We start from the raw sequence: 124,365 nt of genomic DNA, 5'->3' as shown, positions 1-124,365 counted from the left end.
AACACCTTGTTGAAAGTATCCGATGAAGAATTAATACAGTTCTGAAGGCAAAAGGGGGTCCAGCCTTTTACTAGCAAGGTGTACCTAATAAAGTGGCCGGTGAGTCCAGTGAGCAGATCTCATTATGTGAACAGTTTCTAAATTTTCAAATGCAAAGATCAAACGGGCCCGCAACAATACAGCGCTGCGTGCTGCAGAGCAGAGGAGGACTGAGCAGACACACCTCTGCATTATTCAACTTTGAGGCTGCAGGTAGCTAAGTGCCCCCTCGACAGATGAATAAATAATGCCATTTCAGTTTCTTACTTCATGGGGAAAAAGCTTTTTAGACTTCAAACACAGCCCACATCAGGTCTATCATCGGGGATTTTTATTATTATTTTTTTTACAAGCATTTTCATATGGTACAGGGCATTTCCTGGCATTGTGGAAGAAGATGTTTTTTCCAGCATGTCAGCTTTAATAGCACCAGTATTCTTCAAGCCTTATAGCCTCTCCTATTTCTCCATCTTTCCTCTCCGTTTCCTCCACGTCACCCGTATTTAATGTCTCTCAGATTCACGAGTTGGATTTAAAAATAGATTTGGCATTTGAAAGCCTCTTTCTAGTCCCCTATGCTGTAAATTGCAGTAACAAAGTATAGAAAGAGTCGGCTGGTGTTGTGACAGAAATCTGGGCTCAAATGCAAAATTAAAATAGGACAGCGGATAACTAGGTGATCCAAATTTAACGACGAGCTCAAATGCTTATGTGACGGTAAATCCATCATAATGGATTAGACCAGGATGATTGTTTGTTTTTGTTTTTTTCTCTGAAATAATGATCATAAAACAAAAACGAGGATTTTGTGGCCTATTATTTTGGGAAAATCTTACCTCCGTCTTCTGCAACACTGGATTTGAGGACTTGTTATTATGACTGCATGTGATATCGTGTCCTTGAATAACTGGCCTTGAATAAATCATATTAAAAAGTTCATGTTTAGCTCAATAAAGCTCTGGCAGATGTTCAGTTTATAGCAGCAAGTGCACAATGGCCTAGCAATAAAATATGACATTTACTGAACTCCTCTCTAAGTGTAGTTTAAAGTCGTGTTAAAAATATGTTAAAGCAACTGAACATTACAACATTTGTGTTCACGAGTGTACCTAATGTTTTGGCAAATGCATATGACTATGACCCACGAAACAATAGCCAGTTATTGGCTTAGAAAATAAACAGCAAATTACTTGAAATTAGCAATATCTCAACTAAAATTAGTAAAATGCTACTATATGTTAATCCACTTGTAATAATAATATTACAATAAAATCACATATACGACTGATAGGGGACAATTGGATACTTTTTTTTTTTTAATGTACAGTCTGATGATAATAGTTCTGTGTTTTCTCATAGTTTAGACCTATATTAAATTTTTGTATTTAAGCTTATTTATTAAGTTCATATTGCATTTTTTGATCATAATAAATGCTCGATAATTTTAATGAACAAATGGTCTTAAACACATTCAAGTGAAAACAAGTGCATTTTTAATACATAGAGGTCTGCTTTAAATCTCTGTTCACAGACTGTTATAATGTCTGTGAAGGTTCTCAGTCATCCAGGTCATGGTATATCCAAAAGGAACTGAACTGAAGGCTACAAACCCAATTGCCTTTTTAAAGACGTAAATCCTCTACTACCTCCTTGGTTTTAGCTGTATTGAACCGAAGATGGTTCACTACTAATAATTATATTAATAAGGTGAATTTGTTTCTGTCATTTTATGTGTATATTGATATGATTATTATTATTAACAACATTCCAATAAATGCAGCTTGAACCTGAAAACTTGAACTTGATAAGACATGGTGATGGATTTATGGAGGTCCTGGCCCCACCTGCAGCCTTGAACCATCAACAGGGAGTGTGTAGGTTCAGACCTATAAGTACCTGGGTCTACATCTGAATCACAAACTGGACTGGTCAGCTCACACAGATAAAGGATACAAGGTCACAGCAGAGCCGTATCTATATCCTTAGGTCGTTCCTTATCTATCTGTGATAAGTTTTATTTGCCACATGCACCTACACATATTACAATGCACAGTATGTATTTATTTTTGTACCTGCATCCAGTTAGTTTTTTTTCCCCCTTGTACAGATTCTTTTTCAGTTATCCATGACGCTACATTACACTTCCTCTGCGATCCCGGGTTGGATAAACCCAATGGACATTTATTCTTGCAAAGATTTGGACAAGCGAGCATGGTTGGAAGGACTTGGATAACTTTGACAACTGTAGTCAGTTGAATGTTGCAGCTGCTTTTTTGTTCTTTCTTATGAATACTTCCACTCTCAATATAGGCTGCAAAGAAATGTATGGTTGTTGCTATGTGAAAACCAATAAAAAAATACAGTAAAAACAGTAAAATATAAGTATAGATGCATGAAAGAGAAAAAATAATAAAACAGAATAAAAGGTTATAGAAGATAACATATAAACTGTAAACTCTGAAACGTAAACTTAAAATGTGGAACATTCTAAGGACGATACTTGTGTCACGACACGATACATTATTTTGATATCATGATATTGCGATATATGGCAATATTCTACATAGTTCACTCAGAAATGTAAAGTTATGTACATCAGATGACAGCGATAAATCATTGGAAAAACTGAGTCCAAAAATACTTGTAGAGAGAAAGTGGTGTTGGAGGTGCTGAAGTCGTTCATCATCGGCCCACAACTTTTTCTTTTAAAATCGATATTAAGACATTCAGAATCAATATTGTATCGGAAGAAAGAATATCGCGATATAGTGCCATATCGATATTTTATTCCCACCCCTATTATATACGCGCATTTACATTATTTTAAAGCATCTATCTATCTATCTATCTATCTATCTATCTATCTATCTATCTATCTATCTATCTATCTATCTATCTATCTATCTATCTATCTATTCATCATGCAGCAGGTTGGCGTGCGCCGCTGCGGCCACAGGTGTCGCCAGAGTTCCCTGCGTTATGTGCGGCAGCGGCCACATGAACCGCAGCAGGAGGATCCACTCCACTCCACTCCACACTCTCCATGTTGGAACCGAGCAACTTCTCCCGCAACCGTCCGCCACAGCCCCTTCACCAGGCCGGCTGCCTCTCACACACACAGCCCCCTGTGCTATGACTCCGGACTCCGGGAAAGGAGGCCGTGAAACAACTGTGTGAGCGCATTAACCCCGGTCGACAAAGAGGTGAGTTTACGTGTCTTTTTTATCTTATTGCACCGCGTCAGCACAGGGAGGAGGAGAACTTGATATATATATATATTTTATATATTATTATTATTTTATTTTTTTTAGCGAACGTTATATTATTTCTTCTACTAGCGCTTGTTTTGAAGGGAAGTGGGGGCTCGCTAGCCCCGATAGCATCGACTGGGTGTCTGGTAGAATGAGGAGGATTTGACGGTATTTATAGGCGTCCCAGCGCCTCTGTGCTTGGACGAATTTGGTCGTTGTTGGTGGTTGGTAACGTTATCTGAGTGGGTTTTTGTCGTCTGGCTGGGTCGTGGCTAACGTTGCTAGCTCGGTGCCTTCACAGTAAAAAAAAAAAACCTCCTCTCCGCGTAAACGGAGCGGACCACGCTTCATGCCCCGCGCCCCGTGCTCCGGGCTCCGGGCTCCAGGCTCCAGGCTCCATGCTCCATGCTGTGTGCTCCGTGCCCCACGCTCCATACACCGTGCCCCCTCGCTCCTCCATGCTGCTGTCACTCGTTTGCATAGCAACCGTGAGGCTAGTCGGTGACTGGGGTGGCCGTGACAAACAAGGGCAAACACCTCTTGCTGGTCTTGTCTCATATGTGTACCCCTTAGCTTCCTGTCACCCCCCCCCCCCCCCTCTCTAAGTGAAACTAAAAGCCAGGGGATGATGATGAAACAACCAACATATATCAGAGGACTCGTAATGGTTTGCGTTGATGTTGCAACCATAGACCCGATCAGCCACAACATTAAAACCACTGACAGGAGAAGTATATAGACATCTTGTGGTAGTGCACAGTGTTCTGCCGGAGAAACGTTTGCCCCTTGCATTCACCTTGCATTCATTAGTGTGGGCGTTAGACATGTAGCACCCACCTAGACCAAACCAGACCAGACATCCCCGCCTCATGGCGATGACACTCCTTGATGCCGGCAGCCATGCCCAGCAGGATGCAGCCTGACACACACACACAGAAATGATTCAGGAACAGTTACAAAAAAAATTCCCCACATCCCAAACGGATCAGGTATCTGTGGGATGATCCACAGAGGGTCCTCCCCTCCCCTCCACCCAGCAGCAGCAGCAGTAGTAATTCAGGTAGTACAGGTAGAGACACTAAACCCACGTTGCTCCCAGCGTGAACTCCACTGGTGTGTGATTGCGAGTGAGTGATGTTTGGTGGTTGGTGCGGATTGGCAGCCACGTTTCCGTCAGCTGTGACCACAGACTTGGTTCACCACCGTCAGGGTGTGTCTGTGTGAGTGAACTAATGTCAAACCAATGCATTGCTATTATTATTATCATTAGCCCATAGGTACCGAAGGCTGCCCACTAACAACATCCCGTTGACACAAACCCCATGCCTATTCCCTAAGGAGAAATGTTTTGGAGGCACAAGAGAAACCTGAACAAAAATAGGCAGCTGGTTTTAATGTTATGGCTGATTGGTTTATGTATGTCTGTGGCCTATGGTTGAGACGTGTTGCATTAAGTATAATACAGAGGGATAGTAGAGACATCTTCACCGAGTCTCGTGCCAAAGCTGTAACCTTTGTCATGGGTTCGCTCGTCGTTCTTTATTGTAATTTGTTTCTTAAATGTAAACAACTGTGGTAGAAATTAAATGTGGGATTTGCGATTGTTGGCTCGTCGCAGTCATATTGGCACGCGTGTACGTCAGCCTCCAGTAAAGAAATGCCAACATTTCTCAGAGGCGGAAGAGTCTTTGTAACCTAGCTTGTCTAGCAGATAGCCTCTTTGTGATGTTACGAAGGACTGTATGTCTTTTACATGCAATCTGTAGTCGCGACCTGTTGCATTTAGTGCTATGCAGAGCGGAGCTGTAGAGGGACGGCAGACATTTAAATGTCAAATACATGCAGTGCAGGCCAAAGCAATCCTCGGCTCTAGTATTGCTAGCGTAAGGCCCAACCTGAAACCTTTGTCATGGGGTTCGGTAGCCGTAGCACACTGCGACTGCCAGCAGACCTCTTTTTATTTTAAGCGTGCATCAGCTGGTGAGTAACAAGAAACTGCAGTGAAGGGAAAAGCCAACAAATGTAAGAAAGCAAAACTGTAAAAGTTGCGATTGACCAATAAACCATCTTTCAAATTGACGTGGGTCAAAGTACTTTTGTGCTGTTCGGCCTTGATGTATTTCCAGTACCACTTTACCTGGTTTGTCTCTTTCTATTTTCAGTGTGGGCAAAGGTAGAACTGGGTGGTATCGTTTTGAGATGTGCTTTACTGGTAATGAGAGTAACAGAAGTTCACTTTAGTCACTATTTACAAGGTCTGCTGCAATATATCAGTCAATGCAACCTCAGTGGAAAATAATTACCGGAGTACTAGAAGTGAGACGATAGGTGATATCTGACAAATTGTCGTGGAGTGAGAGAAGACAGTTTAATGGCCTGTCTCTTGTTGTCAAAGCCCTGCAGAATCTTTATTTACTCTGTCGCTTGAGCCTTTTCTCTCAGCGTCGTGTCTGCGTTTTCCTTTGAGCCCCTTTGAGTTCATTACAGAGAACAATAAAGGTCTAATATCCTGTATTATGGCGCTCCGTCGCACAGCACAAAAAATTGATCTGATATTGAACGTCCTGAAAACTGTCAGACGGCGGCAAGCGGTGTTGACAGCTGTGAGTTTGAAGGTCATTTATGCTGCGTGGTCATTGAAAATGGGTCACGAACTCATTAATATCAGGCGCTGCTCCAATTTGCATATTTGATTTTTCTATGATGCTTTAAAAAAGCGTCCGTCTGATGGACTTTGTAAGATGTCACAATGGTAATAAATCTATTTCTGACTTAGCTTTAGTAATTATGCTTGTTTTTCACCACAAACAGTCCGGTCGTGCCATGCGGCAGTTCTGCCTTGCCCTAATCAGGTGGGGATATTTAATGGTGTTGGGCCCTAAGCCTATCAACTGGAGCTCTGCTTTGCCGTGAATGACAAATTAGTGGAGAGTGGTGGTGAATGGAGGAAAAAGGAAAGGGTGGCGAGAGTGCGAGGAGCTGTTTGAGTCACTTTTCTGTGGGTGGTTAGTGTTGTTTTTCATCACTGCTTTTTCTAGCAGGAAGACACAGCAACAGATGTCCCAACTTCCACGCTGTGCTGTGAAGGATACTCAGAAAATACCACGTCCAACCATTGGTGCTGACTGTGCAGCCATTGACCTTTGTTGTGCGTCACCCCTCTCCCTCCTCTCTTGCATCACTAACATCTACTAATAATGACCCAAAAGATTTATTATTATTATTATTATTATGTGAAAGTCCAGCCTCTTCTATAAGGTAATAGTTTAAACCGGGCTGCTCTTCACAATGCATCTGTCCTAATCCAGGGTCGATAAGTGGCTCAGTGCCACTCAGGTTCCCCAGAGTTTTAAATGCTTTCCCCAACATCTAGTGGGGGAATCTAGGCTAATACTGCTCCACATTGAATCTGTCTCGCCGCCCCCAGAGAACAAGTGCACTTTTAGCAGCCTATACTGTGCCAAGATTCCCTTCCCCTTCTGTGTCTTGCAGAATTTTTTTGTCGAAAGTTACTTTACAGCTGTAAGCCGGCCTTTATGTCTAAAACGAGGCCCCCTTCGTCACACAATATCACATTTTTTTCCCCACTGAGAAAACTCAATACCACAGCAGTGACATTTTAAAGATTATTTAATGTCTTTATGATTGAGCTTCCTTCGAAACCTTTAGCTGAATACGCACACTGTTTGTATAGATAGCATGCTGTAAAAGCCGCATTTACATTGTTGTTACACCTGTCTGTGAGATGCAAATCCATCCTCTCGTGCCCGGCTCTGTCCGCTGTAATGTTAGCAGTTTTTAATTGACACCAGGATTTTAAAACCTCTAATGTCGGTTAAACAGTAGCCCTTTGTGTTTGTGTACCGCATTAATCTAGTGACGCAGGTTTTCTTCTTCTCGTTTTATGACAAAGATAAACGTCTTTAAGACGACTGGAAACGCATCTACAACTCTGGTGCAAGATTAAACTGTATAACTGTATAAATGGAAACCGTTTGGAGACTGTTTTTTGCCACAGGTGTAGTTGTACACCTGTTCAACGAGGGGCACTTGCAAAATCCGGTAATATTTCAAATCGAGCCCACTTTAATGTGCAACACAATACAGGATTGAAATTACCTTCCTCAAAGGCCGCAACTGCAGCAACTAAACAACAAAAAAAACAGAGAATACAAAAGATATAAAAACATATCCAGTATGTACAAAGTCTCCTGTGTGTGACATGTCATTTATTTGTTCTTGTTATGCTTGTGTATGTTCATGTTTTAGTTTCTCAGTGTTTCCTTTCACAACCTTTTTTTTTTGTGTTTCTGTTCTTTCAACAAAGTGATCGGTAATTCACAGTTCCCCTTTCTTTGTGTTGTTTACTACTGTATCCAACAAACATATTAAGGGTTCGTAACTGACCTCATGACCCGCTGGGTTTTTTGGCTTTGGCCCTGGGCGGCTGGTTAGCCAGACGCTGTATTTATAGAGCAGGTTTAACGCCAAACATCCATCACTCCCTTATTTACAGGCTGCCTTGATTGTTCTTACGCCAGCTAGTGCCTCTGCAATCAATACCCACCTCTCACACATCTTTAGCTTACTGTATGGAGCTGCTGCTGCTGCTGCTGCTGCTTGTGTAAAAGCTCCAGTGTTTTGGGGTTTTTTTTGTGTAAAACTGTAGGTGCTTTCATAACACTGAGGAAAAGATGTACTGGGTCAGCTTGCTTTTATGATTTGTGTAAATGAGATGCACACAGTAGTACGTCAGTTGATAATAACCGGCCATTGAGTTCCTGGTTATTCAGACAGACGGGTTCTGCCTTATTTTGGATGCTCTCCGTTGCAGTGATCAGCGGTGCTGTTTATTACCTACAGTGCAATCAGAGTTGCGGACGTGTCCTTGTCTACATTTCTTTTAACGCTCCGTCTTAGTGGCAGGACTTGGAACAGAGACCAGTGTCCAGTGCATGAAAAATATTGACACTTCTGCACAGCCCATGTCAAATGTCCGATAATCTGCGGTTTCAAGGGATAAGCTGCAGCATCTGTGTTGACTTTACAGCCGGGATGTTGTACATTTCGTACATACAAAGAGTTGTTGCTTACGTCATCACCAGCCCGATAAAGCCCTCCCTTTGGATGGTTATCACTATGCTCCGTGCAGACTGTGTCAGATTGGCTCTTATTTTTGACATCTGGCCGCTGATGTTCCCGTGTCGTGGCATTTCATCCGATGCAGACAAATCTGTTGATAACCGTGCTTTCGGAAATGAATGACGTCGGCGCTGGGTTTACCTAATGAAGGAGTCAGCCGGGGTGGGGGAGAAAGTGACACTGTTCAGTTACGCTTAGCGGAAAGTTGTGATACTCGGCAGCTCAGAGGAAGCGAGCGTTGCCATAACCTTTTAGATGGTCCTTGGGTTTCAGAGCGTGGACGGATTCCATGACATGGACATCACTGGACTTTAGTCTTAAAGTGATACCCTCTCAGATTCAGTCTTTGGGTGATTTAACACACATTCAGTTTACATGCGAGGCGACTGTTGGGTCGTAAACAAAGGTTTGACTTTTACTAGATAGCGGCCATGGAAGGTATGAATTAGGTTTTCTTTTTAGCAGCTTGGGGAATCACTGAACAGACAGGACGACGTATTGGACTCGGCTTCTGTTTGCAAGACTTTTATACCTGCATTGAAATTTTTGTCCAAGACTTAAATCAAAGTCATCACAAAGGCCTCATGACTGTCTTTTAAGCCGCTGTCCAAATGTGACAGAACATTTCTATGTACTTGTAGCATTATTCATTTAAAAAGTAATGAAAGACGCTCTGTGTCTGCTACTTTTATAATTAGTGCCTCCCCCTATAAAAAAAGAGAAACCTTTGGTCCAGTCGCTACCACACATAAAAGAGAAACTCCCAAAAAAAGAACAGCTTTACTCAAACCACGTCCCAGCAACCGTTCTATTTGGTGAAATCTGATATTAAAGTTTTAGAAGGACCTTCCTTTTCAGATGGCTTAAATGCATTTGGCCGGTGCCCCCGTCCACAGTGAGCTGGAAGCGTGCCGGCCAGCGTTTTATTATTATAGGTAGCACAGCGGCTATAAATAAGCACCTCACACAACACCGCTTCAGTGTAACTTCACTATCCCTTTAAATGACTGCTGCAGCATTCATCTCTGCACTCGTCCTCCTTCCTCAAGTGTTTGTGTCTCTCAGCTTCTAGCACCCCCCCCCCCCCCCCCCCCCCCCCCACCTTCCTTTTTTGTACTTGGATAAACATGTTGTGGCCCAGTCTTTGTACTGAAGGCACACAGATGAAATTGATATTGATCGTCTCGTTTGTTCCCGTACCAGGAGTATATTATTCTAAAATGTCAGAGCGTATTATGAAGCTTTTTGCCGCTGCACCGCCGAATGGATTTTGCTGCTGTTTTTTGACATTTAAGCCTCCTTCGTATTGATCGGCGTCGTACTCCAATCGTGCCAATTTCCGCAACTTCCACAGCCAGCGTGGATGCAGTGGCCGTCGCGGCTGTTTATGGTTTACTTTATGCTCGACTAACCGTCGTGTTAACTAGGGGCCGTGTGACGTTAGACAGATTCATGTAATCTCGTTAAGCAGGTCGACACACTGAAGCACACTGATAGGTGATGTGATCGGGCCCAATGATTCGGTTGATTGTGTAACAGAAGACCTTGGTGAACAGGTGTCTGTATAAAGGCTATTCAAAAAAATCTGATACTCATGTAGGCATCAATCAAATTGCGTCTCCTTTATGAAAAAGGTATAAAGACGCCCTGTCCTCCCTCCCTTGTCTTGCAGACAATTGTGTTTTAGTTCTGTATCACTGACTAACAACCCAGCTGCACAGTCCCATTAAATATCCTCGCCTCCCACAGGCACAGCTCACTTATGAAGATGAATTGCTATTAATATAAGTCGTTTTCTGCAGGATATTTGCTGTACGACAGGACAGGAAAACTAATATCAACAGATGTTTTTACACAATGGGTTTAACGTTCGGGCTTTGGTCGAGGAGGACTTGCCCGTGTGACGTTGGTTGTTACGGATGTACTGGAGTGTGTTCAGAAGAATCGAAACACTGGAAATTGGAGTAGGCCGTCTTTGTATTAATAAGTGCTAAATGAGGACTTCATGAGTGTGACACTTGACGCAAACCCACGCCAGTCGGAGCACTTTATGATCTGTTCCTACTGGGGATGGGCATCGAGAACCGGTTCTTTAACGGAACAGGTTCCAACCGGTTCAATTCACCGATATCATTAGCTTTCATGCTTATCGATTCTTTTCATGCCGAATCTTTACGTCCCAGGCCAGAGTGGGAGTGGCGGTAATGCTCCTAAAAGTTCTTTGCTAACCGCCATAAAACGAAAGAAGAAGAAGAAGAATCTTTACGTCGAAGAAGGTCATTGACATCATGTGACGACAAGGAAGACGCAGTGGTGGAGAGACTGAAACGGTGGCTTCAAGCAAAGGTGGAAACACCATCAACGGGGTGAAGCATTTGTAGACGATGCATGGCATTAAATACGGAGATAGGCATGTGTTCAACAAGTGCAGCTATCGCTAAGTCTCAGCAGAGCAGCACTAGTTAGGATCCAGTGACCAGTTTCCTATGCGTTCTCTTACACAAGCTTGTGTCTCTTCTTAAGAAAGGAGGATTTGATAAAGAACAGGATCAATAAGCGGAATCGATGACGGCATCGGTATCAATAAAATATTATCGATGCCCATCCCTAGTTCCTACCCAGAGTTTTCCAGAGGCCTCAGCTTTTAGATAGATGGGCTTGACCTGAATTTCTGTGGAGGCCAAAAAAGTTATTAGAGGCTGGGCATGAACAAAATGTGCAGGCAAAATATAGAGAAAATCTCACACTGTACATACTGTGACAACCTACAAAATTGCTAGAGTTGCCCTTTAAGCTGCACAGGGCAAACACTTCCAATACACACCTCAAACAGTCAGTTTACTATTATAATATTTTTTCTTTCTCTTTCCAACGGTTCAAGCTGAGAGGCCCCAGGTTAGGAGGACAAGGGGCGAGCAACAATTATTCCGTGGGGCATTCGAGTGCACTTAATGTTAAGTACCCAGTGCCATATTTATAAAGTCTAGCCTGCTGCCTCCACGGGCGTCGAGTGCTCACTTTGCGTCTCCGTGTCTCAGCTGTTTGATGTTTCTTTGTGGGCAGATTGGAAGTTTATGGCCATAGTTGTTTGTCTGTTACATGGCTCAGTAGGACAAACAGTTCCCGTACACCACTTCCAAATACTGGCCTCTATTAACTGCTTGGATTCGATGCTCAGATACAGAAGCAAGTGAAGGACTGGCTGACATTAAATTAATTTGATAACACTTTCATCCTAAATAGCTTCGTGCTCCACACCAGAGCCGTGTGCGTTCTTAAGATTACGTTAAGCTAAGTGGCCACGCATGGATGGAGGCGAGGGTGGATGAAAGGTGGCTGCAGACAAGATGTTTGATTTCTGAATGCCCTCTGAAATGGAAAAATCATTCACTTCATATCCAGGTTCTTTGTTAAACTGATATGAAATAATGGGAAATAACCCTCAAACAGAAAGAATACAGTCTTATACTGAGACTTTTTCTAATATATCTGTGTATAAGTTTTGATAAATTAGTTAATAAAGTAGTTGTTTTGCTTCAGTCTCTGTTTTATTAGCAGGAGCTCCTACCTCTGGCTTCAACTTGTTATCCCCCTCCCCATCCCATCCCATTGTGTCATTGAATTGAGCCAGAGACAACTATAAATCAGCAGGCAGGATCTAGCCTGCACCCTTCCTCTGAGTCAGCCTTGGCTCTCGGCTGCTACAGTCAGAGCGCTGGTTACAGTATTTCCAGCTTTTATAACCATACAGTTTCCAATTTGTCAGACTGCCGCGCCTGATTGTGCCCTTGCTTTATCGCAATTGACCCAGTTCCTTTAATACGCTATGAATAGAAAGCAGAAGTACTTTGGCAAACTCACAAGTTGGTCAGTTCTGTTCACTTCTCACCTGGTTGTTGATCGTATCATGTGTTAGATTAGGGCTGCATCATTATGGCCAAATGATAATTGCGATTATTTTGAACAATATTGTAATAACGATTATTAGTCCAGAGTAACATTAATATAACATTAATGTCAAATATACAATACTGAGTTTGAATGTCTTAATATCAATTTTAAAAGAAAAAGAAGGATCATTAGCTTTGATGTAAATGCTTTCCTTGTACTTTTGAGTGTTTGTGGTTTTACATGATTAAACAGATTAGTTGTGTTACCCTGCGGGGCAGATAAGGGTGAGTAGTGGCAAGGACGTCACGATGCGATACGTATCACGATACTTGAGTCATGATATGATACATTGTTGCGATATTATCGTGTTGCAATACACAGTTAATTGATAAATTTTTTATTTGATAATTCATTGGATGGATGATTAATCCATTTCCGATTTATTGCAAAAAAGTAGTGGTGGTGATCAGCCCAAAACATGATATTTTCTTTAAAATTGATATTAAGACATTAAAAATCGATATTGTATCTTGAGAAAACATATCACGTTATATTGCCATATTTTTTCCTCACCTCTAGGAGCAGAAACAACTCTGCTGCATATAGTTTCTTGCTTTTGTTTCACGTCACTTGTCCAAAACAAGTCCATGGTGACTTGCTCTCGTTAATACACTCAGGCAACTTAATGAGGCCTTAACCATGTGGTCGCCCCCTGGTGGTTGGCTGACTACTGGTTGAGAAACTGCTTGATTAGATATTAAGCAGAACCCACATTTTTAAATGTAAATATCGATCAGATTTATTTAATCGTAGTCATGATTAAAATTCAATTAATTGTGTAGCCGTTTGCTAGATACAGGATTTCTAGTGTCTTTTCTGCATTGAACTGGTCCTGAGATCAGATAGTTAGACAGACATGTGGTCTGAGTGAAGAAATGTGGGACAGCTGTGTATTTCTGGAGTCCTTCCATCCAAACCGTGCCACATTCTGGGTCACGGTGCCTTCCTCAACTTCTAGTTTGGATTCTTTGCACATGTGCTCTTTTTAATATTTTATTTTTCTAGTGTCATTTCTGCAGAATAAAGTAAAATGTGTGCTCTTCGCCCTCTAAGACGACTCCAAATTACCCCTTCCTCCCAGCTATTATGTGTCATTTTTCTGTTATTTCCTCCCCTCTTTGTCTATGTACCTCATGCGCTCGTGTCAGCTCAGAGACTCTCTTTCATATCTTTCATTTCTTATTTAGGTTAGACATTCTTGATTATTATGACTTCCTCCTTTGCTCAGTTGTACAATTCAGAAGCACAGACTCCGCTGCCGCCCAACCCATAGCTCAGAAACTTTCAATGATGGTGTTTGATTCTTTTGGTAAGATAAAAGGGGGATAGGTAAGGTTTTTAAATACAGGAAAAACGCCTTTTTAAAAATCCACGTCACCATGTGTCGCACAGATGACGCCTCTGGAGAAGACTGTAACATGTCAGGCATTTAAAAAAACGTACCTGTCCCCCTTTTGTCTTATCAGAAGACTCAAACATTTTACACTAAATTTTAGATTTTCATAAACCAATAAAGAGAGAACACGATTCAGATACTGCCTGTTTTTCTTTTACATATTTCAAACATTATAAAGACACTGAATATAGATATAGATTATATACATCTGTGTTTACTTCCACGGGTACCTTTGTCTTGCTGCACCTCTTTTTTTTTTTTTTTTTTTTTATTGTTGTTGCACAGTTTAAATTGTTAACTGATTTACCTCCCACCCCTCACATCTCACATTGAGTAATGCTGCTATTTGTAAACTTTGACACCGAGAGATAAAAAAAAAAAAAAAAAATCGGTGAAATATTAAAACCTGTGCATCAGGTGTTACAGCTGTGCAAAGGCTGTAATATTGTGTTACAGTACATTAAGGCAGTTAAGTGTGTGTGTGTGTGTGTGTGTGTGTGTGTGTGTGTGTGTTTTGGTTTTTGGATTTGTGGCTTATCACACATCCCAGCTGTTCCAGAATGCATTGTTCTTTCCACAAGCAGGATTAAGAGGCATTTCAAGGGAAAACAAATGTAAGACCAGAATGGGTGGTTAAAGCAACAATTTCAGCTGTTATAACCCCCCCCCCCCCCCCACCCCCAAAAAAAACAAAAAAAACACAGAAACCGAAACAATATGTTCATCGTGCTCAGCTTGTTAAGGGCTAAAGCTAAAAACTTGAAAGTAGGTTAGTTTAGAGCGGACTTTGGACCATTCACAGACGTCACGTGCACCGACTTCTCTCGCTTCCAGTCTTCCGGGATTCATATCCTGGTGTGTGTGTGTGTGTGTGTGTGTGTGTGTGTGTTTGTCTAGTGTAAGACAAGTAGCGCTCTATTAATATGATAGAACAGTGTGCGTGTTTTTTTAACCACGTGGGTTAAAGTTGACTTAAGCTGAACAGAGTGCAGTTTCTTTCCACAAAAACAAACAAACAAAACATTTTAGGCTCCCATTTAATACTTAATAATCAATATTTTACGTGTAATGACTTTTTTTTTGGGAGGGATTTGATTCATCGCGAGCAGCCGAAGTAGTCGTAGTAGTAGTAGTAGTAGAGTCTAAGCGTGAGTCGACCGGTGACAGTGGTGTGTGTGTGTGCAGGTGGAATAAGCAGAGATGTTTGCGGCTCCCTTAGGACCGGGGCTGAGCGGGGTGGGGCCTTAGCACGGTGGTGTGACCAGGAGGAGCACGGGAAGCGGAGAGAGACTCGGGGTGAGGCGGTTTTCTCTGTTTGCGCTGAGTGAGTTAAAGCGAAACCTTATTCTGACTTTTGTGCCTCTGCAGGTGAGGCGAGCTGCTCCAACAAAGGCCCGTGGATGCTGTGTCTCCTGCGGCTCAGGTGAAAGGTAAACCGAGCTCTCGCCTGTCGCCGGGCTCTTTGATTTCTTAATAATGCATACGCTCCATTAAATTAAATCTGTCTCTTTTAGCTTCAGTTAATCAAAAGGTTTTCAGGTGCTATTTACATTTTACCGTCCTTGGACGGGTTTTTAAGGGCAGGGCTACTTAAGGTGGTATCATTTTTTAACTGATTTCCTCCCAGGCATCAGTCTACTTTCAACGTCTGACACAAATGCGAGCACATTTTTACCCAGTGTTGCCGGGAGCTGTGAGAGAATTGGGGCACGTCTCTCAAGGTGTTAATTAGACTCTCTGTTTATGCCGGTGCCGCCTTTGTCCGCCTGTCTGATCGCACTGTGAGTAGTAGCGTAGTAAAGCTGATGGTGCTGTTGTGTTGTGACCTCTGCCTCTTCCACGAGTGCTCGCGCTCGTCAGAGTTGTAAACGTGGTGCAGCTTTGTGAGAAGAAAAGCTGTGTGACAGAACTGAGATCAGTGGATTACAGGGCGTGTCGGATTTATCTGGGATAGAAAAAAGTAAATATTTGGGGTTGCACAGGGATAGTTGGCTACACGGTGATAATTCAGAGAGATACACAAAGCCTTAAAGGAGCCCGTTGGTCGATGCTGATGTTTGATACAGTGGCAGGGAGTAGTGTAAGTGTAATAACTACTTACTGTTCCAGCGAACCACAACACAGTGTGTATTTTGGTCTCTCCTGGATGATGATAGCAGCCTCGTTATTTATGTTCCTTGTATAAACTGCACTAGAGGCGCTCGGCCATTCAGTGCATCCGTCCTTTGAGCTTAAACTTTGTATTTTTAAGCGGACATTTACTTGCATTTTTGTCTGTTTTAAAAACTCGCCTTCCCCTTCAGTCGGGGAGTGTTTGGATCCAAATGTGCCAAGGCCGTTTATCTTGGCTTGTGTTTGCATCGAAAGGCATACGAGATTTAACAGCAAGTTACACATTAACCACTCAAAAGGCCCCAACGTTGTACCCAGCAGCTCACACCCAGCCTACTGTTCTCTTATAGAAACCACACGTATTCAGAGTATGTGATTTCATACAATGCTGAGATAAAGGTTACAAATAGTTTTAGTCAGCTGACTCACCGGTTACATGGCTGCCTTATTATCCTGTGTTCTCTCGGTTGGTTTGGCATTGTGCGCACATAAGCTGGGTTTACATGGTGCCGAATATTCCAATTGGAATCGGTTTAGACGCCCAAACCGAATGAAAACGCTCCATATAAACACCTCAGCTGGAATCAACAGGCGCAAACGGAAGTACATTTCATTCGGGTAAACCTACTGAGAGAATTCACCGGGGCAGATCACTCCTTTTCCCAAACCGATCCAAAGTCTGCGTTCTGTCTGGACGTGAACGTGCAGTGACGTTCAAGTGACGTTTCCTCAACTGGAGAGCTTGTTTTTAATAACAACTCTGAAAGAACTAGACGTTATCGCATGTTTAGACGGCAGAAAAAATAAAATATTGGTCCGGGAAAAAAAGGTCCATCAAGTCGAATAGAAGCCGAAGCGTGGAATAAATTCCAAACCGCTGGAAAACCTCGCAGACCAGCTACTAAACAACACAACAGCAATGTTTCCATCCATCTGCGCACGTCACACATCTGTAAAACGTCTGTTCCGATTAAAAGCAGATTCCGTGTAAACATCAGATCGGAATAAATCACCTCACATATAAACAGTTGACCTGAAACCTTCAATCAGAATGAGGGAAAAGTCTCCGTGTTCATTTACTTGACGTGATTAACAGATTTATCTCGTCAGTCTATTGCGTCAGTAATGGATGAGCCAGCCTTTGTTTGTTTCAGTCATTTCACACCAACGGGGCCGTGATTACAGATCGGTTTACTCGAGTAAAAAGGGCAGAAAAGCAGATTGTTGTCATGGTCTAGTCCAACATCTTCAACCCAAGAATGCAGACGAGAAATGTTCTGAACACAGAGCAGAGTTTGCAGATGAAAACAAAAGGAAAGATTGAGAACTTTTCATTATACATCGTTTTTTAGGGATTAATGCTCCATATTATGCATTTGTATTGAACTGTGCCTGAGTAAATGATTGATTAATTGTGCGGGAAACACTGAAAAATTACATGTATTGATCACAAAATTATTTAACGTGGAACAGTATAAAGTAGTTCTAGGTGTGAAAAGAAGATTTTAATGGTCTGAATTACTGTGTTATCTAAATTTACACAAATCCAAAATTAGCACAAGCCTATACTTGGCACATTGTTTGCTTGGAGTTCATTAAAGTCTAGACACACACACTCACTCTGCAGTAATTAATGAAAAAAGGAGCTCTAAATTGGTGGTCAGACAGAATAAATTATGGTGTAATAAGCATCTGCACCGCGTCCTGCAGAAGCTCCATTCACAAACAAGTCTCTTTTGATCAGCGCAGCAAGATGTAATTTAATGAGATCAACACTGAGGGAGAGGCAGCGTAAGACCTGACACCCGTGGCTGTGTCCTCCTTTGTTCATTATCTGAAGCACCCTCTGCATACGGGTGACGCGTAGACACCAATCAGGGCCGTCTGCTCTTAATGAAATAGCATAAGAAGAAAGCCTCTTTCACACTGCACGGAAATCCCTCGTTGACACGGGTCATTGCAGGTCTTTTCGGGCAGTGTGAAAGTGTTAGGGTTGGGGCGATACGACTAAAAGTGTATATCGTGGTATTTTTACAGTATTTTTATCATGCATAATTATGTCTTTACAAGATTTCTATATATATTAAAAACACATATCACAACGCACTACTGCCCGGGTTGAATGACCTGGCAATCGACCTGGGAAAGTAGCTGCTCACCTGCAGCGTGAAATGTGTCCCACGTCATCCCACTAAATTACCCCGAGGACATTGATGTACCTGCCGGTCTCGTTCTGATTTCGTCACTTGGCATCCTGTCAGGACTTTATCGTGGAAGCTCCGGGGCAGTGAGAGCTGAGCTCACTGAGATTTCAAAAGAGAGCAACAGTGTTGGTCCGCGCCCATAAGATCAGCGTTCCTGTTGATCTCCCAGAGACCGATCACGTAGCTGCACGATCTTTAATGGAAGCACAGACGTGAATTAGCTCTGGAAATCCCACCGATCGGGGGATTCTGATGTGAACTGCACGTGCGTTTATATACAGCTTGCAGCGCTAGGACATTTTTCAGTCTGCGCTGACTTTGTGTACTTTGCAAAAGGGACAAAATTGCAATGCACGAAACGACGGCATCCATGCTGTCCATTGTTTAAGCACTTAAATGTGTAACGCTGATGTTGTCAACATGATGACATGAGCCTGAAAGCCCATAAGCGCCCACAAAAGTGGGTCGATCCTGGTCAGAAAATCCCAAGTTAACGCGCAATTTTCAGTGTGAAAGCGGAACGAACTGCTGTGCAGATGTAGATGTAGATCTCCATAAGATTAGGGTGGTGGTGTAAATCTAACGTGTGGAGACATTCAGACCATGATAACTAGAACTTTCTACAAGGCTAAGTACCATTAGATACCAATGTCAATTAACTGAACTGGTGTTTTGTTTCTGCCAGCATGTGTCAAGGTCTCCATCGGTATCGAGTTGACGGAGAGACAAAAAAAAAAAAGAATGGATGGGCTGTGATAAGTGTTTAAGAGTTGACTTTTTGCAGAAATCTGTAAAAGGATGCCCTCCCTGACCTCCTGATACAAAGCACGTTACAAACATAATGGTTGTGAAATCCTCCCTTTCTAAACATTTATACACAGTGAATTTAGCTTTATTTCGATAGCGTTTGTGTGCCCTTTCTGTCACTGCACTTTTTATATGGCCGACAGGCTCAAATGTCATATCTCACAACTTCTGTTTTTTTTTTGTTGTTTTGTTTTTTATTGCAGTTAGTGTGGGGAACGATGTCTCTTTCAGGTACAGTAATGAAAGTTTTCAGCTAATTAATTTCCTTTGCTCGTGGAACGGCCTTTCAGAATTCACATGCAGCATGTGGTTTTAACTCTTCTTTAGTCGTGTGTGGTGCATGGCCTTTTACAATCCGCAGAGCCAACCAGTGACATGCTCTGTCGGACTGATATACCTTTTTTTTTTTCTGGAAGCTGCATTCCTCAGCCCTAAGTCTTTGGATTTACTCGTGCGCTCTCAGCTAAAGCACCGTCAATAGAGTCGAACTCATCCTGATTATCTCCATGTTTGTTTGGCTGATTTGGGCTTTGCGCCGCTGGAGGGGAGTGAGTGTGAAAAGGATTTTAGCAGATAGCTTGATAGCCGAGTGCTCGGTGTCATGATATTAATCGATAAGCGACGACACTGACTTTATCTGCTGCAACGTATCAAAAACGTGCAAAGAAGAAGGAAAGAAAGAAAGCAGCGTGCACAGCTATTGCAAACTGGCACTTTAACCCTTCATACATTGCATGTTTATATTAATGATTTTTAACAAAATAATGGGCATACACTCATCAGCCATAACATTATGACCACCTTCTTAATGTTGTGTAGGTCTCCAAAGCAGTTGTGACTCATCAACATCACAAGACACAAACTTTTATCTAGCGACAACGTCAACACATACCAAATCTGTATATTTATGTATACGTTTATTAATTTAACCCAGGATTTGATGATTAAGTTTGTCTTCTTTGCAACTGATATTCACTCTTACTCCGCTAGACATTCATCACCCTTCATGTCAGACTTCCTTAGCTCATCTGCATCATAGAGGACCATGTATTTGGAGCAATTATCTCTGAAAAATTATTTAATTAATCAACTTTAGTGTGGTATTATCAGTTTTTTTTTCAGTTTTGCATGTTTATTTCTTGTAATTTTTGTACATTGCCAATGTAAATCTTATGAGGTTCTGGTAAAGCCTTCAGTGGCTTCTGACCTCTCCAGGGCGTTGTTAGGTGGATCATCCAACAGATATATGGAGACCAGGTCAACATCTTGTGCTGTTTTTGTGTTTTTTGAGTTGTCTCTAAACCCAGGCTGCATCATCAATGAGTGTCATTGCTATGGGGTGGGGGTGCCTGGTCTGGTTTAGATGGGTGCTTCATGTCTAAGTAACATCCACGTGAATGAATGCCAGGTCCAAGACATGGTTTTCACTTCACCTTTCAGTGGTTTTAAAGTTGTGGCTGATCGGTGTAAATGAGCTGATTTCACACTAAATGCTGTGACTGTTCCGGTATTTTGTCTTCAGAGATCGTGTAGTGTCCTTACATTACGTCAGTTCAGATGTGACATGAATATCAAGCGACTGCCGCAACAAAGGAACTTGGACTCTATGCAGGTTGACCTAATTATTTCTCCTTAAAAAGTTTTGCAAATCATGAGCGGTCTCCATTCATGTGAGGTGTGAGATCAGCCAGCAGCCCGACGCAGAGCTTTCTCACAGTTTTCCTTTTTTTTTTTTTTTTTGTGAGGCAGTTTCTCACAAAAGAAGATGGTCTTGTAATTTATAGAAGTGGTGTGAATTTGGCTCGTTTCCTCTGTCACCGTTTCTTGCCGGGGTGGAAGGAGGAGCCGCATGCTGAGACAGGAACCAGCTCTCACATAATAATCTCAAGATTTTCTGAAGACCATTTAAACTAATGTTACAACATTTAAAGACAGTCAGTACTAGACCTGACAGACTTGCTCGGAACTTGACAGTATTGATTTGCTGGATGGTACAAGCTTGCAATTTTCTTAAAAATGTTTGGTATCTTTGAATAATAGCAACAGAGGGAAGATCAATGTTAGGCTTCAAAGGATTTTACTGGAATTGATTATGAGGAATTATGTAGTAGTTTTCAGACTGAAGTGTCTCATATTATTTGTACAAATTATAGTGTTTTGTGGTCCTTGTTTTCTATAAACCAAGAATGATCTGGCATTAAACATATTACTTCTTTCTAGCAAGAAAACACTTACCAGCCTCAAAGTGCTTTATGTGGGAGTGTGGTAAGTCTGACTCATTTCCAAACGCACCAGGAACCTTTGCTTATTTCCCCAATGGCTTTTCTCCACTTTGTGCATTGATTCATCTTCTAGTTTCTCAACAGGGCAAATGTTTTTCTTGGGTACTGTACTGTGGTTTTAGCTGGCAACACAATTTTTCCGTGCATAGTGAAAGAATTTGGTATTCCGTTTAGTTTCGGGTCACGTCTTGGCCAACACCCACCAAGCTGATAAGAAAGTGGAAGTGGCGAGTTTGGGTTGTGAGGCTGAGAGTTCACTCTAGGACAGATTTAAACTGATAAACCGAGTCACATTTGGGTGACTGGGTTTTTTTTTTTTTTTATTCACTAAGGCCACGTTTACACAAATTAGATTTTTGGGTGGAACCTCTCAAGTCTTCGTCGTACGTGAGGGATCCAGATCTTTCTGTCGATGGAACCTCAGGGTGAAAAAGAAAAATACGGAGCCTGTGCATATTCTTTTATTTCAAACATTTCAACACCTGATACAAACATGATGATGTCATCGCCTCGCCCCGACGTCTCATAATGACGTCATCTTCGATGGTGGACTACAGGCTTGTGATGTTGCTGCATCAGACATTGACCCTTGGGTGTCTAGGTCAGTGCAAGGTTGATGCGCGTTCTCTGCCTCTTCTTCTTCTTCTTTTTTTGGCTGAGGTCTGTAGCAGAACCAGCGCCATGCACAGGCCTGGGATACGTACTACAGCCTGAGAAACCCGGAAGAAAAGAAGATAGTTTTGCTACGTGTGGACGTGGCCTTGGATGTAACAACCTGAGGAGCTTGTAATCAGTTCCTCTGCATTCCTGCTCGGCTTCATTAATTAAAGTCATTTATCTGACACCTTGTCATCTGTTATCCTTCGACTTCTGTCCACTCGAGCCAGGCAGCCTCCTCGTCTCCGCTGGCAGCCATCGCCCTCCCAGCTCCTCACACCTCCTGTGTCTCCAGCAGACAGACAGCAGAGCCCCTGACCTCTCCGCACAGTCTCCCCCCCCCGAGGACAGCACTCGGCCCAGCGCTGCCTTAATCACACAGACACAGGCTCATTTTCTGCCCCTCTATTTCTGTATTCCCTTTGCTGTGCAGTCTCCACATCTTATTATTCCGTTCTCTGCCACAGAGGGCTTCTGCTCTATAATAGGGCCTTGTCATAATGTAACAGGACATTTAAATTGCTGCAGCAACCTGACTTAGAGCAAAGGAAAGACTCTAATTTGCATAGCTCTGATATATTAATAATTCAAGGTGCAATTGGATGGGAAAATCGGCTGATGCGTTGCCTTTTCATGCCTTGACTTTTTCTGCTGTGGGAATCGAAATGCAGGTGTGGCATTTAGAGATGAAGGTAAAATATGAATTTGTTGATAAGGTTACGCACTTAAAGGAGTATTTTTCCAGATAAATTGTAAGAAAACTGTAATTTCTGCCGAGGTATAAACCATATATTCTAATTTTGCCTTCAAGTAACATCTTGCTGTGCTCTCAAACGGGCACACGATGAATCCTATAGGCAACCTTGTAAATACCTTTCAGGTAAATTGCTGTTGACTCTTTCCTGCTCTCTGGTACAGTCTGGCGTTATCTGCCTCGTTGAAGGTGACTTTGTCAGAAAATCAATTAGATGGCAGAAAAAGTCCAGCGTCTCCGCAGCCATACTCCCCTAATGACTAACGGCATTATGGAAAGTTGGTCACTCCATTGGGAACTGATTATACTCCGACAAAGATCTGCCAGCTCAATCTAATTGTTAGGGCTGGTTTTATGCAGCGATAGAGGTTTATTTATTTTTTTGTCTGTTTCAGTTGTAACGTGCCTCATAATTTAATCCAGATATCATGATACCAGACTCATATTCTCAGGCGATGTTTTTATTTCTTTTTCTTAAAGTCTTTAATGATCCACGAGGGAAATTTCTTGGTCGGTTGCACATAAAGAACAATCTTACAGACCACAAATAAAAAGAAAGATGAAATAAGATTAAAATAAAGTTTTATCTAGTAAAATAAAATTACTTTATTAATTATCGTGGCCTAATCGTCTGTTGCTGCCTGGGACCACTACATCCCCAGGTCTTTCTTAGTCCTTCTGTGTCTGGGCACAAACTGATGCATGTTTCTATGTGTTGAACATGGACAAAGACGTGTTGCACTACTTGCTAACGTGCACAACACTTGATTTATTGGTCAAAGTCATGAGTGCAGCAAGTTAAAGTAGAGATCATTGAAAGGTTCAGCTTTAAATGATCAGCTTTAGTGTCTGGTGTATTTTAATGTACACAAAGTGATGGGTCTGGCACCACAGCAGGACCCGTAACCATCAGCTCAGTCTGGAAAGGCCTGTCTACTGCTGCTTCTCACACACAGGAGCCCCTTGGCCTGGATCCAGTCATATACGTGACCGGCTGCTTGGTCCGTCTACCAGGTCGTACGTCGGCTTCGGTGTTTGTCTTGGAACTGGATTTGTAATTTACGTTTATTCCGTGAAAGTAAAAAGGCGACCAAATGATTTGTGCAATTGATAACACCAGTGTGATGTCTTCCAAACAGAATAAGTGTTCCAGTATTTACTCCTCTAGATAGTGCTACAGATATATGGCTTGTTGTAAATGATGTAAACTAAAGCAGGCAGATGGATTACAGTGCATAAGAAAGAGTAAACAACTTAGTGGGTGGTTAGAAAGAAAGATCAGTCACTTTTACTGAGAGATGATGACGCAACTGCTTCATGTAAACCAGAAGGATTATGAATGGAAAGTGATTTGAAGATTGATTGTGACTTTTTATATCTAGATGCTGCTGTACAGTACAAAAAGGATGCATTCAGAAAATGAGCTGTGTGTAGTGAGCTTGGCCGTACGTGCACTTTGTAGCAACAGTGGATATTTCCCATGCTGCAGTTTAGCTTCACGCTGTGTGCAAGGCACAGTTCGACATCTTGTTTAGTGCAACAATTTGTATTAGGAAAGAGAAGAAGGGAAGAATGTGCAAACACACAGAGACATAAACACTGGGAGGAATGAGAGCAAATAAGCTCACAGATGGATTTTTTTGATACGCAGAATTTACTTTGGATCTGTGGTTGTATTTTGAAGTAGCTCCGTCTCCGGCTCTGGTTTCAGGTACATATTCGTTTATCTTCTCAGCCACTCTGAGACTCTGCCGCCCTGTAGGAAGTCCTAGTCTCATTTTCAAGCTATGATTACCCTGCGTTCTCCCTGACAGAAGTCTCTGTTCTCAGAAACCGACTGTGTGTACCGAGGGAGGTTGCGTCTTATGCCAGTTTAACCTGCAACACAAGGAACAGTGGAAGCTCTTTGACGAAATAAAAAAAAATAAATAAATCTTCGCCTCTAATCTTGCACTAATGCTCAAGGCACAGCTGGGAAAGAACTGGCATAATCACTTATTACAAGCCCACTCACTGTATGAACAAAAAAAAAAAAAACAGTAATCAGCACATATGATAACAATATTAGGTGCAGTTTTTGTCCTTACTGCAGCATCGCTGAGGCGCACGCTGCCTGGGGAGAACAGGGTGGAGGTTGTGGTATCAAAGGTGTAGGCACGGTTTACCCGTAATTGAAGACCACCACAGTCCTCGCAGACCAACGGGAGTTTCCTATTTTAAGTAAGATCAAATGGGAAGTCTGGCTGGAAGGCATTTTCTCCATGTGAGTTCCTCAAAATATGCTGCACCCCCACAAGACTCAGAATAGAACAACTGAACCACACATCCTCCCACAGAGTGTCACAAAATTAGACCGTGCGTCTCCTTACTTAGACAGCAACTGCAGACATATTTCTACCTTCTTCCTGTCCTGTTAAGACACATTCTGATTTTGCGTTTTTGTGTATTTTGTGATTTAATCGAGCTCTGATGACCATCGGTTAACATGTAACACTCCATTTGCCTTTGTTTGCTTAAAGCATAGCTCTGCATTTTCTCAGACTAACCAAGGACTCGTGTTCTGAATGTTTTATAAAGAGTCGGGTGAATATGCATGCTGAATTTGTTACAGGGTGACCTGAATTTGAAGTCTTTTAACTATGATGCGTGAATATCAGTCTCATCGTACATAAGAATATAAATTAAATAAATTCTGCTCTTAATGTTCTTTAAAAGAAAACTGAGCAGTGTAAATATCTGCGAGCAGTCGGTGGTTGTATGTGAGCAAATGAATGAACAAACGTCTGCACATCTTGTTCATCTGTACACATCCTCGTTTATCACAATGTACCATTTTTTTGTGTGTGCAGAGTTCCTGAACATTATGGGAAAGTATGGAAGTTTTAATAATTTCCTGGTCTGGATAAGAACAAACCAAAGAAGAGAATCAGAAAGTATTTGCGTTACCAAACTGTAGCTCTTATTGTCTTTTCTAAAAAGCTGTGAAGGAAGGATTAAAATAAGTAACTCGATTAGCGAGTTTCATTGTGTTTGGAGGAGGCTAGGAGCGAACCTAACCCTAACCCTAATCCTGACCCGATGTGTAGGAGACGGTGGATCAGAGCAAGTAAGTGACCTATATGACTAGTAAACAGCCTACAGAACAGCTCACCCTGTGCTCCCTTATAACTCTAACCAAATAGGGAAATGCGGCAGTGTCTGAATTCCATTGTAAAATATTACATTTAGTGGTAGATTATCTTTTCTGGGCCTCCAAGCGAGAATGTCTGGATCCGAGTCCGACTCAGGCCTTTGTGGGTGGAGTTTCCATGTTCTCCCTGCATCTGCGTGGGTTTTCTGCGGGTTCTCCGGTTTCCTCTCACCCTCCAAAGACATGCTCGTTAGGTTCATTGGTGATTCTAAAATTGGAAAAATTGAGGTGTGAGTATGAGTGCGAATGGTTGTTTGTCGATAGACTGGAGACCTGTCCAGGGACAGCTGGGATAGACTCCAGCTCCAGACTCCAGATCCCCTAAGGGATGTGACGGACCAAGCCGATTGGTTGTGTACCTCTTCCCTAGCCTCCGTAGCCTCCCAGCGAATCTTAGCTCTTTTGGTTATTTCCTTTCCCAAATATGTGCAGTCTGTTATCACCGCGATGTGTTCACAGGCAACGTGAGGTCGGGTCTTAGTCGCCAGTGGTTCTTGGATGTCATGTGTCCGAAGCTTAATGAATATCCAGCTGGAACAGATGTCAAATACAGTGTTATGTAGTTTGAAGTGGAAGATGTATAGGAACCCTGAGAGCAGCCTGTCTGCCACAGCATGCTGTCGGGTTCATCGCTAATTCACACACTGTACTTGGCAACATCCCATTGGTTTATATGTAGGGCATATGACCATCCATTAGCCCCGTTGTCATGGGATACTGGGGGGTTAACATGGTCGGGGGCACTGAAGTGGGGAGAGATGGAGTGATGGAAGGATGAGGGAGTGTCTCTGTACTTAATCTGTGCCATCACATTAGGAACAGCTGGTTTGATGCTGGCTGTCAGTCTCTCACAGCGCAGAGTTTTGTGTTTGTCTGTCATTTATTATACACGTCTGAAGTCTATTTTTTCCCAGCAGCCGCTTGATTATGTGCCTTTTTCTCAAGTTTAAATTGAGATGCTGATGGTAGATATTATGTGTGAGTCATGACTGGCCCACTTGCCAACTCTGTATGACATTTTCCCAGTTATATAGCTATAGAGTTGACAGAATAACTCAGGATTACTGGAAGTTTTTGCAGACAAAAAAAAAGTTCTTTTCACAGTGAACATACCTGAGGAACAAATAGTCCTCAAGCAATTCTTTAAGTGCTATTGTTTGAGATTAAGTGAGTTAATTACCGAGCTATTTCTCTGCCGATTATGCTGAATCATTTTTCTGTTGTTGTGAGGCGCGCTCACTTCCTGATTTGATTGCAGCTGTTTGGAGGCAGACCGAGACATGCCGGTAAGCTTGATTAACCATTGCAAGCTGCGGATGAATGAACAATTTAAGCACGAATGTTTTGTGCGTGACTGGTGACAGCCTTTCACCTAACCTCAGCTGGGCTAGGTTGTAGCCATACAACAACTGGGTATAATGAATTGGTGCATGGACAGCATTTGTTTTGTGTGATTGACAGGATTTGCATTGAAAATTAGCAATGACCGAAGAGGGTTGAAGATGGCCCCGAAGCGTCTTACCTGCAGCAGGTGCTTCCATATTTATCTGCTTGTATTGTTTTCTGTTTCAATCAACTCTAGTTCCCTCATATTTTAATGTGGTGTATACACGTACTTCCACATCACAGTGGTTTTGAGTACAATAGAAAATGTCTTTCTAATAAACCGAAGTCTGTGGAGCATTGTGCTATTTTTACTCGGTGTCGTCAAGGACTACTATCCGTTACTAGCTGTTGCACATGCAGCTATGCAACTTATGTGACCCCAACAGAGATTGACGTTTATACTAGTACGATCACATCAGTTGGGGCTATTAACAACATACAGGTTAGAACATGTTGGCGTGTTCACCCGCTCCACTCCTCCCGCCTTCCCCGTTGGTGTAATGATTACTAAAAACAAACAGGCCCCATGTGACAGCAGGTCGAGCGCTTTCACCTCGAACACAAGGTAACTGTTGGTCAGACACATTTGTTGTTGTTTTCTTTTTATCTGTCCTTCTCCTCATAGTTTAAGGTTAACGTCTGACACAGAAATGTGTGTTATCGACCGAGCTGGTGCTGTTAACCGTACTGTTATCTTTTTTTCACAAGAGGTCCATATCACCGGGTAAATATTAGCCTAGCGCCTGAGTAGTACGGGGGGTGAAGTCAATGTTAGCCCTGTCTGACGAGCGCGGTGAGAGTTTTAGGTTTGAGAATGAATAAATGGTCAGGAAGGAAAATAACGCTTGAATTTGTCCTTGGATTATTATTGGATATGTTGCATTTACTTTGCGTGTACTTTGTTATACTCTATATCAGTGGGACAACACTGATTTCCTCACACTGATATACTTGACTGTGACCTTTTGCTGTTAAAATTACGTTTCCCCTCAAAGTGGCACCTTCAGGACTCCTGAAGAACACATTATGAAAATGTGTTGTATTTTACGTCATTATATTTATATCTCACTGTGTACGTGTTCTGTCTCGATGCATGACACTAAATCCCCGTAAATCTGTTAATCCACAATAACTACAACATTACATTCATGCACACGCTGTAGATTATGCAACGTTGGCTCCCACCGCACTTCTCTGACATTAGAAAGGGATTGTCTGTCGGCCGTTATGTGTCACTTTGCAGAACTGACAATAACACTCGCTCCTTTCGTGCTTTGACTTGCCAGCTGTGTGGAGTTGAGGATGAAGTGGGGCATTGTGCTTCCAATTACTGCTCCGTTTGTGGCACCATCAGCGTCTCCCTGGAGATATGTCTGAAAAATCTGTACTATTGTCCTTGTTTTTAGAGAACATCCCGTCTCCCATCTTCTCTGCAACAGCCTGCTTTTCATTCTTTCAGCATTGTTGTTTGGAACACTTTAAGATGCAGGCGGCAAATATGCAGCCCGCGGACCAAAAGCGGTCGCCAGAGGGTCTAATCTGGTCCGCAGCATGAAGTGCAAAAATTGCATAGACTGCAACTTCTATTGCTAACTGATTCATGCAGATATGTGGACAGAACACAACACTGAGACCCAGAACTGAAAAGCAGCAATGTGCCCAAAGTGTACCAGTTTTTATTACGAAATTTCATTTTTTTTAACCATTCTCCTAATTATTTTGTTCTTCTTTGCACTAAAACACATAGAAACCATCTGGAGTTGTCATTATTTATACATTATTGTGCTGTTATGTGATTGGGCTGCTTTAAGAGATCGTAACCATACCCTAAATGGAAACTCCCAAAGACTTGAGGCTTATTTAGGGCTTATTGAGGGCACTATGGGATGTATCCTATATATGGCAATATATCATGATACCTTTTCATCTGATACAATATAAATTTTAAAAGAAAAACGAATTTTTTGGGTCAATCGTGAACAACTTCCGCACCTAAAGCACTAAAGCTGACGTTTGGAGGCACGTTGGCTTTTAAATGGAAGAAGGAACTAATAAGCTGGACAAAGAGTATGTAGTTGACAAACTGTGTTTTGACATTTAAGTGTCAATAAACTTGATCCACTTTCCTGGACAAGTGCAGTCATTTGAATTAATATATATTTTTTTATCATTATCACTGTCATCTGATGTACACTACAGGCCAAAAGTTAGGAAGCAGCTCCAGGTTTCTGTTCACAATGACTTTCTTAAAAACCACTGCATGATATTTTCCTCAGTTTACCTTTAGGTGAACATTAATGTTCCCAGAACATTTCTGAATAAATGTCAGCAAAAGAAAAGAAGGGCTTAGTTTTAGGGTTGAGAGGATTTGCAAGAGTCACAACTTCAGTGCAGAAGTAAAAAAAATAAATAAATAAATAATTAACACTTCGCCTTTTGAGAGTCTGCATACAAATATCCCTCTGTGAATGAATACCTCTTATATGCCATGCTGTTGTTGAAGCCGGAGGAGGTTACTATGAAAAAGAAAAACTCAAATACCTGATAATTATAGTAAAAAAGTCTTCTGATATGATACTCTTTATATAATAATCATGTTTTATTTTGATGTAAATTATACCAAACTATGATCTTTTATGTACAAATTTGATGTTGCTTCCAAACCTGTAGTGTAGTGTACATACTTGTATTTTAAGCTGCATTTATAATGTCTCTGTGAACTATGTAGAACACTGCAATATATCATAATATCGCAATAGTGTATCGTATCGTGACTCAGGTATCGTGATACATATCGTATCGTGAAGTCCCTGCCGATACTCACCCCTACCCTACGCACGTAGCCAATGCCACGAGTCATTTATACTTGTGCACTTGTCAGCGTGGCTCACCCTGTAAAAACACCACCCACATGCTAGTCTGCACGTTATCTTTTGCGCCAATCGGGTTTATTTTTGTTTGTACTTCCTGCTTCACTTGCAACCTTTTTACTGGATGTGTTACATCTTTATTGATCCAAACCGATCAATTTGAAAATTTGCGGAAATGGAGAAGCAGCCAGAAATATTAAAACAGAGACAAGCGACAAAAGTTACATTTCTGGAGATGAGCCAGTCACCTACACCTTTGAGATTTGTGTGTGCTCTGCACTGTCACCGTTGCTATGGTGTCAAATTGATGCAGAAGCCTAAAGAAACATGCATAAAAATAAAGATCAATATGTTGCTCTCTGTCAATGTTGTATAGACTCGAGTCTTAATGTGCAGAGTGCTAGGAATAGTTAATATGGAGGATAGCATTGTATCTCTCCTTTGGCGCTTCACCATGTGCTTGTGTAATCCTCCATTTAGTCTGCAGCAGAGTCACGTATGCATGGCCACAGACAGTTTCTTTTTTACTTAGCATCATTCAACAAATTTACACATTAACTCTATTGGAATGTCCTTCACTTATGATCAACTCACCGGCCCACACACACACACACACACACACACACATAAAAAAAATGACATAATACACTTGTAAGGAAGCCACACCCATGCCCGGTCTAGTCTGCATCATAATGGACACAAACACTCCAACTAATCCTGCGCTGCAGAAGCGAGAGCCAGCTGTGATTGGTCCGTCTGCTCACTTCTTGACCTGCATTAGGGCCCGTACTGTAAGTGGTGTTCATTTTGCGTGTTCTGTTTCTGTCCCCGCGTAGCATCGCAGCGCATTGTGTTCTTTGTTGTGTAATGCCACCGCTACACCCCATTCAGGGTTCAGCACTGTACTACACATGCACGCGTGCACTGCAGCAGTAGACCTGCTATTTATAGACCTGCACCACAGGGGCAAATGAGGCTCCTTTTTTTATAATTTACATTTTCTTGCTTATTTAGCGGTTGTTCACTGCTGCCTCCGTGACAGAACGAGTGACACTAAAAGGCAGGAAGTAAAAAATGAAAGAGGAGACCTTAAAAAGAGAAGGGAGAGGCTGACAGAATGAGTCAGACAGGCCGAGTTGACAGCGGATGGAAGCAGGGAGTGGTGTGATGAGTGTACAGATGTGAGTGTGCATGCATGTACTTGTAGTACAGGGAGGACACACTTTGTTAGGAGACTAAATTTCTGCAGCGCTGTAGTTTGCAGTAGCCATTGTTGAGGTTAAAGTTTTGGCATCTGGTACCAGCATGAAATCTTTGACATACTGAACTTGCCTCAGAGTCATCACAGTAGAATAATGTGGGAGAGTTAAGAGATGAGTCAGGCTGTGAAAACATCTTATGAATGAATATTTCATGCTCACTCTGTTCCTGGATGCCGTAATTGAGGACTTGTAGGCTGGAAGTCAGAGGGTCCGGTCTGCTGCATGTATCTGTGCACCGAGAGGTAATGAATGGGATTCTATCGATCCGAGCAGAGCCGAGCGTGGCTGTCCAGACAGGACCCAGGTGGTAACGGCTACGCTCCATTAAACCCCGTGTTTGAACATCGGGTCCCATTTATCAGCTCGTACGGGCTCCTCTGAGTGTGTACTTGACTTGGTCTCATCCATGTGGGCATGGATGTTTAAAAATATGACTCATGGCACTCGCTCACTGTAATTTCAACAATAGCACATTACCCACTCGAAGATGCAGAGACGCAGCTTGATATTTGCACATCTGCAGTAAGTGGATCTTGGTGGATATCCAGGGAGTGGTGGAAGAAATTGCATTTCGTATTAGTAAAACTTAGAAACGAAAGTTCACCTGGAGAAAAAAAAAACTTTCTCTTAAACTCACTTTTCTTGTTTCAACATGATACTGTAAAGTCATTTTATCTTGTCAAATGAACTTAAAGTCTTTCAGTATTTCAGCTAAACAACAATACACTGTGTGTGTGGACGTGTGACACAGTGCCCCCGCTTAATGCTGCTCAGGCTGTTCAGAGATGAGGGCATTAAAATTTGATCCACCAAAATCAGCCACCTTGGAAAACCGGTTCTAAAATCCACCCATCCATGACGTTATGGTGCCGGTGGTTTTGCTGACGCTGTAATGCTCCTGGTTTTAATCCTCTTTTGTGAAGCCTTGTTTCCAAAGTATCGCCATTTTACAGTAATAGTTCTGTCTAATTAAAAAAGAAAACAAAAAAAACAAAAAACAAAAGGAGCAAAATGGTGTTAGCCTCTACACTGATCAGCCATAACATTATGACCTTTTTGGGCTTTTTTAACATGGGGGGTCTATGGGGATTTTCTCCCATTTGGAGCCTCAAGTGGCCACTTGATGAACTGCAATTTTTTGCACATCTGCATGGGCCTCATTGTTCAGACCCAGAGGTCATTGCTATGGGGTGGGGGGGGGGCATCCTGGTCTGGTCTAGGTGGGGGCTACATGTCTAAGTAACATCCACATGAATGAATGCCAGGTCCAAAAGTTTCCCAGCAGAACATTAAATTGTTTCAAATGTTTTTCACTTCTCGTGTTTTTAATGTTGTTCCTGATCATCTGTTTCCCAGTGTTCGTATCACATGACCCCTCCTCCTCCTCCTCCTCCTCCTCCTCCTCCTCACCCATCGCTTTTTTCATCTCAAAATGTCTTACATGAACATTGACCTCATAAACCTCACACAAAGTCCTGACTACTGTAGTTAAAGAGAAGAAAAAAAAAATGTTCCCTTGACTTGTAATGTTTTACAGTGTGTAGCGGTGTTGGCGTCTCTGTGGACACATGATACGAACTCGTTGGAGCTGCTATCCGTCATACACTCTGACAATGTGCAGCCTGAACCGCCTGTCACTGCCATGCACAGTGCCATTATGTGGACGGGCTGACATGCCCTCTTACAGTAGGTGCTTTGTTAGTGTAGGAGAGGAGTGAACCGGTCGGGGGTTCAGACATACATAGACATACGCAGAGAGAAGGAGTGATGATAGAGTCACTGACACGGGGAGACGCAGCAAGAAAGATCAGATTCAATAAAAGAGCAGCTACAAAGACCGGGATGAATCACTCGAACTCTTTGGTGAATTCTTAAATTAGTGGAGCAAACATTTGCAGGCACAGATCTTTAAAGGAACAATTTGTCCCTCTCAGAATTTACATCCTTTCTTTTTTTTCTGTCTGGCTGTCTTCCTACAGAGGACGAGCAGGAGGAGGTTGTCAAGATGAAGGAGGAGAATTTGTTCCAGCGGAGGTTTTCTCTGTGCCAGAGTGCCACCTCCCCGCCAAAAATTGACCCCCGCACCCTCACCAGAAACCTTTCCTATGGAGGAGACAACGACCTCTACAGCCTCAGTCCAGGTAAAAGAAGGAGCACGAAACTGTGACGTTTTTATTTTCAGGGACAAAATGCTTGTTTTTTTTGTTTTTTTCCCAGTGTTTGTGATGTTTGTGAATGTATGGCGTACTAAGCTGTAACGTAACTGCTCCATACAAATCGACAAACCCCAAGCTCCTGCTTATTAGCTGCTTTGGCGGCGGCCGTGCTTTAATTGTCTGTCAGCAGGTTTATTCACTGAGTTCATTTGTATGTGACTGTGTGTTGTGGGTTCCCACCAGGCAGTGAGACAGACAGGAATGGTCTCTCCATGCTGAATAATGAACTTAGTCCTGCCCAATCACCAGGCAGCAAGGTAAGAACACAGTTACCGATTGGGCAGCTCCACAGCAGCTCACTGTAAATGACTTCTTTTCTTGTGAATGCTTACACTAGCTAGCAGCCTTGATACATCTTTCTATAGAGGGTATGCATTGACTTCACTTACGTCTGGGGGCCACGCCCCCCTGAGTGGTAAAAACATGGTGAAATGTAACAGTAAATACAACGAGACAGGGAAAAATGTGGATTATTAGATCAAATTAAGAACAACTGGACAAACTTCTAAATAACGAATGGTCCATGAACACTGACGCGTGGCCAGAAATCAGTTCTCTTGATATTTAAATGGACCTGATTTCAACGCCTCGACATCTTTACTTAGACTAAAGTACGACCTTTTAGTATTTAATAGAACACAGCTCCATCTGCTTTGTACTAGAACACCCCCTTATTTTGAATTATTTGCTGTGAGAGCAGCAAGCAGTCAGAGATATAGTTTTACAGGCTCCCGAAAGCCAAAGAAAAGAGAAGTAAATGGATCATCCCATCACCAAGAAACAACTGGAATCCAGGCACAGAAACTTGGTTCACATTTAGTGTGAGGTAATATTAATTTATGCTGTATTTTTTGATGAAGTCACCTTAAAAGTTACGTTCTGAAACTTTTCCAAATCCATACTAGTTCATATGCATCATGTTGAGTCCAATAATCCACATTTTCCCCGGTGTCGCTGTATTTACTGATACATTTCACCCTGTTTTTGCCACTCGGGGAGGGGCAGTAACGTCAATGCACACCCTCTACTGTTGCAACCTTTCTTTTCAAGGAGCACACCAAACTAGGAGCAGTTTAAGTCACCAACGCAACAATAAAGTAAAGTCACATAAAACTGATCTTAGATGTCAGGGCCATGGTGGGAACTGTGTCTTCAAGACCACGAGCCATTTATATGGCAACCCAAACCTATTGTGTCCCGCTTATGTTGCATTAGTCCCAACGACCCCGTCTCCATCCTTTAACGACACTAATGACGAACGGTCAGTAACTTGTTCCCAGTGGCAACCGGGCAAAATCATCTTGTCTTGTGTCCTTTTCTCTCGTGTCGCTTCGCCTTGTCTCGCAGAATATTTCATGTGGCCTTTCGTCATTTCTCCCACCCCCCTTTTGAAACCCTTATGGGACAAATGGAGACCCCCCCCCTCCTTTCCCTCGCATGTTATCATTTCTAGAGTGACTTTTTCCCCCCACACACAAACGCAGATGCATTTATGCATGCCTGAGCTCCACAAACAAAACTCTGGCTGATGTTGCTTTAGTTCATAATTAGACATAATGGAATAACTTACCTTAATAACCACAATGATTAGAATCTACTTTTTGATGAGTGTCCTTTTCTGTCTGACCTGCTTCACAGAAACAAAATATTGTTGTTGATATTTGTAATAACACTGTAAGAGTCCTTCGCTGATGTAAGTCATTAATGAAGTGAAATCCTTGCAGAGGTTGTGATATTTAAGTGTCTGTCTGCACTTTAAGCCTCCGTCTTCCCTCTCTCCTCACTCCCACCTCCAGTCTGAGTCCAGGATGTTTAATGGTGTTGAGAAGGAGTGCCCCTCCCCCACAGAGAAGCTGGCCCGGAAGGAGTCTCTCAAGGTACACATCACTTCCTCGCCCTCACAGCTCTCATGTGAATTTCCTTTCATCCATCCAAGTGAAGCGGATGCATTTAGTCCTTCGTTAAATTCTCACGTCGGCCTTAAAGCTCATCGTTTTAAATGGTGCACAATTTTTTTTGAAACGTCGACTTGTTACATCTGAAATGTGTGCGCTTATGGAAAAAAAAAATAAAAAGAGTTGAATCCTTGAATTAGTTTGACTCTGCTTCCACCTAGTGTTGGCACGCTCAGATCAGTCCAGTCGAGTGGGACTGATGACTCATTTGTGCGTTCTTCTTCTGTTTTTTTTTTTTTTTTCCCAGCTCCAGAAGCAGAATTACAGGCAGGAGAAGAAACGGGCAGCTAAGGAACTGTCCACTGCTCTTAAGGACCCCAGCGTGGTCATCATGTCCGACTGGCTGAAGGTGCATCAGTGTTACCTGTTGAACAGAGCTAAGCTTTTATTTGCTGCGCATTTTTAATTTCTCCACGGTATTTAGGATTAGTAGGACCTAATATGTATAAAAACGTAAAATAAGTATCATCTTTGAACAGGAGTTAAAGGAAAAAATGATGTCCTCATATGTGGACACTGAGGTTATATCTTTCTTTCTTTCCTTCTTTCTTTTATTTTGGTCATTAGTTTTACTTACCATGATTTAATACACAGTATAACATCTTTATGCTACAAACATAGGATTTAGACTGAAGCCTGAGTCTTATAGTTTAACAAAAGTTAAACTATTCAAATGAAAAACAAACATGCAATTAATACAACATCCAAGTCCTTTCCTTAAAATCTTCAATCATCTTACATTTCAGGGCTTTTTCGGATCTGATATAGAACAACATTACTTCAGTTTATAACATGAGTTCACACCGAGAACTTCACATTTGCTCTTGCTTTACATATTTTTTTTTTTAAAAAAAAAGAGCCCTCATAAATTATGTCAGATTATTTAATTATTTATATTATAAATTGTGACAAAATATAAAACTGTTTATTTTAAAACCTGAACGTGACTGAGCAAAGACAGAACAATGAAGTCCCAGCGTCCTCAATCGAGTACTTGCTAATTAACTCGCTGCTATTGATAAAATTTGTTAAATTTGTGAGTCATGTCGAAAGTTAATAAGCGTAAATAAATATGTTTTAACCTTTGCTACCACTAGATGGCAGACTAAAGGGTAGCTTAATAATAATGCAAAAAATAATAATGATTATAAGTATTTATAAATAGCACTAGGTTAATAGGTTTTATACAGGACAAAATAATAGGTAGCAATAGGTATGTCCCATACGAGGACGCTTGGTCACAGGAGGTTAAGTCAGTTTCTTGCACCTTGTAACATTCAGTTTGCAAAACGCTACAAGGCGACAGGTGCAAGACTTTCCTGCTACATTCTCTGACTCTAAAATGTCTTTTGTCCTTCTCCAGATCCGCGGCTCTTTAAAGAGTTGGACCAAGCTGTGGTGCGCCCTGAAGCCCGGGGTGCTTCTGATCTATAAGACGCCCAAGTCCGAGCACTGGGTGGGAACCATCCTGCTCAGTGCGTGCAAGCTGATTGAAAGACCCTCCAAGAAGGACGGCTTCTGCTTCAAGCTCTACCACCCGCTGGACAAATCAATCTGGGCTGTCAAGGTCAGATAGTGTGTTTTTTTTGTTGACTCGCTGCCATTTTCATAATTACACACACACACACACACACACACACACACACACACACACACACACACACACACACACACACACTAAAAAAATAAAAACCTTCACTCAGCACTAGGTTAATATGTTATTTATACATTTGGATGTTCTGTTCATTCTGTTTTAACCTTTTTTGTGCAACACCTGTGAAATATATTATATTTTATATTTCCTATTCTCTGTAAATAACACCTTTTGTTCTACTTTGTGTCGTTATAGACTGTGTAATGACAGTAAAGGGCTTTCTCTTCTAGTCTATTTCTATATATTAGAGTCAATGAAGTCTAATTCTGTTTATATACAGCAATTGAGAGGGTTTTGCTTCTCCAAATAATGACGATTCTGTGGCTGTGGGATTGTTAAACATCTGACTTGAGTGACTCCTACTGGTGGTGTCAAAAAAAGGCATCGTCATTCAGCCACGCACATGAAAAATAATGTCCAAGATGAAAGGGACTGAGCTTTCATTGACGTGGTCCAAACAAGCTGCCTCAAACTGAGCTTTGAAGCTGTAAATATATTCTTGGATATTCTCTTATTTTCACGTGATCATTTTCTGAATCAGTTGTGTATTTTGTATTTGAAAGTGAACAAGCAGTGACTCACCGATCCATCCATATGTTCAGGGTCCCAAAGGAGAGAACGTTGGCTCCATCACGCAGCCTCTACCCAGCAACTACCTGATCTTCAGGGCAGCGTCTGAGTCTGACGGTGAGGCTGCTCTGCACCTGTTTTTAGTTTCTTGTTGTTACAACCAGAGTATAATAAAATGTAAATGTACAAAGTCCTAACACAACAGTTAAAAACACAGCAGAAAACAAGAACATGAATAAAAGTACATAAATAATTACATAAAAGTAATAAAAGAGTTTAGGTTTATTTATTTCAAACATTCAAAATTGAAAAAGAAATAAAAATACTTCAAATAGGTAATTTAAATTAGTGGTAATGTTCAAAAAGGAGTTATTCAGTAAGGGGTGGGGCCTTTACTGACGTAGTGCTGAGGCTTTGACCCGAGCACTTCCAGGCAAAACTGGTTAGAACAACTCAAAGCCAGACATTAATAGACATTAAAAGTTTAAAATCAATTCTTAAATGGACTGGAGGCCAGTGGAGTGAATAAAGGACGAGCTGCATCGTGCACAAGCTGGAGGCAGCTTAGAGAAGACTGGAGGGGGAGGAGGGCGCTGCTGCTGCCTCCTGTCTGACCCTGAAATCTGTCTGTTCTCCAGGCCGGTGCTGGATGGACGCCCTGGAGCTGGCTCTCAGCTGCTCCAGTCTCTACAAGCTGACAGCCAAAACTGGGAAAGAAGGAGATATCAGCATGTCTTCGGAGTCCTCCCATATACTCCACCTGCTGCAGGCGACTGCACTCACTGATACGGAGCTGCTACAGTAAGTAATAATGCATGGAAGCTACTATCCGCTACCTTGATCACTTGTTGTGAGTGGATCGTCTGTGTTTCCTCGAATCGGTGTCAGTGCATGCACAAGACTCGTAGTATTTCCATTAACACACATGCATAAGTCAAAAATTCTGCGTGGCAGCTGAAGAAAACGTGAAACATTCCTTGGAGGTTCCTTTGTTGAATTAATTTAGCATCGTTATGTGTGTGTGTGTGCACCATGCAAATAAATAGATCTATTGGAAAACATCTATTATGTGATAAATGTTGTGGGTGTCACATTTTAAAAATGTTGCATCCAATTTTAAAATGAAATTTTATGCACTCAAAACGAAAGGAACCGTTGGGGTTAGAAATATGTACTTTTGCAGTTAATCTCTGGAAAGGAGATTTAAATTATTTGGGAGGAATCAAACGTCCATGTTGCTGTTGTGCTTGATAATTAATTGTTAAACAATGCACACTGATGCTTATAAATTAAAGGCTGCATTAAAAAAGTCCTTCCTTTACACATTATTAGACCGTATATGTCTAGTTTCCTCCTTTCACTACATCTCAGTGACGGCATCATGGAAAAACATGTGATCTGCAAATATTAACCATGTTCAAGTCTTGAGGGTCACAGCTTCACATTTGCCGCGGTCAGTCAGCTCTTGACCTTGGTTAAACGTTTCATTCAGTTGTTCTTTGGCCTCTGCTGAAAACCATGTGGGCTGTTTGCATGTCCTTTGGGGTAAAGCTGAAAGAAAAAGAAAATTATGTTTGTGGTTCCCAAAATAAATGGCAAAATGTGAAGAAGTTTCTAGAAGAAGAAGAAGAAGAGTTCTGACAGTTATTTCATTTATCTAGTGAAGCTGAGTCTATATATATTTGTCTTTATTCTGTATATGTTTGTTGAGTGGACCTTAAGGCATTGCTTTCTTTTTTTTCTTCATTATACACTCACCAGCCACTTTATTAGGTACACCTTGCTAGTAAAAGGTTGGACCCTTTTACCTTCAGAACTGCCTTAATTCTGTCATTTCAACAAGGTGTTGGAAACATTCCTCAGAGAGTTTGGTCCATATTGACATGATAACATCACACAGAAACCAGTTTTTGAGATGATATGAGCTTTGTGAAATGGAGCATTATCCTGCTGGAAGTAGGTGTCAGAAGATGGTCCACTGTGGTCATAAAGGGATGGACATGGTCAGCAACAATACTCAGGTAGACTGTGGCATTTAAACCATGACCCCCCCACCATTAAACCACCACCACCACCAGCCTGAACCGTTGATACAAGGCAGGATGGATCCATGCTTTCATGTTGTTTAAATTTTGACCCTGACATCTGAATGTCGTCAGACCAGGCAACGTTTTTCCAGTCTTCTATTGTCCCGTGTTGGTGAGTCTGTGTGAACTGTAGTCTCAGTTTCCTGTTCTTAGCTGACAGGAGTGGCCCCCGGTGTGGTCTTCTGCTGCTGTAGCCCATCTTCTTCAAGGTTGGACGTGTTGTAACCAGTGGTTATTTGAGTTACTGTTGCCTTTCTATCATCTCCAACCAGTCTGCCCATTCTCCTCTGACCTCTCACATCAACAAGGCATTGTCATCCACACAACTGCCGCTCACTGGATATTTTCTCTTTTTCGAACCATTCTCTGTTAAACCCTAGAGATGTTTGTGTGTGGAAATCCCAGTAGATCAGCAGTTTCTGAAATACTCAGACCAACAACCAGACCACGTTCAAAGTCACTTAAATCCTCTTTCTTCCTCATTCTGATGCTCAGTTTGAACTTCAGCAAGTTGTCTCTATCTCCTCTACATGACTAAATGCACTGAACTGCAGCCATGTGATATTAGCTAATTAGCTATTTGTGTTAACAAGTGATTGAACAGGTGTACCTAATAAAGTGGCTAGTGATTGTATATTTATTCTGTATATGTGTGTTGAGTGGACCTAAAGATTTCATTACATGTTTAACGGATAAAGGATTTTTTTTACCTGCAGACATTTTGAATTGACAGAGTAAAAGGAAAACGTAGAAGGAGTTAATTATGCTTGATGACGCACTTTCATTAAGTGTCTCAGTAAATCATGACATGTTGGACTGAGAACCAGCTTCCACAAAAGCAGGAAATCCCCTAAATATCATTCCTGCACCTTTCCTGCTTGTGTCAGCTATCATTCTGTGAATGTTTCCTTTTTGAAAAGCAGCTTCTTTGTCATGTGAACAAAGCAGCTGTGAAAGTGGTTTAAAAATAAAACAGTTTTACTGTTTCCCCCAAATGTACATAACATAAAAATAATGGCAGAGCTCGTAAATGACTGGTGGGGAAACTGGGTTTTCTTCATGCTGCCCTGAAATGATCGCAGTCGTTCCTCCTTTTCCCTCTTTCAAACCGGCTGCCGTCTCCGCCTGATATTTGTCAGTTGTGTCTGTTTGTCCTTTAGGTGTTAGGGGGCCCTGACCTGAAAAACTGGCTCCACCACGTTGAGCCGTGACATTTGTGAAGTGGTTGTTTTGTCGAGTTGTGAGTAACCGTCATTAGGTGGCAGACAGTAGAAGACTGTGCTTGTACCGAAACAAATCTATGTCAGGTGGAGGGAATAACGGCTCGTCAGTGTGTGGATGTGTCCTTGCAATGTAGAAATCATGTGACGGTTGACGGCGGCAACCAAAAAGAATGTAAAATACAAACTACACTCAAGATCTGGATTTAAATCCTGTTAAGAGATGTTGTGAAATCACGACGATTTATACCATTTAAAGTGTAAGTGTTGCTTTCTCCGCACATAACCGTCGCCCGTGCGCTGTTTACATCCTGCATTAGACATCCCTTTCCTCCCCACACCTCCCCCCCTCCTCTTACCTCTTCCACGGCCCAGCCCTCCCTCCGGCCGTCCATCCATCCCAGCTGTCCCTCCTCTCCTGCTCCTCTCCCGGCCAATCGGTTCAGCCCGTGCAGTCACATGACTGACAGGGGGAGCAGGAAGATGGAGCACAATGTGAGCCGCCCAGACGGAGACGCTATCAACGCAGCCATTGCAACCCAACACACACACACACACACACACACACACTGACACACACACATGCAAACAAGCTGGCACACGGACAGAAAAATGCACACACGCGTTCAGGAAGCAGGTGTGCCGGAGTCGAAGAGCTGCACCTTTTAGAAATTGAAAAGCTTTCCACGCAGACACGGGACAGGAGACGAGGCCGGTCTGCATCTGTTTTTTCTGGGAACATCACCGCCGGTGTTTTGATTCCTGGGGAAGAGTTTGTGCGTATCCTGCATGTCTGTGAGGTGAGGAAAAAGCTGCTTCAGTTAAAGGGCGTGTTTGGATTAATAAGTAACCCTGCACCTTGGTTTTGTGTGTTTGCTCTGTGTGTGGACTGAGTCTCCTGGAATGTGATTATTCAGGTCCGTCAAACCCTCGGGCTTTATTTAAAAATGAGAAAATGAACTCTCTTCCATTGTCGTTTGAGCAAATAGGCTGTTTTCCTGCTTTCTGTGACCGCGCTCCCGTCACTGAACACGAAGGCACATGACACACACGACATAGTCGCTGTCCACTGTCTGAATGTGTGTATTTATGGAAGATTTATGAACCGTCTGACGTTGGGTGCAGAGGATATAAATTAGCTCGGCGTGGTTTAGACAACATCAAAGTGCTCAGACTGTAAAATGGCTGTGTGATGTTCCTCTTTAGCTGTCGACCCCCCCCACCACCACCGCCCCTTTAATTTCTCTTTCCCTCTCTCTGCTCACTTCTCCTTTTCACATTTTTCTTCCCATTTACAAGCTGATGCATGACTTTCCTCACAGTGTTCTCTCTCTTCTCCCATTTGTGCAAAATGATCTGAGGTCCGGCTTTAATTTGTCCTAGAAATGGGAAATTCCGCAATGTCAGAATTATAAGTCGGATCAGGACGTGGTGTTAATTAGTTGCTGCTCGACTTTGTACGCGCATGTGCGTTGCGGTGTTTGGGCGGTTAATTAGAGTGGGTTATCAATGCGGAAGATGTATTCCTTTTATGGCTAAAAAGTGATTGGGGGGAAATGAGGTTAAAGTCAAATAATCCTGGTGTCAAACTCCTTCTCGTCGGTGACGTCCCTGCAGCCCAGTTGAGGACATTGAACGTCTTCTCCTGAGCACTGTGAAGTTGAGCTTTGCCTCTGGCCCGGCCTGAGCTCAGGCATACATCTGCATTCATCTTGTTGTTTGTGTCGGCAGCAAAGTCATCGATCAGCGGCCGTTTCATCGGCATCTGTCGAGGTATCGCAGGGTTTGTTTGATGGATGCGGATGAGGCGGCCTGGGTCATGATCTCTCCCAATCACAGGGGCGGATTTTTGTTTCATCGAGCTTTGTTTTAAACTCTTTCTGTTTTCATCTCTTGCTTAATCCTCTGAGGTTCTGGTCGTACCCTGGTCTTAACTGTAGCACATATGCATGACTACAATATGAACCAGTTTCTGTTAAACGGACCTAGAACATGTGCTGCCTGCTCGGCCTTTCACCAGGTCTCCTGTGTGTTATTTTTAGAATGTGTGCAGCCCTTGATGTTGGCAAACTACCAACCTTTGATATCACTGAATGGACTTTACTCCTAATATTACACCTCCCACTTTGATGTGGTAGTTACTATGTTCTATTAAACTGAATGTAATTCAAACCTGGAGCCAGAAACAAGTTAACATTATGACCTTTCACGGCTGTTAAGTTGTCATTTATTTTGTAACATGTGACATTGTGTAACATTAATTTAATGTTTCGTCATGATAAATAACTCTTGCTTCCTCAATCAATTAAATAATCCTTGATGGTAAAAGGTTAATAACCCTGCACGTAGACCTTCTGGGAGGGCATCTGTCGCTTTTGAGCAATTGAGAATCAAGTATAATTTGCCATCTTCACATTTTTTGGGGGGTATTTACTGATTAGAAACTTCATACAGACTCATGATTGTCAGATATCCAACTACATTCTGCACTGGAGAGAATAATCAAAGTTACGCCAGGTAGTGAAAGGGAAGTGTCAGTTCTTTATCGGACACTATTCAGCCAGATGGTAACTTCCACAAAGCAAAGGTCTGAACGGGAGTTTCACTTTCTCAGGAACACTGGGAAAAATGTCTTTTGAATATCCATAGATGCTCATTTAACAATAGGTATAAACTAATACAGTTCAAAATAATGCATAGATTACAATATTCACATTTTAAAGTTAATAAGATGTTTCTTACTGTATCAGCTCTGTGCAACAATTGTAAGGTAGACCCACACTGACACACCAGTTCTGGACATGCCCCGATCTCTGCTCATTTTGTTCCTTTATATTCGGTTATATTCAGTGCTTTAATAGCACAAAACTGCCCGTACATCTGGGTGCTTTTTTGCCAAAAAGACTTATAAAACAAAATGCAGACAAGAATGAATGACTGATGGTTAAAGACCATCATGAGGACATGTTGACTCTATTGAGGCCTCTTCCATCCAGCACAAGCTTATATTTCCTTTAATTAATGTGCAAAGATCCATCTTATTGCTAATTATATTGCTTTTATTAGTTATAAAACCTGAAAATGAATAATTGCCTTGTCTGCAACAAGTATTTTATATAATTTGCAATAAAAACATACTTTAAAGGTTAAAGGGACACCTGATTTAATGCTGTGATTGTTCTTCATCCGTCACATGTAGCATGCTTTCGTTAGATGTTTGATTTCCAGGGTTTGTCTGATATACGGTATCTCTAACCTTCACATTCTCCCCTCTGCTTTCATTAGGTTGAACGACACGGTGCTGCTGGGCAATCACCACATGGAGCACGACGGCTTTTCAGATAAATCGGAGCGCGAGGCCCACGACGACTGGGACACGACGGCCAATGAGAACGGCGGGAGGCTGACGGAGGAGAGCGACATGGACCAATCAGACGAGCTGTCCCCGGGGCCACAGGCCACAGCCTACGTAGAGCAGAGCACAGAGGAGATGGCCGAGGTGAGTTTGCAGTTTTCTTCTTTTTTATTTTTTTGTTTAGAGGTTTGTTGTTTTTGTCCCACTTCAGTTTTCAGACTAGTGTCTCCTCGTTTGACATTCACCATCACATCACATCATCTGACCCAGTTTTTGATTTAAAACCTGATTTTAAAATGTGAAGTCAGCCCTCTCTCCCTGTTCTTTGTTTGGTTTTATGTTTTTAAGGCTGGGGAAGCGTCCCAGGTAGAAACGGTTTCAGACGAGAACAAAGGTCTGATCTGGGGTTTGCTGAAGCAGCTTCGGCCGGGGATGGACCTCTCTAAGGTGGTGCTGCCGACCTTCATCCTGGAGCCGCGCTCCTTCCTGGACAAGCTGTCTGACTACTACTACCACGCTGACCTGCTCTCACAGTCAGTAACTCACACTTAAATGAATGAATGAATGAATGAATGACATCAGTGTTAACATACATACGTTGTCCAAAAGGGAGCAGGAAGCAGCACATGCTTCTACTGCTACACCTTCTCCTTTCTCAGTAATTAACAATCAGTTGATTTCAATTCACAATTTACACTTCATCACCTTACATGTTTACACATGTACATTTTTACAAAGACAAAAGAAAGTAAATATAAAGTGAATAAATGATCTGTGAAAATGCCTGGTGATGGTCAAAGCTCTGTTTAAAAAAGACAACAACAATTTTTGAATATTTCCAGGAAGCAGGTTGTTTATTCCTTTATACATAATTAATTAATATCAATATCAATGAATATTAATGTCAACACTTTGTATCTTTGATATGTTAGAGCTCATACATGTACTTATCTCATATATATATGAGTGTGTATCATTTGTCTTCCGTCACTGCAGAGCTGCTCTGGAGGAGAGTGCGTATGGTCGCATCAAGCAGGTTTTGAGATGGTACTTGTCTGGCTTCTACAAGAAGCCCAAGGTAAGATGAGTTCCCTCCTAAGATTTAATGAAAGCTTCGTATTATTCCACTGGCCACTGTAGCACATGACCACTCCAACTAAATGATGCATTTTCCAGCTATTAGCGGTGGTGGTGCTCGATATATAATTGAGGGACTTTTGAAGTCTGTGGGATATTTGTTGCATAAATTATGATCATGTCATTACAAAATCCATAATTATTTATTATGGGAACAACCACTTATTAATAAAAAATGACTAAAATGTCCGAATTTAATAACAAAACTTGCTAAACAATGATAAAATGAGTTTGGATTGTGTTCTTTCTGTTAAGTTGAGATAATCATGACAGATATTTCTTTTTTGGCGATATATCAAATTTCATATGGAAAATAACAAATTATGTTTGTGTCGGAGAAGTAGCTTTCAGCTAAGTTGCCTATTACATAAGTAACACATTACATCACACCTCTCAAGGAAGTGCATTAAATCCAAATCACATGACCTGCTCCAAGGTTTGTTCTTCCTCCTCTTCAATTAGTTATTTAATATAAAATAGTGTGTGAGTCAAGTGTGGATTTATAGCATGTCATTTAGAAGAATCTTTCTGTAACCTGCCATGTGGTGATTGGATATAGGCGGCCATGTTGATTTTAGGCCCACCATTATATATTGACCGTGGTTCACTTCTGAAGCTTGTAGCTGGATAGAAGCTCAGTCACAGAGTTGCTCTAACCTGCCTCTGTTTGACAGACGCCTCTTGTTTCTGCAGGACAAATATCAAGAGACTCTTCCCACTTGTTTCCACTAGTTAGTAAATCATTTCCTCTGTGCCGGCGGCGCGGCTGAAGAACATGAGGCAGCAGATTAATCTGGACTTACTCAGCACTTTTTGAGCCGGCATCGACACCGATTCACTGTAGATAGATTGATGGGGGCACAAACTGTAACTTTACAGCAGTACTGCAGTGGTTATATGTCATCTGAAGTTGAGTTACAGTTTTTTTTTCTTCCGTGTGTGTTCACATTTATGTTTTCTAGGGTCTGAAAAAGCCTTACAACCCGATCCTGGGGGAGACATTTCGCTGCTGCTGGCTTCATCCTCAGAGCGACAGCTGCACTTTCTACATAGCTGAGCAGGTTAGAGATTCATTGCTGCAAAGGCCCCCGACATAGTTCATCCTTTCCTTGTGTGAAATATCTTGCACAGTTCTGGTGTGCACACCTGTGAAATGCATCTACTGTAAAATTAATTAGTGCCAGAAGGTTTTTGGCACCGTTCTTTTCTCACTCCGATGCTCAGATGTCTCTCTCGTCCCTTTCCTCTGCCAGGTGTCACACCATCCGCCCATCTCCGCCTTTTACGTCTGCAACAGGAAGGATGGTTACTCTATCAGCGGAAGCATCCTGGCCAAGTCCAAGTTCTATGGTACGCAACATGCTACATTTTGTAATCTGTTACAGCTGAAAGATGAGCATAAAAAAAAATGCATAATCGCCTTAATCCGACTTTAACTGGACAATGTAAGTGCATGTAAGCACATGGAAATACTGGAAATCGATTTTCTCCATCGTGTATACTCCTTAATCGGACTTTAACTGGACAATGCATGTGTGCACATGCTCCACAACCGCTGCACTGGCGTATGACCCTAGAACAAAAACATCCAAGAAAGCTGGTTGCAGAGAAGAAGAAGAAGAAGCTAAACAGAGCAGGTAGAAGACCCACCTGAGGGATAGCGCCATCTTATCTGAACCAAAAGTAGCTTGCACATTACGTACGATATTAAAAAACTGGACTATTATTCTATTATTCATCTGGTTGTTGGTCTGCCACATGAACATTTGTATACATGTGTATATGATGTAAGAGGTCAACTGGAAAGGACACATATCGCCACCTAGTGTCAAGGAGGAGGACATGCTCCCATCAGTTATTCGATTTTCTCCGTTGCATGTAAACTTGGACAAGGACCACATTCAGAAAGTCGAATTTAGAGCATAGCTCCATTAAGCTGTGAATGGTTTTATCCCTATTTTGATCCCTGTGGATGATAAAAGTTGTTTTGTTTTTTTTCAAGATGGGTTCACCAGAAAAATCAGCTTCTCCTCTGTTGCTCTGCTCTCGTAGGTAACTCTCTGTCTGCCATCCTGGATGGTAAAGCCAGGCTGCTGTTCCTGAGCAGGGATGAGGAGTATGTCATCACTATGCCCTACGCTCATTGCAAAGGTAACAGTGAACACAGACGACCATCCGTCCATGTTCTATGCTAAGTTTGCTTTGGCAGTAGGTTCCCATATTCTCATTGCTTCTTCTCTCTGAGCAAAACTAAGGTGTGAACGACTTTTAGAAGTTTTTTTTCTATTATTATTAGTAACAATCCAATTTTATTATTAAAAACAGTTGATCTTCACACTCTCTTTATATGTGGTTGGCATTTGTGAACTAAGGATGAACTATTTTACTGTGATGATGAGTAAATATTGTAGAATAATCCCACACTAGTAGTAAAACAGGTTTGCAGGTGTTAGCACTGACTACTGATGTGGAAATCTGGGGACATTTACAGCTCAGAGATGAATAATTATGAATATTTATTCATATTTACACTGCTATGTCTGTAATCAAATACACCTGTATGACGGTATATTAAAAATTCATATCATAACAGAAAAAAATACCACTATTCAGTAAATACCACTGATCCACCCAGTCCTAATCTTTAGTTTTTAAAAGGACTCAGCAGCATCTAGTTGTCAGATAAGTCACCGAGTGGCTGAGTTTATGTGGATCTTTGAGGTGCACAACATCTTAAATTATTTACAATTCAGTTCAAATAACTGACAAATAAATAGTTGCAGTACAAACTTTTAGTATAAAACCAGTCTTTTTGGTTTCTTCGTTCCTCCTGAATTTATTTATCCTTACTCAACTGACTTTAACAGTTTGTGGCTAACCTCCAAATTGTCACACTTAACGTTGCCAAACGCTGCAACAGCACAGTGAGGACAGGAGGTTAACGTATTAGCTCATGCAGCGTAGAGTGAAATGCATCTGTTCTTACTAATCACGTGTGGCCTGTAGCTTCTTCTTTAACCAGCTGTCTGAGCCAACATGTCAGGAAATCGAGTGGCGCCTCGCTCCACTTTCAACTCTGACATGGCACGCAGCCAAAACTAGAGACGGATGATGATTGTGATCTGAGCCGGGGTCGAGTTTCGGTTTATTCTGCGAGCCTACTTTGGGATGTTGTAAATTACCGTCCGGGTCCGGGTCAGGGAATGCGTTCGCTGCCGTTTGCCAGATAATAAATTGTCATAATGACCCTACTGTAAGACGGGGGAATGATGTGATTTACGCATGGACTTCTATGAGGAATTTTTATATTATAATAAACAATGTGCTGTTGATCTGATGCTGTGATTCTTCTGTTAGGTATCCTGTACGGCACCATGACGCTAGAGCTCGGAGGGAAAGTCACCATTGAGTGTGAGAAAACAAAATGTTTCACAGAGCTGGAGTTCAAACTGAAGGTACAGTTTCCAAATCACTCGACGCACATCAATAACTGGATCTCGGGTCTTAGTGTTTTATACTTTATGTTCCCTGCAGCCTTTCCTTGGAGGCTCCTGCTCTGTCAATCAGATCAGTGGGAAGATCTTTGTAGGAGAGGAGCTGCTGGCCACTGTTGATGGACACTGGGTGAGACCTTTTATCCCTCTCTAACTTATCCTTTAGCTAATTACTTACATATTATTTATATATAAAAAAGTATATGTGTGTATTTATGTGTACTTAGTCTAGGTATGTTTGAATATGTATACATGTATCTGTATATTAATGTATGTATTTAATGATACGATACGTATCACGATACATCATTGCGATATTATGATATTGCCATATTCTACATAGTTCACAGACAAATTGTAAATGCAGCTTAAGATACAAGTTGTATATATGTATATCAGATGACAGTGATAATTCATTGAAGAAATTTAGTGAAATAACAAGATTAATCCAAATGATCCATTTCTAGTTTGTTGCACCTTGTGCAGAAAAAGTGGTCGGCTCAAAACATGACATTTTCTTTTATAATCGATATTGTATCCGAAGAAAATAGTAAAGTAAATAAATAAGTAGTAAAGTAAAGTAAATAAGTTCATGTTTGGACTAAAATCTCTAAATCGAATCAAATCAAATCCTTCCTTACGCCTTACGCTGGCACTTATTCACACGCAATTATTTACTTAGGGACGCTCTGCAGTAATTATTAGTCTGCATTTGTAATCATAGGCTTAGGAGCAGCAGGGAAACAGAGCGAGTAGAGGAGCACGTTTAGACGACTCTCACAAAAGAATGGAGTTGGGAAATATTCAAATAATATTTAAAGGCTGACCTTAACCTCATGAGACCCAAATATTTGTTTGGAATGCATCTTACCTTCTTTAAAGGTTCAGATCTTTAGGTGTTTGGGATAAGTAGCACCTAAGAAGAATAAAAAATAAACTTTAACTGGAAGTAGTTTTTGAAAAAATATAAATTTAATATATAAAACTATTTATTTTAATGCATAAGAAAAATTGGAAACAATAAAATCCCAACGTCCTCAAACGAGTACTTGTGAATTTGTTAAATTTTCATGTCATATCAAACTAGAAAGGTGAATAAGCATAAATAAACAAGTGTATTGACCCTTCACTACCAGGAAATGGCAGACAAAAGTAAATAAAACAAACCTAAAACATAATGTCCCCATATGAGGACACAGGGTCTCAGGAGGAAAACATTATTGCTGGAATGACGTTGATGGGTGTTTGTGGTAAACTGAATTGGTTGGACTTTATGTTTTTCTTCTTATTATTATTATTATTTCTCTTGTTAAAATCAGGACGGTGAGGTGTTTCTGTACGAGAAGCGATCGGGCCAGCAGAAGTCGTTGTGGAACCCGAGTCCGGAGATTCGCAGCAGTCGCCTCAAGAGACAAGTGGTGCAGTTGGAGCAGCAGGGAGAGTTTGAGTCTGAGAGGTAAACCATAAAATACCGGCTGTCGGTCACTTTTAAATCCTAAGTTAAAGTCTTAAACGTGAGTCAAACAACATTTTGACTTAGTAGCATTAATGGTGGCTTCCACGATTCCACCCGAACTGTTAAACTTAAATGCAAATATGCAGGGCTTTGATTGTGATTCAAAAAAAGATCAACATTTCGAAAAAAAACAACAACTTTTGAGCAGTCAGTTGAGTTCAGAGTCACCTACCTACTTTCCCTTTCCAAACTAAGATCACTAGCCAATCAGGAGTAGGGTGGGGATCCAGCTGGAGCTGATGCTGCATTCAAGACAGCTTAAGAAAAAAAAGTGCTGCTTGGAAACTAAAAGTAAATAGCTGCTGCACATATTTTAATGTTCAGCAAACGGTGACAATTTACCAAACTTATTTTTTCACCTCTATGATATCAGAAGTCTGGAATTTAGAGAGTAAATTTATGAAACTAGGAGAATGTGTCCTAACTGGCAACAAAGGATTTAAAAGTAGTAAATAATAATAATAATAATAACTAATATTAAATGTTAAATATGATCTACAGCAGGCGTCTTCAACGTTCTTTACGGCCAAGGACCCTAAACTGATGGAGAGATTAAGTAGGGACCCCCCACCTGCTATATGTGTTTTACATTAAACTAATGCTATTTATAAATATACATTATCATTATCATCCCTATCCCTTATCCCTTGACTAAAATATGTTGGATTCATGTTAATGTGTATTTAAAGAAATTTAAATTTGTGCAGATAAATTAAAAAGTGTCTAATCAACCAAAGATTGCAGTACCTCCATGGATCCCCTAGGGGTCACAGACCCCCTGTTGAAGATCTATGGTCTACCCTGAAAATGTTATTAGCTACACGTTGCTTGATTGAGATAAAACAGATCTCCAATAACATGATTCTGCTTCTCTTAATATCATTTAACAAAAAAAAACGCCGACTTCAGCGATGTTTAAATATCCAGTAACCTTTTTTGACGTGCCCTCGACAGACTGTGGCAGCACGTGACCGCCGCCATCATGGACCGGGACCAACACCGAGCCACCCAGGAGAAGTTCGTGCTGGAGGAAGCTCAGCGGAAGGAGGCAAAGGAGAGAGGAGACAAACCCTGGGTCCCACGACTCTTCCACCAGGACCCCGTCACGTCCGAGTGGACGTACAGGCACATGGAGTAAGAACACGGCCCCACAGAGAACCAATACAAACATATTAGATGTATTTTAATGTGCATTTTGAAGCGTTGCGTTTGTTTTTAATGAGCTTAATGGGAAACTTCACTTCATGGGACTGATCAGCTGCTGCAGTTTCTAGAGAAGAAGAAGAGCATAAAACATGCAGCCCGTGCAGCATAAAACATGGCTGGTACTATAATATATAACAATGCACAAGTGGAAGCAAAATCCTGAAGGCCTCCTTTAATTTTTCTCTCACAGATGGTTAAGGCAAATGGTTTTGTTTCTTCTTCTTCTTCTGTTTTCATCCCACGTCTGTTTATTACATCCATCTGTGTCTTAGCCTATACTGCCACCTTCTGGCGACACCTCAGAAGTTCGTTCAGTCCAAACCAGTTGATGCATATCCAACATATTTTTTTCACGTGCGTCATTAGTTCAGTATAGTTCAATTCAGTTTAATTCAATACATCTTTATTTGTTTTTATTTGCTTTTATTTATTTTTGCATCTTTATTCAGTTTGACCACAACGAACACTCAACAATAATAACACAAACCACACAAATACTGTCAGAAATAACATGTAGGTGTCGTCCTATGTCTCCCAGGAATGCACAACTGCTACGTGCTTTAATAGAAAATGAACAATAATGTAAAAAAGTACTTATATAAGAAATTCATTCCCACGTGGAGGGATTTAGATTTAAAAGTCTAAAAGCAGAGGGAATAACTTTTTGTTTTTCTAGATGGAGCTTTGAAACGTTTGTGGCTAGGACGTAAAGACTGACCTGTGATAAAGAGTGTCCTAATAATAATAATAATAATAATGATAACGTGTGCATCCTTTTGTGCAGCACACGACCGTGGGACCCTGAGGTCTGTCTGGTTCAGTTTGAGAAGGACGGTGTGGTTCAGACACACGAGAAAAGCCTGAGACGACACAACGGACTCTCCTACAGCCACAGCTGGGCCAGCCAACAGAAGGTTACTTCACGTTGTTATACTAACATTTTATTATCATTGTCTCGTCTGACATTAAGTCGCTTTAAGCTGCCTCTCGTGCCGTCTCTCAGGCCGAACTGAACGGGAAGCGCAGGAAGGCCAGCAGCCAGCCGTCCAGCTGCAGCCAGAACACCGAGAGCAGCAGCACCACGCCAGAGCCCACGCACGAGTCCTCGGACAACGAAGGTAGAGGAGCACACACACACACACACACACTTTTAAAACACACAAACATCTGCAGCTGCTTCGTGTCTCATTATGTGTTGGCTGTTATGTCCTCAGGCTTTTCAAACCAGTGTGCCCGGTGCAGTAAAGAGGTGAAGGACATCGCCCTCATAGAGGCCTCCATCACGTCTATACAGAAGACACAGCAGGACATCCAGAGGTGAACACGTCATCTTTACTGAAAAGCTCTTCTGTCTAATTATAAATCAGCTTTATTGGCCAAGTACACGACAGGCAAAAAGTTTGGAAGCAACATCAGATTTGTGCATAAAAGATCATAGTTTCATTGCAACAAAGTAAACGTGAGTATTTAATAAAGAGTAGCATGGTGTATATGAGGGATATCTGTACGCAGACTCTAAAGAGTTAAAGTGAATAATGCAAACTGTGATTCATGCATGGAGACTAATGCGCACTGTAAAAAGGATCATTTTAAAATAATAGAAAAACCTCAAAAAAATAAATAAGAATAAATAAATAAAAATATAACATTGAGAAAATATAAAGTAGGATATAAGAATATTAAAAACAGAATGAAATAAAATACAGAATAAAATATAGTAAAAATTAAGTTAGCAATAAAATAAAAACTCTCAGATTAACCAAAAGTCAGAACTACGACACACAAATCAGAGACATGTGTAAGTCTGATGGACTGTGAATAGTTTATTTTGTCTGTTGTGCATTCAGGTTATTTTTGGTTATGTTGTTATTTTTATGGTGGTTAGGTCACATCCGTGTGGGCGGGGCTAATCAGTTAATCACTGACATGGCATCTGGTTTTTACACCAATGAAAGTGGGTGGTTTGCTTTTTTTTATTGTATTGATTTTTTTGCACATTAGTCTTTGGTTACTTTAATGAATTTGTTGAAAGTGTTGTGGGGAGTGTTTCTGGCGTATATCTACAGACACCTGTTGTCTCAACACATGTTTAGTTTGCATTGACTCCTGCTGAGGTGTTGTGACCCTGACTCTGTCTCTCTGTAGGAACCTGGTGGCTCTGAGTCATCAGCTGGCTCGTCAGAGGGCGACGGACGACGGCGTCTCGTTAACCGGCCGCCACTGTCTCGTGCTCTGCGTCCTGCTCCTCTCCCAGCTCCTCCTCAACTACGTCTTCACTTGAAACAGCTCCTCAGGGGGAGGGCGAGCCCCTCCTCCTCCACCCTCCCCCCCCTCTCCACCCTATCCCCCACCCCACCGGCGCCGATCTGTCATTAAATCCCTCCGAAAAGCACAGACTCGAATCAGCGGAAGGGGAGAGAGACTTCAGATCAGATCAGTGTCCGGAGGGCGACTTTATCCCTTTTTCTTTTTTTTTTTATTTCCTCCTCCAAAAAAAAAAAAAAAAGAGGGGCACGGACATTATAGCAATAAACACAGCCACCGCCTGTCAGTCATCTGCAGAGAGGAACAGCACCCCCTAGTGTAGCCAGACTGAAACAGCACCGGCACCCACGCACTTTGGACAGGAGACGATTAAAAAAAAACAAGAAAATAATTTAAAAAAATAAACAACAAAATGTACGATAGAGGTGAAGAATGATTTTGCAAAAAGAAATGACAGAGAGGATGTTTCACCATTCCTTAGTGTCTTTTTATATTGCCCTGCAATACTGTTTATCTGTGTGTGTGTGTGTGTGTGTGTGCCTGTGTGTGTGCGTGTGAATGCGTGTGTTTGTGTTTGTAACTACAGTTGGCCCTATGGGCGCAGGCAGATCACCGCTTGGACTTCTCCCACTACCCTTCCAGTCCAGATTCTGGGCCTTAACGCTGAAGCCAAAAAAGAAGAAGAAGAAGAAGAAAATCACAACATATACAAATGAAGAAATCTTCTAACAGTGCAATTGTGTGTTTTGTATATTGATGTTCGCCCAAATACACTCTGCCCCGTCTTTTATCGATGAGGAGGATTTTACCAAAACAGTATTTATAATCCGAGAGGACAAAGAGTACTTGTTTACAGGGAGCCCTGCGTGTTTGTTGTGACACATCGGGAGGGAGGACGTCGTGCGGCGGGAGGGCGGGGGTGAGGCAGAGGCAGGGCAGACAGCCAAACAGAGTGTCTTTGTATTTGTGTGCCTGTAGTGCCGTAGAATAGCACTGCTTCAGTCTCGACCACGACACTAGTGTGTACAATCAAGTTTGGAAGATGTGGAGGAAGGGACGAGTTGGGCCTAACGGAAGGGGTTCGTGTGTTCATCTGGGTCTACACAATGTTCAAAGTGACAGTTTTAGATGTAAACACTTTTTTTTTTTTTTTTTCTCCTTTTAATCAATTTGTATATATTTGTCAGTCTGTTTCAAAAAGAGATTTCAGAATGTATTTATTGTGTGATTAACCGTGACTTTTCCTGATCTGAATCGGCTCGGAGGACAGAGTCCAGGGGCGACAATCGCTCTCCCAGCGGAGGTTGTGTGGGTTTGTCTGTTTCTGTGTGCGTGCGTGCACATGTGCGAGTTAAGCCATTATCGGTCGCGCTATAAACGAAGCCAGGTCTGTGATCTTGGTTCAAACTTGACTTTTAAGCCCTTGAATTTCAGCCGGAGAGCACAAGAAGGACAGGTCGACTCTGTGAATGCTTTTTATTTTACACCTTCATTTGTTTATTCTGTTTCACTATCATCCTGTTTTCTACTCTGCTGCCATGTTGTGGGGATTCTACATGCCACACCATTTTTTTTTTTTTGTCATATGGAACAAAAACTACAGAGAACACGAGGACGGTGTTTTCATTCATACCTGTTGCATACTGTAGCACTACAGTAAAACGTTTTAACCTTGACTCCGCCTTCGCCTGTTTAATCTCCCACAGCAGGAAATGGTTCAGAGAAATGCTCTACAGTGGTGGACACCCTTAAAATCTTACATAATCTCCAGTATTATGAAATATTTGTGGAAAAGTCTTTTTTTTGTTTCAAAAGATGTGGCTGCATTAGACAGACACAAACAAATACAACTGCCACACAAACAAACACCAGCCTTTCACATTGTTGAGGGCGAATCTTGTCCCGTTCTTCTTGAATTACTACTTTTATTTCTTTGGTTTGCTCTTTGAAACAGACCTTTTGATAATCCACCACAGATTTTCAATGGGGCTGACCTCTCTTAAGACCTGGATGTGTGGATGTAAGGGGCATTATCTTGTTGAAACATCCAGTTTGGACCTCGATGGAACAGAGCACGTGCAGAAGGGACCATGTGGGTTTGGAGAATGGCTCAGTATTTGGCAGAGTTCAACAGTGAGATGCACTCATGCATCCCCCAAACCATGATTTTACCTCCACCATCATCTGGAGATGGTGTTTGACCTGGTCTTCTGCATAGTCTCACACTAGAAGGAGGAAGATAAAACTTTAAACTGGACTCATCTGTCCACAGGATCTTGTGTTCTAGGGGCTAACTTCTGTCTCTCATTGATCAGCGGCTTCTTGACCCTGATCTCAAAGTTCAGCACGTACACAGGTTTGGTTTGACCACTGCTGGTTGAGCTCCTGTCATGTCATTTGTTTTTTGTTTTTTTCTTGCACATGCAGATCATACGGATGAGGCCATTTCTTGCTGAACAAACCCTTCAACACCCAGATCTTTGTTTGTCTTCCAAGCTTCTGGTTCATCCATGTTTCTGCAGAGTGCATCAGTGCATCTGCACTTCCTGGTGATCTGACAGCAGCTGGACCCTTCCTGGTTAAGAATCTGTATCTTCAGGTGTGTTTCCTGCATTAGGTTCCTAGGTTGCTTTCTATAGGCACAAGGCACGACAACAGAAAAAATGTGTTTTTGAATAAAAAGCACAGCCTTCATTCGTGGGTCACTGGGATCAAAATGACCCAGCACTTAAAATTTCTTCTGTAATTTTTATGGAACCAATCAATTTTAAGTTTTTAATGGCTGTGTTAGGATTTGTTTAGAAGTAAGAGTGATTCTTAATGCAATATTTCACAAGTGCCTGTGGTGTACAACCTGGGGTGTTCTCCCTCCACTAGAGGGCGATATTGATGTGCGTAAACTAACATCTAACTGGGATGGTCACATTTAGGAAGTGGTGCCTCTTTACATAACTAGAATCCAACAAAGCAAGAGGACTGTTTTAGGTCACAGTCCTCCCATAGATGCAAGGTAGAAGTTTTAAGTATAAAAGACCAAGAGCTTTATACAGAATACGCATCTTAGTACCTTTACTTCTTATTGAGGTAATAAAAAATATGTGTTTTGTCAGGTACCAAACAAAGAAGCCAAGAAAAAATCTGGTTTCTTACAAAGACCTTTGACAATAACCAGGACAAAAGTACTGATAACACAAAGAAGCGCTGATAAGTTCCCCAGATAGTGGAAATATTTCAAGCAAAGTCAGTTGGTTTCAATCAAACTTTATTTATAGAGCACAAAAGATGCAACACAAAATGCTTTGCATAAAAACAAAATGAGAAAAAAAAAACCACAATAGATCCAAGAGACCGGACACACACAGATTTAAAAACACTGAGGAATTAAGAACATGAGGAAGCGCTGTCCCACCCTCACCATGATTTAATAATTACCTAAAGGATAAAAGTAGATAAAATACAATTAAAGGCCATAATAAAAATAATAAAATAAGTTAAAGTTAGTTGAAAGATAAACTGATAATAAATAAAATTCAATAAATAAACAGACTAAAAAGTTAAATAAACTCCAGTTAAAAGCAAGACTATAAAGGGAGGTTTTCAGTGTTCCTTTAAAAAAGTCAACATTGTCTGATTTCCTGTGCTGGAAAATGTAACAAGAGACTGAAAGACCCTCTCCTGTGACCTCAAATACAAATATTGGGACAATGAAAGCCTGCTGAACCGAAGTTAACCTCCATTTATGTGCCCGCAAGATGAAAAGAGAGCGAAGACTGACCCCACTGTAATACTGGTGGAAATAAAACCTTAAAACCAAGAACATCTGGCTGCACCAGACGCGTTTGATAGCAGCAAAAAAAAAAAAAAAAAAAGAGAGAGAGAGAGAGAGAGACAGACAGAGTGCAGTTTGCTGAAGTCCATGGTGACAAGCCACACAACATTGCTTCTGGGAGGACGGAGTGTGGAACAAATCAAATTTAGTTTGACCTTTTTCTAAAAGTCACATCAGTTCCGTGTTCTCAGAAAAGAGTTTCAAAGAAATCAAATCAAATGTTCCTGTTAGAAGTAAAACAAAGAGTAGAGTAACAGTGACTCCTTCAGAGACATATCAGCATATATACAGTGTGTATATATATATATATATGTATATCTATATATACAGTATATATAGGCATCTGCATAAGTGAGGCAGTAACTGTGTTGAGCCCTGAGAGTAGAACCTGAGCAGGTGGAAATCTCCGGCCAGACGCCACATGGATCAACATCTCATCCCACACACACCGATTTAAGCCCCACAGAGTGTAAGTGGGTTGTATTTAGGAGGCCCGAGGCCGACTGATCGGCTATTTGATCACACTTCACAGTGTTCACAGACGAGTAAAAGTCATCGGAGTTGCCTTTAATGATAATCTTTGAGATTATGTCTCAACTTGTGTAATTACCTACAATTTTAAGTTTCCAGCAAAAGCACAAATTACAGACGTAAAAAAGCAGTATAATAGACAGACAGACAGTAGCGGGTTGTGCTCATCATCTGGATACAAGTATAAATCGTAGTAGATGAAAGATAAAGAGCAATCATTTATCAATTATTTAAATCAGAGGAGACTAGTTGCAGTTTATAACCTGTAACTTACAGTAACTCCCTCCTCTTCCTCGTGTGACTGACAGGACTTGACTTTAGTTTCCTTCCGCTTTACATAGAAAGGCTTTGAAGTTTAATGCGGTTGCTCGTTGGCATCTCAAAGTGTCAGTCTGGCCAAACATGAATGAATGTGCAACAAGTGGAATGGGCTTGTGGTTTACTGGCTGTCTGTACAGACACATTTCATTATAAACCTGTATATATATGAGTTATTAATCTGCCTCAAAGTCACTTTGAGAGCAAATTAAACCAAGCAGGCTTCCTGAAAGACGCTATACGCAATGCAAGCAGCTTGTTTTTGTTTTCTACCTCCAACCAGGAGCTTGCTGCGACGTAAACACGGTGAAGAATGTTGAATTCAGCAGCAGCAGCAGAGAGAGAGAGGGCGGCCTGGTCAAAAGAGTAAAGATCAAGAGTTGATCTCCGTCCTCTAACATGTTTCTATTCTCCACTGTTACTGGACGTCACAGTGGGTGTTACACTGAGTGGACCATTGTGCCGCGGACTGTATGTGTGGGGTGGGAAGACGTAGTGACAGTCCAAATTAGGCCTTCGGAGAATGCGTTTGTGTTAGCATCTTGGCCATCTTGTGACAATTCAGCAACAGTATTAGGTTTCGCTGCACATTCTCTACTGGCGACAAAGTCCTATCTAGCTTAAAAACTAAAAAAACGCAACATTGAATTTAGTTCAGGTGGTGCAAAGCAGAGAGTTGCACATAATGCAGGAGGTCCTCAACCAACCAAACAACAAAAGATGCACTTTGATGCAAAACCAATAAGTTGGGGAGAGTTGAAGAACTTGGTCGGGCAGTATGTTGAAGAGGACACGCTGCCTTTTTCAGGAAATAGTAAAAATGCACCTCCAATAAAGTCAGTATTTGCAAAACTGAGGGGGTTAGGGTTAAGGTCAGGGAACCATCCCTGTTGCTAAGGAGAAGAAGGTCTGGTTCCGTCTGTTAATACTCGACTATTTGATGCGTTTGTTTTCTCTGCTTCACCCTTCAGCATCCCTGAGTCAAATTTATCTTTTTTATTATGATCCTCCCCACCCTGGCCTCCTCTGTATTTTCTCCACCGGTAATGTGAGTGAGAGGCCAGCTGCACCGAGGTGTGTCCTGCTTGTTTTGGCTGCAGGGCGGCTGGAGTCAGTGTGGATGTTTGCTCTGTGGGTTCAGTGGCGCTCTGCCCCGGCTCAGGCCTGTCCCGAGACGGCTGAACCACGCCGTAAAGGCGGGAGGGAGGGAGGGAGGGAGGCAGAGAGGGAGAACTTGTCTGGGCTTGCCCTTTTAGAGAACAGAGGATGCAGAGGGAGGGAGTGTTGCAGTCTGGGTCAGTCTGAGTCAGCCTGAGGCGGTGCATGTAATATGTCTTTATCTGTTGCTGCATGACATTTTATGATGTCAGGTTAACACCTACAAGTAAAACAATAAACCATGATTGAAATCTCATCTTTGTACAGTAGCCATGTAATGGAAATTCTTCATCTCAGCAACTTTTCGTTAAACTGTGAGAATTGTGAAGTAACTAAGATGAGAGACTTTTTAAACATAATCCTTCATTTTTGCTTCTTTCAGGGGCTATGTCCCGTCAAAGTAATTTGTATGGTACTGAATTAGATCAAATGTGCCGTCAGTAATAAATCACTGAGGTCTGTAGTGTGTGTTGGAGTGAGGGCGTACTGCAGTAGAAGCCAAAGTTCAGCCCGTGGATCATCCCACAGATACGTGATCAGTTTGCGATCCTGTGAATTTGAAGTTCCAGGTCGACACCTTGTGATGTTCTTCATGTGTGTTTTTTGAACTGAATTCTGCTGATGCCATCAAGGAGTCTCATTGCTATAGGCTGGGTGGTGTCTGGTCTGGCCTGGTCTGGTGTAGGTGGGGGCTACATGTCTAAGTAACATCCACATGAATGAATACCAGGTCTAAAAGTTTCCCAGCAGAACAACTGAATTATCACAAGACGGTTAATGTGATTTAATTCACCTGTCAGTGGTCATAATGTTATGCCTGATTGGTGCAGATATAGGTAAGCAATGTACAAAATTTAAAACCTGATCGTTTTGTACCCTCATCCTTTGTGTGATGATAATGTAGCTCGGCTGCTGTTCAACAGCTCTTCATGAGCGTGATATAAATTCAGTCCAGTTTAATAGCTAAACATTTACATTTGAGATATTCTAAAGTGAGACACTTGCATTTATTCACTCCATTATCGGATGCAGACTAAGGAAACGAATAAAAACATAAAATGCTCAAATTCACATAGTGTTTTTCTGTGTTTTTAAGTTCTTATAGTTAACTTGCATACAAGGCCTAGATCCTCATAGAACCATACTGTCCCAACAGATCACTACGATCTCTAAGTGCAGGTCTACTTGTTGTTCCGAGCGTTTCTAAAAGTAGAATGTAAGGTAGAGCCTTCAGCTTTCAGGCTCCTCTCCTGTGGAACCAGTTCCCAGTTTAGTTTCAGGAGACAGACACCGTCTCTAATTTTAAGGTCAGGCTTAAGACTTTCCTTTTCGATCAAGCTTATAATTAGGGCTGGACTTAACCATCCCTTATTATGCTGCTACAGGCCTAGGCTGCAGGGAGTTTGACCGTCTTTCTTTCCTTGCATGTTCTCCCTGTGTCTCTCCAGCTTCCTCCCACCTTGTAAAGACATGCTCATTAGGTTCATTGGTAGGTTAATCGGTGTGAGTGTGTCTCTCTGTGTTAGCCCTGGGATAGATGGGTGTACCCCGTCTCTCTGGGACAGACATGAAGCTCACCAGCCGATGTATTTTAATCTGGTGTGAATTCTCCACGGTAACACTCGTCTGTATTTAATTGCAGATCCTGCCTTGAGTCATAGTGCGATGAACTTGTCCCGCTTCCAAATTTCTTTGGTATTCGCTTACCGAGCGCTACCTCCTCCACTCGCTCGAGGAGGTGATAAAACTGAAACCCTTTGTTTCAAAGCTAAATCAGCTCATCAAGTTGGATTTAAACGATGAATCACCGAGTGCGGCTATTAACAGAGAACTCTTTAAGGCGAGTGCTGATTTGTCGGTGTGGCTGTTGCAATGCCCTGCCTGTCTGTTGCCACGCCAACCACCCAAACCGCGAGACATAAGTACTGCAGAAAAGGATGCAGGGGTGGCGGTTCTTGTGCAGACAGGTAGACTTGAGCAGGATCTTCTTTTTTTTATTCTTTCTTTTACCTTCAGAGAGGAAACCATCCACAGTTCAGATGAGGGGCAGTCTTTCACCAAGTTAAGAAGCAGATTAATCTCCACTAACCAGCTATTACATAATGTACAATTACAGTATAACTAGTCTCACAGCCTCCCGTCTGTTTTGACTTGTTGCTGTGCTGGGGGCTCTGTCTGCCTCTGAGATTTCCATATAGAGCTGCTGCTCTTGTCGAGTCTTGTCCCGCATGCACTCGGCCTGACAAACCCACTTAGAGGGAACACTACGCACCTATCACCACCTCCCCCTGCAGCCCCTAAAATACACCACCATGTTCTGGAAGTTCAGAAAAAGTATCATTTTCATAGCGTCTTTTTTTTTTTTTTTTTTTGAATTGCGGCATCACCAAAGGAGCGACCTTTGACCTGTACAGGATGTATGTAATTCTGCAGCAACACGAGGATGTGTGCTGTCTAAACATAGTCGAGGCAGCTATGTATGGGCTGTCGCGCCAAGATTAGGTGTGCGTTTGATCCCGTGCCTCTGTACGTCCTGTTTACATAGGTTAAAAGCTGCGCCGACTGATCTCTGCTTCCTCTTGGCTCGCTGGCTATTTGTTCGCTTTTATTAAGAAAATATCCTTATCCCATCGAGCTGTTTGCTAATGAAGACTCATTTCCCACTAATAATTCTTTTCAAATGCAGCAGGAACTTTTTCTTTTTCTTTTTGTTCCGTCAGTCAAAGGGTTGTGTGCAGTGTTTATGTATGTTTTCTTTTCTTTTCTTTTACTTACAGTCGCTGTGCATCTCCATCCCAAGCGACTACCTCAAGGCTGAAATATGAACCCAGTGAAGTTCCTCAGATGTTCCCTGTGCCTGCGTGGGTTTTCTCCAGGTACTCCGGTTTCCTCCCACCTCCAAAGACATGCTCGTCAGGCTAATTGTTGACCCTAAATTGACCCTAGGTGTGAGTTAGACAGGTGACCTGTCCAGGTTGTACCCCACCTCTCGTCCTGCTGGGATAGACTCCAGCAAACCCCATGACCTTAGTGAGGATAAACAGTAGTAGCAGATGAGATGAGATGTATACAGGCATGATGCGAAAATGGATTCGATCTGTACTACTGATTTTCTCGATTTGTGACGAATGTGTGTGGAGGAACTTTTACATAACATTATTGTGTTTAAGGTTAGGTATCATTAGCGCTTTGAGTCGATTGATTCACGGCCCATCTGCCGACGAGTCACCTTCCAGCCCCAGCTCCACTCACACCTCACCTCTTTGTCCATTTTTGAATTGGTCGGGAGGTGGGTGGAGTCAAGAGGACACTTTCACAAGGCCCATGTCCATTGTCTCAGTGCGTTTATATGCACAGCTTAATCAAGCTATACTCAAAATTCGACTCTCTGAATGTGGTCCTTGTCCCAGTTTACATGCAACAGAGAAAATGTAATAACTGACGGGAACATGTCGTCCTCCTCCACACTAGGTGGCGATACGTGTATTATCAGTGTGTTAATACAGCCCCCTTTCCTTTTGACCTATTACATCATATCATAAACAACCGGAGCCTAATATGGCAGACTGTCATTTCAAACAACAGCCAGATGGATAACAGCTTTTACAGTCTTGTACGTAATGTGTGTGTTACTTTTGGTGCAGATAAGATGGTGCTATCCCTCAGGTGGATTTTCTACCAACTCTGTTTACCTTCTGCTTCTTCTTCTTCTGTGACTGTCTTTCTCTGATGTTTTTGTTCCGGGGTCATACGCCAGCAGAGCGGCTGTGGAGCATGTGCACACAAGTTGTCCAGTTAAAGTCCTATTAAGGCGCATACATATCGATTTCCAATTGCATTATCTGGGTGTGTTAATCGGATAACGAGTAATATTAGTCAGAGAAACGTGTTTACATACACTTAAGTTGTCCAGTTAAATTCGGATTGAGGCAATAATTAATTTATTTTCACATGCATGTAAACATACTGACTGGTGACTGTTTTGGAGGCAGGTGTAGGGACACCTACACAATACACAAAACTTTTAATTAATTCAAATAATTAAAAAATAATGTGCACGTAAAAACTATCGATCAGCTTATTTTTTCTTGTTACGTCTTTCTCTTTCTCTTCTTATTTCCGGCCACTGCGACAGTTGCTCTCGATCTGATGAACAGAAGAAGTGAAAGCCCGTGACATGAGGTCACAGCTGGTGTGCGTCTGTGTGAAACCCTATACGCTGCCGGCACGGCCGCCATTAACGCGGAGATGCGACACAAGCGCCACCAGGTTGTTGGTTTTTCTCGTGTCTCGGGTAGAATTTACTCCACACACACACACACACACACACACACACACACACCTACACACACACGACCTACAAGTGTTACACTGACCAGCTTACAGTGGAAAGATAATAAATCGCATTGCGCTTACACAAAGCACAGACAACCACTCACTGTACATACACCCTGCAACGTTTCTACAGTAGAAGCCTTTGTTGCAGAGGCCTCGTCCTTTGTGGTCGAGATCCTGACCCTAGTTAAGGGGGAAATAAGTGTGTGTGTGTGTGTGTGTAATACTGTCATCCATGTGTGCGCTCCCTGTATGTGGCCGGCCCACTCAGCTCTTCCATCCATAGGCCCGGATTCCAGCGGACCTCCCTGCTCGGGCGCTTGGGGGGGTGGGAGAGCACGCTTTGAAGGAGGCTCCAGTGACTCATTACCCAACAATCCACCCACCCTCCACGTCCTCTGCACCCTCCGAGCGTCTCCATCCTCGCCCCGGCTCCTTACCCAGCCCTCGCCCCTTGTCCTCTGGCTCGGAGAGCGGACACGCACCCATCCGTCGCAGATAGAAGAAAAGAGATTCTGTTTCGGGAGGGGGCTGCCCGGACCGAACCGCCGTCAAAGGCTCCTCTGTGCGTGTGCATTGCTCTGTGCGTGAGTTCCCATGTGTCGTCATGCCACAGCGACATTTTTGGAAGAACCTCGAACCAGCGAGGATCTCGTCATTTAACGTGTCAATCTTTCTTGTGCGAACCTGAAATCTTAATCTCTCCTGGTGGAGTAATTCCCTTCCCGTTTCCTTGGGGGCTGTGTAAACCTACACCGCGAACCCCTGTTCCCACAGCTCGCACAAGTCAAACCCCCACCTTCGACTGGCTGCGAACACACATCGGCCGACCTCATGGGGACAAAACCAGACATCTGCAACCGTTGTTTTAGCAATTGGTTCGCGAGCACATGTATGTTTTTCGCATACTGCAGCCGGTCTGTATACGCTGTGTGTCCATTCCAGACGGTGAGGAGATGACATCATGGGGCTTCCTGTCTGGAGCGCAAGGAGCGAAATTACATTTTCAAATACACTGCGATCCGCAAACCCGCCGGAGCGATTCGTCTCCGCGCCGATGGGAAAATGTTCCCGGTGAAGTCGCACGTAATGCATGTTGAAATTAGTATGAAGAGGAACTCACAGCTCACAGTCTGCGTCCTGTCCTCAGATTAATTCGATGTGAAATGGGAAGCAGGGCGGAGGAGAAACGGAGTCAGCGAGGCCCCGTGGAAGCAAAATGTCAGTTCTCGTGACTCATTTGTGCAGTTTTCCACCTTAATCAAGATCCAAGATTCAAAGTTTCCTTATTGGCAGTTTCCCTATATGTACACGGGGGAAAAAAAAGTTTCTCTATGAGACACATCATATACAGATGAAAAATCTAAATGAGCAGGAAACAAAACGAGATAAAATAGATACAAAATAGACATTGTGAGAAAAATATAGTAAATAAATAAAATCAGCTTATATAAAAGCACAATATCTGGTTTCAGGTTGAGTTTTACACCATTTAATAAGATGCAGATAACTAGAGTCCAGGCTAGAGCCCTTGTTTTTATGTCACACCTGAGTTATCTGGTTGGAAAAGTCGACGGCTGCGTCCATGAAAGCTCCAAATCCTCCAAATATAACTTGGTGGAAACTTTAATTTTTTTGAGTGCAGAGTGAAATTAAAGTTGTTGTTTTTTTAAAAAAATTAAAAATATATATAAATACTTTTAATCACAGTTTGCCACATTGGTGTTTGTCTCTGTTTTGGTTTTACTAGGCTGTTATTTTTAGCCGTTGTTAGCGTGACATGGGCTAACACATGAAAAACCCATGAAAAATTACACTGTATGTGGGAAAATACTGTCTATACAACCGATTTAATGCAACAAAAACTAATCAGAGGAGCTAATAAACAGAATTACAGGAGCTTGTAATTACTGTTCACACATCTTGGAAACTCAACTTGGGGATAGTGAGGATTCTTTGACTTTCTGAGTAGAAAATCTGACTTTTTGGCACGTTCCAGTTGAAAATTCCAACTTGGAACTCGGAAATTCCAACTTTCCAAAAAAAAAACTTTCCAAAGTCCAAATGGAACACAGCACAATTCACAACACAACACGGCGTAACGCTAATACGTGTCAGAGTTTTAAAAACAGACCCCGTAGACGAGGCTCTTTGCGTTTCCAGAAGTAACAAAGGTTGTGTTTGCATTGCTGAAGTGCACTTGTGCTGCATTTAAAGCGTCCCGTCTTACTTGATTAATGCTGACCTCCAATATAACCGTAGCCCATTTGGCAAAAAGTTGCCCCCCGTGCTCGGTGTCGGGGCGGCGTGCGGACAGAGAGCGCCATTGTTGAGCTCCTCTGCGTCTTGGGAAAGACCCTTGAGCCATGAAAAACACGACTTCCTCTTATTCCAGGCCTTGGCCTTTCCATTTCCTCCGTCTATAGGAGATTTAAGCGGCCACTTAAAGCGGCTCTGTTATGTCACATAAATTCAGCGCCTCACAAAGCCATCCTTATTCCATGCACGGAGTTCAATATCAGTTTTCCTTTAGAGATTCGATCACACGTTGCCAATAAATAAAAAGCAGAAGGCGTAATTAAATACGTGAAATGGCTGCGTTCCAGTTAGATGATCCAATATTACAGTGTCTAAATTCAGCAGTTGTTACAGTAATTGATTCGACCTGACTTCCCGTTATGACGCACCGCGATGGGAGCTTTCAAACCACATGATTGTTTTCATAATTACTTTAACTGCTGAGCTCTTTTTAGATCTCGCTTTAGGGTACGGGCTCTGAGGAGGAACCTGGGGGGGTGATGAACAGGCCACAAAACCCAGACAAAATGTTAACAAGTAATGTAAACATGTAAACAACAGCTGGTTAAAAGAAAAATCTGAAATAAGCATGGTTAAAGTGACATATACACTGATCAGGCATAACATTATGACCACTGACAGGTGAAATTAATTACATTGATCATCCTCTGACAATTCAATGATCTGCTGAGAAACTTTTGGACCTGATATTCGTGAGTTACTTAGCTGTAGTCCACCTAGACCCGACCCCACCCCACCACCCATAGCAATGATGGCAGCAGGATGCAGCCTGACACAAAAAAAAACTCAAAAAAAAAAAGAAGAAAATGAAGAACAGCACAAGGTGTTGACCTGGCCTCCAAATTCACTAGATCCCAAACTGATCAAGTGTCTGTGGGATGATCCACACATGAGCCCCTCCCCTCAGAGGTCCCCCCACTAACAACATTATGTTGCCAGACGCCACAAGACGCCCTCAGGAGGCCCATGTCCATGCTCCGATGAATGAAAACAGAGAGTTGTTGCCTTCAGTAAAATCCCTGTTCTATCTGGAAGTCCCCAGTGTCACCTGTAAAATAATAATATCCTGTTAAAATGTAGAAAAAGAGAAACAAATACTTCTTTTTTTAGTGGATGAGTAAAAAAAAGCTGTTCTGTGGTGCAGGTGTGATGGACTAATCGGATTTACGGCCCTGATGAAGGCGTAGGTGCGTTTTATCTTTCACAACGCATTAGTCACTTTTAATAAAGGCTTGGGTCAAGTTCCTTTATTGTGTTTCCTCTTAAAACATTCGAGGCGACTGACTGACTCGTCAAACCTCAATGATTCGCAGTATTTTCTAGTATTTTTCAGAATAAGCAAAACAACATTCTTGTGTCCTTCTGTCTAGTTCCCTCCGGTTCTGGCTTCCTGTCTCTCATCAAGTCCATTCGCACATCGGCCCACGCAGGCACCACATCACCGCAGCGAAGGTATGCGGCCTGTGAAACACGAGCCCGACAGCGATTACACGCCCTCCGCGCCGCGTTTCCGACAATACACCTTTGTCGCGTCTCGCTTTGACTGATGGAGCCGTTTGTCGGTGGGTCAGCTCCACACCGCTGGAGCGAATCGGGGAGCCGGGGCCGCGCGCTAAAAACAATACGTAGGATTTGGGGACTGCAGGAATGCATTGTGTGAGAACTTGTACTCTAATTATGGGACTTCCCAGCCTCCTCCTCCTCCTCCTCCTCACGCCTGCTCCTCATGTTCCCTTCGCACAAAGGAAGACATTTGCAGACTTCTTTAGACTAAATATCAGCCGTGTTAACTGTTCCAATATGTTTCCCACGAAAACAGTGCACTTATTCCAGGCAAAGGCGATATTTTCATTGCTACTTATTAACATGCAAATGGGTTGGGTAGAGTTAAATGAAAGCTGCTCCTTTTATATTCCTTCACTCTGGGTGTTGTTTCGTTTCTTATGTATATTTGTGAAGGGTGTGAAGGGTGATCTCTAATGAGCTCACTGTTGCTGGTTGTTGGTTTTTGGTGTGGCGCTGAGGGGGGGAATTCCTTCATCCCGTATCTTCTGCAGCTTCCTGCATTATTCTCCGCTCAGGAATCTTTCCCTGCCTCCCTTTATACGCGCCCATTCATCTTCCTTTCTCTTTCACTTCTCTCCCGTGGATTTTCCGCGGCGAACTAATTTCCTGATAACGGCTCCGGACCCGGGGTCATCATTACGGGTTATTACAGCCATTCGTTTCACCTTTGCGTTTCGTGACAGCCTGCCGCGCTGCGTTCGCTGCACCAAACACTCTGATGCAACACGCGGCAACTCGTGAGAGCGACGGTCAGCTGATGTGGAGTTAAGTGGCACCTTAATGACGCTCTGTCACCAGCCCTTTGTCCTCTCACATTCCTGCCTCTTTCACTCTCTTTTTTCTTTATCCAAGCTCCTCGCGCTGCCGTTATTACAATCATTTCCACTGTAATGAATCTTAAAGTCTGGGGGGAAAACCGAGGGAAGATGGCCACACCGGATAAACACAAACTTCCATGCAGCAGATTTGACTTTTCTCCAGACATCATAATAGCGTCTTACATTAGCCTCGACTGGGAAATGTAATGTTTTTATAATCTGCTCTTGCTCATCTCTTCACACACCCACTCAGACAGGTGCTGTAACTAATCCGCCCCTCAGGAGTTCCACTGTGATCAGACCCTGGCCGCGCACAGCAGCTCCAGACCTGGAGTCCAGCTGGAGTCTGCGCCTCTGCTCACGGTCCCATCCTTCACCGGCGTCCACGCCGCTCTGTTACTGACATCCTGAAGGATTAGTTCATCTAAACGAAATAAATCTCCGTTTGTGGAGGCCTGCCACATGGAAAATACTGGGAATGTCTTGTAAAACAACAAAAAAAAGAGGTTTTTATGTAGTTTTATCATCTTTGACTGTAAGATGGACAGACTCTCCATAACAGCATCAGTAAATTTCATCATCATCATCCTTAGAAAAGAATTTGCTTCATAACATAAATTTACACATTTTAAATATTTAAATTATTATTAAGAAGCACCTAAAGACCCATCTTTATTACTTGACTTCCAACAGCTTTTGATCTGTTTTTATTTTTCAATCTGGGTGTTTTTCATTTCTTCATACATTGACGCTGATCTGTATTTTCCATGTTGAATGTGAAATAAACTTAAATATTTATAATTAGATATTATAGTTTTTATATGCTGGTCTAATAATAATAATAACACATTTATAATAATAATAATAATTGTTATTGTTGTAATAATAATAATATTATTATATTGAAACACTGAAAAATAGAATAAGAAAATAAAACTAATATTTGAAAAATATTGCAGCCTTACATCAAAAGTCACAAACTGTCACTGTGTTTTACATGAACACTCAGGTCTGCAGCTAATTCTCTAACACCAACGTGAGCAACTGTGGCATTTAGCACTCGAAGCTCTTAGCCGCTTTGTGAAGACAGGCCGTTAGCAGGTAAACACGTCAACATCGCCGTCGCTCAAAATAAACGCGGCCGCCGCCTCTTGCGCGACATAGTCGAGTGAGTTCAGTCCTTGAAAATTACAAAGTCGAACCAAGAGACTTTTAACGTCGCCGCTTTCAAGTTCACTTTAAAACTCAAGCCTCCTCTTTTCCCTCTTGATTCTAAAGTTTCTCAGCTATTCCACGTGATACTGATCTTTGCGTCGCCTTCCTCCCGGAGGCCACGGAAAACACGCGGACCTCTCTGGTCCTCGGCCTTTCCGCCCCCTCGCTGCCTTGTAGACATTCCTGACAGCGTCTCCTCTCTCTGTCTGAAGCTTTTCTCCGGACAGCTGGGTCTTAGGCAACTTGATCCCGACCCGCCGGTGCACCCCCTCCGGCCAGCGCTTTGTACGTACAATGTGCAGCATGTGTGTGGCGGTGGTGGTGGTGGTGTATATCCAAAACACATCCACGTCTTAGACGAAGGAAGTGCCAAATTCATGGGATGAGATTCTCCTGGAAAAACAGGCTTAAGGAGAGAGAAACTGTGTATATGTGAGGAAATATTATCCCTCATGTGACACGTTGTGTTTACTAGTCTTTTCTTTATTTATAGAGAAGCGGATGTGGTCTGGATGTAGAACGATATTAGGTTGCATTAATGGACAGTCATTAAAAACAGGACGGGTCAGCGCTCTCTGCAGACGTCTGCTGATTCCCGAGAAGAGGTTGTTGTGTTACGTATCGATGTTGCTCAGGTTTGTGATTGTCACAGTCAGAAAAACAGAGGGTGGTTAGATAGAGTTAAGGATGTAGATCTGGGAAGCTCTACCAACCCACCCCACCCACCCCCGTGACTCAACAGACAAAAATGGATGTCCAGTAAAAAACAAACACGGTTGCCGTGGCTACTCATGATTAGGAGAATGACGCTTTTGTGGATAAGATGAGGAATATATCTGGGAATCAGATGACCTTTCTCCTCCCTTGCAGCCCGATGTTAACTCTCAAAGCCAGGGGCGTCACTAGGTTTTAAGGGCAGGGGAGGCTCAGGCCCCCCCCACCCCCCCACCCCGGAGATGCACAGGATGCAAGCGAACGTGAGAATTCAGTTATTGTTATTATTTCAGTCTGTTTTTTAACACATTGAAACAACGAACACGAGATTATATGAGATGTGACTAAAGTTTCAAGCCTTGAAAAATATGACTTATATTTAATGCAAGAAACAGCAGGTGGCTGATCAATTTTTGAGATTTTTTGCTATTCCGCTTCATTAACATGTCTTCTATCAAACTAGTTTTTAAAAAAGAGATCAAAACCAAATTGAGGTGTTCATTTCACTACACTTTGTCTGTGTTGTGCCTCTAATTTACTCCTAAATTCCATCCCGGCATCATATGAGGTACGACTGTGAAGCTCTTTTATTCCTGCAGAAGTCTGTCAGGTCCAAATATGGTCACATCCTTTGTATTGACAAACCAATCACGAAAGTAGAAAAGCTGATCTGAAGCTAAACTCTCACTGGTTGGTGTCGATTTCTGACAACGTGATTTTTCAAAAGCGTCACGTGACCGGATGTTCTGCTGGTCTGTGTTAAAGGATTTAATGGTTCTACTGGTTTCCAATAAAAATAGACATGATTTTACAATGTAAAACTTTAAAGGACGTTTTCTCAAAATTAACTTTGAGAAAATGTATTTTGTGATTTATAGAGTGATAGAAAGTGCATTAGTGCATATTTAAGTGGATAATAACTCCTCAATTGCATATTTAAATCTGAATTCACAGAAAACTTGTAATACAAAAGAAATATTGTATTTCTGTAAGTAATCGACTGGAGAAGTTTCATGGTGAATAGTAAATTTTACCCTATTCACCTGTAGTGTCTCGCCTTTAGGGATCTTATGTAATTATTTATTTAAACTCATATTCTGGCCATTTTATATTGAATTTGTCAGCACCTTTTTCTCCAAATAATGAAATAAATAAATAAAACAACACCAAATAATTCATAGGGGGCTTATCGGCTTAACGAGGCTCTATCTCTCTTACATGGGAAACATGTGACCTTACATTGTCTCCGCCGTGGCCTGAGGGCGTGTGCGTCTCTGTCTCTCTTTTCTGAAGTATGTGCTCAGGTATGCGCTCACCTGAGTCACGCATCACAAAGAGAAATGCCAACAAAGATCCTTTCCTGTAAAACGAGCCCGCGAATAGCACCACTCTGAGATAATCCCATTCCTTCGGTTTTAAAATAGCAGACGACGTTTGAAGGCCCCCGGCAGGAGGAGAATAACTGTTAAGTCACGGCCATCCCAAACGAACACACACACGCTAACAGCATGACACAGATCTTTAGAGGTTGTTAGTAATCAAACTGTTTCCCGCGGCCTTGCCTAACATCCTCCGCTGTTTAGGTTCAGGAGGTTTTTATTTACACGAAGCACTAGTGTTGTGTCCTGCTGGCGTCAGATCGGGCTCTACCGGGAAAGAGCGCGCGAGCGAGCGAGCGAGCGAGCGAGCGAGGCGATGACACAACGAGCTAGAGTCGAAAACGAAGACAACGCTTTTGGTTTGTGGCTTACGGGAAACAGGCCTGAGATCCTCATTCTGATGCGATCCTGAGTCATGACGCACACCTGGACAAGCCCATAACTGAAGTGAAGTGAAGTGAAGTTGTGTTAACATGTCTCATCAAGTTCTTTATGAACTCTAAGGCCACACAGCTTGTATATAAAGTCGCACAGTCTGAATCACGGCTTTTTCTAAATTTAGTGTCTAAACTACACGTCTGCCGTACACAGATCTTTCATTTTGCAAATCCAGAGAGAAAGTTTAGAGTTTTGCTTTTCATTCTTTCACCTGTTGGTGATAACAATGCAATGAAATGTAGAATAAAACTGTGTTTGGGGGCTTTAAACTCAGATTAATCTACCATTAGGGACATTCAGATTGCCTCAGACCCAGTGACTGTAAGGTCCTAATCGCTCAGAGTTCTCACCTTGTGATAAGAGTGATAGTCATCTGTAAAGGAAGCTTCTTTCTTCTTCCCGTAAAAGGGAGGTTTTCTTTGCGGTTTTTGTGCTTTCTCTCTGGGGTTTTAAAGAGTGTCATGACTGACACTACGTAAACAAAATTAAAATTTAATTAAAAAAAAAAAAGTGGGAAGCTGATACTCAAACAGTGGCACCCAAAGTATTATTAGTGATCTACTCAAAGATGGCGTGTTTTTGTCGTGTGATAAACTGTTGCATGCTTTGTAGATTAAGAGATGACACATATTATTGTGAATATGTGTTTAAAGTTTTTTTTAAATATATATATATATATGTATATATATGAAAAATGGCTAATCAACCAAAGACTTTGCGACATCTGTTGAAGACCTATGAGGTAGATTATGACCCTCACTAGGATATCTTCTTTCTCCGTTGCCTTATCTTGTACATGTTCATAAGACAAAAAATGAGTTGAGTCTGTCGCTAAAGTTACTTAATTGTATATTATCCGTTCCTGTATGGAGAAACTTGCTCAGCGTTGCCATGTCACAAACCTTTGAAAAGCACAATAAAAACTCAAAAGTAGGAAGTAGGGTCCGTGGGGGCGGGGCTTTCTGTGCGTTACATCTACCGATTGTTTGACACTGGTAATGTTTATTCTCACGGACAATATCTGCGAAAGACCGAGTGACCTCGATTTAGACGTGACTTTATCATTGTTGCGAACGCCGTGGATTAGGTCATTGTATAGTCGCGACCAGAAATGGGTGGTAAAAAAAATACAAAACAAAAAAAACAAGAGTCACCTTTTATGATTTATCAAACTAGGGTTATGGGCTGGGGCTTTAGATTAGACGTCCGTTTGTGGAGCGATGTCGCTTTATCATCGTTGAATTAGAGTGGATTAGGTTATTGTATAGTTGCGACCAAAAAAAAAAAAAAACAAGTGTCATCTTTTATGCCCACACGTGGCCTACAAATTGTTCTCGGTACATTGTCTGGAAATGTGGAAATAGGGCATGTGAACTGGATTTTAGAGATAACTCCAGGTACCATCAATGTGAATTTATCTTTTCAGAAAAAAAACAGTCAAATAAAAGTACGTTTAATCTTAAAAATGTCTGTAAATTGTGCAATTTCTGAGTGAAAATCTCAAACACGACGCAACAATGATCCAATCTGAGTAGTTCCCACTTTCACAATTCTCCATTTACAATATTCGGTTTCTGTTTTTCTACCTGTTCTGCCCCACGGTGCCGCAGCACCACTCCTTAAAGAGGAGTCTTAGTGCGTTCAATAAAGATTAATGAGTTATTATGGTCGTGAGAGGAGCCTGTGTGGGAGGGCTTGTTAAGTTTATCTGGATGACGAAATGCATGCGGTGAGACGTGTTTCTTCTGGCCACTAACCTTCAACTTACAACACCCCGTATCATCTTCTGAGCTCTAGTTTTTTACCACGAATGCCTCTGAGTCATTTATTTTTTTTTCCCCAGCTCTGTTTAAAAAAAAAAAAGGGAGAAAAAGAAAGTAAGTATACAAAATGTCACGCACACACTTTCCTTACATGTTTATGGATCAGCAGATCTTGCAGATAATTTGCTTCGGAAAACGTCAGCGGGGTCTGAAAAAAGCTCTCGTGGTGGTGGTGGTGCAGAAATTCTCGCGCCCGGGGGGCCTCAGGCTCCGGGGTGGAGGGGGGGCCAAAGGTGTGTTTGTGTGTGTGTGTGTGTGTGTGTGTGTGTGTGTGTGTGAGATTAACGTGGTGCCAATTTGTGAAGCAGTATTTTTAGAAGGAAGGCCCGTCCGCTTCTGTAATACTCCACAGATCAGCCCTTTGATGCGTTCATTGTAGCGTGATCCTACTTCAAAGTGTCCACACATGGACGGGACAGGACGGCACGGGGAGGGGAGGGGAGGGGAGGGGGGGGTGGGGGACATGGGAGGGGAGGGGGTGCCACTCCACCACGCTGTTCATTATTCCTGGCCAGCAGCTCAGCTTTCTGTCACCTCTGACCCCTGTACATTTGTGCTCATAACACACTTCCACTCCACAAGCTCCTCAGCTGGAGATATTTATGTGTAAAGAGGGAGGAGGGGTGGGGAGGGGGGGTCGAGGGCAGGGAGTCCTTTTAGTCTTTTTAATTCGTCCTCTTTGTATTTTTGAAATGTCGCAGCATTTTATTTCATATGCACTCACTCTGAAAAGGCGGCACATACAGCGGGCAGCCACAACATTATGACCACTGATAGATTAAAGTAAAAGTCATGTGGAAATTCAATGCATCCGATCATGGGGATGTTACTTAGACCAGACCACTAGGACCCCCCCACACCCCATGTCAAAGACACCCAGGATGATGCAGCCTGACACAAACACCAAAACTCTTTAAGGAACAACTCACAAGGCGTCGACCGGGCCTCCAAATTCAAACCGATGCACTGGAACAAGCCTGATCCACAGAGGCCCCTCCCCTCAACCCTTAGGACACAAGGCCCCCCCTTTCCACTAAAAACATCCTGTTGACAGACATCGGAGGACACCCTCAGAAGGCCCACTGTTAATAGTAATATTAGACAGGTGGTCATAATGTTATGCCTGATTTCGTTGTGCTTGTACAGACCGAAACGCTCCCTAACCACCCTGGATTTCCAAATTGCTTAAATATTTCAAATATTTCAACAGTCATTTTATGACACCTGAAGGTTTGATGCCCTTTGCTTCAGGTTTACAGCCCCAGTTAAAAACGTGAGTATCTAGAGCCACGACACGTCCATAAAAGCACATTTTGCTCTGTGATAATGGGGCCGTATAAAGTGGACATCCGGTGCGTCGCCTCTGTTTAAGGCGCGGAGGCCGCTGACAGGGAGGAATACGTGTTTTATCTTTTATGGAGCACAAATCCACGATAACACACGTCCCACTATTTAACGTGTCAGTGGTTCTTCCGTGCGTTTCTTCAGGAGCTGTAAAACCTTTGCCACACCTCGGATGCAGGCGCGTTCAAAGGCACCACCGAGTCTTTCAAGTGTCCCGTGCTGCTGCTGGCTGACTTCACTCTCCTTATCAGTTATGACTCAAGCCTGAAAACCTCCCAGTGGCAATAAACATTCCACCTGACAGCGGAGAGGAAAGGGACTTTCCTGTCCTCCACTCCCTTTTTAATGGCTGCACGTCTGGCATTTACCAAGAAATGCTGCTGGTGAAGTGTCAAATATACTCTGACTGACCTCATAACTCTGAAATGAGATATTAACTAGACCTTAAAGGCAATCAGAGAAAAATAAGATATAATAATAAAAGCAGAGGAGATGAAGTTATGTCAAAAACTCATGGATATTTATTCAAATAAATACACACATAACACACGTTGAAATAGCAAATAATTTAAACAACACGAGCTGTTTGCCAGTAACACAATATCCTGGAAACAAATAAATTAACGTAATGGTTTTTAGGAGTCATTCCTCCTCTGGAGAGCAAACATGAAACAGTTCTGACAGTTCAGGGTTTCAGTCCAGTGTGGAGCTTCTGAAAGTCTGTCAGCTTGGATCAGTTTTCTTGTTCCTTCTCTCCTTGTCAGTCCCGAACAAGCCTTCATCTCTGGACCGGATGACCTCGTCTTCCGTTTGGTCCGCTTATTATTTCAGTATGGTCCATTGTGACACTGGAGATTTAAAAAAAGAAGAAGAAGCACGCCGTTAGTTAAGAAACAGTTTAACAAAGTGTGGCGCCATGTCTGTGGATTTTTTCTACTCGTATGGTTTCATTCATGTCTCGTGTCTCGTGGAGTTGCTCTCACCATATTAGGAGTAGTTAACCGTCGGAGTCCTCGGGGCGGCTCAGGGCGCCCGCGCCATGCGTCTTTCCTGCTGCCCGGGCGACGCGCTCTCGTTGTCCTGCCGCGTTTTAAAGTCCTGGATGGCCTTTCTGTTCTGATAATCGATCAGGGCCATGGTGATCACCGCGTTCCAGCAGTTCTCCTCACCGGGGCACCGGAAATCGATCTCTTTATTGTCTGTGGTAACGATGGTGAAATAGACGAACTTGCCGGTGCGCTCCACGCAGTCCACTTTCTTGATGGACTGAAGCTTGAGCTCCTTGCCCTTGGAGCGCTTCTGTGTGTCGGCGTAAATGTTGAGGCTGTCCGTGGTCAGGACGCACGTCTTCCTCTTCCAGAACTGGAGCAGGTTGTCGCTCCTCTTCTCCAGCTCTCCCTCCTTGAGAACCTGGCAGATCTCTGCCGCTGACATTTTCATTGTTAACGTCGGTTAGGTTTGAGAACCTTCCTGCTGTGTCGTCTGGTCCGAGGAGCCCGATGAGGGAGCTTCTCTAAAGTAGCTGTGATAATCCAGAGTGTCGTTGTGAATGAAACCAGTTTCCAGCGTGCTTTTATAGCGTGCTCTGACCCGAGCCCTTCCCTCTTGACGTCAGATGGTTTGGGAATGCATCAACAGTTGCCAGTGGAGTAATTCAAGGGCTGTGTGTGGGTGGAAGCTGCGGCGCGGGAGGGGGAGAGCGCAGAGGAAGTCCTAACGTGGACCTAATTACACAGCCAGCACGTTAATTAGTAATCCACATCCTACTGGGACAGAAGTCCAAATATTTGCACACTGTGCAGTAACTGAATCAGTGTAATACGTTAATTGCTAGATGTGTAATGCGCCAAAAGTCTGTGTGCTTCTTCTTATTAGCAGTAATTTCAGAGGATTTCTAATTCCCTAGACAGTCCAACAGACATCCATCGCCTTCGTAATTCACGCCTGTGCTGAGCAGTCACCGCTCCACCTTGTTTTTAAAAGGAAAACTCAGACTAAACGTGTTTCAGTCCAGTGCAGTTTGACATAAACTCATGTGCTCCCGTCTGGAGTCGTCAAATTGTTAAAATGCACCCGAACAGGCCACAGGTTCAGTTTCCACCCATCCACAGAGCAGAGGGGTCAGCGGTCACCACACACAGAGACTGCAAGAGGTTAGGAAGCTCAACCTTTACAGAGATTAACACACAGGAAGCACAAAAAACGTCTTTTCTATTCACTGTTAAGCTTTGTAAAGAGGTTCAACATAAAAACATTCCTTACTGTTGAGGAATTAATCACACAATGATGCACAATCTACAGAGACTGATCTTAGTTATAACTGCTATTACCTCCATGTGTCAGTTTAATTCATGGTGTTGCCTGAACTCTGGGCTCGACGCTCATTCATCTCTACAGTTAATGAGTTAGACATAATGACTGTGTACCCTGATAGCACAGCTGTGCCATGACGCTGATACGCCCCGAGGGGGCTGATGAAATTAAATTAGAAATTAAAAATGAAAGCTATACTGCGTGGCTTGGTTTCCCTTTGATGCCGCTGGCCGGGCGTTATCCCCGGGACTTCCACCGCTCCCGCACTGATCTCCTTTCACCGCCAGCTGACCACAGTCGGCCACCTGACAGACAGTGGACGTGCATCACCGAGCTACTGGAGCCTGTGTGGTGTGTGATTCAGCTGAGAAAGCCAGATGTCATCCCGCCCTGTCCCACCGGGGATTCATTCACACAAACACAACAGTAGTAGTCGGGATAAAGACGCTACAAGCAGCCACTTCAGAGCTCTCCTGCTCCTCTGTAAGCCTCCTCTTAAAGATGTTTTGGAAACATCCCACCACAGGAAGTGAAATATCATTGAGGAATCGTCAGCTATGCTTATCACCACACACACACACACAGACACACACAGACAGCTCAGCGCTGCAGTAATTGTTTAAACAGCCTCACAAACATATGGGCAGAAGGCTGGTCTCTGTGGCCGTGATTTACGAGCCCACCTGTAAGACTTCACATAGCAACACCACCGTAACCGTACAGACAATACAACTTTGATGTATGTAACCACGGTGAATCATCTTAAACAGATTGACAACCCTCTAAAAGGCGGGAGCAGGATGTGGTGGTCAGCCTAATCCTCCGACCTCAAAGAAACCAAAACCCACATGTGTGCGCGGACTCTAACAGCCTGCACGCTTCTGTGGGGTGGAAAGTGTTCACCTCCCCGCCTCCGTACCTCCGTACCTCCCACGCTCCTTCCCCTCTTCCCTGCTTTGTTTCTTTTTCGTTGTCTGGCGGTATTGTGTGTGAAGTGCATGCGTGTGTGCGCGTTGGGCTTTTTTGTTTGAGGCAGGACTGGAGCGGACGTTCGCAGACATGCCCGGGCAGTGACTCAGCGTGCGGTGGGGCGTCTTGTGTTGGAGCAGTTTGCTTGCCAAAGGAGGGCCTGGGGTTTGTGTCATGGAGAGTGTGCACTGAGCAAATACGTTGTGTCAGTGTCTCTCTGTGTAGGATTTATTTTAACAGGGCTGTGGCATAACGAATTATAGTCATGCATCTCAGAGAAAAGGGGGACGGTGGAAAGATTGAAATTTGACAAATATGAAGAGGAGGTAAAGGGGAAGTGAATGCATGGAGAAAGTTAAATTAAATATGACGCATGCTCGGGCAGCACACTGGGTCTCATTCACATAAAGTGTCCTATAATATGCTCGCCACACATCACACACAATCAACAGTGACGGATGAGATTCGAACTTAACAAACCACGTTGTGTGACTGCAGCAGGAAGCCCTGAACCTGTTACAGTTTTTTTTTTTCCCCTACAGCTTGTGGGAAAGTACAACTGTTCCTGGAGGGAACCGGTCTGCGTGACAGATTTCTGGAGGTGTGTTGTGACAACCTGGGGGTTCAAATCGGTGCACTCCGCTCAGACAAAACAAGTCCCTCAAAGGAAGGAAGTCAGATAGCGAGTCAGCCGCAACAACAGGGAAAAAGAGGGGGTTTGATCACGAAACAGGCGGACAAAGCGACGAAGGTCAAGAGAAAGTCAGTGTTTTGGTTTTTTATTTGCATGCCACGTTGTGGTGCAGCTTTGCAGACGTGGGCACATGGGTGTGACAAGGCAGCAGGTGGAAGGACAAGAGGAGTTTTGGCAGTCGTGTCAGGGCATGAAGCTGCACAGTGAGTCACAAGAAAAAGGCAAAAATAATACACATAAAACTTAGTGAACTCTGCCGACTTCATTTCACTTCAAAACGATTCAGTCTAAATTAGAAACTCATAGACAACCTCCTGAGACCCTGCGTCCTCATACGGGGACAGGTCAGAGGTTTGCGGCAGCTTCTTATTCAGCTTCATTTAGACCAGTTGTCCTCGTAAGTGGACGCCTTTACCTGCCATCTAGTGGTAGCAAAGGGTCAATACACTAAAACTAACTAAAAACTTGACAGTGAAATCTTAAATACTTCGCAATCACTTGCAAAATTGTAAATTTGTCAACTCTACATAGTTTTACATGTTAATACATTTTAATACAGTCGAATACAAATTATCAGTCTTCTTTCTCCTTTTGCACTGTTGATTTTGAGGTTGTGTTATGTTGATGTCTGTGTATCAATAAAATAAATAAATAAAATATTTTTCTATTCCATTCTATTCTTTATTTAGTTTTAATTTTTATGGTTGGAACTTGTCTATTTATGTTATTAATTTCTAAAATTAGCAAGTACCCATTTGAGGACGTTGGGATTACACGTCGTGCTCAAAGATGATGACTTTTTAGTTTTTATACTACAAATAAAATCACAGGTCTCAGGAGGGTTAAGTAGATACGGAAAGACGGGTTCTGTCATGCGTAACGAGACTAAAAGATGCTACGCAGAGATGAAATGAATCAAATACTCCACATATCATTTGACTGTTGAAGCATTTTGCATTCCCTTTATTTTATATTTAAAAATGCTCTGGAACGCAAGCAATAAAATGTCAGCAGAGGCGCTTATTCTTTGAGCAGTCTCACTAAGAGTGATACTAAGAGGCCACACAATATACAGGATACAGGTGAGCTCGGTGAGGAAATTCCACGACGCACACAATCAGCACAAGAGGAAAAGAGGCAAAACTGTCCGTAGAATACTCGGAAGTTTGACTTTAGATAAGATACCCCTCAAAGTAAAGGCAGCATATTGCATCGGTGTGCCTTTAAAAGTGCCTTTTCAGATTTCTGCACACGATGTCTTATGTGTGTGTTAATGTTTATTGCATTAGCTGCTGAAAACCTCCCTCGGACACTGGACTAAACATAGTCGGTCTAACAATGGGGGGAGTAGTACGGATGAGCCGGTTGTGACGGGTCGCTGACAAATACAACAGAGCCCGCAGGTAACAGCTGCATACTTGACGACTTTGGCCTGCAGCTCACACACACACACACACACACACACACACACACTTTGCGCGTGAATGCGCATGCACGCACACACGCATCCTCTTCTGCTCTTTTGGTGACATGCCCTTGTGATGAGCTATTTGAGGCATTGTTCTGATAAGCCCTGCGTGTGTGTGTCCGCGGCCACGCTGGCATTCGGCAGCGTGGGAAAAAGAACAAATGGCCGATGAGGGCAGCGTGCAGTCAAACACAAAGCTGCAGGAGGAACCGTTGGGGAACAATGAAAACAGACGCGGCTGCCGTGACGAGGAAACCGGACATCGACCGTGAGATGGGACGGCGCAGATAAAGAGGGCAAAGATGCTAAAATCACTTCTCAAATAACCAACCCTGCCAGTTATTACATGAAACTTCTCACCTTTGCACTCTAAAGTCTCCACCTTTCTACCTAAAGCACTGACTTCTGTAATTTAAATTAAATTCATCTTATTAGTCTAATGTGGATACGCTTCATAGACGGCGCAAACAGTTTCATGAATGCCGGCGCAGAATAAACATCCTCTTTCTGCTCTAGAGTCGCCACACATTCATATTTCACCGGCAAAGGTGCATAAAGCGTGCCATCTCTGATAACTTCATTTCCTTTACACACCGTAAGACTCATGTGAGAGTGATGAGATGTGATCTAACGAGACTCCAGCTACTCATTCTTGCCAACTTTACTCTGCGAAGCATGGTAGGTATGCAGGTCTGCAATCCATCTCTCTGCCAGGAATGCAGCATTCACTTTGCTTAGCTTCGCCACGGCTTACGTGATAAACCTAAAGTCTTTCCATAGAACTAGAACTAATCTGCGGCGAGAGCATGAGACGTGGACTTGCTCTACAGAGTTCCGCCTTTGCGGCCTCGCGGAGTCCAGCGCAACCTCAGTGTGTTCGTTAAAACGTCGGTGTGTCTCTCCTCTTCAATTAAAACACAGAGACAATGGCTTATTGTCAGGTAATCTGCACAAAGGCGAAGGCGAGGAAGCGTGAAGGGATGATGGATGAGAAAGGAAGTGCAACTGTGACTGAACAGGCCTACAGTCGGCTGGATTTCATTGATGAAAATCCCGTTCTGCCCTATTTTTTATGTAACATCAGCCTGACTGTCGGCTTTGTCTGCTCGCGAAAGTTAAGGAGCGCGGTTCAGGTTAAATACGCCACACCCTAGTTCCAAGTTCCTCCGTCGATTCATTCACAAATCCAGACAGAGGTGCGCTGGCCTGGTGCCACGCTGTGACTGGGCGTGAAGCTCGCTTTCCCAGACGCACTGAGCAGAAAGGTGGCCGGTGATAATGCAATGTAAAGTAAATAAGATTAGCTCGGATATGCCGGACTTTGTTTGTAATCTGCTTTGTTAAGCGCAGGTCCATTAACTCAAGAGGACAACGTTTTTAATGAAAGTGAGGAGGCGAGAACCTTTTCAGAACTTTTTGGGCAGTTCTCCTTACATAACTTGTCCTGATAAAGAATATATACGCGTTCTGTTAACACCTCCTGCTTTTATTCCAACGCTGCTTTCAAATGGAACTTGTGAGCTTCTGGTTAAGTCACGTACGCAGACTATTTGTTGTTTGAACGTTAATGTCGCAGTAAGCTGTGACAACAAAGCTGCTGATAGTGTAGATGGAGTAGATGTAGATCATCTCAGAAATATCTTAACTCATCTTCGACGAGCGCTTCTCATCATAGAGTCGCAGGGGGTTGATGAAGTCTATCCCAGCTGTCATCAGACGAGAGGTCGGGTACACAATGGACAGGTCACCAGCCTATCACAGGGCAAACACAGAGACAAATAACCATTCGCATTCACACTCACACCTAGGGACAATTTAGAGTCACAAATTAGCCCAACGAGCATGTCTATGGAGGTGGGAGGAAACCGGAGTACCTGCAGAAAACCCACACAGACACAGGGAGGACATGCAAACTCCACCCAGAAAGGTCTGAGCTGGTGGTTAGCACTGATGCTGAACCCGCTGTGCCACCTCTTAAGAAATACTATAAAAGTAAACCATTAAATTACAATGTATGAATTTACCGTCCACCTCCCCTATTTACAGTAAGAAGACTTTGTTATTATAAGTTTTTTGCATTGGGGCAACGCACATTAATCAGAATTGATGCATTAACCTCCATCAGTGTAAATGTACTGGACTTGTACTAAATGAACTGCACAAATGCTACATTTCAACACAGACACAGAAGAATTTAAAATAACAATCATACTGTAGACAATTACCGAACCAAACACAGATAAACAATGTCATAACAAGCCAAAAACGACACAGACAGACGATATCGAAACAGGTAATTTAAAAAATAAATAAATAAATATAATATTAATGGACCAAGTACCCTAAGAGTTTGCATCATGCATGTATGCAGATTAAGAAAACTATTTAGGTCATGTAGTTGTCTCAGTTTACAATGTGGGATTGTGTTCCTCCATGAAGATTAAATCCATAAAGATTTGGTAGCTGTCGAGATCAAGAAAATTAAACTTTTTTAGGATATTGCAATAACGAAAATGAGGTTTCCTGTCTAACAGAAACATTTCCACTTACAAGGTTGTAAATACCACAAAAAGAGCATTAACCAGGACTTTTCACAAGAACACAACAAACACAACCCCATGTGATGGCAGCATAGTTTCTGATCTAAAGGTTTTGTTCATTTCATTATTTATAGCCTAGACACACAAAAAAAGAATTTTAAATTTATCTGGTGTTCAAGTTCCACTTCTGGGAATGTTTGCACATTAGCTCATATACAACCTATGAATTCCAACGAACATGGAACGCACCCAGTGAGCCACAGGCCAAGTTTGACTCCTTCCTCGTTCCTATTTCGTTCAAGACTTCTTCCCACACTGCCTTTTTTTTTGTTGCTTCGCCTCCCACAGCCATGTCAGCCTGCGACCGTGCCCAATGCATGCTGGGATGAACTCCCAGAACCCTGAACAACAATAACGAAAAAAAAATAAAAGTATAAAATGTGCTACGGCCAAGAACTGTCAAAATCCCTCTGTATTTCCATCACTTGACGCCCACATACGATAAATAACACAGGGGTTTATTGTGAAACCCGGGGCTGACGTGTTAGTCACGGCCATGTTTGGTCTCGCTCCTGGAAGACAGCGTGCCCCTATCTCCCGCCTCTCAAGGATGCCGGCCTGCCTGAACAGAGTTTCCCATGAGTCCTCGGCAGTGTGTCGCGGACGGGGGATTATGCACCGCAGGTGCTGTCAGGAGACGTTTTGGAAACACACAGCTCTTCTTGTTCCCACTCTCTCAAATGATTAAAAAAGAAAAAACACAAGGTTTGTTTTTTACTTTCTAAATGCAGTGTGGAGTGCAGGGATAACTAACACAAATGGACTTACACTCTGAAATGACTAACGTGAACCAAGCATGCAGGGTTCTTCAGGTTTACCCCGAGCTCTGGAAGGACAAAATGCTGTTAGTCAGTGCGTTAACATGCACAGTTTAGTTGGAATTCCAACTTTCCAAGGTATAATCAAATAAGTGACGGGAACATGTTCCTCCTCCTCCACACTCTGGCGATATGTGTCTTGTCAGCAGGTTAATATCGCCCCCTTTCCGGTTAACCTATTACATCATAGAATAAACAAGAAGAGTTCATGCGACAGACTGGCATTTCAAACCACAACAAGAGGGATAATAGTTCTTTTTTTAAATCTCGTACGTAATGTACGCGCTACTTTTCAGGTGGTTCTTCTACCAGCCCTGTTTACCTTCTTCTTCTTCTTCTGCGATCAACTTTCTTGGATGTTTTTGTTCTGGGGCCATACGCCAACGCAGCAGTTGTGGATCATGTGCATGCGCGTCGTCTAGTTAAAGTCTGATTAAGGCGTATACATGCTTGAAGGAAATTGATTTACAATCACATTATCTGGGTTTCTTAAAAGGAAAAGGAAAATCTGTGTTTACGTGCACTTAAGTTGTCCAGTTAAAGTCTGATTAAGGTGATAATTCAGTTTTTCACATGCATGTAAACATACTGAGTGATAATGTTGACATGTTAATGCACGACTCTTCAACAGGGGATCCGCGACCCCTGGGAGGTTTGAGGAGGTGCTAATTAATTTCTTTAAATACACATTAACATGAATTTAACACATTTTAGTGAAAGGATAAATGGAGGCAGAAGACGTTATCTTTCAGTCAGTACTTCACTCTTTCAGTGATGCAGGAGCTGTCTCAACAGCGCCACGTTAGCCGAGACCTGTCAATCTAAGCCTCCTGTACACACTAGGCCCCGCCCCCTATCACTGCCAAGCCAATCACAAGGCCGCAAATCCCAGACGCACGCTGTTATATATATGTCAGGTATGTTTAGGTTTACAGCTACTGTTGCACGTGTTTGAAATAAGAAATAATAATATTTGAACTTCTGTATTATTTAAATAGTTTAATATTGAATGCATAATTATAATAATAAGGGCAAAGAGCAGCACCTTAAATTAAAGACCAAGAGAAGAAATACACAAAGGTGGGTGGGCAAAAGCAGCATATTGTGTGATACAAGCGGTTGCTGTGGAGGTAATAAGGGAGAATCATCTACAAAGAGTTAAGATGAATAGTAGTAAATATGGTAAATATAAAAAATATATATATATAAAATAGCAGATTCAGTGCAACATGGATTAAGGATGGATTTATCATGAACACAGTTTAAAGTTCAAACTTGCTGATATATTAAATTTCTCCAGTCGATCGATGAATTCCTAAGAAACTTCAGTCACAAACACGAGAACACAAGCTCCTGAGTGGGAGATGATGGATGTGTATCAGATTTCGTAGAAATCCCTCCAGTCATGTCTTAACCTCTTCATAGGTCACTCAATGGAATACTTTAAAAATTTAAAAAAACATGTTTTTAGAGCATTAGAGCACCATTTTTTCTGGTATCTAACAAAGCAGCTCAGTGAAGACCTTGAAGACAACTACGGACATAATGCCAAGGCCAATATCACGATAACGATACTTTGCACGATACTTTTAGAGGTCTACTTATGTATATGGAAATTATGACTTTTACAATGGATATTTGTGAATGCAATTATGAAAAATCTATTTTATACCTTTATATGAGAATTATCCGAGCTTGGTCAGAAAAGTATAAATATTTCTCGTGACTTGGTATCGTTATTTTGACGTGCAGATTGATTGTAAAGAAAACACACATCTAGGTCAGATTTGTTATTTAATTCGGTGAGAGTCCTGTCTATTGTCATTTTCTGATTATTTTTTTTTTCTGTTTCTGCTTTTCCAAGTCAAGCAAAGCGATGTTTTCCAAACTCCCACTCCCTCGTAAAGCTTTCCATAATCCAGTGGGGATCATGATACGTGTCCCCAGGCCAGATGATATATGTAAGTAGGTGTATTTAATTTCTTCTTCCTCCTTTTTGGGTGTTTGTTGTGTGGCTTAATGTTTTTTTTGCAACTGTGATTCTACAGAGATTTATGTTGCTCATATATCTGCTCTACAAATAAAACTGAATTGCCATGACTTAACAGTACTGGTTGAGACATCATTCAAAATCCCAGACGTCAACTTGAAAACTGGAGCTGCAGGAAAAGTCAGAAGATCACGTCAAAGTCATTGTGGTTCATCTTAGGGCTGGATGGAATCTATATCACGGTATTTGTTTTTCATGCATATCAGGTGTTCACAACATTTTGTACTGGTTGAGAGAGAGGAATTAATGCAGTAGATTGACTAAGGATGGATTATTTTACTGTGATGATGAGTAAAACACTAGTAGTAAAACAGGTTTGCATGGCCCTGTGTCAACGCTGCCTGCTCATGTGGAAATCTGGGGACATTTAAAGCTCTGAGAAAGAAAAAAAAGTACTAAATGTTATCAAGATGAAATGAAGAAACAGGGACGGTTTCGGTTGCATTCATTTTGACATGTTTATTCATTTTTAAACGTATTGAAACTGATATATCTCTAATATCAATAGCAGCCTGACTGGCTACCGTAATAACTGTAGTCTACGTGCAACATTTTTTTTCCTCATTCATAAGGAACTAAAATTGGGGACATTTTTGGCTTTAGCCTGGTGGACAGGTCATCCAAAACGGAGACTGTCTCCAGAAACGGGGACGTCTGGTCAGTTAAAAAAAAAAAAAAAAGTTACGCGGCATGATTTTCTTGGCCTAAGTCTTCTGGTTCTGCTGCGTCATTTTTTAGACCTTTCCATCGCACCATGCGTGTTTAGAAGCGTTGCATTGAAAATGGTCTGGTCTGAAACACCAAACACTGTGTAATCAAATACACCAGTGTGCTGGTACATTAAAAATTCATATCATAATGAAAAGAAATACCGGTATGAGCCGTATACCACAGCAATTGTACAGCGCTACTTTTATATCTGCTTAACAAATGAAATTGACTTGACAGTGCCTGTTGAGGCGTTTCATTCAAAAGCAAAGACCTGAAACCTGAAAACTGCAGATGCACGAAAAGTCAGGAGGTCACGTCAAAGTTCTTGCGGTTCATGTGGTCAGGAAGGTGAATGAACAGAACAGCAAACTTAAAAACTGAGAAAATAAGAACTTTTAGTTTTGTGATTCATGCATCGTCTGATAAACTAAAAAAAACATCCAAATGTCTGATTTGAGACGAGTGTGTAGTCAGATCTAAGAGGTAATGGGCTCTTTATCAGGCTGCCAGTTCATCTCATTCAGCACTGAACACCAACCCGGTGTCAGCAGCATAAAGCTCCTCTCTATTCCTTCCTCTCTCTGTGGAACTCGGTCTGGCTCGCATCACTTCCGACCGAGAGGGGACGACACAGAAGAGCCCACACACGGACGCATGTGTGCTCGCGTAGAGCCGCTGCCAAACGCACCTAGGGGCCAAGAGTGGGACGGTGGGCGCAGCTGCAGCCTTGGAGGAAGATTTGAAAGACTCGAAACCTCCACCGAGCTCCTCCTGGATGAAGATGAGACGTCGCAGGAACAAATAATGCTCGTCTTTGTTCCACCCCTCGGCTTTGTTCTGGAGATCTTCTCCCCTTTGAGTCCCTCACACGGCTTTCTTCCGCCTTTGTTGTTGATACATTAAACTTCCTGTGTGAACACTTGATGAAACATCAGACAGCCGAGCAGGAGTGTGCAGGGGGCGTCAAAGAGAGCGCAGGAGACCAAGTCCTTTTTTTCATTTTCTTTTCATTCGCCCTTCTTTCAACGGCACCAAATGACTCCGTCTGATGAATAGCCTGCTCAGTTCCACCCATCCACCCGTCTCAGTTTCTGTGCGTAAGAATGAAGCTGCGCCTGTCCTTTTTTTAACGGGTTTTCACACTTGCATGATTTTTTGAAGCCCAGCTATAGTCCGTGGCAAACGAGGCCGACATATTACGGCACGAATCGAATTCCTTCCACCGAAGATGAATATTGCTGGAGATGATGAAAGCCCTGCAGAACTTTATGCACAATAAAACATTTGACATTCTCTTCATTCCGCTTTAATCTTTTACCCTATTTCCCAGGAAACAAAGTTTATAGATTGTTCAGCCTGAGCTCATTATTCTCACAGGCTCCTACTTAGTTCAACACATTTTGCTATTTACTACCTACAGTGTGCACTAGACAAATGTATACACTCTAGAGGTGTTCTTGTTCTTGCACTGGATGCTCTCTCCAATTTCGTTGTATGCTGAGATGTTTTATTCTATAACTGCACAGATTTTTGTACGACACTCTTTCTTCACCAAAGAAACAATAAAGAATCAAACTCACAAATCGAAACTTTTAGGAATCAGATTTTTCTACATCGTTCGTGCAAGTTTTGGAAGCAGCTTTTCATTTACTGTAGCACATCAGGTTCATAGTCGATACTGTGTGTGTGGCAAAAAATACCATTATTGAATCATCTGCAACGGCATCTTCGATCCATGGAGTGGACCACGGCCCAGTCTCTAGACTTTAACCCCACGGAGCTGGTTTGTGATAAACTGGAAAGAAGAGTGGAAGCAAAGCTCCTGACAAGAGACACACATTTCTGAGAACTTCTGCAACAAACTTGGGAGGAAAAATATTTGATTTCCGTTTTAGAAAGAAAGAATGTCACTAGTGTGTTCACATGTTAAGTCAGACAAAGATGGTTACTGTGATGAGTCCAAAGTTTAAAATAGATTTTGGATGATATATTGATTCGATGATTTTGTTTTTAACTTCAGTTGTTTATTTGGTCTATGCTTTCATTTCAGAGTAAAATGAGGCATTAAACTGCAACATTTCAATAAAAAAAAAGAAAGAAATATTGGAGCGTTGTAAAACCTTCGACCGAAGAGTTTCAGGCAGCTCCTCCTGAAATAACCCAGAGGTTTGGCTGCAAAAGCTGAAAGAGAGTGAGACTTTCTGTCTAATTTTAGCAAATCTGAACTTTTCATTTGAAGCTATATAAACAGCAATTACTTTTTTTTTGTTCAGACACAAAAATAATGGCTCAGTTTTATGCAGTGGCTTGTTTGTCGGATATGCAGTCCAAAGCAATCATTTCATCACTGCACAAACGCTTAAGTACTTAACTGAGGCAACTGAGAAATGTGCATCATTATGAATCCAGTGTGCGACTCCCATTTCCCTGGCCTTGTTACTGAAAATGCACAAATTAGCTCCCAGACACAATTGGACTCCTTGTTGCAGATCCTCAGACCCCTCCCACACACGGCGGCCTCAGCATAATAGTGTCTTGTTCCCTGGTCTTTAGAGCAAAATCCCCAAAATTACTGCAAAAGACTGGAGACGCGTTTCAGTCTGTGGTTTGTCTGCTCCGGGGGGGAGCGACACAAAACAACACTCATACTTTTTAGTGGCAGATTTATAAATAACATAAGGAACTAGTTTGGACATCCTACGACCCGATCCAGACCTCTGTTTTCTTGCCGTCTCGTGTCGTCACCTGTGTTTTTTTTTCCCGTGAACACAAGACGCACAAACACGCACGGCCGCAAGTGTCGCCGGACGAGGGTGACAGGATAAGAAAGCACCGGCCTGTCAGCACTCGGCGGAAAACCTGGGTTGCTAGGTCACAGTGTCACCATCTACCTCCAGAAACTCTGAGGCACTTAGCCATTATCTCCCACAATGCATCACGAGGCTCCCTCAGAGGAGCCTGTGTTTCTTTCTCTATCTGCGAGACAGAATTCCAGAGCTTCTGGCCGCTTTGCTTGAGGCTCGGCAGAGCATGAGCAAATTCCGCAGCCTGGACTCCACCCTGCTGCTACAATGTCACCGCGGTGTCTGCGATGCAGGGAGGGCTCAGCTCATCCGCTCCCTGGGTCGGTGCGTTGACACTGCGTGATTTTGCTCTGAGCTGCTGTCAATCATTTGCAAACCGTCACCTGACGTCTGGTGGTAAAGTCAGCATAGGTGGCTGTTCAGCTTCCTGTCACATTGTGCTGCAAACAGCATGTTCGTTCACCCGAGGAGAGTTATCGGTGCTGGAGGCAGACAAGGCAAGTGACTGACTTCCTCCGTCAGCCTTATTTACAGAGGACATTCAGACAAGGATTATTAGGACGTGTGATTGTCAAACTTAATGAAAGCTGCTGGAATAAAGAAAACTGATTACAGCTTAATAGCTTAATACAGAGACAACGCAGACTGTGTCCCACATCACCTCCTAATTGGTACTGAAATATCAATACTATGCCCTAAAATCCATTCTCAAATCAAAATATTGATACTTTTGATATTTTGATTTGTAACTAAACTAAACCTAGTGAAAGACCTCAGGTTAAACCACAACACAGAATATGAAGCATTTATGATGAGGACAGAAAAGAACAGGGTCACAATTAAGATGCAAAGTTTAATTTTCAAGTAGTTCTTAAAAGTTAAACAATAATTGGTCTAATTATTTTACTTATTTTTTGTGTTTGAAATATAATTTTCACATCTTGTACGATTGTGTCCTCTGACTTTTCTGCTGTTGTATTAATTCGGTTACATAGTAAATGAGGCAGATACTTCAACTACTCGTGAGTTTAAAATAAACAAATTACTGTGACGTCTTGTATTCTTAATGATTCTGTGATTTGAAATACACCATTAATATATTTACACAAAGTATCGGTATCGAATCGGTATCGCCGATACCAGCCTGAATTTTACTCATTATCGGATCAGAAAGAAAATCTGTGGCATCAAACACCACTGGTCCAAAACCCTAGTGATCAAACTTTATGTCCTACATAGGGAACTCAACATTTCCCATAAAGCACTGCAAAAAGTACAGGTGGTGGGTATCCCATCATGCATTGCATCTCTAGCAGCGCCGCCATTAATTTCACCGGTTTCTGGTTCTTACAGAAACAGGTTGAGCTTGGATGAGCAGCGAAACGTCTTCAAAAACGTATCCAGTTTAAGAAATGTAGACTGATCATAAAGAAAATAAACAGACATGTCCTAAATTTCCCCAGGAGAAGGCGTATTCTGACCAGTACGACTAGTTTTCCTCACAAACCTTTTTAAACACTTGTTTGAATAACTCGTTTTGCTACAGCCACACAAGGCATCAAAATTATTTCATTTATTCTGACTCTTAGTGGAATATTAGTGTCCAACTTTCTACAATAAGATGAATCCGAGTTGACTGAGGGGCACAAAATATTCAACACTACACGTCCACTATGAGCCTCCCTTACTAAAATGTTTCATCACCTATACTTAAACACGCAGCATAGAAAGGAAACAGAGGACACCCAACGAGTCCATGTCGCACAACTTTAATAGAATATCTTAACTAACTCTGTACAAATTGAAAAGAAATATTGCGCAAGTAACAAATTGTGAATAAGAACCAGTTAAGGCCATCGCTAGCGCACGGTCCAGTGTGGTAGGTCTGAAGATGTCAACCGCGGCTCGGAGAGATCTGTCCGACAGGATCTACAATCGTTCTTTTTAAAAAGAGAGAAGGGGGTCGGGGGGGTTATTTCGCTGTCACAGCAGGCGAACGTGTCCCAATCCAAAACGGCCAAAATCCAAGTGCAGTATATAAAATACATTGGCACGCTCTTTCATTTGTTTTCCACAGACATTCTACTGAATTGTTAGACAATAACAGAAATACTTTATATACTCTTAAACAACTTTAAATGCTGAGTTAGATTACATTGTGTTAATGACAATTGGCAAACATTTAATTTTATTTAAAAAAAAAAAAAAAAAAACGAAACGAAACGAAAACAAAAGGACGGTGTCTCTGTCGTTTTGGCTTCTTGGCAACAGAATTTACATTTGATCCAAACTTCCAGCACCCTGTCCCGTCCGTCGCCGACTCTAAATGATATTTGTTAAAAAGCTCAATACATACCAGGAGTGATACATCTTATAAACAACCACATATGTTTAACGGACGTGTCTGCTTCAATCATTCGTCTTTTTAAGGGGAAGTTTCACCAGACTGGGATGTGATGCTCGGGCTGGAGGCTGAACAATCCGTACTTTAATAAATTATTCTTTACGAGCCTTGTTGTTACAGGTTTAAAGAGCATTCTCAGGAGTGACGGGGCAAACGGGGACGAGTAATATACAACATCTTCAAACCACGTGCACATTTCAGAGTCCTAATTAGTGTTGCGTCCACTCGAGTACTCAAGTCTAATGCTTGTTTTAGCCCAACGCCCAATGGGCAGTTCAATGATTTAAACAAAAAAAACAAACTAACTTGGCAGTAATTAATGTTTTGTTGACCTACTGAAGCCCGAGTACGATGTGAGTCATTGACGAATGAGCCTCTAACTGTAGGCTGGGCCAAAAAATGCACATTTTCAAAAAACAGCTGCATGACACCAGAATAAATAGTCCAATGACATGACAATGAACATTTAAAAAATGTAAATGCAATTCGAAAATTAACAAAGATAACACCATAACAAAAGGAAAAAAAAAAAAATAAAATAACACAACCCCAGTGAAAGGTTAAGTCAAACTTGTTCAGCAGTTTTCTGGTAAACGTCTCATGTTGGCATTAAAAAACCCTGAGTAACTGACTTATTATTTCTACGAAAAAAAAAAAACTAAAGTTGGGAGCCATTCCTTTCCTGCGTTTCTACCATATATATATGTGTAGAGAGAGAGATGTTCGGAGTTTGTCAGTAGTAACCTTACGCCACCTTATCAAAGAACGAGACAGTTCCTATGTGATGCCATGGTAATTTGAGTCAAGTCAATTCCTGCTTTGAGTTCAATGAAGCCAAGTAGAAGGGGTGAGACGGGCGCAAGACGAACACAAAAAAAACAAAAAAAAAACAAAAAACGGAAAAGAAACAAAATAATTCATGCACATATTAAAAACGCAGTTTGATTTGCGCTCTATTGCGTTCAAGATGAGAGTTCGTACGTGGGCGGAGCCTGCAAGAGTAGGAGGACTTGCTGATTGGCTAAGAACTGATTTGACAGACAGCAGGTCTCCACCTCTCCCGATCGCCACGGTTACTGCTGTTTGCATTCAGCGGGCTGGGGCTGCTCTTTCTGCGGAGGACACGCAGAGAAACCAGATTAGACGAATAATGAAGCCGCTGGCCGTCAGCTGGCAGCTGGAAGAGGCCGACAATAAAGCAGAGGAGGGAGAGGGAACAAAGATCTGAACAGCGATGGGGAATAATGTTAGAAAACCTGGGATGGGACTAAAGCGTGACAGTACAAGTGGATGGAAACAAAGACATGATGAGAAGCCGTATCTACCAAAGATGTGAGTTTGGGGGTGGGGGGGTAATAAAAAACCTCGGACTACGGGAGAATCAAGGATGTAGAGAAAGAGAAACACAGCGAGAACAATAGACCAAAGCCACCGGATGAGACGGTGTGTAATGAATGTGGGACGCCATCCTTATTTCTCCCTTACCTAGAAATGCATGGGGTGAGAATGTTTGATTATGCCTGTAATGGAGGGGAGATCCAGGGGAGGGAGGGACAAACAGCATGGACAAGTTTAATCGTCACATTCAGGGAAAAAAATAAATAAAAAAAACGACAACGTGAGCACAGTGAAACGTGGCTGAGGTGAAGCTGGTGAATGAGCTCCCTGAGTTCCTCAAGCAACATCGGCAATTGTTGAGCTGACAGTCACGAGACACTAAAAGTTTTACTCACTGTCGGAACAGAACAACTAAAGCTAAAGCTACAGCACAAAGAGACATAGTACATTAATTACTTTAACCAACAGTACGAGAAAGTGCATGAAGAAAAAAGACAAACACCTCATAATCTCCACATTATTCTGAACTTGCACATTTGGTTTTCGTAAATCGGAAACAACACTTATTCACCAAGGATCTACACTGCAACAGATGATTGAAACTGTAACTTATTTAGGTGGAACATAATCACTACCTTTTCACATTGTGCAGCTGTATAGATGCGTGAAGATTAGATGATTCTTAAGAGTTCAGATAACCAGATAATCACAGGTCATGACTTAGGCCACGTTTACACATACGAAAATGAATATTTTTTTTGGTTTTGTTTTGGTTTTCCTTCCCATCCCGTCGAGTATTTCTCCTTAAACTGCAAAACCACATCTAGTTGTAGAACGGCCATAGTACAGATCCCAGACCTATAGGTGGCGCTCTTTCTTTCACCCAAAAATGGTGTTTGTGTAAACGTGGCCTTAGTTGATCAGAGCTAAATTATATGAGCTACATTTCAGATTATATTTGGACTCAGGAGTCAGGTTAGCGGGATAACATCTTTAGTTCATTGTGAATTTACGATGATCTGCCAGTTATTTAGTTACATGAGACACGTGATTGTTACGCCAACAACGCTAAAGGCTAAATCACAGCCACATAGGAACTTAAAAACAGCATGTTTACTCTGGCTCTTATATCTGAAGACTTTTAATATTACAACTACTTGATGGTGAATAGCTCATATGTCACAGACTTTCTCTATATTTGCCTAAACACAGATAAACTATACGCCAAGCTTCCTAACATTTACATATCTAAATAGAAGGGCGGGACAACGATGGAGGCAAACTGACCTTGGGGTCACAGTCTCCCTCGTCATCATCTTCGTCACCTTCCTCGTCTTGTTCCTGAAACGAAAACACAAAGTGTAAAAGAGACGCCAACAACCCTTGTTTAAGAAAAATAAAAGCCACAAACGGTAAAAGTGTTCTGGGTTTAGCTCAGTGTTTTAGTTGAGCTGCAGTGTGGACGGGTCAAAGTACCAACCTCTTCGTCTCCCTCTTCCAGATCCTCCTCTTCAAACTGCAACAGAAACAAAACCAAACAAAAGAGTGAGAACACACCCCGTCGTCACCACAGATTTATTCTACATGCACAAACATCCCAGTTTGTGGTGCTGGACATTTTTAGGATTCGTGTCTAAATGCTAGATGTGATTATATATGAGCACGCTCATTTTTAAACTGGAATGCTGTCTGGTTTGTAATATATCTTTCCTATTTTTTTATATTTTTATTTTTTTGAGGAATGTGTGCACTGTCTGTGTGACTGCTGAATGTCTCTGCTGCGGTTAACTGAGAATTTCCCCCACTGTTATAAAGAATTAAGACATTATCTTATCTTAAATGTGCGTCTGTGTATATATGTGCGGGGAAAGACTCACGCTCTCGTCATCCTCCAGAGCCTCTCCAGTGAAATACAGCACTGCTCTGGGAACTATTCTCTCACGGAAGAAATGACCGATCTCAAAGTCTGTGGCTAAGGTGAACTCCGAGTCTTCGTCCTATAAAACGGAAAGAAGAGAAGCAGGCGGTTTTAAAAACGAGAAACAGATCCGACGGACCGAGCAGAATTAAATAAAAGAGGAAATGGTTCAACAAAGGATGTGCCTCATTTTACTCACCATTTCTCCATCTGGTGAAGCTGTAAGGTAAAAAAAAAAAACAGTTTAAGAATGATTCAAGGTAACAAATCAAGACAATGAACAGTTGTGCTTATTGTGGGTGACATCACGACGCGAGGGCATCATCGAAAGGAAGTGACTGGGCATCCGCTAACAGCTGTACTCCGACGCACAGGCCAAAAACTGACATCATCCGAGGCTTCGTCTTCTGTCAACAGCGCTGCATTAGAGCGCACACCGGTGAGGCATACGCACTAACCCGCTGATGATGATCACACTCCAGTGGAATTCACATACATCTAACATATCAATTAAGGTGCTTGTCCACACAATAAAGTCATCTGTAAATAAAAGGGGATTACCTGAAGAATTTTAGCTCAATACGTTGGCTACTGTGACCAAGTAATGTCCCTCGTGGATCATTAAGCTTGTTTAAGTCTAAGTCTCACACATTATATTTATATTATTATGATTTACGTCTTAAATCAATTTAATAATCCAACACTAGCTTTCTTGGTTGTAAGGTTTTATATATATTGTTCTTATTACAGATGTGTCAGTGCTGATGACGACTCCAGTGGTTTCATACTTACGTAAGCAAAACACAAAGTCCATGATGAAGCATATAATTAACATCCACCTAATACGGGAGATATGGTTCGTTCCATTTGTGCTTGGAAGTTGAAATTTCCGAGTTGGACTTTTCAACTGGAACACACAGCTCCAAAAGACAGATTTTCTTCTCAGAAACAGTGACTAGAAGCTCCTGTAATATTCAGTTCATTAGCTCTTCTGATTAGTTTTTGTTGCATTAAATCAGTCGTACTGTCAGTATTTTTCTACATACATATGTTGAAACGCTGTTACAGTGTAATTCAAGTTTGTCATGTGTCATACGGGAACTACAAGCCCATGTCGCACTAACAACGGCTAAAAACGAGAGCCTGGTAAAACCAAAACAGTGCAAAACACAATCGTAGCAAACTGTGTGTAGTATAATAGTGTATTTTACTCTTTATTTAAATTAAATTTAAATTTAAATTTCTGCCTCGTGTGTCTTGTAGATTTAATCACTGTAAATAATTCTAGTAAAAAAGATGCCTAAATTTAGTTAAACATTATAGTAATAAGATTTTTTTTAAAACTTTAATTTCACTTTGCACTAAAATAAAAATATTGAACTATTTTGGACAAGGCGAGAGCTTTAATGGACGCTGCCATCTAGTTTTCAGTTTCAGACTTCTGTAACTGGAACGCCGATAACTCAGGTGTGACGTCATTACCAGTGCCAACTTCCAAGGTAAATGGAACGCACCATTACAAGTTAATATTGACATTAAACAACATTTATTGTCACTTATTTGCCAATTAAAACAGTCCGTGTACTTTGCCTGTAAAAAGTATTTCCCTCCTTCCTCTTGTCATTAACCTTAAACCAAAGTAGATGCAATTTGTCTTTTTTAAAGCAAAAAAATTAAGATAAATTTTAATAAAGTAATATCAATTATATTAAAAATATATATGATAGAAAATAAGTGATTGTGTATGTATTCCACCTCTTTTATTTTTTTTTTGTTAAGATATCAAACTTTCATAGTTCTATAAATCAGAAAGTCTTCAAATATGTTTTCTTTTCCTGTACGTTTTTGGTTAATTACGTTCTTAACGAACATGTTAAGACACGCTTTTTGGGGGATGTGGAAACCTAAACTATACCAAACATGAATTATGAGTAAAGCGCGACTTACAGCACAAGTCTTATAATGAGAGAAGTGATACAGCTACAGATCAAAGTGGATTTCCTTCCGCGAGGACAGGAAGCTTAAACCTGTACGTTCGAATTTAATTAATGTCTGTCCACTGCAGACAACAATCCTCCATATATCAGCGGACTAAACGGCAGCCTCGTTCACACGGTCTGTGAGTGATGACTCACTAATGCACAGCCCAGCCCCAGAGCTGCACACCTGAACACATGAGACGAGGAGATATTTATACGCACCAGTCACACACCGGGGCTACGGCTGAACCAGTAAGACAAACATCAGCTCAGCCAATGAGTGATCAGGTCAACTTCTCAAAGTCAGAATGAGTCCAGGCATGTGTGACAGGTAAGTTGATGAATGTGCATCCTGCCTCAATGAATGGCATTATAGGGTAGACTTACTCATTTCAAGACATCTAATGTAAGTGTTATTATATTGTTGCCCCAATGTTTACTGAACCGATTAAAGGCTTAAAGACTTTGCTGCGTCACCTTTGATGAAGGTAGTTGTACAGTTAATGACAAAAGGGTTTGTTCTTATCGTTTAAATGGCCTAAAAGACAGATTACTACATATAAGTCTTTACTTAATAATTTCTTCAGTGTTCTCTCGCCTCACATTTCAGCATCAATCAACGAGTCATGATTTTGCAACACTGGTGTAAAACGTCCGAGGTTTATTTCACGTACAGGGCCCAACTTTGTCGAGCGTTGCGCCTGCACAAAGCAGAGCGGCTGCACATTTTGGGAAATGAGTCTGGTGCCACCTGCTGTTGAGTTTAGTTCAATACTGGGACATACGGCAGCACGTTAGTTAGCCACGCTACTAAAAACAAATGTGTTCTTATGTAAGAGTCTGCGAGTAAATCCTCCCTAATCAATGTTGTATGTTAAGTTTATGTTGAAACAGTGTAAGAAAGGTGTGTGCTCCTTTTGTAGCTTGTATTCTGTGATGCTGTTAAACTGGATTGACTTAAAGCTTAAGTGTTTCTGTTGCTTTGCCTAGCCTGCTGACTAAAGTAGGGTTGCCCACATAATAGCAACCGCACCCTCCAAAAATGGAAGAGAACTTGAATAAACAGGTTTCACAGGTACCTTAAACAAATGCTGTGTCATAACCTTCATGAAGCTAAGATTTAGTGCAAGACCAAAAAAAACACAAACAAGAAAACTCCTTAAAAAAGTGAATCCAAAGCATAGACTGTATAAATAAAAAAATGCACGACAAAGCTCCACTTCCTCCCATTGGTCACAGTGACACTAGTATCCCTGGAACATGAGGGGCGTCATCATGCAGGTTTGGAGCCAGACTCTGAGCAATAATGTCCAAAGAGTAGAGCGACAGTTTCCTACCTATCGAGCATCAAATAACTAACTAAAACAAAACTATTAGGAAAAATGGACATTTGGACGTACGTCAGCATTGTTAACACCTAAAATGACATAAACTGAGAGTATGACATGGAGCAGGAAAGTCTGAATAATTACTCGTATGTTTGGAACGAGTAGTTGTGTAGTACACTGTGTCAAGAGTCTCAAAGATATGAAGGATTTTTATAAGATAAACTTCGACTGACTACAGGAGACACCAGGTCATCGATAACGTGGCTCCACTCTCGGACACTACAGCACAGACTGTGGCTCGAGGTATTCTGGCCTCAGTTTGCGCCGTGCGTCGAGATGTGTTGGATGCATATTTTTCTGCAGGACTGTCTGTTAAAATGCAATAATTTTCATTCACTTGTTAGTACCTGAATGAACTGGCAGATGAGTGCTAATTAAAAGTCGCATTTGTCCTTACAACCTTAACCTTATTCAGGATTTCTGCAAGGAGTTGGTGTGAAATTTGATTCCAGTGCTTCCAAAGAGTTGCTGATTAGATGAATGAGTAATTACTTTGTATGATGCATTTAACCCTGACATGTTGTGCGCGTTCTCACCTTTGACGGGGTTAAAGAAGTTGAAGAAAGAGTCGTTGGGGACCTGCTTGGTGACAGTACGAACGGTGCCACGGCCTTTATGCTTCTGCTTCTTCTTAATAGTTTTCACTGTCACATCCTTCCCCTTGTGCCAATCTATCTGACAGCTGGAATGAGGAAGTGAGGAAAAAAAAATATGAGAGGCAGCAGAAAACAAGGACACAAAATAGGTAAAAGTTGAAAAGACGTGCCAAGAGGAGGCTGATATGTGGGATGCAAAGTCGAGAGAGATTAATATAGTAAGAGTGAACAGAAAGGTTTTTTACGAACCACACAGTATGTGGTTTTACTCAGAATGTAACATCCATGTGTGTTCGAGTGCTCCGGCTCTCACCCTTCACAGTCAATGATCTCTGGCCCCTCAAACGAGAAAGGCTCGGCCGCATCAGGCTCCGACTTCATCTTGTAGACTTTAGTTAGGACTGCATTGTTGAAGTAACCGTTGGGCTCAAAGTGGAACTCTAATGTGAAACTCTGAGAGAAGATAAAGACAAGAACATGTGATTCAAATGTATTTACTTCATAAAATTACCATGACACTGGTGTATTATTACTCACTGACCATTGGCTGCCCTGGCTCAGAAAACTTGACTTGAATATCTTTCAGGTGCTTTAGGATGGGCTCATCGTGTTCCTGATAAAAGATGAAGAGTCGGGTTTGAAACTTTAACTATGATTTAGAAATGTGGTGAAATTGCACCAGTGTACCTGTACCTGCAGCATGTCGCTCAGCATGTCCACACTCTTGAATATGGTCAGCCAGAACTCAGGGATGCCCTTAGGATCCTCTGCTGGCGTGGCTTCCTCTTTCTTTGTATCCTCAATAGCAGCTTTCTCCTTGACCTCCTCCTATAGTCAGAGCAATCAAAATAACATTAATAATTTAGACTTCTTGAAAGCTTGAGACCTATTAACGGGGACATATCAGTCTGAGAAACAACAAACAACACAAGATAACAGCCCTGTTGTTTTCCAGCTGCACAACCCAGTTCCCCTATTTTCCATGCATATATTGCCATGGCTACTGTGGCTCAGGTGTTTGAGCAGTGCAGACTGATAAAGAGTCCTCAGGCAAGACACCGAAGCCAAAGTTGCTCCCAATGTCTGTCTTTCTGAGGACCAGTTTGAGTTTTACACCTCTGGAGTGAGGACATTTTGGCCGGCCCTCACTCCTTCACAAGGCAGGTTGAGGGTTAAGGCTCGGTTTTAGAGAACAAATTGTATAAAACTCTAAAGACAATAAAATCTGTACTTACAGCAAGCGCCTCCTCCTCCTCTCTGTCACTGTGCCACTCGCACTCCTCATCTGTGGGTTCCACTGTCCCCGTGACAATATCTCGTCTCTGTGACACACGTGGACAAACATTCACTTGGTGAGGGCGGATTATAGGACACTCGGTGCGTTTACATGCACAGCTTAATCGAGCTATGCTCAAAATTAGACTTTCTGACTGTGAGACCTTGTCCCAGTTTACATCAACAGAGAAAGTCGAATAACTGACGGGAACAGCACACACACCCCGTCGAGTTTAACTCCAATTAAGGTGCATACACGCCGGTTAAAATTCCAATCGCATTATCTGTGTGTTGGATAATGAGAACTCCATAGAAGTCTATCGTATCAGTGGTAACGCACAGTTCTCACGTGCATGTCAACGGATTGACTGACACCACCACCACATTTGAGAGGAGACACATGCACACAACAGGTGCAACAGGATTACAGCTGCCACTCTCCAGTGCAATGAAGAATGGCAGAGTTCTTGTCACTAACTCTGGAAATAGCCCTGACTGACGAACGGACAGTCGACTACTCGTTGTGGCAGTTTTCAATTTAGCACCGAGGATGTGTCTTCACTGACCTAAGGCTGGACCAGAGAGACATACCTGAATATCCATTAGTGCAGAGAACAACACCAGTGATTCTTAATTCTTATTGATTTATGTCTTGTTTCCCTTAGTGTGTGTGTGTATATATGTGTGTGCTTATATATATGCATGTGTGTGTGTGTGTGTCTGTATTTTTTAACATAAAACATCCAAAGGAAGTTCTACATAATCAAGTTAAGTAAGCTTGAGGAAAAGTTTATTGTAAAAACACTGTTTACAGTACCTTGTCAAACAGTGGCTGATAGAGGGCAGCATACTTCCTCTCTAGCTCATGGACCTCCTCGTAGAACTTAGCCTCTATGTTAGCACATTGCACCTGTAGCCTTTTCAGAGCATGCACTCTCCTCTTCACTGCTTTGGGGAGCATGCTGTGAAAGAAAAGAAAAATTAGCGCTGATGTGAATTTGAATGTCTCATAGTTAAGCTGAGATTATGAACATATTTCAATTATAACCAGAAACAAACAAGGTACACGTTATTTTTTTTTACGGCTTTGCCCCATTAGTAGACTATCAACAGGCCTCAAGTCCGGAGAAATAAACATGAGATTATTTTGAGTTCTTGAGCATGTGTCCTTTGAATTTTTACATTTTATTTTGGTTTTAGTGCCTTTATTTTGAAATCTAGGGGAAAGAAACACAAAGTAATGACGGGAGAGAGTGGACAACACACAGCAAAGGATGCAGGCTGGAAAGAAAACTGACTTCCGAGAATTATAAAGCCAGGGACCAGAATAAATATTTTCTTTCCAAATATTTTCTCTGACATGTTGTGGAGTGAAGCGGAAAGAAGCAGAGACTTCAAACCACAGACAGTAAACTTGAAATAGACACCCCGAGTTTGCTTAGCCGTGTGAAAGCGCAACACAAAAAAAAGACGTAGGGGCGTAAATCACATGAATAGGGCTGGGCCATAACTTACATTCTTATCCAACAATTGTTCCACTTTAACTTTCTAACCAAACTAGTAGAAATCTGGTTCAAAGCATCTGCACTGACCTTTCCAAGAAGTGGAAGCCGACAGGTTTGTCCATCTGCCCACCTGGGTTTTGCATCCCTTGATCCGCTTTACCTGCCGAACCAACATATAAGGTGAATGTGCATTCATGTCTCATACCGTCATTCCTTTCACTGACAGTTACAGAGCTGAAAAACCAGCAGTGTAGCTTCAATTGAAGCTTGCTGCACATAGAACACCTTTCACAATGATTCTTGTCTTGTGACACAATGTTGAGGTATTGTTTAGACTACATGAAAATATGAAGATGCAACAGCTAAGAGGCACAGAATGATCCAATATTTTAACATCTCATTATATAACGTGGGAATCTAAATTACAAGTTTGTCTTTACCTTTACTGGCTTCCATGACTAAGTGTCAGCTCCTTCCTGTGCATAGAAACACAAAAGTTATGTTAGGAGACACAGCAGAGTTGCTGATTGGTCAAACTAGTGGCAGAACTAGCAAAGCGAATTGAACATAATTGAACATTAGAGGCGTTTTCATTAACATTGTTACAGAACAACAGTATCAAAGCCTCACATTCACACCCAATGATGAGGTGTCAGCCGTGGACACAGGGCGACAGGCAGACCAGGTGAACTGACTTTGACTGATCTTCAGCTACGTAAGTATTGAGCAAGCGCAATTTCTCTTCCCACAAATATTTCATTTGGAACAATCAAGATATTAAATTAAAAAACAAAGCTTTATATAATAGATGGGTTGATAATAATATGTTACTAGTTAGTCAACTATTCAATTGTGTTCAATGCGATATTAGACGGTGCTAGAAGATTATTGTTGTCTGTATTATGTATTATTTTATTGTATTATTCTGATTCATGATGACATATTGGTAATGTTTGCCCTTTACTAATTTCTAAAGCCAATGATCATTGTATTAAACATATTATTCATAAACCTTGGGGAGTCTTCTATTGGAATAATGTACGTCATGATATAGATTGGGAAGAACACACAGGTCTCGCCAAGAAAATATAATAAGATAGGTTAACTTTAAGATACTGCATAGATGCTATCCAGTCAAGATCAATTATAGCTAGATTAAACAATATCTCACTTATTCTGTACTTACATTCACACTTTTTTTTGATTGACCTTGATTTTTAAATTCCAAAGTTGAGTCTTCATTTAAATTAAATATTCAGTATGTAGTATTTGGTTTGTAGGGAAATTAAAAAATAAGCCTAGAAAAACATTTATGTAATCAACCTTCCCATAATTATAGCTCAATTTCATATTCACTGTCCCAAAATTTGCTAATCAACGACCAAATAGTAATGTTTTTAAAGTCGTATTGATGTACTATTTAGAAAACATTGGGAAAAAAGTGTAAACCACTAAAAGCGACCAAAACAAGAAGTTCGTGTGAAAAATATAATATTTCCTAACTATCAAACCCGAGCCCTTTTATTTTGATTATTTGTTGTATTTTTATTTTATTTCTATTAGTTTTGTAACTGCATTTTATTCGGACATTTTTATTTATTTATTTATTTAGCAGTGATGTACTTTTTCTGCATATATTCTGTCAATATTAAAAAAAAAAAAAAAAAAAAAAGTATTGAGCAAGCGCAGGCCGATGACGCATTGACATGCTAACGGCAGCTGGGCTAGCCTATGTCAAACAAAGTTAGCGTTTCTCCGCTTGTACTACAATAAACGACTACCACAGCATCTGGCGGCCGCATGGGACGTCTGGAAGATATCACACGAATCTACACACCAACATCCTTCAGTTCTCACCAGCGAGCAAATACTAACAGCCGCTGAGCTAGTAGGGGCGGCGGCAAAGGTCTGACAGCAGCTAACCGGGCTAGCTAGTGGCTAGGTACCAATAAGCTACGAACAATGCATCACCAAACAGACAGTTAGCGGCTTGACATTTTACGTCAGCATTTTCTAAGCGTGTTCGTGTAAAGCAATTAAAATGAAGCGACTGATAAATAAAATTCTACACGTTTTCGCAATGGAGCTCAATGAAACTGGGCGTTAATGCTGCAGCTAATAGCCTAGTGCCGGGCCGCATCGGCAGGCTAACGGTAGCTATAGACCGTTAGCTAGAGGGATATTACAGAAAGCGGAGTCGAGGACAGTTAAGCGGAGATCAGATGTCAGACTGGTTGGATAATTCCTAAAATCAAACCCTGCGCTATGTGTGGCAGGGAATGACATATTCGTTCTCGCTAACGGTTTTAGTTGGCGTACCTCGAGATGAGCTGGGTTCTCGCTAGTCGCCTCGCTCACGAGTCTTGAGTCGCCTTCAACCCCTCCACGCGCGAGCAACACACGCATCCCAGCATCCTTATTTCAGATTGGACAGCTGAACACGGGCGTCCCAGCATCCTCGATTCTGATTGGATGGCTGAACACAAGCGTCCCAGCATGCTTGATTCTGATTGAATATCTAAACAGCGATCACCGTGCTGCATTCAGGTACCGCGTTGAGAATGTGTAATTCTTGTGAGAAGTCCAGCTTGTTGCTCAAGGCGCTTTAATAGTGCTGCGGGACTTCTAGACGTAATGACCTACGCACGGAGCCTACGCCGGTGCAACTCAAGTATTTATTTATTTATCTATTTATTTATTCATTTATTGAAATTAATTTAAGTAGAATACAATCCAGTGCAATAACAACTGGGGTAGTGTTGCAGGCAGTAAAATAATGCTACTTTGCATTTACATTATTGGTCTAAATATTTTCGATTAAATATATACCATACAAAATTATACAGTATAAAAACACAGAGCAAACTGTTATGAAGTCAGTGAGGAAAGAGTGAGATTATCTTGAAGGTCTACTGATAAAGGCTCTTGAGTTGAGTCTATTTGCATGTATTATCACCCAGCTTCACATACTGAGAAGGAAAGTACAGACAACCGGAAAAGATCACAGGTGTCACAAAAGAAAAAAAGTTCCTTTTGTGGACTTTTTTTTTTTTTTTTGCAACAATTGAGCCCATATGTGCATAAAAAATAGGAAAAATCAAAGTTGCAAAGTTTTATTATTCCCAAAGTAAGAGAAATGCATGATTAATTCCTGTATTTAAACTACAAACAACTTGAGATCAATTTTAGTCTATTGATGCATGTTGTTGGTGCTTCTCCAGATCACACTGAAACCACAAGGGGGCTTCAGACCGCTGCGCTTTATGAGTGATGCTTGTTTGTCACTGAAAGCGTCTCTCATATTGCATACATGTATTAATATAATACAATACATTATTATTATTGTTTTCTGCACAAACTAATATCTGTGAGGAAGTCACTCGTGCTTGATTTAATTCTACCCAGACATATTCTGAATATAAGAAATACTGGAAACTGGAACACGTGCTTTAATAAAAAAACAAAACAAGAAATGCGTATTTTTAGAAATAAGTTGATCATTCGAAAATGTTCTGACGCAAGTGGACATAAATGTTGCAAGACCAAATCACTGTTGTGACGTTATTATTTGATTTTTTCTTTTGGTAATATGCTTTTTGTGGAAATAACTCACTGAGTACCAGACACAAAAACCACTAAATTCCGTTTTTCCTTCTGCTTGCTATCAACCAGTGCGTAGTCTACACAGCTGAGAGGACATGACAGCGCTGGGGCCCCTCGGGCTAGGATTGTTGTGGCCAGGCTTTGTGCCTGTCACAGAGTGACATTTAACAGGAGGGTCTGTACTCCCAGAAGAAATCAAATGTGATTGTGTAGCATTTGGGATGAGGCAGAGTTCCAGAAACAAGTGTAAAGTGAATGCTAATTTACAGTATAAATGTACAGAGGAGTTATTACCGCAATATAACGTGGATCTTTCGAGGAAACGGCAGTAAATCAAAAAGAAAAGAAGGGCTTTCAGTTCAGCTATCAGAGAGCATCCGATAGTTTTGCGACCCTCTGTTTTAAGACAATAGCAACACCTGCAGCCCTCCCACATAGCTGTACTTTACAGCCCTTCAACAAGTCCCCAACTCGCAGATTACACCCCCTCTCAATCTTTTCTGTCCCATCTTCCCACTGAGTGGGCAGCGGCACACACCTGCCTGTCCAGCATTATATGTATAGAGTCGTCTCCAGCTGTGTGTGCGCACACTTCACAGTACAAGAGTGCAAATGTTTTCTCTGCACATGTAAAGGATGCAAGATAAGATAAGATAAGATAAGATAAGATAAGATAAGATAAGATAAGATAAGATAAGATAAGATTATTCATCCCATAATGGGGAAATTCTCATTGTTTAGCAGCAGCAGAGACATTCAGCAATCACAGACATATGGGTGGACTAAAATAATATATTAAAAAAAGATATATGACAAACTAACAAGGCAGTGTTCAAGTCAGAGAATATATATATATGTATATATTCACACATCTACCGTTGGTGAGGATGCAGACAGTGCAAAACAGCAGGTAAAAAAATATATGTACATGTAGTTAGGAGGAAATATTTCACATTAAACATGATACTGCACATTGCAAGTTAATGCAATATCTTAAATCTGTATGAAATGTAATGAAAAGTTCTACAGAATGAATGTGCGGAATTCACTGATGATCTCATCAGAATAACAGGATAAACACTACAGCTTCCATAACTCCTCTGTCTTGAGGATGTAACACATGTTCACTTGTGGAGACAGATCATTTTGCAATCTCACATGCTCCTTAAAAAGGTTGGCATAAGTTTTAAACTATTTTCAAAATATTTGAAACAAATCAATCCACCAAAGAGTCATCATCATCCTCCAGAGGCGTCTGATTTCAAACAACTGCACGTTGAACAAGTTTGCACAGGGTTGGCCACACGGCAAATTCAGGTCTAGAGTAAATGATTTGATACAAAGGTGTGCCTGGAAGGTTTTTCCTGTAACACAAGATCATTAGTGCAAAATGATACCAGGTCTTTTGGATTAATGTCCTCTGGAAAGATGAGTCAGAAACAGCTGTTTGGCCACAATAGCTTCTTTTTTTTGTTTGTTTTGCTTTTTGGCGCAGATCCAGGACCAGATCTTTTCACTTTCATACATACTGTATTATGACACATGGTGGTGGAGGTGGTGTAGTTTAGCAGGTTCAGTTTGAAGATGATTCAGCAATGAATTCTACATCAAATGCAGCATCATCAGAAGGCGTTGAACTCGAGGTGAACAGACAAATCTGGGCAAGAAAGCAGTCAGACGTCTTACGAGTGAAGGAGTTTTGCATTGAAGAGCAGGAGAAAACTGCCTTAAATGAAGTCAAATGGGTCCACGCCTCAAACATCCAATTACCGAGCATCCAACCGAAGCTTCCAGAGACGTACCCCCACCCTGAATCCTTTGGTGATTTAGAGATTTATTTATTCATTCTAAACATGCAAATGATATGTGTATATGAGCAAGTAAACACAAAATAAAAAATGGACAAAAATAAAAATAAAATAAATATAAGCAGCACAATAATTTCACTTACATGTCAGAAAAGGGGTGGGATATATGCTTTTTATATATAAATAATATGTACGTAACTAATAGTTAGCTAAAGAAAAAAAAATATATCTAAACAACAATGAATACCTGCTGACAAACAATAACGGTCAATGTCGTTGTCAGGTGGTCAGTGCACTGCTGAGCCTCGCTGAGGAAAACTGGCAGGAAGCGTCCAACATAAAGTCATGTTTTTAAGTCGTGCGGCCGTCGTCTTCAGTTACAATAGTCTTCACCTGTCACGCATGCTTGTTCTGAACAACAAAGCTTGGGTGCGAAGAGCGCCCCCTTCACACTGGTCACGAGTGACTTGGGAACGTTACAATACGATGAAGAGGAAGAGACGGTTAGTGCTCATGTATGTCTATATTTTAATTTAATTAGATTTGGAAATAGGCTTAAAATGCATAGTGTGGTTGTTAACCGTGAACAAAAATGACTTCTCACTTCACTCTCCTGTTCCTGATCATTTATAACTTTGCACGTCTTAAAAACAGAGACTGGAAATCATGGCCGGCTTAAAAGTGTTTGTCTGTTTCCGTGTTCCCAAGTGGAGCTATGAGGATCTTCTTACCTTCTGCCACATTACAAACACTGGAGAAACTCAACCCTGTGTGACCACAAAACAAAACTGAAAACAGTAAATGAATTATTGAACCCCTGTTAAGTGTCTTAGTAAATTCCTCCGCAGTGATTGGCTGAATGAGGAAATGTGCGGCACAGACGGATCCGCAGAACAATCTGTTTATTATGCAGAAGTCAATAGTTTCATCAATGCAAAGACGAATACACATTTCGTCTTCTTATATTGATCATAGTCTGGTCCAGTCAATGTCCGCTTTGCGCAAACACATACAAAACACAGAGAAGGAAAGAATTCACATCCTGAAAGTGGAAATCATGATGGACCTCTTCTTTTTGATTGAACGGGAGCCTACGCCGGCATCGCCCGCGCTGATCTCATCCCACAGGGGTATTGGTTTTGTGAATGAAGTGGCCAAACTCCCAGATGGCAGTATTGATACGGCGGGCGAGGACAGGGCGGTGTTTATGAGCCATCCTGCCCCTGCATCCTCTGCCGTCCATTAAAGCCCTCTCCTGGTAACGCACGGGTAATGGCCTATCTGTACACCATAATCAGACAGACACACACGCACCCGGCCACTGTAAAAAGCCATTAAAATAAGACACACAAACAAGCGCGCACACACACACACACACACACACAAACACACGACTAGCTGCTGCATTGACACAGCTGCAGTCATTATTCACAGGAGGAGGTCTTGGGTGGGAAGTGAGGGCGGGGGGGTGAAAAATGGCATGCAGAACTACTACATCTCCTCTGGGGTGGCTGCGTCAGAGGGACCTGCACACGTAACGAATTCAGCGGAGCCATCGATCCACCCCATGGCAGGATGAGTCCCCCCCCCTCCCACACACACCCCAACACCCACACCCCCGCCCCCCACCCCCACCACCACCCCCTCAATTTGACCGCAATTTACTTTCATCTGCACCGATAAACAATTTCAATCATGACATCTTGTTTGTTTGGTTTGTGTTTTGTCTGCGTCGTCCTCTGCCGGCTCCATCACTCTGATTCTGCCAACAGCAGCTAAACCTTTTAGCAACACAACGCATAACACCTGCTATCACACACGCACACACACACCCACAATGACAGATCTTTTTTTATTTTTATATTTTTCATTTTTTGTCGTGTTGTTGTGGCTGTTTTTTGTTTTTTTTTTCTTCCTCCCTCTATAATTTAAACATCAAGAATGTGACGACAAAACTGGATTTGTTCCTTTTTCTGACAGTTAAGGATTTTCTATCAAGGGCACACTTACTTTTCTCCTTCATCATTGTCTCTATTAACAGGAACAGTCTGTAAATACACAGAATATTCTTTTTTTAATAAAAGGAACTATGCTTAATTGTGTGTTTAGGTGCAGTGGGAGCTGTTAAATTATGGTTTGTTTCACAACATCTGTATTTTTGAGGCACAAGTTGTTGTGCATTTTCTTTTTTTTCGAGTCCCTAGAGCAGATCTACATCAGATCAGAGCTTTATTTTCACATTTTATATCAGGTTTTATTTGATACCTCGTCGTTTTTGGTGACACGGAAAGACAGGACACAATGTTGATGATCCGTCACACAGTCCCACGGAGACGAATACATGTTACCAGTGATAAATAATGAGGAAATGAATGAGTTTCCAAGTGGTTATCAGACCAGAGTGTGTGAATATGAAAATGCAGTACTGATACTGAAAATACTCAGTTGACAAAATCAGATTAACATGAGATTTCAGCTGCATCTTAGAGTCTGAAAGCAGGTGTTGTCCTGTTTACTACAAGTTGGTCCTGTTTGTAGTCATGACAGAAGACGGTTTTAAAATGTCATTAAGCTTCACATCAACACGTCTTAATTATCAATCTGCATGCACGTAGACTAGCAGAATTACAAATATATATACGCTAACGGTCCAAGGTTTTAGACCAGCATCAGTTTCCTCTGGTCTAGTTGGTCAGAGCTTCATCCTACAGCAAGATAATGACCCAAAACTTTAGTCCAAGCTCTACCAGAACTACCTCAGGATAAAAACAAGATGGAAAGCTTGAAAACATGGAGTGGACCATGGCCCAGTCTCTAGACTTATCCCCACGGAGCTGGTTTGTGAAGCAAAGCTCCCTATAAGTGACACATATTTCTAGGAAGAACTCTCTGAAAAATACTTGATTTCTATTTTAGAAAGAAAGAAAGTCAAGAATGTGAAGTTAGAATATATTTTGGGTTATATATTGATTCCATGATATATTTTTTAACGTTAGTTTTATATATATATATATATAGTATATTAGAATTAGAAAACCTTAATTTGTCCCACAGTTGGGAAATTACAGTTTGCAACAACGTACATAGGGGCAGAAAAATAACAAGAGTAAAGAGTGGACTGTATAAAGGATAAATAATAAGATAAAATAGAAGATAAAATAAATACATAATAAGATAAAATAGAAGTATTGGTGCATACCCAAAAACTGTTGAATTGCACAGTGTTGTTCACTGTGAAGCCTAAAAGCAGCAGGAAGGAAAGAAAGAAATATGCACTAACAGTCAAAAGTTTGGACGTTCAATAATTCAGTGATAAGATGTGAGATGTGTCCAAACCGTTGCCTGGTGGTGTTTACGTATCTGACAGAACAAGCAGCTGTTTGCACCACAGGTGAGGTTTTATCTGAGCTTGTTTTTCATGGTGCGCTGCAGTCGCTTGGTCCTCCAGGCTCCTAGATGACAGGGGCCCATTAGGAAAAGGTAAATCTGATTAAGAGTCTCTCTAGCCACAAAGCTCTGTGTCACTGCTGGAGGGGAAATTGGTGATGTTACAACATCACTGCGCTGCCTCTGTGACCCCGGCACCACCCGAGCTCACACTCACCCAGGTTTCTACGTACACCGGACGCTCAGGGAGACGGGGAAATGCTGAGTCGTGAGGTCAAACACATAAACACGTCTTCACTGTTTGTGTATGGGTGCTGCTCTCAAAATTGTCAGACATTTGCAGAAATCCTGTCTTTGCTATCTGTTTATTTCCATCAATCCCCAAGGCAAAAAAAAACGAACTTGTTTGTGCTTTTTGTGACCGGTAACTTCTCAGACCGTTTATAGCGATTGATGCAAATTATTGTGGAAGTACTTGTAACTCTTTTGTGTATTTTTATCCTGCTGGGCATATCCAACATGACGCACACGAGCAGATATGTGGACGCATCCGGACCACAATCAAACCGATCAGATATGACATTTAGAAAAGCACGAGAAAGAAAGCGGGAGGACCACATGTGTAGCCCTGAGCACTGATAACATACGGAGCAACAACAAGTAGTTTAAAAGGTTAAAGCCGCTGCTTTTGAAATGAACTGGTGTGAAATCCTAAATACATCACCCCCCCTCCCACACACCCTCAACTGTCCTTAAACTTCATCGCCCTCCCCGAGGTGCAACACTTGACAGAAACGAAGACGTGTCACATCTATATATAGAAGCCCAACAACCTAAACCATCGGCTGATTTAACGTGTCCACTGGAAGCGTCTATTTAGACTCGTAGTGGTGAATTGTGATTGAGGAGGGAGGGGGGGGGGTCATGGCAGCCTGTTTGTAACGCTGTCACCGCTGTAGTCCGCAATGACGGCAGCCAACGTGGAACATCGAGCATCAGCCCCTCAGCCCGCTCGCCCACCCCAGGAACACTTTACGCCGCCGCTGTCATTACACATGTAGACGGAGACACTGGAGGAGCACTCAGCGTGATTACTCGTTCCACTTGGCAGCTGTATTTTGACATGAAACCAATCAGAGCCGCGGCCGGTCGCAGATGCTCCGCTTAAAACAAAGAGGGTGAAGGATGTTGAGGTGAATAACATGAAATTTAGGAAATGATGCTTGCAATTTTTTTTGTTGTTGTTTCATGAACAGTGTAAAGTGTCAGGACACCATAAAAGTCCACATGTTGAAAAGAAAGTGCTTTTTCTTTGGTGATGGTGTTTAAGGCCTTTCCATGTAGTTCCTATGATATCGTATCATATCCAGTGGCTTGTTACTCTGTATGAAGGTCTCAGTTTCACTAACTCACTAACAAATCGTTATCAACCATGTCTGACCAACTCAAATCATGGCGCCATGTTTGCTACATCAGAGGTTAGATTCTACAGTGTAACTCTATGCTGGAATAAATGTCTTATTTTCACCATTAACGGGCCTATAAATGTTATTAATATGTAAAAAGTCCTCACTTAAATATCCCAGCGTCTACTTCCTTTAAATATCTTAAATGAGCTGTAAAATGCTTTGTAGCCCAATCACCTCATCAGTCATGGAGCTGTGTTTACCTTCTCCTCAGTCTCCGTGTTCATCCATCACCGTTAAAAGGTGGAAATTACTCAGAAAAATTATGAATACTCAGAAATAGGGAAAATTAAACTACTGTTATTTAGTATTATCATTATAGCATTAGCACACTAGCCATAACAACCGAGGTAAAGTTAGGTTTCAGTTAAATGTGTCTGTCTACATGGACATAAATTACATGAACACATGGGTTTCACAGTATATATGACGCTAGCTGCTATTTTTCTAAACCTTTAGTCTAGATAACTAGCTAGCATAAGGCTAGCATAAATCTAGGTTAACGTTTCTGAGATCAAGGTTCACATTAATGATGGTATGACTTTATTTTTCTATATAAAATCTTAACAAACGTCAATACTCACATAATAGAGAGAAACCAGCTCTCATCCAGTTTTTCCTTTTAATCTTCTGCTCCATAACTTTCTCTGTTTTTGTTCACTGGGGAAACGGTGGAGTTTCCTCCGTGTTTTCCTGATCCTGTGCTGGAGTCATAGGCTGAGCACTGTGGTATATTTTAACTTTTAATCCAACTTTATTCTCTGTTATTGTCATTTCTCTATGGGTGAATATTGGTTAGATGTATCTAACATGTGACCAGCTCAGAACCAATCAGCATAGAGGGACAGATCAGACGCTCCATTAGCTAGTTGGACAGACTCTCTCTGATATACGGCTCTGACCTCCCTCTCCACCAGATGATAGACAGACAATGGAGCTCGTCAAACAACTCTGTCGTCTCAAAGAACGCTACAGGAAACCTTTCCTGCCTCAAGGCATCCACCTGTTCAGTTCCTCATCTGTATCTGACAGATAACGCTCTGTACAGTCCTTTGAATTCACCTATTTCAATTCACTTATTTTTATAATTATTGTAAATATTGTGTACATAGCATATTGTTTTTTCCTGTTACATAGTATGTATGGTTTTGCGTGCCTGTATATTGCTGCTGCAGCTGCAAAATTTCCCAGTTTGGGAAGAATAAAGAATCAATCCATCTACCTTAAAATCACCATGTTGAGTTTCTGAACACTAGTAGATCTTAGAGGTTTGTTGGCAAAAATTTCAACCAAGGGTTTTCTACACTAGTCCACTGATCTAAATGTTTCTGTAATGTGGCTGGAAATGGAACAATGCAGGAATAAAGATTTGTAGCACAGAATAACGAATGTCCACAATAAAGGTTGCAATTTCAATGGAAATTTTAAAAAGCTGCAAAATATGCAAAGTAGCATGTTTTTATTTAGTATCTACTGTATGTATTTGAATGGTTTAAATTTAATCACATTTTAAAACTATAGATAAATAGTATATATTAGTCTCAACTGCCTGAGACCTGAGCTTTTCTTTTCTACACATTTTTTAATTTCTCCAAGGTAAGAATATAAAAATGAATCTTCAAACAGGAAGTCGTTTTTGGAATAAATGATGTCCTCATATGTGGACACACAGGTTAAAATAATAGTCACTGTATATTATAAAGTCACCAATATGTAAAAAAAAATATAAAGCTGAGCATGGCTGTGCGAAGACAGAACTGCAAACAATGAATTCCCAATGTCCTCAAACGAGTATTTGCTAATTAGTGAAATTATAGCTCGTTAGCATTGATGGAATTTGTGTCGTATTAAACTAGAAAAGTTAATACAGATGAATAAACGGGCTTCAACTGTGAAATTTAACGAGGTTTTGCACATTTTTGCACATTTGTCACGTGATCGGCTGCAGAATGAATCCACCGAAATGCTCTTTATCATGTTTTTACACCAACTAGATTCTAGTTATGAGGATAAAAGTTCAAATGAAACAGAGGAAGCTGCAAGAAAAATAAAACTTAACGTCTCCACATGAGGACAGGGGTCTCAGGAGGGAGTGTGAATGCACAACAGGTGTGGAAACAAGTCTAAAGACGAAAGGCTTGAATCTAAAGGCTACAACATTTCCATCAGAATATCAGAACAACATTTTTTAATCCATACAGTAACAAAATACAAAATACACACGCACATTATAAGTTTATGAGGGCACCACAAACTGATATGTTCATTTTTTGCTGCTGTTTACCCAACATTATAGAAATTAATAGGGCATTTATGTTGTGTTTTCTCCTCTCTTCATCAACCGGATGAGTCTAATGACCCCCACAAAGGTGACCAGCATTGTTCAGCAGGGAGAGAGAGAAAAGAAATGTGGAGGATGATGAATAATAGCCCAGCTGCTCCTGTTAGCTGCAATTAGCCCGTCTGAAGTCCCACAATTATGCAGGGAAAAGCTGACACTCACAAAGCCGCAATGCTGCAGCTGAATCAATACATAATTGTAATAATTATCATCCTGGTGTCATTTGCGCACTCGTCCGACACTTCCAGAAAAGAAGATGGAATTGGATAAACACAGAGGAATGAATGGCAGAGGGGTATTGCCTCATCAACTGAAACATTTCTGACAAAGGACGGCCTCTGGTACGGGCAATATCGGGGCTCAGCTCAGTCGTGACGATGAGTCAGTCCGACTAAATGCAGCCAGTGAGGACTTTCTCTGCAGCTGAGCTACTGTACACCACACGGAGGGTCAAGTAGAAGCGGAAACATGTCTATTAAACCCTTAAATCAAATAGTTTATTATGATAGTACAATAGAAAATTCTCTGTGTCCAGTAATAGCTTCTGAATATTAATCTGCAATTATTTTGCGAGCATAAATGCTGAGAATGGCATGTTTCCAGCCTTGTGGATTTGAGCTTTTGCATTTTGTAGATAATGTAAAGACACGTGTGCTGCCATCAAAACGTTGATTGAAGTAAATCAGTGGCAGGTAAATGCATTTTTAAACCTTTTTTATTTTTCTTAAGACATGTCGATCCTGGTGCAGTGAGGACTTTGCAATTAATTGTTTTCCAGAACTGAAGAATAGACGGAGTAACCTGCAGACAGGAGTGTAACTGATGGACGGGAGTTACAAATGTAACTCGAGTTCCATGAATTCCAAGTCTCTGGTAGTCACAGAAGAATAAATAAATAATATAGTGCATATTAAGCAAAGTCTGTGATGGCCCAGGTAATAAAGAGGAAGGATTTTAAAAAAGAAACCTATCAAAAGTATATTTTTCTTGTTGGGGAGTTTGCAGAAAGTCAAACCCGTTTGTGTAATTACTCCCACTGCCAGAGGGGGGAGACAAAGATTCCGCGCTATATCTTAAGAAAATAACAGGTATATTAATTGATCCTGAAAATAATCATTAGTTGAGGAGCTTTAAGACACATTATACAGATAAATTGTTAATTCTTCACACTACTCCAGACTACATCCCTCCCCTGAGAACACTACACGCTGGGCATCTGAGCCTGATTTGGTGCGAATATCCAGGAGAAAAAGAAAAACGAGAAAGTTCTTTCTCTCATTGTCTTCAAATAAGCAGTGGACTGAGGTCTTGATAAACTGGGCTGACACAGGAAAACAGACATTTGAAGGGAGGAGAAGGAGGGATATCAGTTTATCTTGATTGTGATTCAGCCTGTGAGCCCTGCAGCCCTTCCCCAGACACACAAGATCTGGTTGTACTCGAATAACCCTGGGTTTAGATCCTCCAAAGTCTCTAAGAACACTGTTGATTCTTATTTATTCTCACTCGGTAATGAAGCTCAATTTGGTCTGGGAAGTATTTCAGAAGACAAACATTTCTGGCTATTTTAACACATCGTTCTTGGGTTAATCTTGGTGCCTCGTGCGCTGTTGTTTTCCGCAGCGATCTGTGATCTATTTTTTTTTTCTGTCTCTTATCGTCTACTTCTGATTGCCTTAAAGAGAGTAAACTACTTGAAAGATGCGGATGGAGCAAAGCATAAAATTGGTAATTGTTCCTGTCTCTGGATAAATGTCAACTTTGTGTCTGTTGCTCAGTCTTTTATGTCGTATCACTTTCAAATAAGGTCAGGATAAACAGAAAAGAATATATATTTATTTTTCAACTATGCACCAGTTTATTCCCATGCAGAAAAACAGTTCTAACTTGGTGTCCGTTTACTTTGTCTTTCTTGATCCGGACCGGCTCTGTCACTCCAATAAAGGAATAAACTGCTATTTTGGGAGCCTGGGGTCACACCACGCTCTTTAGCATTTTCAGTCTTGGCTTTCAGGTTGAGGTAAGAGTCACACTATGGCCCATCTTCCTTCTCTGTGCCCTTGCAAGGTTGCTGCCATGGCAGCACGTGGCCAGGGGTCCGCGAATAATCCTTTTACCTCTTTTTGCCTGTGGGCACCGTACATCACTCATAATCACGTTAACCACCAAAATCATCAGGCAAAAGCGGCACAAATTCACTTGATGAGGTTGTTGCTGCGAAAAGAAACAGACAGAGTGGCAGAAAGCAACGAGGTGTTCTCTTCCCCTGTTGTGTGCGCATTTGTTTTGTTTTTTTTAGTTGTTTTTTTTTTTTTTTCAATCAAATCTAATTTGTGAAGAGCTGTGGAGATTGGATTGAGCTGATAAAGTGACTTAATTTTCCACAGTTGACTTTCTCTGGGTAACCTTTATGTAAAGCCCTGGGGTCAAAGCTTTGATTATGGTCTAAAGATGACTAAAGTGTATCCAACTTGGTGGTTGGAACCACACAGCTTCACTGTGTAATGTAATGTAAATGTTAATCAAATAAATGCTTAGTAAGAAATTGTAGATACTTAAAATTTTATACATATACTCGATAATATCAAGAAGTTGTACCGTAAATATCATTTATAGCATTTAGGGAGATCACATTCAGAAACTGCTCTTTGTTTCAAGGCTTTACAAAAGGTCATATATACTGTATGGGCAGGGATGGGATTTGCGTGTTTGACGTCAGAAACTGCAAACTAATGATCCAATAAAAAGGGAAACCTGCCTGGAAAAAAGGGGAAACCGTGGCCACGCAGCTCAGTCGGAGAGGTCGAGACAACGCCACGGCCACGCTGTCACTTCTCAAGTCAACACAGAAGACCTGAGAGCCTCAAACATGCCGCTTTCCAGCAGCTCCACGTCCTCCACGAAGAGCATCCGCAGAGCAGCATCCGAGCTGGAGAGGTCTGATTCCATCACGGTAGGAAACATCTGCATAAACAATTTTACAACAGTCACTTCTGATTGTAGATTACGAGCTCATTTAGATTAAAAGTTCATCATTTACATCATTCTTTTTTTCTCTCTCTCTCTTTCCCCCCAGTGATATGTCAAAATGGTGTTTATTACGCAGCAGTGGCGCCTGGTGCGCACACTGTCTTATGCAAATAGATTAAAACGCACGTCGCAAATATTACTTAACATTTACTAAATATGTGCTGCGGTAGCTGCTAAGTCTTAACTATATATCGTAAAGTTGATATTTATTGCAGAGCTGCTCTAGCGCGCGTTTGGAGACGTAAAGCGATGCCATAAAACATCCAAAGAGATGCACCAAAAAAAAAAAAAAAAAAAAAGTTAGAAAACCCAACAATTACCTCTCTCCTTTGCGTTGTCTGCCCGTGACTGAAATCAAAACGTGCGGCACAATAATTTCTCTTTCTGGAACAGTCCCCAAGATTCGTCGGGAGACGCCAGAGCTTGATCGAGGACGCGCGCAAGGAGAGAGAAGCCGCCGCCGCAGCGGCAGAAGCAGCAGAGGCCAGCGAACAGATAGTGTTTGAGGAGGACGATGGAAAAGCTCTTCTCAACCTCTTCTTCACCTTAAGAAGCTCGAAGACTCCGGCACTGTCGCGGACGCTCAAAGTTTTTGAGGTATCACAACGAGAATTAAACAATGACTACATTTATAAAGGATTTATAACTTTTAACTGCTGCGTTTAGTGATTATAAATAAATGGATAATTTGCTGATGCTTTACATATATTTTTAGTTTTTGGTTGCTGTAATGTGAAAAAAAAATCTAGTTAGCATTGATTTGGTCCATCTGAGAATAATAATATAATAAACAGTGATTATCTAGTAATGTACTCGTGTGTTTCTCACTCCCTGATAACCCAGCCAGTCTGCAGTAAATGTTAGCTAAGTTAAAATGTCGTGCAGCGTTTGACGAGGAAAGCAGTCAGAGCAAATATTCACAACCTTGCAATTGGCGCCACAATATCTATTCATGACCCGGCTACAGTTTACACCTGTAAAGAATGAACACGTTATTTATCAGCCATTAAAGGAAATGATTACGCGTTTTAGTTCCAAACCAAAAACTGTGTAATAAGACACAGTAGGCGACACATTGTCATTGTTAATAAAGCTGTGTTTTGTATATTATCCTGCATATTCCAATACTTGTTTATTTTAAAATCCCCAAAAAACAAACAAACAAAAACAACTGTTGCATCTTTTAAATGCTGTGCATCCAGATTTCTCCCCTTAATGTCACGTGTGATGTATATTTTGTTTAATGCCTTTAAATGTGATCTTACTACAGGTGCTAGAGTTACATTTCTGAATGTTTCAGACATTTGAAGCCAAAATTCACCACTTGGAGACGCGGCCGTGCCGGAAGCCGAAGGACAACCTCGGAGGCCTGGAGTACTTTGTTCGCTGCGAGGTGCACCTCTCAGACGTCAGCACTCTGATCAGCTCCATCAAGAGGAACGCAGAGGACGTCAAAACCACCAAAGAAGTCAAATGTGATACACCTGCACTTGCTTTCTGAAATAAATGTTATAAATACATGAAAATGTTGCATGAGTAAGTTAAAAAAAAAAAAAAAAAGAGCAGAAAAACTGATTTTTCTTCTTCTGCTTTTTTCCATAGTTCACTGGTTCCCAAAGAAAATCGCGGATTTGGACCGATGTCATCATCTGGTCACAAAATTTGATCCAGACTTAGACCAAGACCATCCTGTAACTACTGACTCTTTGCAGCAGGCTTTAATAATTCTCATAAACATGCTTCATGTTGCCGGACCGATACGTCATGGCAACAGGAAAATGTGATCAGTATTTGATATATTTGATTTGTAGGGCTACACAGACCCGGCCTACAGACAGAGGAGGAAAATGATCGGAGACATCGCCTTCAGATACAGACAGTGAGATACGGCCTTTTGCCTAAATACTGCACAGACGAGCTTAAAAAACAGACATGAAACAAAAAAGAAAAATTCGATTACTCCTGATAAATGTGTACATGTGCTTGTACTTAGCGGGCAGTTAATTCCCCGAGTGGAATACACCGAAGAGGAGATTGGCACGTGGTAAGCAGTGTCCTGCTGTTTTTATCATAATATAATCTAACTTCTGAGACAGTTGCATGTGATTTGTCTTTCTTGAATGCCTCGCTAAATGAGTTACAGATGGAGGGCGCTAGAAGAGCAGTCTTGAAGTTGCAGCTTGTCTGAGCTCTCAAGTGTTACTTGGATAGTTTTAGGCAAAAGGAAAAGTTACAGATTTATGATGCACCCTGATTTATAGCACTTATCAATAGGAAGTCAAAGGCTTTGACATTAGAATTAGACAATCTATAAAATACATGCTTTTAAAAAGGTTCATTCAGATGCAAGAATCCTTTATTTAACATATTGTTTGGCAAATTTTAGCCACTTCTCGGTTAGTGGTCTCCCTGCTTTTTAATGACGAGGAGCATAAATCTGAATGTTTGATTACGTCTCCAACTAGGCGGGAGGTGTATTCAACTTTGAGAGACTTGTACAGCACCCATGCCTGCACTGAATACCTGGAGGCCTTCCGCCTGCTAGAACGGCACTGCGGCTACTCTCCGGACAAAATCCCCCAGTTGGAAGACGTGTCTCGCTTCCTGAAAGGTAAAGAAAAGAAAGAGGAACAACGTAAAGGAATGACAACCAGATTAATACGCTGTCCACCTCCCTCCATGTCTTTATCCTCTTTATGCAAATTCATTACTTACTCTGTACTGCATACAATCCTGTGCAACATCCAGCAGTCACTATCTGTTTGCAATTCAATACCTAAGGCTTGTCATTCAATCATTTTTGTTGTAATTCATTGCTCTTTGTATATATGCCAATACTCATATTGTTTATTGCATTCTAGCTTATTATTTACCTTTCCCACAGTCCACTCTTTATTCTTGTTACTTTTCTGCACCATGTACGCTGTTGCAAACTGTAATTTCCAAACCGTGGGACAAGTAAAGGTTTTCTATTCTATTCTATTCTATTCCCGACACGCAGAGCGCACCGGCTTCCAGCTGCGTCCAGTGGCAGGTCTGCTCTCAGCCAGAGATTTTCTGGCCAGTTTGGCCTTTCGCATTTTCCAGTGCACCCAGTACATCCGGCACGCCTCCTCCCCGATGCACTCCCCGGAGCCGTGAGTACTCCTGCCTGCTTCGCATTTCAGCCCAATGCTGCGCGAGCTGCCTCTTTTGAAGTGACGTGAAGTAGTGCTTCGATTTAGCGCGGCCTTTCTATCTTTATCTCAGAACATGTTGGATAAGTTTACACAGAAATAAAGCGACAGCATGTGGTAAGAAAACAAACAAAATTAAACAAAAAGATTGAGAGACGTAGGATGAAACAGACGTTTGGCTACTTGCTGTAGATGTAAAGCTTCTAAAAACAAATGAAATGAAAACACTGTGCGCACACAGTCATTGAATGTTAAAGTCTAGTGTTAAATTTAGCTTTTTTCATCTGTGCCGCCTTTTCTCAGTGACTGCGTCCATGAACTGTTGGGCCACGTGCCCATGCTGGCCGACCGCACCTTCGCCCAGTTTTCACAGGTCAGTATCAGCGACACTCGCCTCTTCGCTGAACATTACTCGTGTTTCAGTAATAATTTATTGTTTTTTTTCTGCAGAACCTCGGTCTGGCTTCACTGGGGGCTTCGGATGAAGATATTGAGAAACTGTCCACAGTAAGACTCCAACAACACCACGTACAGGGACTGTGTACAAATTACTGAGTGCGAGAGAAGGGCTGAGCTTTGAGTTTGAAATAAATTTCAAGTGTAACATGTTCATATGTAATGAGTTCGTACACGTCCTAATATGCAAATTAAGGATGTACTTATATTCAGAATTATTAAAAATGTATTTTTCGTCACACTTGAAACTTTCCGGTCCGATTACTTTCGTACAGTCCCTCAACTAAAACATATCATATAAAAATGAGACGCCCCAGTTTCCCCTTTCTCTCATTTATTCCCATTTCTGCTCCGTCCATCAGCTGTACTGGTTCACAGTCGAGTATGGCTTATGCAAACAGAACGGCGAGGTGAAGGCTTACGGAGCCGGGCTGCTCTCTTCGTATGGCGAACTCGTGGTGCGTTCCGGCGGTTTTTGCTTTCTGCTGTTGTCGTTTATTTTTTCTGTAAGATGCAGCAATCACTTCCAGCCCCGTCGGCTCATTCTCCATCTTCCTCCCTCCCAGCACTCCCTGTCCGACGAACCAGAGACCAGGGAGTTTGATCCAGAGGCTGCAGCGGTGCAGCCCTACCAGGACCAGACGTACCAACCCGTCTACTTTATATCTGAGAGTTTTTCAGACGCAAAGGAGAAATTCAGGTAGTTTTTTTGTTTGTTTTAGTTTTAGTTTTTTTTTTTTTGCTTGTGACACGCAAACGACAGCACTCGGAGATAGAGAGAAGGAGAAAGATTAAAAAAAAAAAAAAAAAACGAGGAGAGAGGTTATGTAAGGACAAGGTCAGAGAACAGCCAGCCAACCCCCGAGGCCACAAACTTTTGTAGGTCAGCCATAGCAGCCAGAAGACAGCTGTTACTAATGTAGTCTTACTTACCAAGGCAAAACTCTGGAGTTTTGTTTGGCAAACACATCAAATGTTGCCCTGCAAAACAAGTAGCTTTAGTGAGTGTTTTGACAGGATTCAGACTTGAACATCAGCACGGGATGTTTGGAAAGCGTAGTAAATATGATCTAGAATACGTTATGAGTACCGTCAGAAAGGCTTCTCGTGCTATGGAAATATCTGTATTGGTTTTTTTGGGTCACTTAAAGGTAAGTTTCTTCTCGCCAAGTGAATTATTTGGGTTTTTCTAGTTCTTAGACAGGGCAGACTTAATGCATACATTCATGAGGAGCTCAAAAACAGTTCTCCGCTTTCTAACCTTCTTCACGTCTTAAAATTTAAAATTCTAACCAGGACTTACGTAACCGGCATCAAGCGGCCGTTCTCGGTGAGGTTCGACCCGTACACCAGCAGCATCGAAGTCCTGGACAACCCGCTGAAGATCCAAGGAGGCCTGGAGGGCGTGAAGGACGACCTGAAGGCGCTGACAGACGCCCTGAGCATTTTATCATGAGTTCCGTGACCACCCTGCTGTTGTTTGCTTCCTCTCCGCTGAGCTCCGCAATGTCCGGCAAGACCAATGTGTTCTTCTTTCTGTGCTGTGCTCCACTATGACGCTGAGTTGTTGCTTGTCGTGGCCGGCTGGTTGGTTGGTTGGTTGGTTGGTTGGTTAATTAATTAACAAGGTCACAACCATTAAAACCTCAAAACACAGCACCGCCAAAAAAGGTTCCAAAGATGTTTCGCGCCTCTCTGCATGTGAAATGATAGCGTTTTACCGACTGGGCCGTCAAATCCAGCTTTTATTTAAAAAATAATAATAAAAAAATAAAGCGAAAGTGTGTCGTTTGAGAATCGTGTCAAAATTGGAACCAAAATCAAAGGGAACTGTGATTATGAATGTATTAAACTAAAATAAATAAATAAATGAGTATATTAAAGTATTTTAAAGTCAAAGAGACATAACAGTGTAGATTAATATTTTAACCATTTATTTTACCTAGAAAAAAAAATCTATAAACTGTAACTATAACTATAAACTATAACTGCCTTTATTTTACAGATGTGTGTATTCGGTATTTGAGTAAATGGACTTGCTGATTGATTTTTGGTCTTTGGTATTTTATGCTGTTTTTGTCTTGCAGTGTAAATGCATAGCAGAAAAATAATGCAAATCTAAAATTCTGTGTAATAATCTGTTGATAACAATCTGTCAAAGAATAAAGAACTGCAAACTGACATGTCGTCTTGTTTAACGCACTGGTTCAGTTTCAACCCTACAGCTCAAGTAAAAGCATAACTTTATAACATTTTGTTAGAATAACTTGTCACATTGTTCATCACATTACTTGAAGATGCTTGGTTTTGCATTTTTCTGCCACTAGAGGGAGCAGTACAAGCAGGATGTACCTGCCTGAAATTAACCTCAACAGATATTTATAGAGTGCATCAAAGGAATAAATTTACTTAAAGCTTTAGTTTGTGAGAACCTACAATATGCAACAGTTACTGTGACGTCATTCTGGACTCAAAAATTCTCAATTATGAGATTTGAATGGCA

At 41.8% G+C, this 124,365-nt stretch overlaps 4 protein-coding genes across 17 annotated transcripts; 2 read left to right on the top strand and 2 right to left on the bottom strand.

Annotated features, from left to right (window-relative positions):
- The first annotated feature begins 3,048 nt into the window (after positions 1–3,048).
- Positions 3,049–55,654, top strand: osbpl5 (oxysterol binding protein-like 5). Of its 11 annotated transcripts, XM_047596614.1 has the most exons (25): positions 3,049–3,242; positions 14,965–15,075; positions 15,148–15,209; positions 19,106–19,133; positions 33,283–33,444; positions 33,703–33,776; positions 35,316–35,396; positions 35,722–35,823; positions 36,838–37,041; positions 37,731–37,815; positions 38,337–38,499; positions 44,291–44,504; positions 44,709–44,893; positions 45,357–45,438; positions 46,460–46,558; positions 46,751–46,847; positions 47,550–47,648; positions 48,855–48,952; positions 49,032–49,121; positions 50,311–50,447; positions 51,462–51,641; positions 52,498–52,627; positions 52,717–52,831; positions 52,928–53,030; positions 53,859–55,654. In XM_047596614.1, the coding sequence occupies exons 4-25, from the start codon at positions 19,121–19,123 to the stop codon at positions 53,992–53,994; spliced, it is 2,649 nt and encodes an 882-aa protein (XP_047452570.1). In that variant the 5' UTR covers positions 3,049–3,242; positions 14,965–15,075; positions 15,148–15,209; positions 19,106–19,120; the 3' UTR covers positions 53,995–55,654. The 11 variants fall into 11 exon arrangements, with proteins under 11 accessions (XP_047452570.1, XP_047452569.1, XP_047452572.1 ...); XM_047596613.1 differs by lacking the exon at positions 14,965–15,075; XM_047596616.1 differs by lacking the exon at positions 19,106–19,133 and having other exon boundaries at positions 3,050–3,242.
- Positions 55,655–76,263: 20,609 nt separating this feature from the next.
- Positions 76,264–77,327, bottom strand: phlda2 (pleckstrin homology-like domain, family A, member 2). Its single transcript, XM_047597496.1, has 2 exons — positions 76,749–77,327; positions 76,264–76,613 (listed from the first exon to the last, which is right to left on the bottom strand). The coding sequence occupies exon 1, from the start codon at positions 77,203–77,205 to the stop codon at positions 76,789–76,791; it is 417 nt and encodes a 138-aa protein (XP_047453452.1). The 5' UTR covers positions 77,206–77,327; the 3' UTR covers positions 76,264–76,613; positions 76,749–76,788.
- Positions 77,328–91,945: 14,618 nt separating this feature from the next.
- On the bottom strand, positions 91,946–104,998 carry nap1l4a (nucleosome assembly protein 1-like 4a). Of its 4 annotated transcripts, XM_047596273.1 has the most exons (15): positions 104,915–104,998; positions 103,036–103,071; positions 102,683–102,755; positions 101,908–102,052; positions 101,051–101,137; positions 100,503–100,643; positions 100,357–100,428; positions 100,129–100,268; positions 99,756–99,901; positions 96,052–96,071; positions 95,812–95,931; positions 95,415–95,450; positions 95,222–95,275; positions 94,082–94,116; positions 91,946–93,708 (listed from the first exon to the last, which is right to left on the bottom strand). In XM_047596273.1, exons 2-14 carry the CDS (start codon positions 103,049–103,051, stop codon positions 94,111–94,113), a joined length of 1,056 nt encoding a protein of 351 aa, XP_047452229.1. In that variant the 5' UTR covers positions 103,052–103,071; positions 104,915–104,998; the 3' UTR covers positions 91,946–93,708; positions 94,082–94,110. The 4 variants fall into 4 exon arrangements, with proteins under 4 accessions (XP_047452229.1, XP_047452226.1, XP_047452228.1 ...); XM_047596270.1 differs by lacking the exon at positions 94,082–94,116; XM_047596272.1 differs by lacking the exon at positions 94,082–94,116 and having other exon boundaries at positions 100,509–100,643.
- Positions 104,999–117,902: 12,904 nt separating this feature from the next.
- On the top strand, positions 117,903–124,043 carry th (tyrosine hydroxylase). Its single transcript, XM_047595282.1, has 13 exons — positions 117,903–118,153; positions 118,624–118,827; positions 119,531–119,705; positions 119,833–119,921; positions 120,042–120,109; positions 120,224–120,274; positions 120,696–120,841; positions 121,232–121,367; positions 121,710–121,779; positions 121,857–121,913; positions 122,225–122,320; positions 122,429–122,562; positions 123,159–124,043. The coding sequence occupies exons 1-13, from the start codon at positions 118,070–118,072 to the stop codon at positions 123,316–123,318; spliced, it is 1,470 nt and encodes a 489-aa protein (XP_047451238.1). The 5' UTR covers positions 117,903–118,069; the 3' UTR covers positions 123,319–124,043.
- The last annotated feature ends 322 nt before the right edge of the window (positions 124,044–124,365 follow it).

This window comes from Mugil cephalus, chromosome 10, assembly GCF_022458985.1.
Source record: "Mugil cephalus isolate CIBA_MC_2020 chromosome 10, CIBA_Mcephalus_1.1, whole genome shotgun sequence".
NCBI classification, from domain to species: domain Eukaryota; kingdom Metazoa; phylum Chordata; class Actinopteri; order Mugiliformes; family Mugilidae; genus Mugil; species Mugil cephalus.
Note: the sequence above shows the minus strand (reverse complement) of the source record. Positions and strands in the feature narration are given on the sequence as shown.

What these genes read in the sequence shown, in the direction of transcription:
- phlda2 (XM_047597496.1), bottom strand. Translation starts at nt 77,205, where the DNA reads ATGAAAATGTCAGCGGCAGAGATCTGCCAGGTTCTCAAGGAGGGAGAG.
- nap1l4a (XM_047596270.1), bottom strand. An exon ending in GGCTTCCACTTCTTGGAAAG is followed by an intron (nt 102,053 to 102,682) that starts GTCAGTGCAGAT and finishes TTTCTTTCACAG; the next exon opens with CATGCTCCCCAAAGCAGTGA. An exon ending in GCGACATGCTGCAGGTACAG is followed by an intron (nt 100,429 to 100,502) that starts GTACACTGGTGC and finishes ATCTTTTATCAG; the next exon opens with GAACACGATGAGCCCATCCT.
- th (XM_047595282.1), top strand. Translation starts at nt 118,070, where the DNA reads ATGCCGCTTTCCAGCAGCTCCACGTCCTCCACGAAGAGCATCCGCAGA. An exon ending in AGAGGTCTGATTCCATCACG is followed by an intron (nt 118,154 to 118,623) that starts GTAGGAAACATC and finishes TTTCTGGAACAG; the next exon opens with TCCCCAAGATTCGTCGGGAG. An exon ending in CGTGTCTCGCTTCCTGAAAG is followed by an intron (nt 120,842 to 121,231) that starts GTAAAGAAAAGA and finishes CCCGACACGCAG; the next exon opens with AGCGCACCGGCTTCCAGCTG.
- osbpl5 (XM_047596613.1), top strand. An exon ending in TGGACGTACAGGCACATGGA is followed by an intron (nt 51,642 to 52,497) that starts GTAAGAACACGG and finishes CCTTTTGTGCAG; the next exon opens with CACACGACCGTGGGACCCTG. An exon ending in GCTGGGCCAGCCAACAGAAG is followed by an intron (nt 52,628 to 52,716) that starts GTTACTTCACGT and finishes GCCGTCTCTCAG; the next exon opens with GCCGAACTGAACGGGAAGCG.